Here is a 129,921-nt window from a genome sequence, read left to right as displayed (position 1 = left end):
ACCTGTTTCTCCTCACTGCTGGCTTCTGATTGTATATGCCATATAATATTCATAAGGCTCTGTTGACAGAAGCAAAATAGAGGTTTCTATTCTCCTTGAAGTGTAGGCAGAACAGATTTGAATAATATATTTGCTTCTGTTTCACAAAGCATTGCGGACTGGGTCGCTTGATCACACTGATAATAAAGGCAAATGTGTGCAAAAAAAAAGTGGTCACTACAGGGCATATGTTATCCTTCTATGATTATGCAATGGATCCTTTAAGTCACTCCCGTACTCATCCTGGCAACAAGTATAATATTTTTACTCTGCACTTTCTTAAATTCATAACTTTTTTATTTTTCCTTTTGATCAGTTATTTGATCAGCAATGCAAATGATATTTTCTAGTGTCACTATTTAATGTTCTGTGCAATATACTAGGCTAATGATGTGTAACCTTTTGTGCTCAATCTGTCAAAATTTACAAAATAACCAGCATAACTCGGGTGTCACTTGTAGAACAATCCATCATTTTGTGAGATATTTAGCTCTAATAACATACAGTTCTCTTCCCCCAGTATTGCGTAGTAACTGTGGTGGGTATACTGGCAGCAGGGTGAGATTTTGACAGCTGTTTTAAGATAATGGGCGGGCAAAGAGCAGTACAGCCTCCTTCCTCCCCAATTAATTTATTGAGAGAGAAACACAGGGTCAAAAATGTGCAGTTGGCATGGTGGAATGAAGAAATTAATTTAACCTGCATAGATAGGAGAATTTGAGGGCAGTAAAATTTGGAAAAATATGTCTTTGTATTTTTATATAATTGTACTTGTGTAATCTGTTTTGTTATTAAAATGTTTTAAAAAAATTATAAAGTAAATACTGCCCTGTCATTTTATAGCCCTTCTCCAGGGATGTCTGATAAAAACGTGCTCACATACTGATGCTGAATATGAATCACTATTTATCAACTGCTGCAGAATCTCAAAATACATACATCATAATAGAAACCCCAGCTGCTGCAGAACACTGTAACCTCAGCTATTGCAGAACATCATAATACAAACCTCAGCTGTTGCAGAACACCACAGAACCTCATAGTACACATCCCGCTGCTGCTGAACACCCTAATACACACCTCATCTGCTGCTGTACAACATAATACACCCCTCAGCTGCTGTAGAAGCTCATTATACACCTTATCTACTGCAGAACATCATAATGCACACCTCAGCAGCTGAAGAACATCAAAATACAAACCAGAGTGGCTACAGGACAATATAATGATGCTTCAGCAGCCCAGGAAACTCATCATATACAGTAAACCTCAACTGCATATGCAGAAGTTCATAATACACACCTCAGCTGCTATAGCAGCAGCTCACAATACTCACCTCAGCAGATGCAGGACCTTATAATATACAACTAAGCTGCTGGGGTGGATGCTGATGCGGATTTTAACCTTTACGTTTGGGCTCCACCCTTTTGCCACAGTAATTTTCTAGCATAAAAATGCATCAGAATCAGTTTGGCTGCTTTGAACCTTTTATCTTCATTCCGAGAAGTGTAGGCAGCTGTAAAACAGATTAAACCCAGCCAAACGCATGGTAAGCTTACAAAACCGCATCCGTTTAAAAATGCGTGCACCTTCAGTCTGTTTAAAAATTGTCCAAAAATGGTACAAGAACGCAATGTGTGGCAGCACCCTTAGGGTGATGTCACACATGGCATTTTTAGGCCGTTTGTGGGCCGTTTTTAGTGCGTTTTCAGATAGTAAAAACCGCATGCGTTTTTGTCTGTTTTTAATTGTGCAAATTTGGAAAACCGGACAAAAATGCATGCATTTTCAAAAAACTTTTGACAATCTGAAAAACTAAAAATGGCCCCAAAACGGCCTAAAACCGCCATGTGTGACATCACCCTTAGGCTGCGTTCACACATTGCATTTCAATTGCTGTTTGAAACATGCAATGGGGGGTTGGTCTGATCGCATAAGGCCCGTTCCACACTTGCGAGTGTGATGCGATGAACTGGCATCACACTCGGAACGCAAGCTGCCGGGAACGCATAACCCGAACGCTGCACCGCGGGAGTGAACTCAGCATGTCAGTTCACTCCAGGTTTGCAGCGTTCGGGCCGTGTGTTCCCGGCAGCTTGCATTGCGAGTGTGATGCGAGTTCATCGCATCACACTCGCAAGTGTGGAACGGGCCTAAGTGTTTCCACTGAGGGTACGTTCACACGTTGCAGTTAAAACTGCATTGTAATCAGCTTTGAGGTGGTTTTAGGTGCAGTTTTGTCAATTGAACAGGTGAAAGACATGAACTGAATGAGTGAATGACATTTGTGGTGCGGGTTTCCCCTTCAAAATCAAATTCACCCGTTCAGTTCATGTCTTTCACCTGTTCAATTGACAAAACTGCACCTAAAACCACCTCAAAGCTAATTGCAATGCAGTTTTAACTGCAACGTGTGAACGCACCCTCAAACACATGTGATTGAGAATGAGGACCACAAGTTTTCCACATAAAGAATGTAAGGCAAGTGGTGCTGCTTACCGATCACATGAGTTACACTGGAGACACTTAAGCGGTGAGGCCAAACTCCCCCTCATTGCGTTGAAATGCAATTTAGAACACAGTTGAAACGTAATGTGTGAATTCAACATAAAGGATTGATGTATGCAGGTAATTGACATGCAGATTTACAAAATTTTTGATACAGGGGTTTTTAAGAAATTTTTAATGTCGCTTCCATAAGATTGAAAATCCATAAAGGTGGCAGTTTCCATAGAGGTGAATTAAATTATCCTTTGGCTCCAGCGAAACAACATTTCATCAAAGGATCATAGGGGGGAATTTATTATAAACTGGTGCATCAAGCATCGGTGTCTGATGTAAGCCCTGCCCCTCAGCACCAGGAAGCCACCCAAACTGCCTATATTATAACCCACTGCTATTTGCAGGCCAAAACAATAGCATACAAGCCCTGGTAAATTCCCTCCATGGAGCCAAAGCAAGGGCCAATTAATGAACATACAATCCTATTTCAAATGCCTTTATTCTGTTTCTTCATCCATCAACCTATAGTCCCATGTTACTTTAGCTCCTAAAATACTCTTTTGCAAACATATCACTAGTTTGTAGCCCATTTCAATATAACAAAATGTAATAACATAACAAAAAGTATAATTATGTACTAAACGGTCAATTACTTAGTAAAACTGAAGCTGAAAAGGACTTGGGGGTATTGGTGGATGGTAAACTTAATTTTAGTGACCAGAGCCAGGCGGCTGCTGCTAAAGCAAATAAAATAATGGGATGTATCAAGAGAGGAATAGATTCTCATGATAAAGACATAGTTTTGCCCTTATACAAATCCCTGGTCAGACCACACATGGAATATTGTGTACAGTTTTGGGCACCAGTGTATAAAAAGGATATAGTAGAGCTGGAACGGGTGCAGAGGAGAGCAACCAGGATTATTAGGGGAATGGGGGAACTAGAATACACTGACAGATTAAAAAATTTGGGATTATTCAGTTTAGAAAAAAGACGACTGAGGGGAGACCTCATTACAATGTACAAATACCTGAATGGACAGTACAAGGATCTCTCCAAAGATCTTTTTATACCTAGGCCTGTGACCAGGACAAGGGGGCATCCTCTACGGCTAGAGGAGAGGCGATTCTACCATCAACATAGACAAAGGTTCTTTACTGTACGAGCAGTGAGACTGTGGAACTCTCTGCCGCAGGAGGTTGTAATGGCGGACTCTATGTACATGTTCAAGAGAGGCCTGGATGACTTTCTGGAGAGAAAAAATATCATGGGTTATTGGAATAAAACATTTATTTAATTCTTAAAGGTTGGACTTGATGGACTTGCGTCTCCTTCCAGCCTTATATACTATGATACTATGATACTATGAATATAGTTCAATGTAAAAAAAACCCTGCCAAAATACAATTCCATGTTAAAAAAAGTAATCCTCCTCCAATTCCGTGTGTATGCTGAGTCTCACTGAGATATAGATATTTATAATATTAGTTACCCAGCTTTACTCACCTCCTGTACATAAGGAGTCTTTCCTACCTCCCACCACTTCCTGGTCAAGCACCAGGGGCTCCGCACCTTAAACTTTGGATCTATGCCTCTGTCTGAGACCAGACAAACCAGAAGCAGAGAGTGTACAGGGAGTTTATGGTTCCATATCAAAATATCAGAGTCAACTGTATCAGTTGATCATATGGAAGAAGTCAGTGGGAGGGAGGACGGTAGAGGCTAATCTTCTGATGATTGGTGGGCCCCGTCTGAGATGACTCTTCTGTCCCCCCTGCAGTCACTGGAATGACCCTTAGTCTAACTGTCCTCCCCTGACTGGCTTCACTAAATGCTTCCACTAGCTAACTAAATGCCTCCACTAATGGAGGTAATGTGGCATGGTTTGCGCTGTGGTTTCAGCATGAGAGTTGTTCTACCTCCAGATGCTGACACTGTTTGATAGTGAAGCTAGAGCAGAAAGCGGAAAGCATCAGCATCCAGTGGCGGTGCAACTCTCCTGCTGAGAGTGAGGTACGAACAGCGGCCATATTACCTCCGTTAGTGAAGAGCACTGCACCCGCTCTCAGCAGGAGAGTTGCCCTGCCTCTGGATGCTGTTAGCTTGATGTGTGTTGGCAAAAATGTCATCAGGTGTTACCTCTGACATGTGTTTCATAGGTTAGACATCATTGTACTAAGAAGCTGGGAAAGAATTTCAAATGCTGACAAATTGACAAAAAGCACAAAGGCCACTTTCTTCCAAACTTTGTTTCAATCTTGTCTTTCCATTTTTTTATGTACGGTTTAGTTATTTGTTGTTCTTTTTTCTAGTTTTGTCTGATTTATTATTGTCTGCTCCTTTTTCCAAGCTCTCTGCTCCGTTGGTGACATTTTTTTTTTTATCTTGGTGTGGTATCTTGTATGATGGATTTGTCTAGTGTGCTGCTTGGAGTGAGAAAAGACACTTCCAAAATGAGTCAATCAGATTTGATGACTCGTTTGTTCAGAGTGATCGGTTATATAAAAGGTATATTAGGCCCAAATCACACTTGTATTCGTACCTTTGTGATTATCTTCCGTCACTAAAAAGATAATAATGGAAGTTGATCTGATTAGTTAAAATGCATTTGATGGACTTTTAATGGCTTCTGTTAATGTCAGTTTGTTCCACTTCCGTTACCGTTTCCATTACCTGAGACAGAAAAAAAAACGGAGCTCCCATTCAATGAATGACAGAATATCTAATGGATGTGGTGCAATATCTAATGGACGTGGTGCAATATCTAATGGACATGGTGCAAACATACATTGAAATCTATGAGCATGTCAATTTAGGGTCAGCTCCAGGTTATGGATTATTTTATATAAAGACCCCCTCACCCCCTGTGGATTCATTAGATACAGCCTTATGTAGGCCCCCAGCAGCTCCAGGTTTTAGTAGGCTCCTTTGCCGTGAACTTACGTGGTGGCATTAAAAATTCAGAAACTAAAACACTGTCTCCTGTTCCCTAAAAAATTTCCTAATTTATCATACCAAACAGCCCCCTCATGGTTATTTTATATAAAGCCCTCATCATCCCTTATGAATTCATTACAAACAGCCCCTCACACCCCCTTGGATTCCTTATGTCTTTATGTATAGCCTTATGTGGTCCCCCCAGCAGCCCTGGGCCCGGGACTCACCAGACCGCAACACTAATGAAGACATAGGAATGAAATTCCAGTTGCATAAGTGAACGTTTGTCATTCATTTTTGACTATTTTATTTAAGTCCTAATTGTGACACGTATGTGACAAATTTCTTAAACACCTGCAACATTTTCTGCAACAAAAATACTGGCCAGTCACCATCAGTCCACACCAAGTGTTTAACCTCTTCCTGAAGTCTGCTGTATATGTACAAAGGTCATTCAGGTCTCGGACAACCCCTTTAAGATAAAAATGGTCTATATAGTGTTTTTCTAAGTATAAGAACCTGCATTGGCACAAACAAATGATTGACATGTGGAGTAGTAGTAGCAATGTCTGTGGAAATGCTTAATAGGAGGTGACATAACAAGAACAAACAGAAATAGATTAAAACTTCACAGAGAGAAAAACCACCCTGCAGCTTCAGATCATGACCTCTTAACCCATCCCTTCTATTTCACTGGAAAACTCTACTCCGAGGCCTTTTACACAATTCCTTGAGCTATTAGTATGTTTTCTCTACATCCCAAGCACTTTCCTTCAAGCTAAAGAAAAAAGCAAAGCAATCATGATCCATTTCTGATCTAATTGCCTGATACAGCATTAGGAATCAGGCTTTGATATGTCCACCAGACAAGTGACATCTCTGACCTTCAGAAACATCTCTGACCTTCATGTTTTCACAAAGAGAGCATAAAACTTGGGTTTGTAAGGAATACTGTTTTACTTCCACACTAATTTCACACTACCATATGCTCGCCCGGGCTACAGCCCAGTGAGCACTGCTTATTCCTCTCCATAGCGAGGCGCAATGGATCATGCTCTATCTTTTTTTCCGTGCACGATTGTCATGGGCATCTTTGGGGACTTATATCCGGCTGCAGGAGAAGGGAAACCTGCGCTGCTCATCACTGAGGGGGTCTAGTAACCCTCCAGAACCATTAAGGTTCATCAGCATAATTTGAAAAGTGTATTGTCGAAGGGAGGAGGCCATGGAAAACAACTATAAAAAGATTATCATAGTCATGATGTCTGGTTTATCATGATGGATTTTTGATGGTAGATTTCCTTTACCTAGTAACTTATTTCTCTCTGCTCTGTCACAACTTTCAATCAGATCAGCATCCTGGGGTCACCAATACAGTAGAAAGAAAGTGAAGAAATCATTGTAGCTTCCCTCTAGGGTCCCCTAACAGGAAGAATCATGGGGCCCAGAGCAAAACCTCAAATGATAATTCCGCTCTCTCCACTCCTCCTCCTGTTGTCCCAGACAGCTTGAAAATAGAACTGAGCACGGCACATCCTAGGATTCCTCTTACTGCAGGAGAAGGCCTTGAGTCCTGTCTGGAAAACTCTGTGGTAGGGTGATACCGTAACCTTGGTGCCCACAGAAACGACTCAGAGTGCCATAGGGTCGCCACCACTGCTCTAGGTGACTCGTCGCTGAAATGCTACTCCTATCATTTTGTTTGGTATCATTCTGGCCTCAAGCCTTTGTCCAGATGTCTCTTGTAGTCAGATGTGGTCTCATAACAGTCTTTGCAACTAGAATACAGGACTATAAGTTTTGAGGAAAGCACTGTGTACCCATTACAAGTTTTTACTAACCCAACATGGGTGACAATTTCATTGCCTGTATGATGCTATAGGGTCAATAAATTCAGGTTCACCCCTTACTGTTGTAGTATGCTGGACCTGTGTCCTATCTTGTTCTCAAACTTTTCACCTCCTGCAATGGAACAGAATACAGTAACAGAAACAACAGGTGCAAGTGTGAATGTAACCTTACTAATCTGTGCTTATTAAAATAACTATTATTAACTTTACTAACTATAACCTGACTTACAGTTCTGCGTGTGATAGAGGTGTATTACATACAACAGGCAATCTGATGAAACAGATCCAGGGCCAGAGCCAAAGATGAGGCAGGAACTGTATCTCAGACTAACCATAGACACTGTAGCCTAGATGTAGTCACAGAACACAGCCAAGCAGCAGCATCCAATAAAGCATATAGGTCATCTCTTGTGGGTATATTCTAACATATTTTAAACTATTAGTTATATCATGAATGGTGTTATATTTGTGGAAGATAAGTCATGCTTAATTAATATTTTTTTATTAATGTTTTTAAATAATCTTCTGACTTCTACACTAACTACACAGCATGGCACAAGCTTCTGTTGGATAGAATGCCTCCACCTCCAGACAGATCCAAGCACCCTGCATTGTTTCACAGATTTTCTTGAGTGCATTGAATAACTAGATTATCTGCATTTCTTTTAGAAGATTATGAAATGTGGGTATGCAAAATATCGGCAAATGACTGAACAGAATATACAGACTGGAACAGTGTATATCTTACCTAGATTCTCTAGATGGAGAAGATTAGAAGGTCTAAGAACTGTTTATTTTGCAATGTGGACATATATAACCTCTTGGCGCCACAGCCTGATTTCTCCATACATCTCCATGGATGAGGAGACATAATTTATAATTCACTAGAAAATGTTTTTTATTTTATATGGTGGGTAGTGGGGAGGGTCAAGAAATTACTGATTCTGCTCACAATGCATTGCCCCTGACATTTCCTGAGAGAGGTACATATAGAGGTATCTTGTGTATAAAGAAAAGTTAACATGCAAAGCAAAATGACTGAAGAATTCAGTATTATAAATCCTAGCATGTGCACTGCATAGAATAATGACTCCTCGCACAGGTGACCAGTTGCAGTAGATTTGCTTATGCTGTTTTTAGGTATTTTATTTCTTTACTTTTCAGAAACAAAAAGTTTAGTGACAGACCAGGATAGAGTAGGTCATAACTGGGCATTGTACGACCACATCCATCCCTCTAACTGTCTCTGATTGGCCCACGACAGATCCCCTATCTGACCGCTCGCCCTTCCACCCAAACACTGAGAAATCGCGGGTACATGACCAGTCGTGCAGGGAGATTGTGGCCAGCGACTGTCACCATGGCTGAGCAGTCAGTAATACACTCCCTGTTATGCCACTATTTACAGCACCGCACTTCTCCCAGCGCCAGCGGCAGGATGATGTCAATGCGTCGCCAACACTGGGAACCTTACTGCAGGACTAGAACAGAAGACAGCTGCCACCGGAGAGATCAGAGGAAAGATGACAATACTGTTTTCATTGTTTCTCTTAAAACCTGCACGGGAATGATGGAATGGGCGACCAAAAAGAGAGGGCTTAAGGAGAGGGACATTGGAAGACATAAGAAGGCGGTACAAGGAGAGGGGGCAATATAAATGGGGCCATAATGGAGAGAGTATTATGAAAGGTAGCATCATAAATGGGGGTATAATGAGACGGGGCTTTGTGAATGGGGGCATATGAAGGAGGGCATAAGATATTGGGTAGAACCGAGTTAAGTATATTAGTCCAGCCCTCTAAAACCATTCAAATCTCTCATGTTGCCCCATGGGAAAATTAATTGCCCACCCCTGCGGTAGATTAACCCATAGGCCCGCCATAACAGGATCCCTTTAACTAAAATTTGTGCGTTGATATACCAGGGGATTTTGAGATTGTTTTCTCGTGACAAATTGTACTTCAAATTAGTTTAAAAATTTGGATGATATCTTTCATGTTTAGTTATGAATAAAAACTAAATTTGGCAGAAATTTTTTAAAAATTCTTTATTTTCAAAGTTCCAAATTCTCTACTTTTGATGCAGATGGTCATAGCACCCAAATAAATTCATAACTTACATTTCCCAAATGTCTGCTTTATGTTGGCATGGTTTTTTAAGATTCCACATATATTACTAGAATGTTATAAGGCTCAGAATTTGGGTGCCATTTTTCAAATTTTTGGGAAAATCACCAAAACCAATATTTAGATGGACCTGCTCAACTTTTAATTGTCTGTGAGAGGCCTAAATAATAAATAGACTCATAAATTACCCCATTATGGAAACTACACACCTCAACTTATGAAAAACCACTTTTAAGAATTTTGTTAACCCTTTAGGTGTTTTAGAGGGGTTAAAACAAAATGGAGGTGTGGTCTACAAATTGTAATATTTTTTAACAATACATTCATTTTGGGTGGAAAATTAAACATTTGTAAATGATAAAATGAAAAAAGGCTCCACAAAGTTTGATACCCAATTTCTCCCGAGTTCACCGATGCCCTATATGTGGTGGTATCCTGCTGTATGCGCGCAAGGCCGGGCATAGAAGGGAAGGAGGAGCCATGCAGATCAGATTTGCTATGTCACATTGTACAGGCTATAATTTTTTTGATTTTTTTATTGTGGACCTATAGGGGCTTTCTGGTACATAATTTTGGGGCATTTATAGCTAATTGGTGAGATTTTATTAACTCTTTGTTGGTAGAGGAAATGAAAATCATCAATTTTTAGGAACTTTTTTTGTATTTTTTTTTTGCCCATTTACCGTACCGTAAAAATAGTATATTATTTTTATTCTATGGGTCTCCACGATTACAAAAAGACCTTATTTACCGTATATACTCGTGTATAAGCCGAGTTTTTCAGCACAAAAAATGTGCTGAAAATCCTCCCCTCGGCTTATACACGAGTCAATTTATAAATAAAAACTTCCATACTCACCTACGGGCGCTTCCGATGACCTTTGCCGCTCCCCGATGCTCCGTTCCCCGCGGCTGGTGTTCGGTCTTCTCTCTTCTCTGTTGTATCAGCCAGAAGATACGAGTCGACGCAATCTGCCGGCAGGCGCCCAATATGACGCGCCGCCCTTGACGTCATCAGCGGCGACACCGCTGCGTTATATCGTGCGGCAGATCTGCCGGCTGATACAACAGAGAAGAGAGAAGACCGAACACCAGCTGCGGGGAACGGAGCATCGGGGAGCGGCAAAGGTCATCGGAAGCGCCCGTAGGTGAGTATGGAAGTTTTTTTTAATGTTCTTGGCAAATGGGGCAGGTTGTATAGTGAACGGGGCTGGCAGTATACTAAAGGCTGGCTACTAAAGGGGGCTGGCAGGCTGTATACTTAAGGGGGCTGGCAGGCTGTATACTTAAGGGGGCTGGCAGGCTGTATACTTAAGGGAGCTGGCAGGCTGTATACTTAAGGGGGCTGGCTGGCTGTATACTTAAGGGGGCTGGCTGGCTGTATACTTAAGGGGGCTGGCAGGCTGTATACTTAAGGGGGCTGGCAGGCTGTATACTTAAGGGGGCTGGCTGGCTGTATACTTAAGGGGGCTGGCAGGCTGTATACTTAAGGGGGCTGGCAGGCTGTATACTTAAGGGGGCTGGCTGGCTGTATACTACTGGGGCTGGATGGCTATATACTGGGAGGCTAAGACCAATGCATTTTCCACCCTCGGCTTATACTCGAGTCAATAGGTTTTCCCAGTTTTTGGTGGTAAAATTAGGGGCCTTGGCTTATACTCGGGTCGGCTTATACTCGAGTATATAAGGTATATAGTTTTTTTTTTTACATTTCCCATTTTACTGAATAAAAAGTAATTAGGCAAAAATGTTAATTTTAGCATCACTGACTTTCATTTGCATAACTTTTTTATTTTTCGGCTTACAAATCTGGTTAGGGGTTTATTTTTTGTGTTAAAGGGAACCTACCACCACAAATCTACCTATAAAGGTAGATTGGGTGGTAGGTGGATCAATGGGACGTGAGGATAGCCCTTTTAAGGGCTAATCCTCACGTCCCCACACTTTTTTGATAACTTTTATTATCCCTATATTCAAATTTACTTATGCGGCTACTGGGGCGTGGAGTAGCCGCATCTGAGGTTACACGAGGCGGCTACTCCACGCCCCGGTAGCCACTTTACCCCTCCTACTCACCCATCTTCGGCGCGCAGCTCCGCGTAGCTGCGCGCCCTCGTCCGGCGATCCTGCCGTCTGCGCATGCGCAGAAGAGCAGGCCCGTGCCTGTTTCGGAGCAGTGAGCGCGCAGGCGCGGGCCTGCTCTTCTGCGCATGCGCAGACGGCAGGATCGCCGGACGAGGGCGCGCAGCTACGCGGAGCTGCGCGCCGAAGATGGGTGAGTAGGAGGGGTAAAGTGGCTACCGGGGCGTGGAGTAGCCGCCTCGTGTAACCTCAGATGCGGCTACTCCACGCCCCAGTAGCCGCATAAGTAAATTTGAATATAGGGATAATAAAAGTTATCAAAAAAGTGTGGGGACGTGAGGATTAGCCCTTAAAAGGGCTATCCTCACGTCCCATTGATCCACCTACCACCCAATCTACCTTTATAGGTAGATTTGTGGTGGTAGGTGCCCTTTAAGAATTGTTCTTTTTAGTGGTCTTATTTAAGAGTGCATAACTTTTTAGAGCATTTTTTAAAGGGTATTAATTGAAAATTATCTTTTTTTTCGCCGCGTTTTTTGAGGGTTTTTTTACAGGGTTCATTTTGCAGGTCCAATAATGATTCTGTTTTATTATGCAGATTGTTACGGACGCAGCGATACCAAATATGTGGGGGTTTTGTGTATTTTATTCAATTTTACTGATTAAAAACGAATTTGGAGACAATGGGGGTCATTTACTAAGGGCCCGAATCGCGTTTTCCCGACGTGTTACCCGAATATTTCCGATTTGCGCCGATTGTACCTGAATTGCCCCGGGATTGTGTCGCACGCGATCGGATTGTGGCGCATCGGCGCCGGCATGCGCGCGACGGAAATCGGGGGGCGTGGCCGAACGAAAACCCGACGTATTCGGAAAAACCGCCGCATTTAAAAACCGAAAAAGTGTCGCTTGGTGACCGCTTACCTTCACCTGGTCCGAGGTGGTGCATTCCGGCGCGTGGAGATGATTTTCAGCGCATCAGCGCCACCTGGTGGACGGCGGAGGAACTGCCTTCATGAATCCCGGCCGGACCCGAATCCAGAGCAGAGAACGCGCCGCTGGATCGCAAATGGGCCGGGTAAGTAAATTTGCCCCAATGTTGTTCATTTTAGCATCACTATCTTTTCATATGCATAACTTTTTTATTTTTCGGCTGACAGATCTGGTTAGGGGCTTATTTTTTGCGAAAAGAGTTGTTATTTTTAGTGGTCTTATTTTAGAGTGCGTAACATTTTTTTAATCACTTTTCAGATAATTTTTTTAAAGGTATTAATTAAAAATGTGCTTTTTTCGGAGCGTTTTTTGCGTTTTTCCCCCGCATTTACCGTGCAGGTCCAGTAACGATTCTGTTTTATTATACAGATTGTTACGGACGCGGCAATACCAAATATGTGGCGGTTTTTTGTGTGTTTGTGTTTTTTATAGTTTATTAAGTGTTTTTATGGGATAATGTCATTTTATATTTTTATGTATTTATTTTTTATTTATTCTTATGTGTTAACGTTAGTGTTTTTACATGTTTTACTTATATTACTTGAACTTGAACCAGCGATGCTCTGATCGCTGGTTCAAGTTCAATACACTGCTCTACAATACTTTTTCATTGTAGAGCAGTGTAAACTGTAAACAGTTTACAGTTAGACCCGGAAGGGATCTGACTGACAGGAACATCGAGCAGCCCCGGAGCTCATGGCAGACTTCAGGGCTGACCAGAAGAGGATCGGATCCCCCAGTAAGCGGCACGGGGGATCTGGTCCACAGCAGGAACACCCTTACACACCGCGGTCATGCTTGACCGCTGCGTGTAAGGGGTTAACACCCGCGATCGGAGCCGGCTCCGATCGCGGGTGTTAGCGCAGGCTGTCAGTTGTGATAGACAGCTGACAGCCACTGTTTCTGGTACCGGCTCCGTTCGTGAGCCGGTCCCAGAAGCTGGCCGTTATACTACGTCCCGGTGCGCTTAGCATGTAGCCCCGGGGACGTAGTATAACGTTGTGGTGCGCCTAGGGGTTAAAAAGATACCAAATTGACACAAGTGCTTGTTTTTTTTTATCAGATAAGGTCCAAATTTCTTTTATATTTTTATGTGTCATATTATTAAAGTTTTTCAAAGTATATACCCATAAGGTGGCGTATGTTTGTGATCTCTATTGGCAAAAACTGTGCAGAAAAAACATACAATATTATAGCTAAATATTTGTTCCTCCAAGAAAAAAAAGCTATGTCACTAGCATCACCTTCTGAAAAGCAGTAATACTATATGTCACTGTTGGCACACAAGTAGGAGTAGGATGTAATCTGCAGACAGCTGTTTTAGGATGACAAGACCTTTCATCAGAGCTGAGTAGAGATGTTATTTGGTTAGGTGCAGGGCCGATTCTAGCATATTTGCTGCCTGAGGCGAATATTAAAATGCTGCCCCCCGCTCCCTGTTAAGTAAATCCTTAAACTTTACTAACAATTAACAATCCTACAGACAGCTCCCTGACACTGTGTGACTGACTACAGGATCTGAGAGGCATTAGTGGCATCTAGTACCTTATAGATGACAATCTCTTCCATCAGTAGAACTTTATTCCGGGTTCTCCAATCCATGACGTATCGCGGCTGAGTTCGCGGCCAGATATCTTCAGCTCCGTGCAGCATCTCCACCCGGGGTCCCTAAAAATACCACAGTCACTTACAGTATAAAGTCTCCTGGATAACAACACTGTGCTCCTAAATAATAAAAACCCCTCACAACACAACTGATCGCACGCTACCCCACTTATAAAACATCCCTTCATTATATATATATATTAGTCTACTGGAATTATAGCATGCTAAGCACCAATCAATATACAACACCCCCAATTTATTATTACAGACCCCCACCCAACATTTGGTTTACATGATGCAAAGTAATCTGTATCCTATAACTAATAAATATATAGCACCCCCTAATGAATATATATATAATACATTTATTTTTATATATCCCTGCTCTCATATATTTAAAGGCCTCGTTATTCACCACCCAATTAAATTATATACAGATCCCCTACAGCTTAAATAAAATCTTGCCCCACATATACAGTCCCCTCCCAGCTTAGTAATATTCTGTATCCCATATACATCCCCCCAGCTTAGTAATATACTGTATCCCATATACATCCACCCAGCTTAGTAATATACTGTACCCCATATACATCCCCCCAGCTTAGTAATATACTGTATCCCATATACAGCCCCCCAGCTTAGTAATATACTGTATCCCATATACAGCCCCCCAGCTTAGTAATATACTGTATCCCATATACAGCCCCCCAGCTTAGTAATATACTGTATCCCATATACAGCCCCCCAGCTTAGTAATATACTGTATCCCATATACAGCCCCCAGCTTAGTAATATACTGTACCCCATATACAGCCTCCCAGCTTATTAATATACTGTATACCATATACATCCCCCCAGCTTAGTAATATACTGTATCCCGTATACAGCCCCCCAGCTTAGTAATATACTGTATCCCATATACAGCCTCCCAGCTTAGTAATATACTGTATCCCATATACATCCCCCAACTTAGTAATATACTGTATCCCATATACATCCCCCAGCTTAGTAATATATTGTATCCCATATACAGCCCCCAGCTTAGTAATATACTGTATCCCATATACAGCCCCCCAGCTTAGTAATATACTGTATCCCATATACAGCCCCCAGCTTAGTAATATACTGTATCCCATATACAGCCCCCCCAGCTTAGTAATATACTGTATCCCATATACATCCACCCAGCTTAGTAATATACTGTATCTCATATACAGCCCCCAGCTTAGTAATATACTGTATCCCATATACATCCCCCAGCTTAGTAATATACTGTATCCCATATACATCCCCCAGCTTAGTAATATACTGTATCCCATATACAGTCCCCCAGCTTAGTAATATACTGTATCCCATATACAGCCTCCCAGCTTAGTAATATACTGTATCCCATATACAGCCCCCCAGCTTAGTAATATACTGTATCCCATATACAGCCCCCAGCTTAGTAATATACTGTATCCCATATACAGCCTCCCAGCTTAGTGATATACTGTATCCCATATACAGCCCCCAGCTTAGTAATATACTGTATCCCATATACAGCCCCCTCCCAGCTTAGTAATATACTCTATCCCATATACAGCCCACTCCCAGCTTAGTAATATACTCTATCCCATATACAGCCTCCCAGCTTAGTAATATACTGTATCCCATATACAGCCCTCCCAGCTTAGTAATATACTGTATCCCATATACAGCCCCCCAGCTTAGTAATATACTGTATCCCATATACAGCCCCCCAGCTTAGTAATATACTGTATCCCATATACAGCCCCCCCAGCTTAGTGGTATAGTGATATATAATATATAGCATCCCCCCAGTATAAAATAACTATGGCCCCAAATAATATATATGGCACCCCCCCCTAGTATAAAATAATTACGGCCCCAAATAATACATATAGCACCCCCCCCTAGTATAAAATAATTATGGCCCCAAATAATACATATAGCATCCCCCCCCCCTAGTATAAAATAATTATGGCCCCAAATAATACATATAGCATCCCCCCCCTAGCATAAAATAATTATGGCCCCAAATAATATATATAGCCCCCCCCCCCCAGTATAAAATAATTATGGCCCCATATGATATCTATAGCGCCCCCCCCCAGTATCAAACGTTTTCTAGCCCTATATAGTACCCCCTCCTCCCTCCCTCCCTGTATAACATGAAAACTTCCTAACATTTAATGAAAGTACATGAAAAATAATAAAATCACACTCACCTGCAGGCAGCTGCTCCCATGGCGTGCGGCTCCGGTCTTCATGCGGCTCTCCTGTGAGCCGCGGCTCCGCACAGTGACACAGGGGCGTGACGTCATGACGCCTGTGTCACTGCTTAGAACGGAGCGACGCAGCTGGAGACAGGCGCGATTTAGTATAGCTGGTGGGCGATTCGGGCGTTAATGGACGCCCAAATCGCCCACTTTAGAGCGGCAAATTTCGCCGCCCTTTACAGGGACCCGCATTCTGCCGCCTGAGGCGATATTTTCATCTCGCCTCATGGCAGATGCGGCCCTGGTTAGGTGAAAGGCTTTTGTCAGGGGCGGATTAAGACTGCCATGGGCCCTGGGATGTATGAATATTATAGCCCCTACAAGTCTGGAATCACTTCCTACATATGGTACTAGAATCAGCTTCTTGGTGAAAAAGACTTTTGGAGGACCTTCAAATGCCCGGAAATGGCTCTTGCATACATGTATATTGAGAGCAGTAACTGATTTATGAGGTTGTAATGGGTGAAGGTCCTTCTCTGTATAAAATTTGGTGGGCAAAGGCCCCCTAGAAGACCTGGGCCTCGGGATACCACCCAAATCACTTGTAGTATAACCCACTACAGACTTTTGTAGGATCAAAGGGGCATCTTTTTGTCCTTAATATGTGCATAGTGAACTTGTTACAATTTTATCGTGCTTCCCCGCTTGAGAAACAACAGCTCATGATAAGTATTACTAGGGAAATATACACTTGTCTCTGATATTGACTTTAATTCTGTTTTTCCTTGTATGAGTTTATGTTCGTTCACTTTGCAATTTGTTTTAAATGAAGCCAAGTTGTGGACTGTATATAACGGTGTTGTCTGTGAAGTGTTATTACTGACAACAGCACAACTAAGGACAGATTCTGACAGTAGCAATAAGCAGATTTCAGACAATGTTTCAAAAGGAAAACAAGAAATATAGCCTTGTCACAAGGAAACAGGATCTTTGAGTACTGGGCTTTTACAAGCTGACAAGCCTTGTTTAAACATAACCCAGCAATCAGAATTGTGACATTTAGCTTCTTTGGCATAAATGAAAATTTCGCTTGCTGTAACTACAAACTTCTTTAACCACTTGCTGACTGTAGGTTAATACACCTATTGACAATCCAGGTGATTGCGTATTGCTTGGATGAGCCATCATGTGATCAGAGCCAGGCTCTATTCAATAAGTATATTGGGGCACATTTACTTACCGGGTACGCGGAGTTCACCGAAAGTGCATTGTCCGACGATAATGCACTCTGCGGCGATTCACTAAGATCGTGCGCCGGATATTGTGCATCTGAACAGAATTGGGATCTCGTCAAAATATCTGAACCCAATCATGGCCAACACACATGCAAAAAACAAATATGAAAATACAAAGACAAGAGAGCATGTGTCATGTAGCAAAAGACAATAATACTTTATTACAATACATATATAGACATAAAAAGCTTTTAAAAAGGATGCAAACACAGTGCATCCATAAATGAAAGAACAACCTGAGCCTGACACCTGATAATGTCAGGTCACACAGACCTGGGCCCCCAACAAACAAACCCCACAACACTATCTGAGAAATATAAATGCAAGGCAGGTGTATATGAGATGGAATAGAGTCACCACAGCCAGCAAATCTGTGCACTCACTGCACGTGATATCCGTCTATGGCCGCACAGACAAATAGTAGAAAATGATGCATAGGTCCAAAACAAGCCAATGCCAATAGATATTACCATGAGAGGTGTAAAATGGGGTTGCGATTGCGACAAACCTCTGCCTGTTCGGGTTGGATTGCAGAAATGTAATCTAACCGGAACATGTGATTGTAGCCTCACACAGCAACACTTCCATTAATCCAGTTTGAGAAATTCCTTCAGCATATCTGTATTGTATTAATATACGCTAAGGATGGGGGCTAACAAGGTACAAAATCTGCAGCACAAAATGAATGGCAGATTCTCAACCTTTGCATGTAAAGGTCAAGCTCTGGGAGCAAGAAAACAAACCATTATTGGGCAACAAATCTTCAGTGGAAATACTGCAGAATGCCCATGGAGATATTTCACTGTGGTTTTGCTAGGTGAGTCCCCAACCCTTACCTTTAAAAAAAGGCAAATATATTTGACACCAAAATATCCTTTCCTTTGCAGTGTCCTGTTTCATGGACCCAGCACTGTGTAGAAGATGGGAAACTACAGAGATAAACTGTATGATGTAAGTTTATCCCTGCTAAACAGTAATGATTACACTTTGGTGCTGCTATTTTGAAGGGAAGTAGGGACACCGTGCATCATAAAGTATATTTCTCCCATCCTTTGCACTGTTTTTGGTCTGTGAATCAGGACACTGCACCATAAAATAGTGAAAGAGGCTACATATACACAAATGTGTGCGTTCACAAACTGCAAACAACGGACCCTTGAGTCATCATTTGTGCTGATGACAGTAGATTGGACAGTTGGCTCATATACAGGGCAATGGAACTACATAGGAAGTGCCCTAACCTTTGAAATAATGGAATGAAAGTTCATTCATATGAGCATTGGGTCTATATTTGACAAAGGTATATTCTCAGTATGTGGTTGTCTCCCGGTGTTATACTGGCATAAGCAGGAGCGCCCATCAGGAGGGGGGTTTAGTATGACTGTGTTCAGGGGGCCCTGAGCAGGACAATGGGCCCCAAGTCAAAGAAAACCCTTCTCCCTTCCCAGGTGCAGGGAGCTCACTGTGCATTCAAGGCATGGATTATCATTTTGTGGGGATAGAAAATTTGCCAGTCAGGGGCCCCAAACTTCCTATTGGCATCCCAGGGCGTAAGCAAAAACGATGTCAAAAAAATACACAAAAACCCGGTAAAACCTATATTTTTTTTACTCGAGTATAAGCCGAGTTTGGGGTTTCAGCACATTTTTTGTGCTGAAAAACTTGGCTTATACTCAAGTATATATGGTAATTGCTGTAACTGATAGATTTTTTTTTACTAGTTAGTTATTTTAAAATCTAACATTTTACTAAACAATAAGGAGGGATCACAGAGGGTTAACCGCTGAGAAGTCAGCAGCGCTAACCTTCTGTGATATACAGTAGCAGCCATATGGGATGGGATTTATAGGAATCTCGTTCACATGCCAAGATTAAACCTACAGTGTAAAAAGTAACCAGCACTTTCATCCTTTGCAATGCAACTTTCACATAGGTTTTAATATGATGTCTTGTAGAAGAGCACGGGCCCCAAGTCTGTACCAGGCCCCCTAAGATAATGTATGGTTTATAGTACTAGTCTTCTAAAAGGAAAAGTAACAGCTTATGGGACCCCTAAGCCTCTTGGGCCCGGTTGCGACCGCACCCTCTGCACCCCCTCAAGTTACACCCCTAGCAGTCAAACATATCCCAACTAAGTCCCTGAAAGTTGCTGCAATTCACTAGATCACATTACTTTACATTATGTTGATTTGTGCTCTAAACTAAAACTGATGTTGTCTTCGAATTCAAAAGGGGAAATTTTAAAATTATTATTATATCAAGAGCACCTTAAACCTTCTTCTCTGAAAAGTTGTTGTAAATGTCTTAATATTGGCTTTCTCTTTCAAAGTTCAATAAAATATATATTTTTTAATTATGATTTTCTTCAGATAATGAAAGTCACAGGATAATGTAGTATGATATATTTTGTAATTTTCCAAGATATCATTGCCACCTAGTGGTATTAGTAAGTAATGACAATCTGACTTTTATTCAAAACATTTGAAGTCTTGCATAATTATTGTTATGTAAATATTCACTGATGACTATTGCTTTACAAGTACTGTATGGACTAAATTTATCTTGGCATGAAAAGAAGTTGCTGTTTCAGCACTGAAATGGTATCTAATATTCACAAAAAAGACAAAAAACATGGTATGCATTAAGTATAGCGATGAGCAGGTTTATTGAAATTCGGGTTTAGTTGAACATTGTGAAAAACTTCAGTTTGGGACCTGGACTTGACCCCAAACTTGACCCTGAAAACAAACCCTATGTAAGTCAATCCCCTGAGGAAGCCTGCTTGACAGGCGGTACGTGTGGGGTTCTAACCTCTCTCCATCCTATGGCCTACACTGCATTCCCAAGCTACATACCAGTACCTGACGACTGCTCCAGCAACCCACCCTGTGAGCCACGTGTGGACTGCCAGCAACCCACCCTGTGAGCCACGTGTGGACTGGCCTGACACCTCCTTCTCTACCTCCTCTTGTGCCAGAAGAAATATTTTTGAGCAGGCAGAAGATGGAAATGGTGAAAAATGCTGCCAATGGAGGCATCAGTGCATATTGGTGGCATATTGGACGCAGTGCAGCATGATGCAAATGTCTTTCATGGGTAGCACAGTGGCTTATGGTTAGAACCTGGGTCTGGAGTCCTGGATTCAAGTCTCATCCAGATCAACATCTGCAAAGAGTTTGTATGTTCTCTCCTTCTTTGTGTGGGTTGCCTCCAGGTCTTCCGCTTTCCTCAGAAACTTTAAAAACATACTGGTAGGTTGATTCGATTGTCAGCCCCATGGGAACAGGGACTGATTTGGCAAGCTCTGTGCAGTGCTGCGTAATCTGTGAGTGCTATATAATTAAAGGAAATATTATACATTATTATTAGTCATGTCCACCGGTAGTTGGTGGTGAAGTACGGTTTGTCACAACTACAACTCACTCAGAAGTTCAAGAGTTGGAATTGAGCCTGGTGCTGCTGCTCACACACCCCTTCCATCACTTACTGATTGAGTCAGTGGTTTTGAGGGCCAAAATTTCTCTGCAAGTGGAGCACTTGCACAATACATGGATGGGACTTGCGTCAACCTTGCTCGGCCCAAGGTTGCTACAAGATTCCGGCCATTGTCGCACACCATCTTGCTGGTTAACCGGCAGCAACCACTTATTTGTCTGTTCCTGGATCCCAGTCCACAGTTTGTGGACAATGGGGCAGATTTATCAAGCTGTCTGAAAGTCAGAATATTTCTAGTTGCCCATGGCAACCAATCACAACTCCTCTTTAAAATATTCATGAGCACTGGTAAAATGATTGTGATTGGTTGCCATGGACAACTAGAAATATTCTGACTTTCAGACAGCTTGATAAATCTGCCCCAATGTGTGGCCTTTTGCCCAGACTGATTTTGTAAGCATGGCCTGCTGCTTCTTCCCCGTGACTTTGTTAAAACTGGTGGTGCAGGTGCTGTGCTGACTGTGTGAGGGAGCAGTAGGAGAGGCAACTGGAGGCAAGGGGAGCTGTCCAGCAATCCTGGGTGGGGGCAGAATGTGAGCCAAAGTGCTTCCTGCCTCCGGCCTAGCACGGAGGATTAACAAAGTGAGCAGTTAAGGTGATGTAATGTCCCTTGCCCATGTTTACTCATCCACATGTCAGTTGTAAGGTGCACTTTGGGACTAATGACATTGCGCAGGCCAATGGTGTCTCATCCACTGCAGCTCATGCTTACTTTGCAGGTGCCTTATCATACACAAGTTGCACATACAAATGACACGTGTTCTGTCTTCCACACTCCACTGCAGGCACCTTTTAGGGGGGCCTTTGATTGATGAGGCAGTATCAGGAAAAGTCGTGAATGCAGGCTGACCACTGCACCTTGCCATCCTCTCCCATTTTCTGCTGGCTGACTGGGGCTTCCTGGGCCTTCCAACCATGTTGAGTCAAGGACCTCGTCATCACCCCTGGTATCTTCTACTAAGCCCTCTTTTTCCATCTGCACTAGAGATGAGCGAGTATACTCGTCCGAGCTTGATGCTCGTTCGAGTATTAAGGTACTCGAAACGGCTCGTTGCTCGGACGAGTATTTCCCCTGCTCGAGATCGAGCATTTAATTAAAAAAACACAGTGAAGAACAATGAAGAATAGAATAAAAACAGTGAACACAGGATCATTTAAGTGAAAAAGACAGTGAAGAACACAGTGAAGAATAGATTACAGATGTTCGGCACATCTGCTTACTTGTCGGAAGATATGCGCGCGGAACGGCAGCAGGGAGACATCAAGCAGCAGGGAGACATCAAGCAGCAGGGAGACATCAAGCAGCAGGGAGACATCAAGCAGCAGGGAGACATCAAGCAGCAGGGAGACAGACATCGGGCAGCACGGGGGAGACAGACATCGGGCAGCACGGGGGACACAGACATCGGGCAGCACGGGGGACACAGACATCGGGCAGCACGGGGGACACAGACATCGGGCAGCACGGGGGACACAGACATCGGGCAGCACGGGGGACACAGACATCGGGCAGCACGGGGGACACAGACATCGGGCAGCACGGGGGAGACAGACATCGGTCAGCACGGGGGACACAGACATCGGGCAGCACGGGGGACACAGACATCGGGCAGCACGGGGGAAACTTCAGTGGAAGAAGAGGAGCGGATCCCGGGACAACGTATCACCCCGACAAGTAAGCAGATGTGCAGAACATCTGTAATCTATTCTTCAATGTGTTTTTCACTGCGTTTTTCACTTAAATCATCCTGTGTTCACTGTTTTTATTCTATTCTTCACTGTTCTTCACATCTGTTAACTTGTCGGGAGATAATATACGCACGGAACAGTGAAGAATAGATTGCAGATGTTTGCATACATCTGATCACTTATCAGAATACATTCTTTTTCAATTAAATAACACATTTTATTCCCGAACCATGGTCCCTTTGAAAAATGCTCGGGTCTCCCATTGACTTCAATGGGGCTCGTTATTCGAGACGAGCACTCGAGCATCTGGAAAAGTTCGTCTCGAATAACGAGCACCCGAGCATTTTAGTGCTCGCTCATCTCTAATCTGCACATTGCAAAAAACAACAACAGTTGGCAGCTGAGTTTCATCGCAGATCTCTTGTGATGGTCCGCCGTTCACACCCTCATCCTTCAACACAAGTTTTTGGGAATCTTGCAACTCTACGGCCCACATTTATCAAAAGCAGTGCAAATTGTACTGTGCAGGGGCTTTAGTAAATCTGGGCCTATGTGTGAAACAGGGGCAGGTGCGTGTGCCACAAAATCCCAGCTAGAAAAGTTATCAAACAGCATAAGTGACTGCTCCATGTCTGAGATGGCATTGTTGGTTTAAAGGGGGTTGAGCTGGAGGGCTTTGCACTTTCACTAGAGGTTGAGCATTGCAAAAATAATCACATGGAAGTTGAGGCACTGTCTGCCATGTAATTGGCCAACACATCAACTTCACATGGCCTATTGGAGTCATCGAGTATGTGCTGTACACACTGAACACCCTGACCCTTGCTTGTGCAACATCCCGCACCAGGGCTGGGCCTTTTTTGGGGGGCCTGAAGGCAGCTGGGGCCCACAATACCTAAGTGGCTGGCTAGTGCAGCCTTGAGCACGCTGTGGTCACGTTGCGTGGTATGGGGACCAGAGGGCTGACAGGTGGCAGCCTGGCAGGTCTCCAGCAGGTGGTGTGTGCAAGAAATATGGAGGTTGAGGCTGATGGAATGGTTTCTCTCAGGGGCAAACCCTGAAGTGTCTGTAGGATGAATCCCTGGGTGATGGATGGCTAAGCCCGTGGTGGTAAGCAGCCTTATCCAGGGATCAGACGGAGGCAACGTTGTGCAAATCAACTTAGAGTTCTTTTTTCAACAGCAGGCAATGGCCAAACGATTAACAGCAACTTTAGTAGCAGAAGTGGAAAGCTGGAAGAGTCATGGAGAGCTGGTCCACAGGAAGCTTACACGCAGTCTAGTAGTAGATTTGGGCTATTATAGATCCAGTGGAGTCTGGGTGGTGGATCTTAGCTCTGGGCTTAAGTCTCTGGACTAAGAAGTGGCCTGAGGCACCTATGGTTCCTGGTATAAGGACTCTTGCAATGGCAGACAGACCATGAAGTCTGGTTCTCTCAGAAACCCATGACATAGGGACCATGTGCTTCCGCCCAGAAGGGGTTTATATACTCCCCTGGTCAGGTAGAAGCACTCCTCCAATCAGCTTTCAGCTTGTTTTAAAAGAACATAATTGGACAGTAACATCTGACAGTGTTAACTCTTGCCTTACCAGACAGTTGCTACAGCTGTAATTACTAAGTTCTCCTAGTATTAGCTTCTGGATGAGTTGCGCAGGCTCACCAGATAGATCCTGACATATTTGCAACTACCACCTTTCCTATGCTGTAATCTCAGTCCCAGAAAATTTTAGAACACAGTGTGAGAAGGAAGTGCTCCTGCATAATGTAACAGCCTGTGAAGCTGCAGCATGGAGGGGCTCTGGCAATACCCTCCAGCATTCTTCTGGCTTAAAGGGGTTTTCATGCGAAAGAAAAATCATCTCAATCCCCTAGTGATGTTAACACAATAAAGATCATTTTAACCCCTTACTTTACTCTTTATTTAGTTTTATTGCTGTTTTAGCTTCTATCACTCTCTATGCTGCTAAGCGGGGCCTCACTAAGCAGACACATTGGGGCTCATTTTCACGCATTTTCGTCTGGTTTCCCGAATATTTCTGATTTGCGCTGAATTGCCCCGGGATTGTGGCGCTTCAGCCCCGGATTCGACAGATTCGACGGATTCGTAAAAACCACGGAATTTTTTAAAAAAATTGTTTCGCAAAAACAGCACTCACATACATTGGGACGAAGAAGGTGAACTCCGGCGGACCTCGGTGCAGCAGCGACACCTGCTGGATATCGGGCGCACTGACCTTAGTGAATCCTGGCAGAAACCGAATCCACGTCGGAGTACGCGCTGCTGGATCGCGACTGGACCGGGTAAGTAAATGTGCCCCATTATGCTCCATCTAGTCCTGTGGGGTGACAATGTGGTTACATTATCAGGGTACAAATGTATATGCACTTTCATCTGGCTTCTGACATTGTACTAACACACTGACACATAGGGGCACATTTACTTACCTGTCCGGAGGAGTTTACATCAAGTGCATTGTCTGACGATAATGCACTCTGCCGCGATTCCCCAAGGTCGCGCACCCGATACCATGCATGTGTTCCTTCCCTGCTCAGGTCCGCCGGAGTTCACCTTCTTCTTCCTGGTGCATATAAGTGCATTAGATTGTGACACAATTTGAATCTTAAATTCTTAAACCATTTCTGTTGCATGAAAGTCAGCGCCGCTGCGACAAACTCCGAACACGTGCAACACAATCGCCTGCTAAATACCTATCACAGCCGTGCAATCCCCGGTAAATCCGACTAAAGTGCAGCCGCGGACCCTTAGTAAATAAGCCCCATAGAGAGAGATGAGACAGATCAGAGATGATGAGATGCATGAGAAGCCTATAGCACACACAGCTCTACTACATCTCACAGATCATGAGATCCATTAGATGCCTATTAGACAGACAGAGCTCTGCTACATCTCACCTCCCCCTTCCCCCGGATCACTTATCTTCTTGTAGCTTGCAGTCTCTCTCTCTGCTCACTATGTGCTGGCAGGAAGTGATCAGTGAGTGTCTCTGAGCTCTGTGCAGGGGGGGTGGCTACAGCCACACAGCAGAGACAGACAGAAACTCAGCTGCACGATCTCACAAAAAAATCCAAGATGGCACCACCTGACCCTAAGAGAACAGGGTTACAGGGTCGGATCTAGGGGAAATTGTGTACAGCAGGACTGATAGAGACTGGTTGGAATTATATCTGTGAAATGCTGCATTTTTGTTAATCACAGTGAATTAGAGTATGTGTTATTTTGTTATGCTGAGTATGTGTAAGAAACTTTGTGGGGGACATGGATAACAAACAGATTACTACAGTCACAGTGTCTGGATCTGTGAGTAAGTACCACTGGTTTATCATGTCTTTTTATGGTAGATTTTCTTTAATATACAAAGTATTCCTCTTTTTTACCTGAAGTAACTGTTGCTTTACAGCCAGAGCCATAGCTACCACCCTTGGGAGGAGAGTGTCTCACTGTGCGGCACACAGCATCCTGACACTAGTTTGCAGCAGGACTTAGTGTTTTGCTGTGCTTGGGAAAATGCTGCTGGTTGTCGTCAAGTCCCCATAATTATCTCCCCTCTGTTTTGGAGAAAAGATCATTATTGTGTTCAGTAGGTGGCAGGATGGCTGTGGTGCTACTTCCTGCTAAGGCAGAAGAGAAGACTACGACAACATAAAGGGGAGGGACATGAGAGGTGGAGGGAAAACATGCCTGAAAAAACAGAGGAGGCAGCAACTCCACATTAGGTCAGTGGCTGTTTAATATGATGGGAGTGGGCTGCCTGCTTGCATACCATATTTACTCACATAGCCCCTACCCCCAGTGTCCTACCCTCCTATACCACTTCCTTTATGCCCTTTTCTCCATGCCCCTATTTACACACACTATGCCCCTTCTGCCTCCGTATACTCTGCCCACTTATCCTTTTAACCCCTTACTGACATGTGATGTATCTATACGTCACACGTCATCTGGACCTGTATGGAGAAGGCTCACTGGCTAAGTCCTCTCCATCTAAGGTAGGTGTGTGCTGCATATTGCAGCAAGAACCCATCAGTGACACCTGCGATTGTGCTAGTTCTGATTGCGGGTGTTATCCTTTTGATCAACGCTGATGGCAGTCAAAAGCTACTGGCATGTGGGCGGTGTCATCTTAGCTGAGATTGTCGCTCCCCATGATGTCATTGGGGAGCTACGATCTGTCACCATGACAGCCTCAGCTCTTTATAAGGCCTGAGGCTCTGTATATTCAATAGATCTATTACAGTGGCACATAGTAATAGATGATATCTAAATTCCACATATACTGCTATATTGTAGTATGGCAGTATATAGTAGGATCAATCAGACAACCAAGGGTTAAAGTACCTAAGGGTAAATTAAAAAAAAAGTAAAAAAAAAATCTAAAAAGCACAAAAATCGAAATCCCTTCCTAATAACTGATATAAAAATAAATAAAAAGGAAAAAACATAAACATGTTAGGTACCACTGCATCCCAAAATGCACGATCTGTCAGAATAATAACAGTTATTTCTGGCACTGAACCTCATAACCGAAAGTAGCGTCCAAATGTTCAAAACGACACTATTCTGCTATTTTGCAACATATAAAAATGTAATAAAACCTGATCAAAAGGTCCTGCAGTTCACAAACAGTAGCAAAGAAAACATCAGCTCATCCTGGAAAAAAATTACACCTCACACAGCTCCATACACCGAATTATAAAAAAGTTATAAGCGCCAGATGATGGCAAAATGGAGAAGTTTTATTCTGTTACAAAAGAGAAAGTTATCAGTTATAGTCTCCGTTGTTTTCAATATGTGTTTAACCCCTTAAGGACACAGCCAGTCTATAGCTTAAGGCTCAGCCCCATTTCTAGTATTCTGACATGCATCACTTTATATGGTTATAACTTTTGAACACTGTTTTTTCCTCACATGTTGTACTTCATTTTCTGTGGTAAATATTGGCTGATAAGTTTTGCGTTTATTTATAAAAAAAAGGATTAAAAATGATGAATTTTTAGAAAAATTTGCCATTTTCAAAATTTGAAATCATTGCGTTTTCAGGCAGATAGATTTACCTAAATAAGTTGCTGAATAACATTTCCCATATGTCTACTTTACATTTTCATCAATTTTTGAAATTATTTAGAAAATAATTTATTTTGATGTCTTGCGGCTTACAAATCGTCTAGCCCATGACTAAGTCAGTATGACGAAACGCGTAGGTCTGATGTGTGCCGTTTTCACTTTGCTGTATTATGGATTTTAAAGCTTGGAAATAAAGAATCATTGATTTTATCTGCATCTCCCGTGAAAGTGCTGGATTTGTTCTTGGATGCTACACTGCTGCTCCGTGGAAGGCTTACACGGTGGTCCGTGCACCGGGAGGATTGCTGACTCGAAGTATACCTCAAGGGTGAGCTGGCGTTTTTTCAACAAATCGAATACCGGTTTTCCTTATTTTCAGAATTGACTATTTTGGGTATAATTTCTGTTTTTGATGAAATTTAAATATTTAACATTAAAAAACCCTGTATATCAGCCCATTTTCAAATCTGCACCCCTCAAAATCAGAACCATGAGAAACAGCTTTTAGGAAGATTGTTAACCCCTTGAAATCTTCACGGTAAAGAAATCAAAATGGAGGTGAAATTTAGAATGGTAAAATTTTGACGGTTATACATTCATTTAGCCCTAAAATTTACACATTTCCAACAGATAAAAAGAGAAAACCCATCTTACAATTTGTTATTATCAGGCACCAGGGGTAGTGGACCCACTGGGACATAAACCTACACCTGGAGTCTAAGTGGCAACCAGTTTTCACCAGAGCTCGTCGCAAAGGGGTTGGACTTGCTGCGGCGTAGTACCATCAGGTCGCTCCACAGGCGCCACTTTGTCCGCAGTGGCGGCCAAGGCGTAGTACACAGTCGTGAGGCAGAACCGTGGTCGGGGACAGGCAGAAGGTCGAGACAGGCAGCCACAGGATCGGAGTCGGGGATGTAGCAGTCAGGACAAGCACCACATGGGCAAAGTCAGGAACGAAATCAAGGTCCCAACGGGAAATCAGGATAATCGCAAAAGGCTTGGAATACAGCTTTCTCTCAGGCAGGAAAGCACAAAGATCCGGCATGGAACACAGGAAGGGGTTTGGAATTTATCAGAATTGGCAGCTGGCCAGCAGCAATTATGGGCACAATGGCCTTTTAAATCTCAGGAAGCCGGCGTGTTCGCACCCTAGGAGGCGGGGACGCGCACGCCGTGTCATTGGAGTCAGCGCTGGATTGCGCGAAGGTAAGTGATCCAGTGGGGGACAGGGGCAGCGGAGAGGGGCACGGATGCGCCTGCAACCTGGGAGGTGGGTCGCAAGAGCATCCGTGACAGTTACGCAATTTCTCCGGAGCACAAAGACCCCCCACATGTGGACGTTACTTTTTTATGGGCACACAGGAGGCAAAAAAGGGAAGGAGCGCCCTGCAGCTGTCAGGATTTCAGCTTGTTATTGACCCCTTTTGTAGGCTATAACATTTTAGCTTTTTCTTTATTGGGGCCATATGATGGGATTTTTTTTGTGTGGGATAAGATGCTTTTTCCAGTGTTACCATTTCGAGGTTGGTATACCTTATTATTGAAAATGTATTAACTTTTTTTAAGGGCAGGAGTAAAAAAGCTTTAATTTTGTACTGGATTATTTACTTTTTTTTGGTGTTCACCGTATAGCCTAATAATCATATTATCTTTAATCTATGGGTCAATACGATTACTGGGAAACTATACTTAGATATTTTTTCTTACGTTTTACTAAATTTGCCAAATAAAAGCCTTATGTGGGGAAGAAATCCATTTTTGCATTGCCGTCTTCAAAGTGGCATAACATTTTACATTTTTGCGCTACATTTTGTGCATCATTCTGGAGTTCATGTTTTTTTGATCACTTTTTATTGTGGGATGAAATAGGTAAAATTCATATTTTTTAACGTTTTTTTTTCAACAGGGTTCTATAATGATCATTTTTAAATCTACAGGACTTTGCGGACATACTGATGCTATATAAATGTGGGGTTTGTGTTATGATTTAGACTTTCTTTTAGTTATATGTCTCTGGGCATTTTTTATTAATTTATTTTTTGTATTTAAGAACATTTTTTTTTACTTTTTTATTAGTTCTGCCATGGGAAATGAACATGCAATCATATGATTACTTGTTCATGATAATACTCTGCAATACTGTTGTATTGCAGAGTATTAGCTGTGCCAGACTATGTACATGCATAGGATGACACTGCCTTTAAGATGCCTGCTTGGATCTCAGGGCTCCCATGACAGCAATTCGGCGCTCCCCCGAAGATGGCGCATGGGCCCGATAGTGGGGGAAATATCCATACAGGCACTTTAAATGCCACGGTTGGAGCCCACTCCGATCCCGGCAGTTACACTGGGGTGTCAGCTATTGGCTACAGCTGACACTCAGGGTAGTCCGATGCCGACCCAGCTCCGATCTCATGCTGAGCCAGCATTAGCTCTGCGTTCGATATATATCGAACACTGAGCACTAAGTTACAATGAAATATAAAAATGGAATATAAAAGCTGAAAGCACAATGCAGATGTAAACTTGTCCCAAATTACCTCTTAACAGTACATGTCATTTATAATTGATTGTGGGGGTGTAAGACAATAATCAGCAATTGGCAGCACTGTTTGTTGTTTATCCGTCATCACGTTTAACAGCTTGTTTAATTCTAATTGAATTGCTCCCCAACAATCAGCTATTAATGAAGTATCCGGTGGTTTGATCTCTTCTAGTTTTGGGTGGTTTCACATTGGCCTTTTTCACTGAACCCATTTTGGCTTATGGACACATACAGATTTTCTCTTTCTGGCTTCAGTGATTACTGATGCCTTACTGAACCATTCTTTTCAATGGGCTTTTTCACACTTCAGTTTTTTTCACTGATCAAATGTTGATGTTTTTGAACACAAAAAGAGCAGGTTCTAAACAGATCAATGATAAAAACGGAAGTGTGAAAAGGCCATTGAAAAGAATGGGTGAGTAAGGTATTAGTGATAAGGCTGGTGACACACATGGCGTTTTTGTAGCAATTTTGAACGCATTGAAAACCCGTTTTTACGCATGCATTTTTCAAATGTTAACTTGCGTTTGCTTTTTTAAAAATGCAATGCTTGATGTGCGTCCATTGCATGCAACTGTGTCTCTTGGCATTTGTAAAAATGCAGTGATCTTGTTCCCCCTGCTGTTTGTGATGTTATCACATGCGTTTCAAAATGCAGACCACAAAAACATGTATTATCAAAAACGTAACAGCTTTGAATAATTCACCATGTGACTGCACCATGATACTCCTACCTAGAGAGAAGGGGGCCCCATAACAAAATTTGCTATTTCTAGCCAATTTAGAAACTGTTCTATTTGCAAAAGGGAGAAAAGAAATAAGGAGATTTTTTTTTTTTTAAAAAGTGCTTAAATCTTGTGCCTTCTTATGTTTCAGCTAGCTGCAAATCAAAATCTAGATGAATCTGGAAGCTGCAGGACATTTTCTCTTCTAACAATCAATGGACCCTTCTAAGAAAAGACACCCTGATAAGCCTGAATGCACTGAATGCTTAGGATTGACAGTGCTATTCCTACTACAAAAGCATCAAAAGCCAATACATTACCCTCATATGAACCATTGCAAGTAAAGGGGGTCCAGAACTTGAAAATTGCTCTCAATGGGATCTGATTTCAGGCCGCTGTGCCTGAAAACCACACCAAGAGCTGCCTATGATTCACAGCTCCCTTTCAGGATCCTTCCTTAGAGAAAGCTGGGTGTTAGTTTGAGTTCATTTTGTGTGCAGCTGTGATGAACAGCTGAACTGGTCAGTGCTGGAGGTAGTGTCCATTACATAGCTCCCAACCATCCCGGATTCAGTGGGACAGTCCCGATTTTTCGCCTCTGCCCTGCTGTCACGAGCGGCTGGGAGATTGTCCCGGATATTCCCTCCAGGTCCCGCACTGACTGGGATTGTCCTGGCTCTGTGTCCCCCCAAGTAAATACTTTCAAAGCCTGAACTTGCGTTTCTGAACGGCTTCTACAGAAATCGGGCAGGGAATCCTTTTGAGAGATGTGTCGGGTTAGCCCAGAGCAGGGACCACATCATCAGGAAAAAAATCACCATTTGTCTATATATGGTGATCTCTGAGAAGATCCCTCTATATATACCAGTGCATTAAGTCTGTGTCACAGTGTAACAGTAGCGGTTAACAGTTAATCTACGCGTCTATTCCATTTTGTAACTGAATCAAAACGCATTGGGGCGGCCTGCAGCCAATCGCATATGTGTTTGTAGCAAACACATGCAATCAGCAATCAGCTCCCGGTGCCTTGTATTGTGGTAATGCAAGACACCTGGCGCTGATTGCAATCGCATGCATTTGCATACAAACGCATATGCGATGGCCGCTCCAGTGTGCTTTGATTACCTTACAAAACTGAATCAAAGCGCTACCGTGTGACACCACCCCAACGGCGCTTTCACATGAAGCATTGCGGCCCATTTTTTTATGCGTTTGCGACGCATTCCAAAGGCTTCAGCCTTGACCACATGCTGAGGTTACACTGAGTTTTAGCAGATGCAGTGGAAACACAATGTAACCTCAGCATGTGATCTGGGCTGAAACCTTTGGAATACGTAAAAAATGCATCAAAAAACCCAACACAATGCTTCAGATGCAGTTTTTGAAGCCAAAAGCAGGTGTGGATCATAATGGAATGAGACAAATAATTGAAAGGTGCTGCTCCTCCTCCTACTTTTACTCTATTCCAGGCTTGGCATCAAAAACTGCATCTGAAAAACTGAACGTGTGACTGTGCCCACAGTTAGTGCACCAAAAAAACAACAACGAACCCTCGCTCATTTTTCGCTTTCCGTCTTCAAAAATCCATAACTTTTTAATTTTTCCATGTACAGAGCTGTGTGAGGGCTTATTTTATACGTAGCAAATTTTACACCCGACAGAAAACTGTTGTACAAGCCCTGATAAATGTTCCCCTGTGAGATCAAATGATACAACATGAATGTACTTTCTATATTTTTGGAATGTATATTAGAGAAATAGTTTTTTGTGGCATCATATTCTAGTGGACTGATTAGAGTTATGGCTAATAGATAAAAGAAAATTGTTATTGATACTTTGTTACTAACATTTTGAGTGCAGAAGGAGCAAATATATATATTCGAGTAAATATATATACAGTACTCGAGTATAAGCCCACCCGAGTATTAGCTAAGGTACCTAATTTTACCACTAAAAACTGTTAAAACCCACTAGCTCGAGTATAAGCCGAGGGTGGGAAATGCATTGGTCACAGCATATAGCCACCTGTAGTGTATAACCTACCAGTCCCTTGTGGTATATAGCCATCCAGCCCCCTGTGGTATATAACCAGCCAGCCTCCTGGGGTATATAGCCAGCCAGCCCCCTGTAATATATAGCCGCCAGCTCCCTGTAGAATATAGCCAGCCCTCCCTTTAGTACAGTGGTTTTCAACCTCTGGGTCGTGACCCCAGCAGGGGTCGAATGACCAAAACACTGGGGTCGCCTAAAGCCTTCGGAGCCATGATTTTATTGTGTTTTTACTGCAAATTGCATGGTTTGGGGTCACCGCAACATCAGTAACTGTATTGCGGGGTCCCAGCATTACAAAGGTTGAGGACCACTGCTTTAGTATATAGCCAGCCAGCCAACTGTAAAATATAGCATGCCTGCCCCCTTTAGTATATAGCCTGCCAGCCCCTTGAAGTATATAGCCTGCCAGCCCCCTCTAGTATATAGCCTGCCAGCCCCTTAAAGTATATAGCCTACCAGCCCCTTGAAGTATATAGCCCCCTGTAGCGTATATCTTGCCCGTAAAAAAAAATAAAACTCAGTACTCACCATTTCGATGCCCTGGGCAGCTCCTCTTCTATCCTCATGTGCGCGGGCACCGGCTCCAGGTCTGCAACAGCTCGGTGGGCAGCGTCTCCTCTTTCTTGATGTGCCAGGTCTGCGACAGCTCTGTGCACCAACCGGGCTGTGCACACAGAGCTGTTGCCGCCCCGCAGGGCACATGAAGAAAGAAGAGGCGGTGCCCACGAAGGACCAGGAGCCGGCGCCCGTGCACCTGAAGATGAAAGAGGAGCTGCCCGAGGCAGAATGGTAGTTATATAGTGTTGGTTTTGAAAAAGGCTAACCCCCCCTAAATAGGACACTCTACCACCAGATGTCTTTTAAGTATAGAGGACATTTCATTAATGGGGGTAGGCTCTGCTGCAGAGATTTCATTAGAAAATTTGGGCTCTGTTGTGGATACATGCAGTCCCAAGTTCCATACAAGATAGGGTCTGTAGGTTTGCTCTTAAGTTTGTATGCAAGTCGGAGCTGTATATTTTATAATTGTAACCCCAGACAGAATTTTTTTTGTCTCTGTGACCATTGGATTTTAAAAATGTTGGGTTATCATAAGAACCAGGATTTACAATAAAGCTTACTTGCAGACACCTTTGATAACTATTATTGCTATTTATTGTAGCCTAAGGAGAAAGTATAGTAAATTACCGACATCCAGAGGTCCGTTTGTAACTAGTGGTCATCTGTAAGTCGGGTGTTCTTAAGTAGGGGACCTCCTGTACTTCATTAGCGAGGAGGGATTCTGCTGTGGACATTTTATTAAGGAGGGAGGGTGCTGCTTGGCATTTTACTAGTAAGGGGAGGCTGCTGGGCATTTCATTGATGGGGGAATCTGCTGCTTGACAATTTATTAGTGAGGGGTGGCTGCTGCTAGACATTTCATAAGTGAGGGGAGGCTGCTGATGGACATTTTATTAAAGAGTAGTGGCTGCATTTCCTACCCTAGGCCATAGGCGACATATATCCACCTGTTCCACAACATCCATGTAAAAGGAGCCCTAGTGCAACATGAGAGCTGAGACTACACAATGTGGGACTTGAACTCCACGAGTACAGTAAATTTAGATTGCTGTATAAGAAGATACCTGCTATACCTGAGTTTTAGTTTTTTCATTATTTTCCCAAGAAATACAGATTTCTTTAGTTTTTAGTATTATTTTGCGCAAGTACTGTTTATGAGCTGTTAACTCTTCTTATCTGTTCAGAACCTGTGCCTCCTACCTCTGCTCCTTCACACAACCATGAGTTGATGTAGGTTTATTAAACATTGAGGCTCATTTACTAAGGGTCTGACGGACGCATTTTCGTCCGGTTTCCCGGCGATTTCCGTTTTGCGCCGAATTGCCCTGGGATTTTGGCGCACACGATCAGATTTTGGTGCATCAGCGCCAACTTGCACGCGACACAAATCAGTGGGCGTGACCGTCGGACAACCCGACGGATTCGGCCAACAAGTGCAGGATTTAACATTTAGAATTTTGTCGCAAGACACGCACTTACAAGCACCAGGAAGAAGCAGATGAACTCCGGCGAACCTTTGCGCAGAAGCGACGGATGCAGGAACTCGAGCTTCGTGAATCGCGGCAGACCCGAATCCTTGTTGGACAATGCACCGCGGGATCGCGACAGGACCGGGTAAGTAAATCTGCCCCATTGTTTATAAGACGGCTGCTGGATTCTAGTGCCAATTACTGAAAGGACATAAATTAGGCTATTGGCTACTGCTTTGCAGGGGTCATCAGTTTGAATAATTATCTCCCATTGTATACCCTAAAATTTTGCCATTAATAAATAAAACTAATCTCACAAAACTCAATCTCAAAAAAAATATGACATTTTTCTACTGGGAAGGAAAAACCCAGTAGAAACATGGTAAAATAGGCTGCATCTTTAAGCAGCAAGAACTTATTAAATGAAATGAAACACTGTAGACACAAGGTGGCGATGTTACCATATAATCACTGGAAACTGATTCTGTACATGAAAATATCATGATGGACGTGAGGATTTCGGGTTGTAACTGGAAGTCAGGTCACTCCAGGGTTGGACAGCAGTAGGCAGACAATGGGACGTGTGTAAGGTTGGTGAAATGTCAGGTGTGGGTTTGACTTTGTAGAAGAATAACCCTCAAAGTTGAAGGAAAACTACCATCAAAATCCAGCATGACAAACCAGGGACACTCACTCATCGATCCAGGCAAGTGACTGTGGTAATCTTCCTATATGTGTTATCCATGGCCCTATTCCTTCAAAAATATACTTTTATACTTATGCTAATGAGCCCTACCCTAGCCCCTCTGTGATCTGGCTTTACAGGCTGTTATCCTGTCTCACCCTCCCACCTGTGCAGTGAGCAAGGAAATCTGCCATCTGATTTATACCTTATTCAACAGCATCACTTACTGAATCCTCTTTGCATCCTGATGCAAGATGGCTGGCCTTTATAGTCCCCTTTTCCTAAAATAAGATGTTTGGTGTTTCAAAAATATGCTAATGAGCTGTAGAATTACGATTAAAAAAAGAGTAAAAAATAATTTTTGGTCTAAGTTAGAATGTGATCCACCTTCAAGTATATATGACCTTCCCCATATGAATACAGGCTACATATCAGATCCCTGTAAACAGTTTGGGTATTGTGGGGCATAATGCAATGGGGCATAATGAGAGGGGGTATTATAAAAGGGGGCATAATGGAGGGAGCATTATAAAAAGGGGCATAAGTAGAGGAAGCACTTTAAAAGGGTTCGTAATGGGAGGAGGCATTATGTATTGGGTAGAAGTACAGGCGGTCCCTACTTAACACCCAACTTACAGACAACCCCTAGTTACAAATGGACCTCTGGTAATTGGTAATTTACTATAATAATAACAGCTTTAACAGTTATCAATGGTGTCTGCAGTTGAGTTTTTTGTTAATCCTGGTTCTTAAGACAGTCCAACATTTTTTAAATCCAATTGTCACAGAGACCAAAAAAAATTGTCTGGAGCTACAGAACCTATCTTGTGAGAAACCCGGGGACTGCCTTATATAAGTTCGGTCCTCTAAAACCATTCAAATTTCCCATTTGGCCCCATGGGAAAATGTATTGCCCTCCCCGGGCACCCAACAAAAAAACCCCACAACTTTCTAAACACATCTCATTAAACACCACCTCCAAGGCTCCAAGTTTTCGGTTCTACACATTAAACCCCAGTGTTATAGAGAAGGCACTGAGCACATTTTTAAAAATAAACTGTCTCAAAACAAGAAGCCATAGAGGATGGGTGAGGGAGTTAAATTGGGAAAATGTTCTTACCTAGTTTTAGTACAGATCTAGTAGTTTGGTGAAGATAGAATTTAACTCCCAATTATAGTCACACTTCAGTTGTCCCTGTGCAGTAGATGCTACCCTGCAGTAGTTCCAGATGCAATCCACTGAAAAGGAGGGAGCTTCAGAGGGTTCCTAAATCGATAATATGGTTTCCCTGGAATCTTGCACAAAGTCTTTCAGATTCAGTCAGCAGATTGTCATCTGCTAACCTCTGGATACTCTCCGTTGCCCACCTTGTGTTTTGGCAACATGCAACACAAATTAGGGAGCGTTCCGGTGCTCAGTTGGACCGTGCCCCAGATTTAACATGCAAAGTCCGACAGATTCTGTTGGACTCCCCATGCTAAAGATGCTACAAAAAAATTGGTGCACTCTGTCGAAGCAGTGCAGGGAGTGCTCAATTTATGAAGAATGAGGTCCAGAAATGCTGAATCTAGCGCCCTCTGCACCCTACACACGCAAACTGCATTTGGTGCAGTTTGCACTGTTGTTAGTAAATGTGCCCCACTGTAAATGCATGCATGGAAAGAATCATGCAGACACACTTGATTTCCAAGTAGGATTCTCTCCTTTATTGAACTATAGTACCTGTCATGGGTGCTCCTGCGACGCATGACTTGGGTCGCAGGCGCACCGTGTGATCCTATCTGTGCTCCTGGACAACCGCCACTGCTCTTACCTCTCCCTGATTCCGTGCTGGCTCTGGCAGTCTGCCGTGCGATAATTGGCACTGGCCGGCTGCCAATTCTGATAAATTCCCAGCCCCTTCCTGAGTTCCCTCCCGGATATTTATGCCTCATAGCCTTAGAGAAAGCTTGTCTGATGCCCTGTGCGATTATCCTGATTTCCTGTTGTGACCTCTGTCCTGTGCTGCCTGTCTCGACCTTCTGCCTGTCCCAGACCACGAACTTGTCTTGCCGGACAAAGTCGCGCCTGTGGAACGACCTGGTGGTACCACGCCGAAAAATTCCAACCTGCTTTGCGGCAGTGGTACAGAGGATCCACTAAAACTGATCCTAACAGTAAGATCCAGCCATAGATCCCACCAAGGTTCCGCCCCCTGAATTGGCTTATCTTACCACCATCGTGGTCCAGCAGTCTCAACAGTTGGCCGTGCAAGGACAGCAACTTGGACAACTCACTGCCACTCCGCAGCAACTGATGGCTACTCAGCACCAGCGTTCAGTACCTGCAGCACCACCCGTTACTAGGACTGCATTGTTTACTGCTGAACCCAGGCAGCATCTATCCATGCCCTCCAAATATGATGGTGAGGCCAAGTTATGCAGGGTCTTCATTACATATCAAACTGATGCCTTCACAGTTTGCCACAGAGCGGGCTAAGGTGGCTTTTGTGATCAGCATTCTTTCAGGAAAAGCTCCGGCATGGGCTACTCCCCTCTGGGACAGGAACGATCTGGTCATGGCTACTCTCACCGAATTCCTGGCAGAATTTTAGTCCATCTTTGAGGAACCTGCCTGGGTATCTTCTGCTGAACCTGCGTCAAGGGGACTCCTATGTTGGAGACTACGCAGTCCAGTTCCGTACCGTAGCTTCCGAGCTGGATTGGAATGAGGCAGCCTTGCTTTCTACTTTTAAAAAAGGGACTGTGTGGCCAGATCAAAGACACCCTGTCTGCACGGGACCTCCCTTCTACGCTGAGTGATCTTATCTCTTTGACCACTTGGATTGACATCCGGTTTACTGAGCGCTCTGAGGAGCAACATCTGGAACAACTGCAAGTCGGGAACCGACGTCTGCCCTGCCTGGCTCCAGTCTTCCAAAGACCACCACAGCCTTCTTTCATTCCTGCTGCAGAGGAGCCCATGCAAGTGGATAGAGCTTGTCTGTCTCCCCAAGAGCGTTCCAGATGACAGGAGAATCTCTGCCTCTATTGTGACAGCCCGGAGCACTTTCTTATGTCTTGTCCAGTCTGTCCACAGCATCTGGGAAACCCCGTACCTAGGGTTCTTGGGAGAAGCATCCCTAGGTAAGAGCAAAGCTTCTCCTCGGCTGAATGTTCCTGCTCTTCTCAGTTTTGGAAAGGCAACCCGGTTCAAGTTTCAGCCTTCCTGGACTCAGGCTCTGCAGGGTCTCCCAACATCACTTTCCTAAAGAGAAGCTGCTGGTTATCTCTTCCATTAGTGGACAGATTCTCCATGACCCGGTCCAATATCGTACTGAGCCTCTGTCTCTGCAAATTGGGGCGTTGCACAAGGAGAGACTGTCATTTTATGTGCTCCCCCAGTCTACATCCTCAGTGCTTTTGGGCCTCCAGTGGTTGCAGTAACACGCTCCAGTGCTCAACTGGCATACTGGGGAAATCCTTCACTGGAGACCGGAGTGCCATTCTCGCTGTCTAATGGCTCTCCATCTGGTGTCTGCTATGTCTTCTGTGGACTCCTCCAAGCAGCTGGCAGGTCTTTCCGCTTTTTATAAGGACTATGCAAATGTTTTCTCTGAGAAGCAAGCAGAGATTCTGCCACCTCACTGTCCCTACGACTGTCCCATTGACCTGCTGCTGGGCACATCTCCTCCATGAGGTCTGGTATACCGTTATCTGTGCCCAAAACCGCGGCTATGTCGGCGTACATCAAGGAGAATTAGCAGAAGGGATTCATCCACAAGTCGTCTTCCCCTGCCAGTGCTGGATTCTTCATTGTGGCCAAGAGGATGGTTCCCTCCGTCCATGCATTTATTACCGCGGCCTCAATAAAGTCACGGTGAAAAACCAGTACCATTTGCCTCTCATCACTGAACTTTTTGATCGCCTACAGTGTGCCAAGGTTTTCACCAAACTAGATCTGTGGGAGGCATATAACCTCATCCACATCTGCGAAGGCGATGAATGGAAGACAGCCTTCAATACTCGTCATTTTGAGCATCTGGTAATGCCCTTTGGACTCTGCAATGCTCCAGCCATGTTCCAGGAATTCGTCAACAATATATTTTTAGAGACTTGCTCTACACTTGTGTCATTGTCTACTTGAACAATATTTTGGTGTTTTCTCCTGACCTAAAGTCTCATCAGATCTCGTCCAGCAAGTTCTCAGGTGCCTAAGAGCCAACCGCTTATATGCCAAGCTTGAAAAATGCCAATTTCATCAGAGCAGTCTTCCGTTCCTGGGATACATTATTTCTGACAAAGGACTACAGATAGATCCTGACAAGTTGTCTGCCGTACTTCAGTGGCCTCGCCCAGTGGGACTAAGTGCCATACAGAGATTTCTGGGCTTTGCCAATTATTATCAATTTATTCCACATTTCTCCTCTCCTGTATCTCCTATTGTAGGGTTGACCAAGAAGAACACCAATCCTAGACTCTGGCATCCGGTCAAACCCTCACCTGTGGCTTCTTCTCTAAGACCTTCTCAGCCACAGAGAGGAATTATTCCATTGGTGATTGGGAACTTCAGGCCATAAAGCTAGCTTTGGCGGAATGTTGCTATCTTCTGGAAGGAGCTCATCATCCAGTTTATATCTACACTGACCACAAGAATCTCCTGTTTCTTCAGACTTCTCAGCATCTCAACCCTCGTCAGGCTCACTGGTCCCTCTTCTTTTCTCAATTCATCTTCCTGATTCACTTCCTTACAGCCGAGAAGAACGCCAATACCCTCTCGTTCCTCTGATGTTGTAGGGAAGAATCAGATCCTTGTCATATTGTTCCCCTGGAACGATGGTAGCTTCCTCCTAGCAAGACCCATGTCTGACCAGCTCTTTGGAAGAGTATACTAACTTGCGGACATTGCTCTCGTGTGGCTGGGATGCTCTCCTATCTCTATTGGTGGCCAGATCTGGTCAAGGACGTCAAGATTTTGTGAGTTCCTGCACTTCCTGTGCCTGTACCAAGTCATCATGACTCAAGCCAGCAGGTCTGCTCCTGCCGTTGCCCATGGACTCACATAGCTATGGAGTTTATTACGGATCCCCAACTTCTTCCGATAATACAGTCATCTGGGTGGTAACAGATTGCTTCTCTAAGATATCCCACTTTGTTCCTCTACCAGGTCTGCCGTCAGCTCCATGCCTTGCCAGCCTGTTCTTTCTGCATATTGTCTCGGAGCATGGAGTCCAGTTTATTTAGCATTTCTGGCAGTCCCTATGCGGTCAACTGCAAGTTAAACAGGACTTCTCTTCTGCATGTCATCCGGAGCTGGAGAGGGTTAACCAGACTCTGGTCTGCTATCTACGGCGCTTTTGCTGTGCTCGTCAGAATGATTGGTCTTCTCTCGTACCTTGTGCAGAATTCTCATATAATTCTCTGGACTCCGAATCTACCGCTCCCTTCTTTGTTGTATTTGGATGGCATCCACCCCCACCTCTTCCTCCTTCTGAACCTTCTGATGTACCTGCCATAGAGGAAATGGTTCAAGATTTCAAGTCAATCTGGGAGCAAACACAGCAAACTCTACTTCGGCTGTCCACCCGCACCGGAACCTAGGCCGACAAGAGACGCAGGTCTCCTCCAGTCTTCTCTCCAGGTAATAAGGTTTGGCTGTTCAGCTGAAGATCCTTAACTACAAGCTTGTTCTTCGCTATCTGAGTCCATTTGAGGTGCTGAAGTGCAACAATCCCATGGCCTAGAAGCTTCACCTTCCTCCCACAATGCGCATCCTAAATTCCTTCCACGTCTCTCCCTTCTGAAACCTGTACAAAAAATACCACCTCCAGCTCCTGAGGCGGATTCCACCAATGTCAATGAGATGTCATCTGTAAAAGAGGTCCTGGGTATAAAGTTGGTCAGAGGGAAGGGGTTCTTTCTTATTGACTGGAATGGGGTTAAGGCCTGAGGAGAGGTCTTGGGAGCCAGAAGACAACATTCTGGATCATGACCTTCTGCAGAAATTACTCCAGTCCAAGAAGAGGGGGAGGCTGAAGGGGGGGGGGGACAGTTAAGGGTACTCCTGCAACCCACGACTCAGGTCGCAGGCGCAACCCAGCCCCTGCTCTTACCTCTCCATGATCCTGCGCTGGCTCAAGCTTCCCTGCCTCCTAGGACTTGTGCGAGCCGGCTTCTGGAGATTTAAAGGGCCAGTGTGGCGATAATTGGCCCTGACCGGCTGCCAATTCTGATAAATTCCCAGCCCCTTCCTGTGTTCCCTGCCAGATCTTTGTGCCTCATAGCCTTAGAGAAAGCTTGTCTGATGCCCTGTGCGATTATCCTGATTTCCTGTTGTGACTTTGATTCCGTTCCTAACCTCGCTCCTGTGCTGCCCATTCTGACCTTCCACTACCCACCTGACTCTTATCCTGTTCTGCTAGTCTCGACCTCCTCCTGTACCCAACCATGACCTTGCCTTACGATTCTGCACTTCTTCTTGGCTGCCACTGCGGACATAGCCGCGCCTGTGGAATGACCTGGTGGTACCACGCCATAACAAGTCAAACCTGCTTTGCGGGCTCTGGTGAAAACCAGGTACCACTTAGACTCCGGTCCCAGGTGTCGGCTTACGCCATCAACCATGGTGGTATAGAGGATCCATTACCACTGATCCTGACAGTACCTAGTATTATTGAACTATAGTACGGAATGGCAACTGATGAGGTAAAAGTTGGCTTGACTTTACAGTTCAAGAATGGGATGCTGAACTTTTAATAGATGTATATTGGTAAGATACCTAATATCCTCCCCCCACGTAAACTTAAAGTAAAGTGAACAAACCCTTTAAGCCTAGTTTGCAGAGTAAAAAAATGCAGGATGTGACACCCAAATTTTTAGCAGTGATAAACTGCTAGCTTTATTGGAACCCTCCAATAAAGTTAGCAGACACTGCAGCGCCATAGCCTCAAGAACGTATTCATGAGGGGGCGGTCTGAGGTGCCGCCTTCTTCCCCAGACTGCCCCTCCCACGCCATAGGTCAGCGGTAACTGCTAGGCTTCATGCAGCAGTCACCGCCTCCTCGGGCTGCCCCCTTATGAATAGTTTCCTAAGCTTACAGTGATCCGGCATTCTGAGGGTATAGTGCTGCAGTTTAACACAGCTAAAAATGCAGTAGCGATTATAGATGGTTACTTTAGTAAGCAGCTCCTAGTGCGTTTGTTAGGGTGACAGGTCCTCTTTAAGAGGCCAGAAAGTGTAGCAGATGGGAAATCTCTCCCAGTCTACACTATTGTGGGAATGTATGCGGACCACTTCCCTCTTCATCATAGGCTATAACTTGATTCCAGATCCTGGTCCACACCCAGTGTATATTAGATTGTCAAGACAAACCTCTTTATTCATTTCCCATCATGGTCCATAAAAAGTAATGTTCCTAGAGGTGGGTTATCAGAAATAAAAATGTGATTAAATTGCAGAAAAAAAGTGTCATTGAAAAATCGACTGCTTACATGATATCTTACCCAAGGAGTTAACAAAATATCTCCAAGTGTTTAGTTTGTGCAGGGAGTCCCTCCCAGTGGAAGGCTCATGGGCTTCCTGGCAGCAGTAATATGAGCCAGTGTTTGCAGAGCTGGAACTGAGAACAAGACATTTCCCATGGAGTTCAGTTGCTGAATACATTCCTGCATTTCCAGTATCATATACATCTACCACTTCTAGAAAGTTAGCTTTTTCAGGTAAAACACACCACAATTGCTGCCTTCCCATAACAATGCGTTTAGAGTACATCCAACAGTTTCCAATTGTAATGCCCTGAAGGCAATGCTAGAGTTCAGGCTGAGGACAGCTGTCCTTGCTAATAGTTCAGTCGTTTTTGTATAACATAAGGCGTGCAATCCTAACCCCCTCACCAAACGCCCTAACAATCACACAGAGAGTCATACTCATAAAGTGGCTTTATTTGCAGTAATACACATCTTAAAAAGGATAACCCCACCTGAAGCACATCGTTTCTTAAATGCCCCCCGGCTTTCACATTTTTGCCTGGATGTCAGTTCCTACAATGGATGCCACCTAATATTCTAAAGCATTCAAAAATGTATGTAAAAAACGTGATCACAATGATTGAAATCTGGGGTCTTTTTGTAAATGAATATTAAAATGCACAAAAACGTAAGTGTGTTCAACAAGTTGTAACCATGTCAAAGAGCTTCTCTGCCTAAGCACATGAAAATATAAAAAATATAGCATGATGGAATTTTTCTGTTTATACTGTTTGGGTATTGCATCAGGTAATGCAGTGTTTGTATACTCTGACATTTACATGTTCACTTTTACTACAGCTGGATTTATCCTCATAAAGGCTCCTCTACATAGGTCAACCTCAAAGACAATATCAAGAATTACCAGTTGTATAAATCACATTACACAAGCTGTGTAAATCACCTTTTACATGTCAGCAATCTACAATCTATTATGTGGCATAAAAGGTTGATTACGTGACCATCTAAATTGATCGGCATGTGACATTTTGCATATTCAAATGAGCCAATTATTGGGAACAGCAATTTCTATGAACTATCTTTCCTGATGATTGGTTAAATAATAGGATTATGATTAGTGCCTCAAAAGAAACAAATCAAGATTAATTGATTAATTTGTATTGAGTGATCTAGGAATAATCATACTAAGAAATTGTGCTCAATGAAACCAATTTACATCAAAACAAAAAAAGAGAGGACTTCTAGTTCCGGTGCTGCCATGTGAGGAGTGGAGGAACGGAGCTCCAGCTGCCTGGGCACACAGACCCACTAAATAATGTGCAGACGTGGCTACACAGGGTTTGGAAGTTTCCCCACAGTGAACCCCACACCCTAAGTGTGCGGAGTGGTACTTACTGCGGAGGTCCCAGAAAGCGAGTGCCTCGGCAGAGGAATCAGAGCCGGCATCAGCACAACCTCCTAAGATTGTGGTGTCCGTCACTGTATTGCCTCCTACTATGATGGGAACAGAGGCATGCAGCCGGGACATAAAAGAGCTACAGGACCTTGATATCCCTGACTCTTCCCCACCTCTGGAGCCGCCAGGTATTAATTATAGGAAGTTGGCAGTGGAGGTGGCCAGGCATTCGGCCATGGATGTCCAGAAGATGCTGGAACTGACATTACAAGCCTCCTTTAATATATTGTGGTAGGAGATTCAACAACATAATGCCCGCTTTGATGAGTTGGAATCCTGGATTGTTATACTGGAGGAAAATAGGGCAATAATGCAGACAGGCTTAGCGAAGGTGCAGTAAGACAATAAAATAGACGTAATCCATCTTCAGCAAGCAGCCATCGACAAACCAGACGGGAGGAGACAGGGGCCTCACAGAAGGAAAAGAGAGACCGGAGACGTCGACAGAAGACTGTATTAAACTATTTTCAGGGTACTGATACTGTTATAAGATGCTCATGCACAAGTATCGAGATTTGACCGCTAGGGTGGGACAGTGACCAACTGCATTCCAGAGGGCTTTTAGGAACCAGCAGAGCCTTCATACTGGTAAGCTGCCATCAGAGGAGAGGTTTGAAACATAAAACACTTTAGATGAACAGCAAAACAAATTAAAATCAGCATATTTGGTTAGTATTCATAAAACATTTATGGAGGCCTCTAGAGAGGTGGCATTTTAGGGCTAGTACAGAACCATGCAATGTTTGCATTTGTCAAAGAACATTTAATATGGAAATTCAAATTACAAGTGTCACATTATGAGGGTCTTATGCTGTTATCACAAGCTTTTGTGGATCTACTATTTACATGAATATTTGCTTGGCAGGTCAGTACTGCCAGTCCAGGTCTGTTAAGCACTCAGTGTCATTATACTTCTTATTACCATCAGCAAGTGCACTAAAGTCTTACATATATGTAGATATTCTTCTCTAAAGGTCTGAAGTAGCAGCCCATACCTTGTCAAAGATAACGTGATGAATGTCAAGTGCTTACCTGCGATCTCTGCGATGGTCAGAGATTAACTTTTAACTAGGGACATGTGGAATTCCCCTCCTCACCTCGTCTGGTATCGGCACAGCAGGTTAAGTCTCTGTCAGTATTTTATTTCACTGAAAGTGACATCAGCAGTTTCACTGTAGAATGATTGAATGGTGCATAGAAAAACACTGAAGGCAATATCCGGCACAGGGTTATGGATGTAGATACTTAACTGTTAAGTTCAACTTTATCCATGCTCCGAGCTATTTCTTAAGTTGCATAAATAGAAATTCCCTCATTTCATTTTAAGATGGTTGGTGTACCATGTTATCCTACATTGCTCAATATAATGTACAGTATTGTTGTTACAGCTCCCATCAGGAATTTTGGAAATGCTTTCCTCATTGTTGTGACAATTTGTGTTTCAACATCTTGTAAATGATCTCTGTTTATATTTTGTAGATTGTTCATTTTGAGATGCGGCAATACCTAACATGTTTGTGATTTTTACTGTTTATAAAAATTTTATATCAGTTCTAGGGAAAGGGGGATGATTTAAAATTTTTTAATTTTTTAATTATTTTTTAAAACTTTTTTTTTTTACTATTTTTTAGTTTTTTTTACTTTAGACCTTAGATGGTCTGATCTGTATTGCAGTATAGGGAATTTTTACATAATGTTCATTACTGGCTCATTGTAATGAATCTTCAGGAGCAATGCAGCCTCGGTGTAACGGTCCACAGACAACAGAACTAATGTCTCTGTGGGAAGAGTCAGGGAGGATGGACCCTCTGGACCACCACGGGAGGTTGTAGATGGTAAGTGGCACCTGGTCTTCACCAGAGCCCGCTGCAAAGCAGGATGGTCTTGCTGCAGCGGGGTGCATCCAGGTTGTTCCACGGGTGCAACTAGGCCCGCAGTGGCAGCCAGGGAAACAGGGGTAGCAGGACACAGTCTGAGCCTGGGATGACAGCAGGAATACGGCATACGGCTTGGAAGGATTAGCTGGAACTCACGTCAGGCAAGCAGGCAGGAGCTGGCACATGACCCAGTCGGACAGGAATGGACAGGTCCTTGAAGAAGCACAGAAGCGTATGGGAATGCTGAAGACATTCAGGAGCGTAGGGGAAAGCTGAAGACATTCAGGAGCGTGTGGGAACACTGGAAACTATCTCACGCCAGTACAGGAACAGCTTAGGGAAGCTTGGTATGGAAACCACGAAAGTTCCTTTAGGCACAGAAGATAGAGCATTCACTTACAGTAACAATGCTGAACTGAAGATCCGGCAAGGCAGTAAGGGAGGTACCGTGCAAGGCCGGATTAGCCAGCACCAATCAGGAGGATGCCGGTCCTTTAAGGCTAGGAGAGGTGGAGCACGCGACCTAGTCGATATGCAGCAGGCTAGTGGAGAGGTAAGTCCGGGTCAGGGGTTGCCGCGCCGCACCGAGTACAGGTACTGTCACGGATCGCGGAATACAGCTGTGACAGTACCCGCCCCCTTTAGGACCCCTCTACTTCTTCCGCCTCTTCTTCTGTCTCCTCCAAGTCTCCATGGTGATGACAGCAGGAATACGGCTTGGAAGGATGAGCTGGAACTCACGTCAGGCAAGCAGGCAGGAGCTGGTACACGACCCAGGCAGACAGGAATGGACAGGTCCTTGAAGAAACATAGGAGACACGGAGGCGTCTGCAAACACTGAAAACACGGAGGGGCCTGGAAACGCTGAAGACACACTCAAGACACGGAGGCCCCTGGAAACGCTGAAGACACACTGGAGCGTATGGGAACGCTGAAGACATCCAGGAGCGTATGGGAGCGCTGAAGCGCACGTATGGGAGCGCGCTCCCTAGGAGCGGGCACGGGCAGTCTAGTCGATCGGTAAGCAGGCTCTTGGAGAGGTTTTTAGAGTTATTGTTCTTTGGTGTTGTGTCTAATTTATCTTTTTTCTTCGGACCTCTCACAGAATAATTATGTTGACAGATAGATACATCTCTGACAGTCTTTCGGTACCCGAATCCTTTCTAACCCATCAAGTCTCAAGACATCACATTCTCCATGTAATAAGAAGCTCTATATGAATTGGTCAAACCCGGAGGCGTTCAGTATTTTTCACATTTTTTGTATGTGTTTTTCAATGTTTTTTCACTTATATATATACATCTTTCGTTTTGTTTTGTTGTCACCTTGGTGTCACGTATAATTATCATTTGATTTTGTAATAATGTATATATTGCATATTTCACTGCATACACATATTCGCGAACATACACTAATAGTGGGTAGTCCTGGATATGTAACTATACCCAGCTATCGTCATCATTTTATTAATTTTATATCAATCCCCCCCTCTCTTCACATTTTTTACACTTTTTATCTTTTTTAGGATAAGATTGCATTTACCGATTTTTGATATGAGCACTTTATTGCCGCTCAGGCTGAGTTTGGTTACTTCTATATTTCACATTGAGGCATGTGGCACTTTATGCACTCACGGCACCTTCACTAGGGCGTCCTATTTTAGCGCACACATTTTCACATCCCTATATTCACTCCATAGTTCATACTTTACGTATGAGCAACAGCTTATATTTATACCATCGGGCTAGTTTACCATATATACCGTATATACTCGAGTATAAGCCGACCCGAGTATAAGCCGAGGCCCCTAATTTTACCACAAAATACTGGGAAAACCTATTGACTCGAGTATAAGCCGAGGGTGGGAAATGCATTGGTCACAGCCTCCCCAGTATATAGCCAGCCAGGCTCTGCCCCGGTGTATATAGCCAGCCAGCCCCTGCCCCAGTGTATATAGCCTGCCAGCCCCTGCCCTAGTGTATATAGCCTGCCAGACCCTGCCCCATTGTATATAGCCTGCCAGACCCTGCCCCAGTGTATATAGCCTGCCAGACCCTGCCCCAGTGTATATAGCCTGCCAGACCCTGCCCCATTGTATATAGCCTGCCAGACCCTGCCCCAGTGTATATCGCCTGCCAGACCCTGCCAAAGTGTATATAGCCTGCCAGACCCTGCCCCAGTGTATATAGCCTGCCGCCGCTGCCGGACAGATCGCACAGAAGATATACAGGGGTCACCGGAAAGGTGAGTTTAGATATATTTATTTTTTTGACTCGAGTATAAGCCGAGTTTGGGTTTTTCAGCACATTTTTTGTGCTGAAAAACTAGGCTTATACTCGAGTATATAAGGTATATGGTTATATGTTATATATTTTTATACCATCTTGATATAGATGGATTAGGGGGATATCTGTCTATTTCAGAAATTTATGTTAATGTAGATGTATGTGCATTGCTTTATGATTTGTGGAGATTTTATGTGGGGTTTTTCTTGTTTACTTTTTTTATGTATGATGGGCATGTTTGTAGACCGATTAAGGCTTATAGCAGTGATGGCGAACCTTTTAGAGCCTGAGTGCCCAAACTTCAACCAAAAGCCACTTATTTATTGCAAAGTGCCAGCACAGCAATTTAAGCAGTAATTTATTTCTCCTTGTTCTTTGACAACTTTCAATCCTTCAGACTCCTAAATACACCGACGCATTTAAAAGGAGGAGGGCAAATTCGCCTAACATTGTAGGAAGATTCTGCAGGAAGATTATTTGAGTCCTGTCTGGTGAACTGGGGCGATGGCCTAGGTGCCCACAGAGAGGGCTCCGAGTGCCACCTCTGGCACCAGTGCCATAGGTTCGCCACCACTGGCTTATAGAGACTATATTGGTACAGATGAATCAGGGCGGATCTTATAAAAAGTTTTTTCTAGATCATGTTTATATTAAACGATTTCTATCGCTTAAGATTATGTTATATTCCTATGTTTATGACTACTATTGCTTAAGATCATGCTATATTTTATGTCCATATTTCATGTGTGCGGTCCGTTGGTTTAATTTTTAACATTGTGTGTCAATTTGTGTTCAGTATATTGGGACTAAACTATTTTTATATACTTTCTTTATGATCATATCCTGTTGACGCACCCATGCGCGTGTGCTGCGCGCGGGCATGGGGAAGTGCACAGGTACGGGATGCGTCTCCATGGCAACGTCTCTCTGATCACGTGATGCGGAGTGGCATTTCCTGTTGACGCATTTCCGGTGCACAACCTCAGGGCACGCGCGCGTCACGTGGTGGGAGCGTCTACACGCAGGGATGCCGTGGGTAACTATAAAATGTTAGATGTAGCACTATGCCATCACCTCCTGACGAAGCATTTGTGCGAAACGCGCATCGGGTGTATCCTTTGGCTTTCCCCTGACCTGCCCAGCGTCTGTCCATTATGTTTTCGGGTGAGTGTGCAATAGTAATTTGATATTTTTTCTAACACTGGATGGTACCTCCAGTGTTGTGTATGGTTTACCTTTACTGCACTGTTGCCACTTTTCCCCTATTGATTTGAGTCTAATATTTTGACTATATTACTATTATCATCAATTATATCATTTGGACTCTGGGCTAATAGGGGTAGCCATTGGTCTCCTGTGTTTCCCTTTTTCCACCTTGGGCTACTTGTGTCCCCCATACATTGTATTTATATTCTCTTCCCATTTGAGGGTTATATATGTCGAATCTATGTATTTATTTTCAATAAAGAATATTATTTTTATATATTAGTGTTTGTTGCCGCTCTGGTTCCTTTTGGTATTCTGATTATATAGTTGGAGAGGCGTTGATGATTTGTGGAGGAGTTTAGGGGTAGGTTTGGTTTTGTGTCTTGGAGAGGTAAGTCTGGGCCGGGGGTTTGCAGTGCTGCACCTAGTACGGGTACTTTCACGGATCATGGGTACGGCCGTGACAGTACCCCCCCTTTAGGGCACCAATCAGGAGGACGATGGCCCTTAAAGGCTAGGAGAGCCGGTGCGAGCGTCCTAGGAGTGGGAGCGCGAGGCCTAGTCAATCGGGAAGTAGGCTTGTGGAGAGGTAAGTCTGGGTCCGGGGTTGCCGTGCCGTACCGAGGATTGCGGGTATGGCCGTGACATTCGGGAATGACGAAGACCCGCCGCTGTCATGGCAGCTAAATGCCACTCCCTGATGAGCTACGATCATAACAAAGATGGCAGCGCCCAATTCTCCGCCAGTAGCATTGGAACAGTTAATACTTGTGATCGGAACTAGCACCGATTGTGGCAATATGCAGTAAACCCCACCTTTGTATGAACCCACTTTATATAGCCTATGCATGTAAGGTGCAAACACCTGTTAAACAACAGCTGTTGACTGTGCCTCTTAGGAGTTGGAAGGGTGGTAGATTGTTACCGTTTGTTTTACAGTGCAAAGGCCTAGCACACTGGTCTGTGATCAGAGACAACTATGTTCATGGACCATGAATTTTTAAAATGTAGTGGAGCCTAGAAACCGCTTTGGAGCTTTCTGAACGGCTATTTCTACTGAAGGCTTCAATAGCTTTAGTGAAAAAAAACCCCTTAATGTTACAAGAAATCATAAGATCGCATGTTCAAGCCCCCTGAATAAAATGTAAAATAAATAAAATTAATAAACAAGATCAAATGAATCCCCTTTCCTTAAAAATATAAGCTGTCCCTACACCGAAAATGGCCATTCTATTAAAATATCAAAATGGACAATTGGCACAATTTATGGCACACACTTGAGCTGCAAAAAGCTGGAGATCTGTTTCACCTTCAAGTATAGTACAAATTGTCTGATAAAAACAAGGACCCTGGGCCAGAATTGCTAAATGCCCCCACGATATGTTATTTACTCTAGGCAGTAAAAGCTTCCCTTCCTTCCCAGTACATTGCATAGAATATAAACTTGTGCTGCTAGGAAGTGCAATTTGTCCCTCCTAATGCTCTATAACTAGAAGAATAAAGGGCATTTGCCTGCATGAAAATGGCACAACTATGCTTTTTTGTCGATTCCACATTTGGATTTTTCCCATCTTCCCAGTATATAGCTCAGAATATATTAAGATAATATAATTGTGCTGTTAGGAAATGCAATTTGTCCCGCAGGAAACAAGCCCTCATAATGGTCTGTAATTGGAAGAATTAAGAATGTTTGTATTTTTCCAGACAGGAAGTAAAAAATAAAATGAAATTATAAGGATTGTTAAGGGGGTTAAACATTTCAGGTAAGCACCCATAAATATTATAAGGTAGTTGTACCTTGAATATACCCTTGAAGGTTACTGCCCCCTTTTCATAAGAAGCCTATTTTTCCACAATGATCTGATACTGTTGTAATATATCCCTTTCCCTACACGTCACCAGCACTACTACCTGCGGCTCTACTCTCTCTGTTTGTATTCTTTTCTTTTTCCTTGCAGAACAGACCTGTAGTCGAATCACCTGTAAAGCAATAGATGCAGCTTCCGCCCCAGTCATTAACCCTCCCCCTTCCTCCTGTCCCCGTGTCACTGGATACACACAGGCGCAGGTGAACCCTCTCCTGTCACCTCCCACATTCCTCCGTACTCTGACCACGCAATGGAGAAGTGCCGGATCATAAGTGTCAGAAAAGGCTGAAGAAGTGACAGCACCTGCCAATGTCTGGTATGTGTGTCTCGCACTCATCATGTTGTGTTATGTTTCCCTGTCTCTCCTCACACTTCCTCTGATCACAGTTGTTAACATCCCCTGTTGAAGTAATGTCCCAGGAGAATCGGCGATGGGGCTGATCTACAATGTAGATTGCCATGAACTTAGGGACAGACATACGGCTGCTCTCTCTATCAGCAAGGCCAAGTTTTACCTTACTGCAGAGGCCCAAGTAGAGACATTTACCTATAATGTTATTTATCATCTGTTCTTCAATGTGTTTTTCATTGTAGTCTTTATCTAATGCTCAAATATATAAAGTTGTTTTAGAGATACGTTTGTCAACTCTAGTATTGTTGTTATGGCTTTCTGAGAAAGTTGTGCAGGTTTGCATTCAGTCTCATGTAAAATCCACCATATCCATAATATAATAAGAAGCTTGGTTCTTGACTTCTCACAACCTCAGTCCAGTTATGATTATGATTCTATGATTTAATGATTTGTGATCTAGAATTGTAATGAATTAATACCCTATTACATAGTATGGCATATCTTCCCATCCTTGAGGCAACTGATTCTTAATTTGGGCATGACAGCATATTGGGTAAAGGGTCATAAAGATGCTTGTTATCATTGTGAGCTACATAAACTAAGCTAGCTCAGACATGTTAAATGAATAATACATGAGGTGTGCCTTTCTGCCTTCCAGGTTTAACATTACCTAACGATTATCAAAGGCTAATGAACTGACTGCCTGTCATAGTCTCCGGACAGCTGTATAATGTTAGTTGGGCAATTATTATTTATATTATGATATTATTTCCATACATTTCCATCTTCCTAAAGGATATGACCATCTTTGGATTGATTTTTATTTGGTAATTTGCTTCCTAAATGCCACTTGCTAAATAGTATTCCTTATAAATTTCTACAATATTGCTGCCATAAAATCTGTGTAAATCCTTACAGGAAATCTACCATGCAAATAAAGCATGATAAATCAGGGACACTTACTCATAGATCTGGGCCCCGTGACTGTGGTAATCTTCCTTTATTTGCTATTTATGGTGTCCTTCAATTTAAAATCAACTTTTAGTATAATGCTAATGACCCTAGGTGGTTACTCTAGCCTAGCCCATCTGTCATCTGGCTTTACAGACTGTTACAATGTCTCACTATACCCCTGCGCCCCTAGCACTTGGGCAGTGTAACAGAGTGGCTCGGGTAGGCCCTCGGGCTCATTAACATAATTTCAAAAGTTGATTTTAAAAGGAAAGGATAAAAAATATAAGAAAACTACCACAGTCACAGTGCCTGGTTTATCATGATGGATTTTGATGGTAGATGTCCTGTAAATAAACTAGTTGTCCTGAATCCAACACAGATTTGACAACATCCAGATCCTGGCCCTGTCACCTCTCCTCCCCATTATTTCAGTATGATGGTGACCCTAGACATTAAAAGACTGTAGGCCCTTTAGAGGAAACTGACAGCATTCATTATATGTTAAAAAAAGGGGTCTGGGCTGCTCTCCAATACTTTATTACAGTTGCAGTTGTATAATATAAATGCCGGGACGGTGCTGGAAAATCTTTAGCCGCAAATCTGCACAAAATAGAGTGAATTCTGGTGTACTGTTGCTTGCAGTTGTTTAGGTTAAGTGAATATAATCTATATAATTATCTTCTCTGTCTCCTGATAACTTCCCAATCAATCTAGCAGTCTTGGCTGGGATGGATCCCCTCATTTTTGGTCCTTTTACAGCTGAACCTGCTGCTAGGGCAATATGTTTGCCCACCTGATATTTATAGTGGTGTCTAAGAGCCGTCTTTTTAACGTGAACGTCAGGAGCCGGCTCTTGGCTGAGAGCTGTTGGCTCACTTAAACCCACCGATTGTGTAACCCTGCCCTTTAGGCAGTAAGCATGCCCCTTTTAACTCAAAAAAAATTGAGGAGTGGTGATGGGTGTCTATCTGCCTGAAAACAATTAGACAGGGAGCCGTTCAGGAGCTAAGCCAAATGATGTAGCTCACTAAGAAGAGCTGGACTGCACATCACTAGAGAATGAAGTGTTGGGCACACTGCAGTTCAAAATGCCCAATCCTTTATTTATAAGGGAAATAAGCCACTACCAGAGATATTTGACAGTCAAATACTCCCATCTCCCATTGAGAACTCATGAATATTCAATCCAGGTGAGCTTGGATGTGTATGGGGTAGGGGAACCAGAGGAAGAGCTGCTTGTCATATGATCATGCCTTCATACGGTTAGTAAGAGTCAGAATACAGAGTCTTTAAGATCCGCTATGCTCCATTGGGGATTATGGATACATGAAAATACGTTTTTTTATATGGGAGATGAAGTTGAATATGTTTCATAAATATATTTGGGATTATCTCTGTTTATGGATTTCTATGAGCTGAGATGAATGAGACACACAGGGAAATGTCTGCCACCAATCTGCCATGTGTAATATAAACCCCCGCAGATGTTTAGAAACAAGGTTTAGGTTAAACAAGAATGAAGCTTGTGGCACAACTAACATGGCATGATTTATTACTAATGTTTAATATGTTTCCTGGTATCACATGGAATTGCAACCAAATTCCTATGTATAAAAACTGCATAATATCCGAACAGAGCAAAGTGACAAATTCAAGTAGCAGGATCTCTGCTGGTGCATTTCATTGTAGTTCTCCTCTGCTGCCTGGTCAAAACAAACTGAGCCTACACCATTCAGAAAAAAAACTAATTATTTTCGCCTTTTACATCCCTTCCCCTTAAAGGAGTTTGCCCATGAAAGTAAGTTCTCAAACTTTATTCCCCTAGGGATTTTTACATAATAAAGATAATTTTTTTAACCCAACTGAATTTCATTCAGTTTTATTGCTCTTTTAGCTCCTATCACTCAATGCTGGTGAGTGTAAGATTCCAGTGTGGGCGGGGACTCTCTGAGCAGACGCTTCATGATTTCTCTAGTGCTATGAGATGCTGTGTGCTCACAATGGCCCACATATATAAAAGCCCCTGCACCAGTTTTCTGTTTGACTTTGCACATTCTTTTTAGTGCTAACTGCTTGTGCATGTATTTATACATTTGTGTTGCGACTGCACTATACCCAAAATTTTGCACTGAAAGGGACATTAAAGTGCACAGTTTATAATGCAGTATCCTGCATTGTAAGAATTGTGTCACAAGCTCTTTGTTAAATGTGCACCAAAAAAGTTTGTCGTAGCAGTGCAGGGAGCGCCAGATTCATGAAGAAGTGTTCCTGGATGTATGAGAAAGTGTTCCTGGTTTATCATGTTTGATTTTGATGGTAGTTTTCTTTAACCCTGTCCCTTGCCTCCACAGGTTAAACTTGATGAACACATGTCTTTTTAAAAAGTAATAACTATGTAACTAAGAAGACTTGTCACAAAAATAAATTCTAAATGACATATGAAAAAAGTGAGACATGCAAATATGTTTTCCAGGATGGGATAAGGAAAACAATGCCTCTTTGCTACATTCTAAGGCAGACCCCTTAACATACAGCATGTTTTTTTTAAAAAATACAAAAAACGGTGATGCTGTAACGTCCGTGCCTGAACGTCGCTCTATCCGCAGTTGGCGGAATAGAGGCGTTATTTGTGTGTGAACTGTGGCTTAATTCTTATGTTTGGATTAACTGAGCCACAACCTGCTCCTTGCATTTCTGTCCTGCCCAGCAAGGGTTACTAGCCTGATGGACAGTTCCCCAAGTGTGCTGCTGGAGGCGTGTCTGGGATTCGGCTTTATATACCTGCCCATTCCCATCTTACCTTGCTGGTTATTTTGAGTCTGACCTGTGTATAACTTGCTTGTTCTTGACCTGACCTGTGTATATACCGCCTGTACCTGTATCCTTCAGGCTTGCTGGTTAATTTGAGTCTTGTCTTCCCTGAGTATCTAGTTCAGTTTTACCTGTCTCCGTTTGTCTGCCTGTATCTGTATCTGACCTGTATATAACCCGTTTGATCTTAAACTGACCTGTGTATATCCTGCCTGTACCTGTACCTGTATCTGTCCTGTGTTTGTATTCTGTGTACCAGTGTGAACACTGGTCTATTCCTGCATTCCGGTTACCTGTTCAGTCTTGTGTTGGTTTCTGTGCGCCAGTGGGAACACTGGTCTATACCTGTATTTCCGTTACCTGTCTGCTCCACCATCCAGCAGCTGCCAGACGAAGTAAGTGTCCCCTGTCCTGTTGTAGGGTCACTCAGGGCCCGTCAGTTAGGTTCCTGATAGTGGGTTCGCCCTTATCAGGGCGGGTTACCTGCTTTAGGCAGGGCCTTAGCCCGCAGGGTGAGTTCGCCACCACTTGCGTAGTCTGACAGCTAGCGCCAAGCCTGGTTGTGGTTGCGCGTTTGCTGGACAGGTGCTGACAGATGCAGGGTAAAAGCCAAACCAGTATGTCTATTCAATAAGGAACAGATTCCCAACTGTAGACAGTGCTGTTTCAATGTGTTTGCATCTTATCAGTACAGTGTAGGGAATAAGTTTATCTGAGTTAGAGGCTAGTGACTAGATCTGTGTAGTAAAAAACTTTGCCATTAAAGCCAGCCTGGAGTCACAGCCATTGATGCTTCACTGTGGGATTTTGGTAAAAATGCAAATAGATTTTCCAGGTATAAGGAAAACATTGCCTCTTAGCAACCTTGTAAGGCAGGCCCCTTAACATCAAGCATGTCTTTTTGAGAAAGCCTAATGACATGATGTGGGATAAAAGTGATAACCCCTGATCAACTTTAAAAAACAAATCAGTCCACTAATTAAAATATATACTGTACATCCTCCAAAACTTTCTAAGTGAATTACCTTATACTAGTCAAGGTACTAGTGGTAAACTTTATTTTTTTTTACAACACACATTGACAAAAAAATGTTCCTGTCGCCTTGGTTAATAAGAGCTAATTCACAAAAAGGCATCTGAAAACTATTTTTAATAAGACTAAATAATACCAAAAACATCAAGATATAGTACTGGCCACAGTTATAATATTGTATTTCAGTATTACAAATGTTGTTAATATAATGGTTGCTTCAAATATAGAAAATACTAGAACTTCATACCACCAAGTTACACAAGGCGTAGTGGTGAAAGTAGACTTACTAAATGTAGATTATAATGTGATTATTATACAAGTCAATGACAATCAGCCGTGGCTTTGCTCACTAATCAAAACACATGTGTGATATAGTCCACAAGTATGTTTAAGGGCCGTTCCACACTTGCGAGTGTGATGCGATGAACTCGCATCACACTAGCAACGCATGCTGCCCGGATCACACGGCTCAAATGCTGCAAACCATTCGGGCAATGCGATCCGGACAGCAGAGTTGCGAGTGTGATGCGAGTTCATCGGAACAACCCTAACACAACAGCTACGGAAAATATTGTGAAGGTACTGTAGATATGTATGATGCAAATAATGGTAGCTCTAGCGTGGGAAAGTGAAAAAAAAGGTTAAAAATAGAATTTATTTAGTCCATATTTAAAACCTTCACGTGCACATAAAAAAACAAAAAGCGCACACCTGTTGACACGTTTTGGAATATTATTACTTATTCATAACAGCGTGTGCAGGTAAAAGAAATCCCACGAATAAGTAGGTAACAAAATAACATTCAAAATAGTAATCCTACATGGTTACAACTAAAACATTTACCAGTTTTAACAAAGGAAAAGTTTATAGGATAAGAGGGTGGGCGAATTATATCAGCCGTCATGTAGTGTATCTCATTAACTGTAACATTGCTACATACAATATGTAGGATGTATGATACGCAAACCGAATACTAGAACAAATTAGGGATGTAACATCTAAAAATTACTCTACCACACGGACTTTGGATCGTAATGCATCCAAACATTTCAGAGATAGACATGATGGGTCTCTTAATCATATGTCCGTATGTGTATTGGAAGCTGAAGTGGCGGCTCCAAAAAGAGGAGGATACTGGAGGAGGCTGGGCCTGACACGTGAAAACTATTGGATTCTGACACTAATTATGTTTCATATGTATATAATACATTTCTATTAACTCTATCCTCATGAACCTGAATATATCAAGCGCACTTCATAGGACGTTTCCAAATGTTTATTCTATTTTTGACATTACTACAATTTTTTGGATTTTTGGTTTTCTCCCCCTCCTCCACCTTCTCCCCCCTCCTCTTTCCCACACAGCATTATTTTGCTACCTACTTAAACGATTGATTCCTTTTGCCTGCATATACTGTTATGAATAAGGAATAATTTACCTAAATGCGCCATCAGGAGTGAGTTTTTTCCTTTTTTATGTGCACATAAAGTTTTTAAATATGGACTAAATAGATTTGTTTTTGAATTTTTTTCTCATTCCCACACTGGAGCTATCGTTATTTGTTATCTTGGAGCAGCCTGCCTTATTTTCACCTCCATGCTGTGGGAAACACCTCTGGGGGACTCCCTTCACCTGGTGAGACAGCTTGAGCCGTTCCTTTTTTCTATAATTTGTCACTGTAAATATGTGTAGAATATTTAATGGAACTGGAAATCTGGGGTGGTCTTCTCAGCAAGGGTATTCTGTCGGATAGGATTTATTGTTCCATTTGTTCAGAAAGATTTATTGGAATACCGTACAGTAATGAGGAACCCATATCAGTAGAATAGTAGAGATCATTCACCATCAGGCAGCTGTTAACATTCTTCTCACCAGCCGAAAGGCTATCTTATGTCCAGTTACTGTATCGTGGAAGATTATAAGGGAACAATTATCTGTTTTCCTTACATAGCTGAAGACTATCCATGGATCATTAGAGATTTCCAGACGTAGACTGAAAACAAATGTGTTGAGCATCTGATGTTCTTATACTCTTTAAATGCCTGCAGTAATGGGCGTAACTACAGTGATAACAGCTACTATTGGGCCCGCAGTGTCAGGGGGCCCCAACATCTCACCTGGCTCACTAAAGAATAGAAGATGTGCACCATTATATAGATATTATCGGCAGCTCAGATAAAAAGTGTTGGGGAAAGGGAGCAGACAGCAAAACAATTTGACTAGGGATCTTCTATATTTTCTGAGTGGTATGGGGACCCCATAGAGAAGTCTTCTATAGGGCCTTGCCTCTCATAGTTAATCCCCTGTCTGCAGTATAAGGCTACCTAAGCATGAACAAGTGCAATATGAGACTGTAAACGATGGACCTGTGGTACGTTGTATGTCATCAGCTTGTGAGATCTGATCATGCACCAATGATAGGACCAGCTCTTTAATTTGTTGTACACACATGAAAATGGAAACTATTGCCTTGTCTTCAGGTCCATAGAAACACATGGGACTGTGTGTATTTGTGTGCAGGTAGCCTAAAGAGAAGAGATATACAGTCACTTGAGAATGCCTTTATTTCTATTTTACAAAAGCAAGGAGAAATGTTTTTTCCTTTCTTTTCATCATAAACCAGTACAGAATGGTAAATATAAGTCATCTGTTAGGAAACTTTACTGTGCAGCATTAGTTAGCTGCTTCTTAAAGCTAAAGTGGGACAATGATAGTTAAAGGAGTTTTCCAGGACTAAAATGTTACAATCGCATGGTGGTCCGACACTTGGCTTCCCCACCAGGGGCAGCTAAAGACTGTCATGGGCCTTGGGCTGTATCAATTTTATTGCCCCTACAAGTCTTGAATCAATTCCTACACATGGTACTAGAATCAAGCTTTTGGTTAATGGAGGATGTATCCCTTCAGCACCTGTAGTTTCAGCTTTGGAGGACCATCAAAAGTCCTGAAATGACTCTTGTGTACATGTGTTTTGAGAGCATGAACCGATGTACAAGGATTTCATGGCTGAAAGCCTTCTCAGTCAAATAATTTATGGGTAATTTGGGTCACCATGGACCCCTAGAAGGCTTAGGCCCCTGGCTACCGTCCAAACTGTCTATATTATAATCCACTACTGTTCTCCACTAATTAGCTGTTGGTAGAAGCCAGTTGGATGAGTATTGTGGCCTTTTCACTGCTTCTCCCTGCACTGTGCCATACATTATTGCATCTTGGTATTGCATTGTATAGTGACTTGGTGCAGCAGTCTTAACTCAATTACTTGGATGACACAGAGTTCTGAATAGTTCATGTCCCTTTGTAGCGCTTGTTAAGCAGCAAGAAACTGGGACGCTCATTCGAAAACTGAAGACTCTTTAAACTGGTTATAAGTGAAGATATTGGCTATTGGACTCCCACATGTCTGATATTAATGACTTTAAAAAATGTCAATCCATTAACATGTAGCATTTTTCGAATTGGCGTGGGTGGCAGAGAAGTAGAATATAAGTATGACATTGTCTTGCGTAACACTTGTTTTCTAGTGCATAAGGCATGCTAAAAGCCCTATTACCAACATTTTGTCAGTTTCCTGACCCGCATTTCGGGTCCATGACAGGGTACAGAGCAGGGAAGGAGGTGAATGCTAGCGACCCGCCATATTTACTGTTGTCTCCGCTGAAGAACCATCAAACACTACCGCTGAAATCCCCACCAGGCCTAACTTGGCAAATATTTCATTCCACCAGACCGTGCTTCCGGTTTTACTAGGAGGATGGAGCCTCTTAGAATATCCAGCATGTAGTATTTCCCCCCAGTCTGTAGAGTGATCGGTCAGGTTTCATAAACATGGTTTTGATGAACATCAGAACATCACCTGATTATATGAAAAGTTCTCAATGAAAGTTAATGTAAGAGAAATAACAGTTACACTTCACACTCCATTGCAGTGACCTCATAATGTGGTAGCTTATAGTGATATTTTGTTACTATATAAAATTTGATTAGGTCTGAAATGTATTCATTTTAGAGGGGGAGAATATTTCTCACAGTTTTTCAGAACTGCGAGTTCCGCGTCTTCTGTTTGAATGGAACAACAGTCGCTCATGTCCGCTTCTTCTCTGGTCATGGTCTATGTGACTGCCCATTACAACACATTTCATATGTCAGAATAATTGTATAATGGGCTATGCTCAGCCTGTCGTCACCTATAACTTAACCAGTATAAAGACTTCTGTTGACTTGAGTAATTCATAATAATCCAGTAGCTCTACATATAGTATATTATAATAGACAACCATGGAATCTGTACCCTCTACAAGGTAATTATTTTATGAATTTTTAGAACCTATTTAACTAAGGGTGTATTCATAGTATTTCTACAATGTACGTCAGAGTTATATATATTCTACTGTAAAGGCAAACAGTAACACCCTTTGCCCTAGGCTCCCATGTTAAAAGAAATACACGTTATGCAATTTTTTGGAGCTAGTATATTTGTGTACACTGGGTTGAGGAGGGCTAAAATAAACTTTTTGCCCACTAGCAGGTGTATGGGGGTCTATGGATACATTTAACATGAAATAGTTTTCCCATGAAACACATTTAATGCACATCTATAGGGACCTGTAACTAATCTGGAGAATTGTTAAAACAGCACAGGAATGAGCTCTGATGTTTCTGTAACTCCCATGGCTGTCCATGAGTATTATGGAAACAGTGTAGCTCAGCTCTGTGCGATTCCTATAAAGCAGGGGTCTCAAACTCAATTTACCTGGGGGCCGTTGGAGGTAGATTCTGGGTAAGGCTGGGCCGCATCAAGTTTTCCACACAAAATGCGCTTACAAAATATCATTATTCAGATTCAAATGTCATGGCGTCTCCCAGTGCAAGGAAAGCCCCAAGCTGGGAGACGTGTTTTCTCTATGAACGCGTCCTGTGTACCGAGGGGTCCCAAGCTCCTACCGCACTGAGCCCAGTCAGGGACACTCCATTCCATAAAAACTCCTGTACAAAAATAATTTTTTTTATTTGCCGGCAGCCATCGCTGTGAAAGCACCCGCGATCGGTGCTAGCACTGATCGCGGGTGTTACCGGTAAGCAGTGGCGTAACTAGAGTCCTCTGGGCCCCAGGGCAAAATTCCCAACAGGGCCCCCCCCCCCAGTATGCATAAAAACATTGAACACCATCCACCAGTAGCAGTAATCAATGTCCCCCCCCACCACCAGAAGCCATAATCAATGTCCCGCCTCACCAGAAGCCATAATTAAAGTCCCCCCTCACCAGTAGCCATAATTAAAGTCCCCCCTCACCAGTAGCCATAATCAATGTCCCCCCCACCAGTAGCCATAATTAAAGTCCCCCCCAGCAGTAGCTATAATTAATGTCCCCCCTCCAGTAGCCATAATCAATGCCCCCCCTCCACCAGTAGCCATAATTAATGTTCCCCCCAGCAGTAGCCATAATTAATGTCCCCCCCTCCACCAGTAGCCATAATTAATGCCCACCCCAGCAGTAGCCATAATTAATGTCCCCCCTCACCAGTAGCCATAATTAATGCCCCCCCCAGCAGTAGCTATAATTAATGTCCCCCCTCACCAGTGGCCATAATTAATGTCCCCCCCACCAGTAGCTATAATTAATGTCCCCCCCTCCAGCAGTAGCCATAATTAATGTCCCCCCCACCAGTAGCCATAATTAATGTCCCCCCCAGCAGTAGCCATAATTAATGTCCCCCCCAGCAGTAGCTATAATTAATGTCCCCCCTCCAGTAGCCATAATTAATGTCCCCCCCAGCAGTAGCCATGATTAATGCCCCCCCCCTCCAGTAGCCATAATTAATATCCCCCCAGCAGTAGCCGTGATTAATGTCCCCCATAGGTAATATCCCCCCAAATTTCCTAACTTTCACCTATGCCCCCCCAAATAGAAACAGGGCCCCATATACTTAAGCAAGATAAAAAATAAAACTCTTACCTAGTTATCCCGCTCCTCTTCGCGCTCTCTCTTCTGCAGATCGGCGCAGGCGACGGCTGATGACGCGTCTGCCAGGTCAGGTGCCGGGTCATGGACCTCAGCAGACCCGGCGCAGGCAGACGTGTCGGCGTCTATGGATGCGATGGGTGGGAACGGCCGCTGAGGTGGGTGGGACGGTGGGCGGATCGGGGGCCCGTTCTTATTTTGAATTGGGACAGCTCCGGGCCCTCCCTGATCCAGCGCACGGACCAGATACAGAACAGTCCGTGCACTGTAACGGGAAGGCCCGCGGCTGTCACAATTTAAAACATCTGCCCGCTGGGCTGCGCCGAGTTATCAGCGCAGCGCAGGGGTCAGGTGCGGGCCTCTGACTGACCATGGGCCCGGTCTCAGTCGCGACCCCTGCGACCGCGATCGGTACGCCACTGCCGGTAAGCCTTTGCTGCAATATGCAGCAAAGACTTACCGGCTGAGCCCTCTCCATGCAGCGCGACCAGGTGGGGGCCACAAAATATTGTCCCGCGGGCCGCAGTTGGCCCGCGAGTTTGAGACCCCTGCTATAAAGCCTGAAAGGGAGGCCTGGACATGGTATTGTGGCTTCATTTTAGAGATGTGTTTGAGTACCAGAAGTGAGACCGGCATTAATACTTGATAAAAAGTGTAAATGTCATGTGTATACAACGCGGCAGAAAAACTTTAGTGTTTTGGGTCCCTTTTTATTGGCTGACAGCATTGCATCTATGGCAGCAGTGGAACATATAGATGTTCATTGACATCCATGGACACTTCAGATTTTGGCTGTCGATGTCTGCTTATTATTATACTACAGGAATGAAGGCTAGGATTTACTATTACATTATTGTTGGTAATGATCCCACTACGTGACTACACCACTGCCATCATCTGGTGCAATGCGTACAATGTAGACAAAAAGAGGATACCCATGCAAGCATAAATTACTTTCAGTGAATATTTTTGCCTACTTACTTGAAATACAACAATGTGTAGCTGGAATAACAGAGTTGTACAGGGTTACAAGAATATGGCTGCTCTGTACAGTATGTGGTCTCTCTACAGACTAACAAACTCCTTAAATGTGTTTCTTATTGACCTAGCCAGTTTATTTTTACTTTTTTGCTGACTAGTCACTCAATGGCGTGACTAGTCAGGTGATGGGTGGATACCTCATTTTCCAGGTAGAATGGTAACTGTCACTAGTAGTTCCTGAAAGAGAGGGTTTCTCTTGAAATGAATATAACGTGAGGTAATGAAGTGTAGTGTATGAAGTAAAGTGGTTTCTTATTCCCGGAGTATTTTTAATATGATGGGATTTCTATATTACACTGTGTAAACACTACACTACCCATAATATATGCAAACACTATAATCAATATACCTTTGCACTTCACGACCTTTAGTCACGTCTGATAAGATGGTGCTTTTCTCTTGGTTAAACAGTTTTAGGCTTCATTCTGTAGCCCTACAGTAAGGGACCCTAATGATTTCATGCTATCTCAATTTTAAAGAATTATTAAAGAATTACCAGGCCACGGTACCCTTATTGCATTTAAACAGTTATTTTTGTGTTTTAACAAAAGAATTCTTACAGGAAAGTTGAAAACAGACCCTTTTTAAATGAAATTTTTAGATAACAACCATGATAACCAGTGAGCGCCCTGTGATTGCTGATGGGTGATGATGGCATAGGATGTATAGGAGTCATTTTTAGCATAAACAAATGTCCATTTGATGCATCCAAAAGTGTATTACAGGGTGGTAAGGGCAAAAAATAAACAAATTTACCCCCAGTAAATGACAACCAAAAAATTGTAAATAAAAAGAAAAATATAATTTAACTTCAAATCTTTATTTAATTCACCAAACATGATTAAAATGTAGCCATTGGCAAAGAGAGCCAACAAAGTTAAAATGGTTATAATCCATATTAACAATAAACCCAAAGTTTAAATATAGTACAAAATATATTCTAACAGGACAGACCTAATCACTCAGAGTCTAGTTGTCAATCATTAACCACAAGGGAATTCATACACAAAAAACAATAGGATAAAACATACCAATTAGTAGGACACCACACTAGCCAGCCCCTAAGTTGGCTGAGATAGGCACCTCAACAGCTACGCAAAACCAAAGGTGCTGGAAGTCGCACCAAACAGAGGGGAAAAGCCAGAAAATAACATGTTTACAGCAAGATTGCTATAAATGTAGTGTGTGAGGTGGATTAATGGTTGAGGATGCATCCAAGCTATGAAATTACTGAAAGACCATTAGGGCGATTATACTAAAGGGTAGGGGAGCTCTGCAAGGCGATCCAGGGATTCCATATCCCTTCGAATATCTGGAAGGTGTCAGTCCTGGTCATACCGACTACTTTTACTCTAGTACATTAAGTTGTACATTCACGAGGATGGTGACTGACTTTTTTCAGCTGTCCAGTTATGGATCCTGAAATATGTCCCAGTAAATTTAATATCCTACCAAGTGTTTGAGGTTTCTGGTGAATGCTGTGATGATAGTCTTCATTGTGCATAACAGTGGCTTAGACAGCATAGATACTAGCATAGTTTCCAACTGGCCCTGATATATAGAGATCGGTCCACATCTGAGCCCCACAGCTCAATGTACCACCAGGGGTTATCTACATTTTTCCACTGACTCTTATAATTGTGTCTTTATTCGAGGTGTCTCAAATCCGTAGATCCACAGTGAGAGAAATGAGTTTCTATTTCTGCTGGAAGTATATGTCAGTGTCATCTGTATGAGCATGGAAAGTTCAGACTTGATAAGGGTGTTTTCCTGCAATGGTATCTTGGAATACTATATATAGTTGTCAGAAACCATCCAAACAGAAAACAAGATTTAGCATTTAATATACATAAGCCATATATAGTCACTATGCCTAGCATCCTACATTCTGCATTGGGTGCCTCAGCTGCATTATTGACTTCCCTCTCAGGTCTCTTTTAAACCCAAAAGTGCTTTGGTTTTGCATTTTACTTTTTGACTCTTTTCAAAATCTATATCAAAATCCAGGCAAATGTACACTTCCTAGAGACACCATTTAATATTTCATGCAATGTATTGAGATGCTGGCAGAATTTTGCAGGAACTGCTGGCATTTTCATTAATAACACTTTGATGACTTTTAATTAGAATTTTTATGTGTGACAAAAGGGCAAAAAGCATTTATTTGGATAAATTGGGTAGTTTGTTGGGGTAAATTGGGTAGTTTGTTTTATTTTGGTGTGAACTGTATGGTTCAACATAAAAAATGTGCTGAAAAAAACAAATGTGCTGAAATACAACTGTATAAAAAATAAACTTACATACTCTCCTTCCAATGCTCCACCAATGCTCTACGCAGCTTATCTTTCTTCTCCTCTTTACTCGTAACAGAGTGGACAAGGACGCATGCATGACATCAGCAGCTGCGACACTGTCTTGTCATAGGGTGCACTGCAGGCAGAGCGCATAGACGCGTATCTGACTGCTCTGTTACGAGTGAAGGAAGAGGACTCATGCAAAGCATGGGGAAGCATTGGAAGGTGAGTATGTAAGTTTTTTTTATACACTGAGGGGCTTTATGGCATTTCATTACAGGGGGGGTGGTCATCAGGAATTTCATTACTAGAGGGGCTGCTGCAGGGCATTCCATTACTAGGGAATCTGCATCAGGCATTTCATTACTAGGTGTGCTGCATCGGGCATTCCATTACCATGGGGGCTGCTGCAGGCTACTTCATTGCCAGGGGACTGCTGCAGGGCATTTCATTACTAGGGAGGTTGCATGGGGTATTTCATTGCTGGGCAGGGTGCTGCAGGGCATTTCATCACTGGGGAGGTTGCATGGGGTATTTCATTGCTGGGCAGGCTTCTGCAGGGCATTTCATCACTTGGGAGTTTTCCAAGGGTATTTCATTGCTGGGGGAGCCTCTTGATGTATCTGGTTGCCGGGCAGTGCAGCGTTTATTTCTACTCCAGGTCCTACTTCATGTAAAAATAAACTCACACTATTGAAAGTTCGGACGCTGCAGCTTGTGCGCAGGTGCAGGGCAGAAATAAGTTCTCCTTATCATTCCCAGGCAATAGGCAATAAAATCTATCATTTACCATAATTTACATTAGTTTGGCTCAGACTAAATCAGGTGGAAGAAGATTTTTTCCATGATGTTGAGATCTTTCCTATCTCTCCTGCAAGAAAAAGAAAAATATTAACCTCCTGAAAGAGAAAGATACCCGAAATGTTCTCATTCTAGAGCACTTGTCTTGGAGAACGAGGTAGATTTATCATAGTAATGGAATAAAACATAATATAAATGCTCCTCCAGAACCTGTGGATCTTGGGACAGTTCCACCAAACGTGAGGGTCAAAAATTCTACGGGTTTAATCCTCAGATTGGTGATCAGGATGAATATATTGTGCAATAAAGGAGTTGATCCTGGCCATGATCTTAGTCAGTATTCTTATATCCAAATGTATTAGCAAAATAGATCTGAAGTTCTGGCACACATAATGGTCCTTATCCAGCTTAGGTAAGACAGAGATAAGGACCTGCAGAGATTTTGGTAGAGGAATGTGTCCCCCAAACAGGTCTAAAATAGAAAATAGAGCATGTTTTTTTTAACAATTTTATAGTATTCACGCCTCTGCTCTTCAACAGGCAGAATAAGGTCCAGAAGGTTGTACAGTTGTAAATGTTGTTTTCCTACAAAGTATGATTCATTGTTATATACTGCTTGTAACATATGACTGAAACTATAACAAGACCAAAGGATATCTGGACTAGAGATGAGCGAGCACTAAAATGCTCGGGTACTCGTTATTCGAGACAAACTTTTCCCGATGCTCGAGTGCTCGTCTCGAATAACGAGCCCCATTGAAGTCAATGGGAGACTCGAGCATTTTTCAAGGGGACCAAGGCTCTGCACAGGGAAGCTAGGCCAAACACCTGGGAACCTCAGAAAAGGATGGAAACACCACGGAAATGGACAGGAAACAGCAGGGGCAGCATGCATGGATGCCTCTGAGGCTGCTTAATTGCACCATTATGCCAAAATTATGGGCAACAGCATGGCCATGACAGAGTGACAGAATGAAGCTAGATAGCATCTAAAACATCCAATAATTGACTCTGACACTATAGGGGACGGCATGCAGAGGCAGCGGCAGCAGTGGCAGGCTAGAGAGTCTCATGGCGACATACCCTAAATGGACTCAGGTTTCACCAAAGGAGGTGAAATGATTTCCTATGTGAACAAAAGGTTGAAGGTATATTTAGTCGATAACACAGCATGGTGGCGACATAGTGACCAAGTTCCATAACGTATCTGGTGAAACACCCGAAAAATTAGCCTGACACAGCTCTTTTGATAAGGGGACGACATGTGGAGGCAGCCATGGAGACAACTTCCATGATTAAGAGCGACAGTATGGGGCATTCATATTGCGCTGCTATGATTGCAACTTCAGGTCTCCAGCATGGCAGCGACAGATGGGCCGAGTTCCACTATGTATCTGGTGAAACACCTGAAAATTCTGCCTGACACAGCTCGTTTGATAAGGGGATGATGTGCTGCATATGCTCTTGTGCTCCAGCGTCTGGGGTATAGAGAGTTGAAATGAGACATTGGTGGACGCTGTGGAGGATCGTGGAGGCAAAATGGACAGGAAACAGCAGGGGCAGCATGCATGGATGCCTCTGAGGCTGCCTAATCTTGGTATGGAGCTGGCGGTCCACCGCCAGGCGAGCTTTCGCCTGTCCAAGCCCCTGTCTCTCGGCTCCTCCCCACCCAAAATGGGCCTGGGGGCCAGAAGCGTTTACTTTGAAAAAATTATAATTTTCAAAGCAGGCCGGGTCGTTTGAATATTTCACCTAGGAATAATGGAATAGCATAGTGGTTCTATTTTTAATTGTTTTTACGGAAATGGTTCCATGATTAAGAGCGACAGTATGGGGCATCCATACTGCGCTGCTATGATTGCAACTTCAGGTCTCCAGCATGGCGGCGACAGATGGGCCGCGTTCCACTATGTATCTGGTGAAACACCTGAAAATTCTGCCTGACACAGCTCGTTTGATAAGGGGACGATGTATGGAGGCAGTGAACTAGTAGTAGATTAAAGGTGCTGCAGTTAAAACTATGTTAGTTGGATCTTGAGATGGAGCTGGCGCTCCGCTGCCAGGCGAGCTTTCGCCAATCCAAGCCCCTGTCTCTAGGCTACTCCCCAAACAGCACTTCTAAGAACCTTTTGTATAAGATCAAGTGTAGTAGCGTTCTTATAAGTTTAGGATATGGCGGGTGAGGGGAATGTAAACAGATGCGCAAGAAGCGCTGAAATAATATTGGTAAATGATAAAAGTTTGCCAGTATATGGTAATTCGGAGGAGGAGGAGGTGGAGGAGGGGTGGGAGGAGTCGGAGGTATAGTAGGCCTTTGAGACCTGGACCGAGGTAGGCCCCGCAATCCTCGGCGTCGGCAGTATATGACCAGCCCCAGGGTCAGACTCGGTCCCAGCCTCCACCAAGTTAAGTGTAGTAGCGTTCTTATAAGTTTGGGATATGGCGGGTGAGGGGAATGTAAACAGATGCGCAAGAAGCGCTGAAATAATATCCATAAATGGTAAAAGTTTGGCAGCATATTTTGTGGATTACACAGCAGTGTAATCAACAGATGCGCAAGAAGCCCTGAAATAATATCGGTAAATGATAAAAGTTTGCCAGTATATTTTGTGGATAACACAGCAGGGTGGCGACAAAGTTAACAACTTTGATGTGGAATCCATGAAAACAACCCAAATTTCTGCCTGACACACCTCGTTTGATAAGGGGACGATGTATGGAGGCAGCTATATGGACGACTTTTGGAGGTAGCAATGGAGACAACGTGTGGAGGCTGCTATGGAGACAATTTAATTTGGATAGTGCCTGTATGTGGCAGTCCAAAAAAGTTTTCAAACCAGAGGAGCAGGTAGGTGGCCCTCCAGAAAAATGAAATAGATTGAGTGCCTGTATGTGGCAGTCCAAAAAAGTTTTCAAACCAGAGGAGCAGGTAGGTGGCCCTCCAGAAAAATGAAATAGATTGAGTGCCTGTATGTGGCAGTCCAAAAAAGTTTTCAAACCAGAGGAGCAGGTAGGTGGCCCTCCAGAAAAATGAAATAGATTGAGTGCCTGTATGTGGCAGTCCAAAAAAGTTTTCAAACCAGAGGAGCAGGTAGGTGGCCCTCCAGAAAAATGAAATAGATTGAGTGCCTGTATGTGGCAGTCCAAAAAAGTTTTCAAACCAGAGGAGCAGGTAGGTGGCCCTCCAGAAAAATTAAATAGATTGAGTGCCTGTATGTGGCAGTCCAAAAAAGTTTTCAAACCAGAGGAGCAGGTAGGTGGCCCTCCAGAAAAATTAAATAGATTGAGTGCCTGTATGTGGCAGTCCAAAAAAGTTTTGAAACCAGAGGAGCAGGTAGGTGGCCCACCAGAAAAATTGAATAGATTGAGTGCCTGTATGTGGCAGTCCCAAAAATTGTTTAAAACAGAGGACCGGGTAGGTGGCCCTCCAGAAAAATTAAATGCATAAAGTACTATAGCTAGAGCCAGTGGGCCCTGTCAAAAAATAGCCAGTTTCCTCTGCTTTAGTGTACAAAGAGGAGGAGAAGGAGGAAAATGAGGAGGAGGAGTGCATAAATTATTCAGGTTGAGCTTCCTTCACCTGGAGGAGATTGGAAATTATGAGAAATTCAGGCTTTATTCATCTTAATAAGCGTCAGCCTGTCAGCGCTGTCAGTCGACAGGCGTGTACGCTTATCGGTGATGATGCCACCAGCTGCAATGACAACCCGCTCGGACAAGACGCTAGCGGCAGGGCAGGCAAGAACCTCCAAGGCGTACAACGCCAGTTCGTGCCACATGTCCAGCTTTGAAACCCAGTAGTTGTAGGGAGCTGTGTGATCATTTAGGACGATGGTATGGTCAGCTACGTACTCCCTCACCATCTTTCTGTAAAGATCAGCCCTACTCTGCCGAGACTGGGGACAGGTGACAGTGTCTTGCTGGGGTGACATAAAGCTGGCAAAAGCCTTGTAAAGCGTACCCTTGCCAGTGCTGGACAAGCTGCCAGCTCGCCTACTCTCCCTCGCTACTTGTCCCGCAGAACTACGCACTCTGCCGCTAGCGCTGTCAGAAGGGAAATACTGTTTCAGCTTGTGCACCAGGGCCTGCTGGTATTCATGCATTCTCACACTCCTTTCCTCTCCAGGGATGAGAGTGGAAAGATTTTGCTTGTACCGTGGGTCCAGGAGAGTGAATACCGAGTAATCGGTGCTGGAATAAATTCTTTGAACGCGAGGGTCACGGGATAGGCAGCCTAGCATGAAATCTGCCATATGCGCCAGAGTCCCAACTCTCAAGAATTCACTCCCCTCACTGGCCTGACTGTCCATCTCCTCCTCCTCCAACTCCTCCAACTCCTCTTCTTCTGCCCATACACGCTGAACAGTGAAGGTCTGAGCAATGCTCCCCTCTTGAATCTTCTTCCCCCGTCTCTTGTGACGAGCGCAAAGCTTCCGACTTCATGCTGATCAGAGAGTTTTTCAACAGGCCAAGCAGCGGGATGGTGAGGCTGATGATGGCGGCATCGCCACTGACCATCTGTGTTGACTCCTCAAAGTTACTCAGCACCTGACAGATATCAGACATCCACGTCCACTCCTCATTGTAGACTTGAGGAAGCTGACTGACCTGACTACCAGTTCTGGTGGAAGTTGACATCTGGCAGTCTACAATCGCTCTGCGCTGCTGGTAAACTCTGGATAACATGGTTAATGTTGAATTCCACCTCGTGGGCACGTCGCACAACAGTCGGTGAGCGGGCAGTTGGAGGCGGCGCTGCGCTGCCCTGAGAGTGGCAGCATCTGTGCTGGACTTCCTGAAATGCACACAGATGCGGCGCACCTTCGTGAGCAAATCAGACAGATTGGGGTATGTCTTGAGGAAACGCTGAACTATCAGATTTAACACATGGGCCAGGCATGGCACATGTGTCAGTCTGCCGAGTTGCAGAGCCGCCACCAGGTTACGGCCGTTGTCACACACAACTATGCCTGGCTTCAGGTTCAGCGGTGCCAGCCACAGATCAGTCTGCGCCATGATGCCCTGTAATAGTTCTTGGGCGGTGTGCCTTTTATCGCCTAGGCTCAGCAGTTTGAGCACCGCCTGCTGTTGCTTAGCGACGGCACTGCTGCTGTGCCTAGAGCTAGCGACTGATGGCGCCATGCCCACGGATGGTAGTTCGGAGGAGGAGGTGGAGGAGGGGTGGGAGGAGGAGGAGGCATAGTATGCCTGAAAGACCTGGACCGAGGTAGGCCCCGCAATCCTCGGCGTCGGCAGTATATGACCAGCCGCAGGGTCAGACTTGGTCCCAGCCTCCACCAAGTTAACCCAATGTGCCGTCAGCGATATATAGTGGCCCTGCCCGGCAGCACTCGTCCATGTGTCCGTGGTCAGGTGGACCTTGTCAGAAACGGCGTTGGTCAGGGCACGGATGATGTTGTCTGACACGTGCTGGTGCAGGGCTGGGACGGCACATCGGGAAAAGTAGTGGCGGCTGGGGACCGAATACCGAGGGGCGGCCGCCACCATGAGGTTGCGAAAGGCCTCGGTCTCTACTAGCCTATAGGGCAGCATCTCCAGGCTAAGCAATCTGGAGATGTGGACATGAAGGGCTTGGGCGTGCGGGTGGGTTGCACTATATTTCCGTTTCCGCTCCAGCGTCTGGGGTATGAAGAAGCTGAACGCTGGTGGATGCTGTGGAGGATCGTGGAGGCGACGATGGGGTTTTTGTGCCAGGGTCCTGGGCAGGGGGCTGACTATCAGCTGACACAGGGGAAGGAGCAGTGGTGTGCACGGCCGGAGGTGAACGGGCTTGGTGCCACTGAGTGGGGTGTTTAGCATTCATATGCCTGCGCATACTGGTGGTAGTTAAGCTAGTAGTGGTGGAACCCCTGCTGATCCTGGTTTGGCAAAGGTTGCACACCACAGTCCGTCGGTCATCCGGTGTTTCCTTAAAGAACCTCCAGACTTCTGAAAATCTAGCCCTCGCCGCGGGAGCCCTCGCCACGGGAGCTTCACTACGTGACACATTTGGCGCTGATGCACCTGCTCTGGCCCTGCCTCTCCGTCTGGCCCCACCACTGCCTCTTCCAACCTGTTCTGGTCGAGGACTCTCCTCCGTCTCAGAAGCACTGTGTTCACCCGGCCTCTCAACCCAGCTTGGGTCTGTCACCTCATCATCCTCCGATCCCTCAGTCTGCTCCCCCCTCGGACTTCCTGCCCTGACAACAACTTCACCACTGTCTGACAACCGTGTCTCCTCATCGTCGGACACCTCTTTACACACTTCTTCCACTACGTCAAGAAGGTCATCATCACCCACAGACTGCGACTGGTGGAAAACCTGGGCATCGGAAAATTGCTCAGCAGCAACCGGACAAGTGGTTTGTGACTGTGGGAAGGGTCCAGAAAACAGTTCCTCAGAGTATGCCGGTTCAAATGCCAAATTTTCCTGGGAGGGGGCAGACTGGGGGGGAGGAGGCTGAGGTGCAGGAGCTGGAGGAGTGCCGATTTCGGTGACATGGGTGGTGTGCGTGGAAGACTGACTGGTGGACAAATTGCTCGAAGCATTGTCGGCAATCCACGACATCACCTGTTCGCACTGTTCTGGCCTCAACAGTGCTCTACCACGAGTCCCAGTAACTTCAGACATGAACCTAGGAAGTGTAGCTCTGCGGCGTTCCCCTGCTCCCTCATCAGCAGGTGGTGTCTCACCCCGCCCAGGACCACGGCCTCTGACCCCTGCAGTAGTTGGACGCCCACGTCCCCGCCCTCGTCCTCTACCCCTAGCCCTCGGGTTAAACATTTTGAAAATGAAAGTTATAACTTTAATATTTTTTTTACTTTTTTTTGTGTTTTTTTGTGTTGCTATCCTATTGCTATGGCTATTTTCTAGCCAAGTATGAAAGCACACTGCTATGCCAGATGAGATGACGCTGAGTTACGAAAAAATAAACGTAAAATAAAAAGTAAATGGCAGACTGTGCCTAATTGAATTCAAACCCCTAATAAATTTTCCCACTTCGGTCTTTGCGATGGATATGTGTGTCACTAAGCGCTAAACACAACGGTCGCAAGTCTCACTACAAATTCCTCACAATATGGTAGTAGATGCACTGCAGCAAGGACAGCCACCAGCAGATCAACCAGAAATAAAATATATATAACGCTATTGTAGGCCTAAGTAAGCCGTTTGGATTCTCCTATGGCTATTTTCTAGCCAAGTATGAAAGCACACTGCTATGCCAGATGAGATGACGCTGAGTTACGAAAAAATAAACGTAAAATAAAAAGTAAATGGCAGACTGTGCCTAATTGAAATCAAACCCCTAATAAATTTTCCCACTTCGGTCTTTGCGATGGATATGTGTGTCACTAAGCGCTAAACACAACGGTCGCAAGTCTCACTACAAATTCCTCACAATATGGTAGTAGATGCACTGCAGCAAGGACAGCCACCAGCAGATCAACCAGAAATAAAATATATATAACGCTATTGTAGGCCTAAGTAAGCCGTTTGGATTCTCCTATGGCTATTTTCTAGCCAAGTATGAAAGCACACTGCTATGCCAGATGAGATGACGCTGAGTTATGAAAAAATAAACGTAAAATAAAAAGTAAATGGCAGACTGTGCCTAATTGAAATCAAACCCCTAATAAATTTTCCCACTATGGTGTTTGAGGTGGATATGTGTGTCACTAAGAGCTAAACACAACGGTAGCAAGTCCCCCTGCAAATCCCTCACAATATGGTAGTAGCTGCAAATAAAAAAAAAAAAAAGTATAACGTTATTGTAGCCCTAAGAAGGGCTGTTGGGTTCTTGTAGAATCACTCCTGCCTAACACTATTCTAATTGAACAGCCTAACGCTTTCCCTGACCAGCAGCAGCTCTCTCCCTAGCGGCATCCAGACACAGAATGATCCGAGCAGCGCAGGCAGGGGCTAGTCTATTCCAGGGTCACCTGATCTGGCCAGCCAACCACTGCTATCGACGTGTAAGGGTACCACGTCATGCTGGGTGGAGTGCAGAGTCTCCTGGCTTGTGATTGGCTCTGTTTCTGGCCGCCAAAAAGCAAAACGGCGGGAGCTGCCATTTTCTCGAGCGGGCGAAGCATTCGTCTGAGCAACGAGCAGTTTCGAGTACGCTAATGCTCGAACGAGCATCAAGCTCGGACAAGTATGTTCGCTCATCTCTAATCTGGACCTATATTCTACAGCATATCTACATAGACTTCCATAAAATAAGTATCATTGTTGAATATATCTGAATAGTTTTCTAGAGATGTATGAAATGTTAGGGCTGTAGAAATTCCTGACACTTTCCATCAAGTCTACAGTGTTTCCATACAACCTCCCATATGGACATAGCTAGACTACAGCAAATGTAGACGTCTATCATTCTCTACCTCATAATATCTGTAATTTTGATTGGAACATTGGTTCTTGGAGAACATAAATACGGTCCGATACAGTGAAGCATATGATGGAACTTTGAAGGTGGTATTACAAATTAATGTACTACAATCGGCTCATGAATTATATATGATTATCTATACATATGTTTTATTCCACCTCCATAGTTTATATTTCTGTATTAATCTATGATGACAAGTGCACAGGAAAGCTATTGGTGCATAAAGGATTTTAAGAAATAGTCTCATTTTACTCTCCATGCTGATGGTCATTCCTCGGACAGTTAAGTACAACTGAGTGGTGAATTTCCTAACCCTTTTTCCGCCTAAAGAGGTTTAGTGAATTCAATTTCACTTAGTCTCATTGTATAGGATAGTCCCCTCAGCCCACTAATGCATTTATTCTGTCCAAAGGAAGTGCACTCCTACTGTCATAAGGAGCCCCTAGCAAATATTGTTAGATTGCTCCCGCAGAAATACATTACATGAAAATGAGTATGTAGTTGGATTAGCATCATACTTTTTATTAATGTGGAATGTTTACTAACAAGAAGCAAATGTTTCTATTGATGAGGAATTTTTCATACATAAGTATACATACATTAGGTCAGGGGTCTCCAAACTTTTTACATAGTGGGCCGTTCACTATCCCTCTCAGACCGTTGGAGGGCTGGACTAAAGTTTAAAAATAAACAGCGGTACATGTGACCGCATCCGTAATACATTGGGCCCCCCTCAATTAATTATTTAATATACTGCACCCCCTTGTGAACTATTTTTTATATTGGCCCAATGCATTAATTAATTGCGCCAATTAATTATTACATATACTAGAACCCCTCATAATTAATTATTTCCTATGCTGCCCCTCCACCATTAATTATTTCCTATGCTGCCCCCCACCATGAATTATTTACTATGCTTTGCCCCACCATTAATTATTTCATATGCCACCCCACCATGAATTATTTCATATGCTGCACCTCTACCATTAATTATTTCATATTCTGCCCCTCATAATTAATTATTTTCAATGCTGCCCCCATAATCAATTTTCTCATATATTAGGGCTTCCGGCTGCCACCATCTCTTTATTGCTGTGTAAAATAATTATTATTAAATCCTGTATTCACCTCTGGCAGTGGCTACCATGTCTTCTTTCGACATCATCACATGGTTGCGCATCCAGGTTCAAAGAGCGATGTGCGCCAGGGTTGCTTTCCGGCCACATCGCTCCACCTGCAGTAATATTGCTCGAGCGGCCGTTTGCGGAAGCATCAGTTAGTACACAGTGACGGGCAGGAGCTTCCTGTACGGATGAACGGAGGTCCCTGCTTGACTGCCGAAGGCCACAGTCGGATGCGACGGGGGCTGGATAGATATACATAACCTGAAATACTCTTTTAATTTACAGAAATCTAAAGTTGGGATAACTTAAACTTTAATTTGGTTTTAGAATCTTTTTTTATTCATTTTCATTGCAGTAATTAACAAATACAACAAAGTATATACACAAAGGGGTATGTGGACCCTAAGTAACAAAAAATACAATACAGAAATGAAAATAAAGAGAAAAGGGCATGAGAGCAATTTTCCATGATTGATATCAAGTACAGAGGTTCTAGGAAAGAACATTTAAAACTTGATCATAGGTTTCATTGGCCTCCGGAAGACATAGGCAAGCTTTTTCCTATCTAGATAGACTATTAATCCACTCTCTTCCACAACATTTCTTATCTGAGCTGCCGATACATTCTGTATGCTGTGAAAGATATGCAATATTATATACATATTATGCTGTACAATGTGCAGCATAACATGTATACAATGGTGCACATCCTCCATTCTTTAGTGTGTCAGGTTGGATGCAGGGGCCCCCTGTCACTGTCAGCCTCATAGCAGCTTCTATGACTGCTACCGCTATAGTTACTGCTTTATTACCCTTCTTTAGATCTTCTCTGTCGCAATATGTTCTAAATACAGAAGATCTTTCATCTGGTCAATAATTTATTGGAGGGAAAGCCAGTTGAAGCTATAATCTTACAATATTTTGTTTGGTCACTAAACATATAACATGAAACACCTGTCAAATGTATGGGATCATCAGTGTAGAGTCTTCCTTTTGCTCCTCCAGTGATATAAGTTTGTCCTCAAGTCTAAAGGTATCTCAAAGTCCCAAACTCTGCGACACATACCCTGTACCTCTCTCCATAGTGCCTGGACAAGTGGACAGGCCCATAAACTGTGGGACAGACTGGTGGCATTTGCGGCAGCATAAACCGTTGATTTTAGAAGGAGCGAATAACAAATATAAGAAGATTACCAAAGCCACAGTGCCTGGATCTATGAGCAAGATCACCTGGTTTATCATGCTTGATTTAGATACACGTGTCCGAAAGTATTTACTATGCTTTAAATTTAGGGTTCTTAGCACACATTTTGATCAAACTGCCTGATCTCCATTGCCATGACTACCTCCATCAGATCCCCAATGTACAAATATATATACATATGAGTTGAGATAGATTTTTATAATGTGTATGTATATATATAATAAAAAAAACATTTTTATACATAGATATGCATTTCGGATTTCGGGGTCTCGGATGGCTGCACCTTCAGCACTTGCAGGCATATGAGTGCCTGTGATTGGTAGCCTCCGCTTATTTGTCGATTTCCCAGGGAGGGCTGGCTACATGTGCAGAGTTCAGCATTGGCTGCTTTTTGCTCCCCCTTCCAGCTCAGGTCATTGTGGACGTCACTGCGTGCTCCGTGCTGAATCCTAAAGCAGCTCATCCCTCTCCATTCATGAATCTCCTGTGACGTCAGAAGAGCCCAGGGCTCTCTTTGCAGTGGGCTGCAAGATTGTGTGGGTGGCATCTTCCCTACCCCTACAATTTCATTTTCCACCCCCTTTGCATCACAGTGTATCTATATTCCCTAATTTGTTACTAGTCCATTCTTTTTCTTGGCATCCTTAAAGACACAACATGGACACCAGGCTTATGCAGCAATGTGAGTATCAGCTGTCAGCGTAACCTCTTTGTTTAATTCCTTACAACTGGGAGGACAGAGGTAGTAGAGGGGTGGGGGGTGAGTATGTGTTCGTGCGGTGAAGGACAGATGGATGGGTGATGGTCCATCTGTCTCATCAGATCTCTAGGGCAAATAATGATGCTGTGGGACCAGAAACCTGATACCTCCCTTTGCAGGATGGATCCTGCCACACAGATGCTCAGCTGCTGTATTGTAACCATTGCTGCCCTGTCAAACCCTCTTCTATGTGAAGTGCAATTTTCCTTTGTAAGACTATACTGGGCCACAGCTGAGCAGAAATAAGCAGCAGGGGACGAGCAGCTTTCTGTAGGAGGCACACAACCTTCCATATCTTCTCTAACCACATATCTAGAATCTTCAGAGATCCCGCCGACAAGTTTAGAACCTTCTGGTAAAGAAATGTTTGTAATTGTATATATTGTATATACTCTTTTTGTCATTGATGAGCTGAATTTTGGTCCCCAGGTCAGTGCCTTACTAGTGGATAGTCCTATAGTAGGCGAGGAGTTAACAGTCACTGCAGTAAGGTTACCACATTTATGAAATATTTATTTTGAATGTATTTTACAGTGTGTGTAAAGCGCCTCAATCTTTGATCTATAACTTTCAAAAAATAATGTGTAAAATTAACATATAATGATGTTAGAATAGCAACTGTACAATATACAGGCTTCCATAGCTAGATTTCTGAATGCAGGACTAATCCCATGGCCAGCGGGTGTCAGAATAGAAATAACACAGCTAAAAGAAAGTGGCACACTTATTAGTAATAACAATGTAGTAACTTGTTATATTCTCATTATATTCTTATATTGATGCATCATACACAGTAATTTTCCTATTTGTATTTAAAGTATGGTTTTCTTATACTGTATCATTGGACTTGATAGTAGCTAGATGTATTCTTTATATACCTCTTTTTGATGTTAGCTATAGGTACAGGCAGTCCCCGGGTTACATACAAGATAGGGACTGTAGGTTTGTTCTTAAGTTGAATTTGTATGTAAGTCGAAACTGTATATTTTATCATTGTAGTTCCCGACAATTTTTTTTTTTGCCCCAGTGACAATTGGAGTTTCAAATTTTTTTGCTGTAATAGGACCAAGAATTATCAATAAAGCTTCATTGCAGACAATTTTAAGCTGATTATTGCAGTCTGGGACTATTTTAAAGCATCCAGAGAGCTTCACCAGAGGTCACAGTGGGCAGAGGGGTCTGTCTGTAACTATGGGTTGTCTGTAAGTCGGGTGTCCTTAAGTAGGGGACCGCCTGTATTCTTATATATTGTGCTTTGCAATGACTTACAGAGATGTCTAATTTTCTAGCCTATGATAAATTGCTTGCAGTTCATCCTTCAAGGAGAGTAAGTGATGCAGATTTTCTATGCACTTTATAGATACTTTAGGCATTTTAGCAATGAATTTGTGCTGTTGAGAGCAATAGTAGCCAACCAATGGCAAAAGACTGCTGTAAAACTACTAGGCTCTAGGCATGCTGGGACTTGTTGTGTCTTCTACATCATCATCATAGTGAATGGCTTCCTATGGATTATGGTTTAATATGGATTATTCTTCTTGTGTTATTAGAATGACTATAAGTATATATAAAACAGGTAGATTCCATATGAAAATAACAATCTATAACATCAGGTCACCTTCACTAATGCCTCATTTACGTCTATGTATAGCTCAGGCTGAGTCCTACATGTATCATCACATATTCCAGATCTCAATGCACGTGCAGGATTCATGTGTGAGACCTTTTATTTAGTATGATGGTCATTACAAAATAATAATAAAGGTCAGTTCCATTATACCTATACACTATCCTTCTTATAAACGCATCTTTTACTCTATGCATGATCTGAGGAGAAACCTCCAGTGGTGCGGCTTATTAGGCCATTTAAGGACACAGCACGGCTACTAGTTTATTGTAAAGGGGGTGACTTTGTTGTAGCAGATACATATATGCATAAAGGTTATAAAGATGCTTAATAATTAATGGGCTTGATCTAATTTTACATTCCCTAATGACTAGAGATGACATATAGTCATATATAGGTTACAGCTACTATACTGTATCAACAGTGGCGTAACTTGAAGCGGATGGGCCCCAATCTGTGGCAGATCCCCAACTATAACGTATGGTGTATAGTCCCACATAGGAAAATGACACATTATGGGGCCCCTAAGCCTCTTAGGCCCGCTTGCGACCTCACCCTTTGCATCCCCTCAAGTTACGCCCCTGTGTATCGGCAATCAGGGGTTTTGGTATTGTATTTAATCTGTTTATTCCTTTTTTGCACCTTCTTACAATGAGATGTTAATGTATCTGGTTAGGTTTGTTGTCACTTAGCATATTCATAGATAGCATATCCATATTCAAAAAAATGGAAGGGATCCTCCAGCTTCATAGTTCATATTGACCTATGACTTGGTTCCTGTTTTTGTATTTCTTTTCAAGCCACATCACCTCTGAAGACAACCCTGAAGTTCACTCTACTCATAGAGAAATTGGCCTCTTTTTGGCCTAATCAACCATTATATGAACTTTTTGGAGAAACCTTTAAGTTTAACTGAGATCTTGGTCATTCAAAAAAATGCCTTTTGATACAGTTAACTTTTGAAATATTTTTCATATTCTTAAAGATATCACTTGGTTCCACTCTCCATATACTTCTCTTGGCACATCACAAGAATACTTTTAATACTTTTCAGAGTGAAAAGTTTAGGAATGTAGGTGCCGCACTGCAGATGGCAGCATCTAAGTGTAGGTACACTTTAAATGGGTTGTTCCAACTTAGAACGTTAACCCCAATCCACAGGATAGGATATAACCTCCTAATCGGTGAGGGTCCAACAGCACTTAGGAGAACAGGGAACCCGTTCTCATTAATGGATGGAGGCGGCAGTCCATGCATCCAATTAGGAAGTTTCTCCCCATACTGGACAACAGTCTATCTATGAAGACCAAGACAGATTCAGAGTATATATATATGCATAGTATGTTAAAAAGAGGTTTTTGTATAATTACCATCTCTGCCCATCTATAATGAACCTTATAGTCATGGTAATCCAGAGGAATGGCCAAACATTTACCTAGATAACTGCTAATAAGTTTCCACTACAGAGCAAATTCATAGCCAACATTTCTAGGTGCTGCCTTTTTTTAAAAAAAATAACCTTTGTGAGACATCCCCTATAAATTATAATAACTAAGTGGCCTGATAACATACAGTACATTAATACCCTGGTTTAAGCGTGCCCATAGTGACAAATGGTCATCTTCATTCTTTTCTATGTACAGTGACTAGTAGGTGCATAATGACTTTCATACATACATAATCATGTATCTTTTTGTGTGTGACCCGGAACATGTAGGGTATTGCTCCCTCTTATTTCTAATTAGCCCCAGGCTGAAAACAAAGTGTTATCTACAACTTTAAATTCTGTAAAAACATCCTGACTTATGTTGCTTCATACAGCAAATAATAAGAAATAAATCTTAGGAACAAGTATAAAAAATGTGGTAACTTTATTTGCTTCTGCATAATTTATATGCAGAAAAATGAAATTGGGATGTTTGATATGCAAATTCCTTGCTGAAATATTGTAAACTATTTGCGCTGAAGTCTTCCGTTATTTTCACATGAGTAAAAACAGGTAACCGTTTCCTTCACCTCCGAGGCCTTCATCTACATTTTCTGATGCCCCGGGCAAGAATAACAAAGGTGGCACTAGATGCAGTTACAGCAGTCTGATCTCCCAATGATTTATTTTTCCAGACACATAATAATGCAGCACAGCTTTATATAATATCCCTTTAATAACAGTAGTTTTTGCATAGACTTTAGACTAGTACACAATGGGGGTCATTTATCATTAGGCTGTTCCTTTGAACAGTTCAATGTCTGTTTTTGGAGTTCGGCTGCCCATCAGATTCATTAAAGTTGCTTGGGGCCTTTAGTAAAATGTTCTTATGCTGTCTGGGATTTTTATTTCAAAAAGTGGCAAAATAGTCCCAGCACGTACACCAGCAAGGGACTGGATTGACTATGAGACTTTTTATACACCTTTTTAAAAAGTCATGAATCGGGCTTTGTATGATGTTGCACTAGCAGTAGCCCTATGTTTATGCCAAAAAGTTGAAGTGGCAAAAATAGTTTAATCTACTTTTTACAAGGGAAAAGTCTCCAAAAACATAAATGCTAATTTTTGGAGCTTTTTTACACCAAAAAAGGCTAGCAAAATGATTGATCAATAACGGCAACAATTTTTTTCTGCCTGTACTCTAAATGTATCTAACAGAGGGATGGAGGGTCACATTCTTCCTGATCGCTCTATTACAGCGATGTTGAACCATTTAGAGACTGCCCAAACTTCAACAAAAACCCACTTAATGCAAACACCAACACGGCAGTAGTAACTTATTGATAACTGATATGCCACATATTTCAATTATATTGGCTTCCTGAGGATATCAATACAGTTGAAAGAAGGATGAGAAATTTGGATTAGCTTCCCCCAGGGTCTCCCTGAACAGGACCAATTGCAGGGCCTGAAACAGGAGCTCAGATCATAATCCAGCGCTCTCTATGCCTGCTCGCTCCTCCTGCAGTCCCAGGCAGCCCAGGATGTGCCACTTTAAAATAGAACTAGGGTGGCACATCCTGGCTGCCTGGAACTGCAATAGGAGTCCTGTCAGCCAAACTCTGTGCTACAGCCCGGGAGCCCACAGAGAGGGCTCTGTGGCACATCTGGAACCCATGCCATAGGTTTGCCTCCACTGCACTATTGGATGGCTTCATGGTGCATAGATAGACAAGTATGGAAAAGCAACTGGTCTTTTTTAAAGGGAATCTGTTTCAAATATCCTGAATCTGTCTAGATTTAAATGGAATTACACCCTTTAATACGTTTCTTTAAATTCCAACTCTTTGCATATTTTAATAGGTATAGCACCAAAGACAGAAAATAATTGAGGTTGGTGGAAGTGAATAATGGTTCTTTTTATAGGATATTGATAGCATATCCTTTAAAAGCATTGTAGGACATTACTGCACCAGCCACAGACACAATGGAAAGTGTGGGAAGTTATCTTAAAAGACTTCAAACAAAAAACTTAGTTCAGCCAAATGACCCAATCATGTCCTTGATATTTGATTAGGTGTAAATTTAGAGATTGTGAGCCAATGTGCTTCTTTGTACTGGAGGTCCATTTGGAGGAACAAAGTAGATGAAGAGCAAACATTTTACTATTACATTGTATGAATTTCAGAAACACCTTTTGCAAATAAGAAACATTACAATGTAGGGGCTGACTCCATAGTGAGTGTACTGCAGGCAGCTAATGAACTGCAAACATTTGTAGGGACAGGACCTAAGAATTGCCTCCTCATAGTGTCAATATGATGAATTAATAAATGTTCATCTGTCACTTAGCAAGTTGTGCAAAAATTACATCAATTTGTCCTGACCTGTAGTAGCGTGTAATAGAGAAGTGTGAAGGGTCCAGTATAACTCATTCAATCATCAAAGTTTTTTTTTATATATAATATACTAATGGTTAGTATACTCAAGGAGGTTATGTGTTTTGAGCTATGAATAAGGACAATTTAGCTCAAATTTTCTAAGATTCCAATTGGTTCAGTTCCCCTTTAGTTCCCATACCTAGATGATGGTACACTATTTGTATTCCCTTCTCAGAATAGAAATACACTTTAACCTCTTTTTAGCCTTTTTTAGCCCATGTATTAAAGAGAGTTTCTCAGAACAAGATAGGAGATCACAAGATGATCAATGGTGGTCCACTGATTACGAGAATGAATGCAGATCCTCCTGGATAAAAGGAGGGACAGGCTGAGAATATGCCTTTCTGCTCCATTCACTGCCTATGGCACTTCCACCGATATTCGGCCACAACTTTTGGCTATTGGGGGGAATGAACAGTAGGGGATGTGCTGGTGAACTTAACTGTTGATATGTTGTGATGAAGCACCAAAGAAAGTTGGTGCACACTTCCAGAGCAGGGTGTGCCAAATTAAAGAAGACCCTGTGCTAGTATTCAACAACCTGCCGCCCTCTGTAAATTAAGGACGCACACTGCACATAGTGCAGTTTGCACTACTTTTGATAAATGTGGGCCAATGTCTTCTGCCAGATCTTTGGGGACCCCTTTTATCACTAAATTCTCAAGACAAGCCCTGCCTTTCCAACACATATTATGGATTTACTATTCTGTGACATATTTTTCCTATAATTTATAGAGATGAACAATATTTTAAACTTGGTTTTATGATGCTGCAATTTTGTAGGTTAGTTAGTAGATTAATTCACATATGTATGTGTGGTATATGATGGTATGAAGCAGTACATCATATCTTCTGATCCAGTGAGCTGTATGCACAACTTGGGTTTGACTGGAACAGTATAATATAAAGTCACTATCTATCCTTTGTGTAGGGCCTTTTATTGGGCACATATGCATGCACTGTGTGGTACCCTGCCTCACCGTACCAAGAATGTGCCAACTACCTGCACTGCTAAAGATTGGGCAGTCACTTCTGACTGGAGTCCAGCTGTAACTGTAGGAGCGTGCTTAGAGTTGTAATTTCATGACAAATGTTTAGCTCTCCGGCAAATCATAACTATTCTATCTCAATTTATTTAATACAGGGAATATAGCTAAGCTTGTTCTTACTTACACCTGTCAAATATCTTTCCCTTAAATGTAATTGAATGTTGATAACTAGGAACTGCCATACGGGTGTTGAATGCACCCACTATATTTACAATACATGCAACAGGCGTTTTTACTTCGGCTCTGTCTGTACATGGGAGAGAGTAAAAATGCTGGGTGCCTGTCACATTGAAGCTGTTACGCTGCTTGAATGGTAGCCTTGTCTCATCTTCAATACAGACTGTTGTCTCCAGAAGAAGACTTTCTTGTGTAAATTGTTGCCTACACGTGGTAATATTGGTTGGTAAACATTGATTCGACTATTTTTTTTGTGAGCGAACTTTTCCCTTATGCACTCGCTACACTGATACTGTTACTTTTGGGTTTTAATGTCTATATTGATTTTTATTCTTGATCTAATCTTGGATGGTGTGTCTGGAGGGTTAGATAGGGAGAAATGGTTTCTTCAGCAACACCATAGTATAAAAAATGTATGTTGTAATTTCATAAATACTATTTACCGTATATAGATGCCTTATTCCTAGGCTTTTTTTCTCCCTTTGTTGTTCCTTATTTTTCCTCCAGTGTCATTTCTGTCAACGTTCGATCATTGTGAATATTTGGTTGTAACTTTAGTGAAGTAATGCCCAACAGGTATTCTAAGAGAAGCATGTGGCTGACATATAATGTTGGTTATTGATCATACAGGAGCGGCCATAAAGAATATATGACATTGTTATGGGCATGAGAAGAAAAGTTTATGACCTTGGCCATCTAAAAGGCCAATGAGAGCGGAGGCAAACCCTTATCTTACTTATAAATCATCCCCAGTGATAAAAAAAACACATATTGGTGCATAGATCTTTCTGTGTCATGGGCCTGTTCATATGCTGTGCATTAGTAATCCTGTCTGTCAGCCATAAAACACAATAGGGGAATTTATTAAGATTGGCATTTTGCATGCCAGTTTTACAATTCTCTTCCCGATGGCGCACAACTTGCTGGATCTACTAAGAAGCTCCGGCCCGTTTAGACCAGGTCTGACCTTGCAGAGATTTTAGCTTTAGTCTCTGCCGGTTTTCTGGCAGAGATTATAGTAATTATAGTGGACAGGGGCGTTTAATTGGAAAAGGTCAAAAACTTGGCTAAATGCATGTCTTCCCCACCAAATAACTGGCACAGAAGGCATAGTAAAAGTGCCTCAATATTCCTGAGCATTGGCACAATCTTATCACAGACCTATAGGCTTCACCATGATACACTCCACACTCCTTTGTACAATGTTGGTGAATACTTAGTATATGAAACACATGTGATAGGTGCCAATATAATTTAATTATAAAATTAGTCCAATAATATGTAGATTATATTTTAATAGTAAAGGGATCTTTTAATATAAACCTGTTTCACGGCTACTGGATTCACCTTTGTAATCTTCAATTCAGCTTTTGTTATGGACTCATTAAAGAAACACAGAGAGGAGAATGTGAGAGTCATATGCTTGTTTTTGGAGCAGGGTACTCTTAGAAAAGTCTAAGTTTAACAAAAAGGAAAAAGTGTTAATTTGAAATTCCTGAGAAACGATTTCCAAATTTACACTAATTATGGTCTAGTACAAAGAACATTTAGGAAACCTTGATAAACATTGTGAAAAAGGACACAAGAGCCAGCTGTTACTAGAACGAAATAATCCCTCTGTGGTGGCAACACCTGCTACACTGGGATTCCTTCTACACATATATTCTACTGTAAACTATATCCAAGGGCTTGGCTTGTAATAGCCCATTATTTTTTACTAAACATATTTTGGAAGCCTAAAAGTCTTCCAGGCATGAATGGAGATAAGATTATGCCTCCTTTCTACCTACATATCATGAATCAGTTGTACAAGACAAAGCAAGTAGACAGCTGCTGAGATGCCGGAGTCCACAGGGACCTTTGTAGGGGACAGGAGGACAAGAAGCCAAATTGATTGGAGAGATCGAGTCCAGCTGCCCTGCACTCCCTCAATGCTTTTTCCAGGTCATCTCAGCCTCCCATGGGGTTAAATTGGACAAAAACCCTTTGTGAATATATGTAGTTAGACGTGCTTCATGCAAATCTCACAGATTACCAATCTGGTAGTAGAATTGAGTAAAGCATGTACATTGTATATACTAAGTTAAGTTCATTTGCATTGTGCTTTTAAAAGATTAAACCTTTTTGAGATGACCACAAACAATTATAATTAAAAGTGATGTATGGGGGGGGGGTCTTCTAAAAGAAAATGGCAATAAACAGCATACAATGAAACTGAAAATCTGAATAAAGGAGGTGATCTTTTCAAAGAAATTTTACTGCACACAATTTTTAATGGTTGCAGTAGCACACTACATAGAGATGCTATAAAATTACATCAATGATGCAACTTAAGGGGTTGGCCAATAATAGCAAAATTTACCTGGGTAAGTACAAGACCCTAATATGGTCACCCATGTTGTACTTACCCCAGTAAAGGTTATTTGTAGCCACCCGTAGCTACAAGTCACAAGACATCCTGTATCCTGCAAGCTTCACGATGGAGTTGTTATCATGGTGGGGTTGAGCATTCAGTAATGACTGCACGGCCTCCTCCATCCCCTAGAACAGTGATGGCGAACCTTTAAGAGACTGAGTGCCCAAACTATAACCAAAATCCACTTATTTACCACAAAGTGCCAACATAGCACCAACATAGCATCTTAAGCAGTAACTTATTGCTACCTGCTCTTCAACATCTATCAATCGTATCGGCCCCTTGAGGCCACCAATACAGTTGAAAGAAGGAGGGCACATTCAGACATCATTGTAGCTTCTCACCAGGGTCTCTCTGTACAGTCAGAATGTATGGTACAGTAGGATGACCTACAAAGATACTGCAGTTCTATCAACACTTTCTCACTTTTACCAGAGTTCCAAACAGCCAATGAAGTGTAGTTTTAAAACAGCGCTGATTGAAGCATCTGTTAAATTGCCTGGATCTGCAGGAAGATTTGGTGAATTTGGTCCTGTTTAGTGAGCTCTGTCTTTGGATTAATGGCCTGAGTGCCCACAGAAAGGGCTCCGAGTGCCACCTCTGGCAACAGTGCCATAGGTTCGCCACCACTGCCCTAGAAGCTATCAGGACACAGGATGTAAAGGACTCAGAATCAACCAGTCTTTCCCTACCTACTTACTTCAAACCACACTAGGCAGTGGCCAGTAATAGGGCGACAGTCCCTGCTTAACTCCAATTGATAACAACAAACAAAGACAAGACAAGCAAATGAATACTAAGAGTAGTCAGAGCTGAGTCAAGAACCTAGAGAACAACAAAGTAACAAATCAATAGACAGAGGGATAACATGGAAAAAAGCCAAAGGGTCGTAAGATATCTGATTTAAGCAAAGAGAATAAACACAAGCTTGGTCAAGTGTGAACTATAATAGGCACTAAGGAAAAATTCCCAGGACCTTTTATGGAATTTCAGCATCCTTGTTCACGCGCTAATAGGATAAGGATTCTCTCCATTACAGCAGGTTAACTATTAGTGAACCAGAAAGGAAACCATTGGGTGTGGTGATAATCAAAGTGCTAGGAAGTAATAGACCAGTGTTAGAACAATGTTTATTATCGCATCATCAGTCGAACCTTGTTGACACAGGATGATGCCCGAAACAGATGATGCCAGAATAACATACATTCTTCCTGGAAATGGTTTACTGGGGCATAATACATATAATTAATTTTAAAATAACCTGTGATAGAACCAATACATTGTGTCTGAGACGAATATGCGTACTGTACTTGTTGCATGTTGTAAAAATTGAGTTGGTAAAAATAGAGAAACTTAAGTCCTGCCATTGTACCACCCCAGATTACCAGAAGCACCCTCTTTTGGGCACAGTTTACAAAAGTCTATTTCTTTTTCAGGCCAGGACATGGCAAATTCAAAGTATTGGCGAGTGTGTTGTGTAGACAGCACATTGCCATCAATTGTCACCATAAAATGTCTTATTTCACATACAGTGGAATCAAATGGTTGTTGTCAGCTTCTATAAAATAGTCCTGCACCCAATTGTCAGACATTATTCTGCAGATTGTATTCATTGCCTGTCTGGATGTTTCAGGCTTGATTGTTTCTCCCATGGCAACCCAGCCATTTTTGCACCACCATATAAAAGGTTTCTACGTTCATAACAATGCATAGAACAAAATAGTTTTACTGTTTTATATAGCTATTATGATGTGAAAGCCAAAACAACTTTGGGATAAAACCTTTAACAGCATTCAGTTCTGCAGTAGCCATTGTTGTCCAGTATATTTCTCCTGCTCCACATAACCTAAACTCCTTCCCCTACACCTCACTGTTACCATTTAATGGATTTGATGCTTTTCCCAATTTAGATTTTTGTGTTTGTTTTACTAATCCTTTTCCCTGCAGTATCTGATTTGTTTTATTTTCATGAATCACAAATTTGAGCTTGTCAGATTTACTCTAGGGAGTAATAGAGTGAATATAACGTGGGTCTGGAAATCCGTTCTTCCCAGCACTGGCTCAACCAAATCCGCTTAATGTGGCTCTCCTAAGGATTACCAGTGCTTATGGGCTCAGAACATGCTCTCAGAATTATACCACTGTGAGGTGAAATTCAGGGTTTGGTATAGAAGGGAATATCCCATGCTGCCATATTCTGTATACAACTCCAGCAAGAATGGCTTCACTACGGAAGCAATCCCTCAATAACACATCTATAATTCCATTTACACACGCTGACACTACACTAAATGTAAAAAACATGGATGTGCTTATATTGAGAGTTATATATTATCTCCAGGAACTAGTGATAGAATAGAAAAATATACCCACAATGTGCCAACATTGCTGAAGTATATTGATTGCAGTGATCATCCTATAATAGTAATCCATATTTATATAGCGGCATCATATTCTATAGCGCTTTACAAATCAACTGTTCAATAAGAGTACAAGCCAAGTTTTTCAGCACAAAAATGTGCTGAAAAACAATAACTCATCTTATACTCGAGTCTATGAAAACAACTCTGTACTCACCTCTCTGACGCCCCCGGCGGTCCACTTCTGTCTTCGGCTCCGTCTCCAGGCCCCACGCACTGCGTCGCACACCCCATGACGTCAGCCGCTTGCCGACATCATAATGTGTGCCCCGCCATCGGCACACACTATGGTGTCAGCAAGAATGTTACGTCATGGCATATGCGATGGCACCGCGTGGGAACCAAGCGACGGAGCTGAAGACAAAAGACAGAAAAGGACCTGTGGGGAGCGTCGGAAAGGTGAATGCAGAGTTTTTTTAGGCTGAGCAGAAGGGGACGCTGGCTATATACGAGATGGGGGCAGGCAGTAGCTATATTCTGGGGGGCAGGCACTGGCTATTTACTGGGGGCAGGCACTGGCTATATATAAGAAGGCTTCTGGCTATATACTGGGGCAGGGGGCTGTTGGCTATACACAAGGGGGCTGCTGACTATATATTAGGGGCAGGGGCTGAATATATACTAGGGGGCTGCTGGCTAAATACTGGGGAGCATGTGCTTGCTGGCTATATACTGTACTGGGTAGGCTGTGAGCAATGCATCTCCCATCCTAGGTTTATACGAGTCAATAGGTTTTTCCAGTTTTTTGTGTTAAAAAAAGGTGCCTTGGCTTATACTTGGGTCGGCTTATATTCAAGTATATACGGTATACTGGTTAATCTCATTGGTGATGGTGCATTGCTATATTTAGGACATAATAACATTATCACCTATCCCTCAGGTTAGTTTTAGACATTTACCAGTAATAATGGAATTGGAAGATGGCAAGAGAGCCATGGAATTGTCAGATATACACATATAAGATGCACTAATAATGACTGCAATTAAATCAAGATTTATTTCCATGATAGATTCTTGTCTGCTGTATATTAACACTTTACAAATAAAAATGGAGACCTGAATCATGTACCTGTACCTGTATTGAGAAGTACCAACTAGAGGAAGGTAAAGGGTGGGAATTGGGAAGTGGGTACAGGGAGCAATTAAATGGATGCTTGTGAGTCTGACAGAGATGGGGCATATTCCGAGACCCCTGCCTGGGGCACAAAAGAACTTCTCTTTCTATTGTCTGAAGCTATCACTAGACATTAATTTTGCTATATCTATTAAAAAAATTGGGAAAACTAAAGCATTCACCATTGTACATATTACAAAATCACATTAGGTTAATTATAAATGCTTAAATGCTTAATACACAAAAAGTGTATACTTCATAAATCCTAGAAATGACCCTTGAGGCATGTTGTGTGTGTGGCTGCTTCCATGTAGTTTCCATGTTGGCATGGCAGAGATTGGCAAGTATTATTGTTCCACTTGGTACACATGATCTGCCATATATCAGGAAAATGGGATCCTTTGACAAGAATGGATTGGAATTCTAGAAAAGAGTAGATAAGGGAGATAGGTGGCTGTTTTGCATGCTGTCTAAATTGTAGTTTATTAAAGCTGTGTAATGCTAGACCATTACCACAATACCCATAGGGGGGGCATTTATTATCAACATTAAATCGAAACACTGGCAGATCATAGCACACTTCCTGCACCACCCTGCGTCCAAATTAATAAATGCCTGCACTACTCTGTAATGGAAATTGCCACATGTATATAAGGTTTCTCTGGAGTGAATTGGGGGAATAGCCCCATATTTTCCCAAAAGGTGGGTGATCTAGAAGTGGAACTTGAGCGTAAAGACTTTTACACTTTGTCTGCCATAAATGTCTCATATGGTAACCTGCCTAAATGTTGGCCCTTGGACTGGAAAAAGTTGTACATCCAAACTCAACATGGCAGTATCCTCAGCAGATTGATTTGTTATGAGGCTGTGCTTTGTTTTGAAGCTCATAGGTCAGCAGAAACTGCCGGCAAACAGTACAATAACTCTCTGAGAAGTATTTCCCGGCTTTTATTCCTGTGTTTACCTGCAGCCCAGGTGATGTGTTTTGTTTGTGTACATTAAAGAACAACTCCTCATTTATTAGCCGGATATAGACACAAGCAGAGAAATGCTAAATATTCCTACGTGCCAGGTAATACCCTGGCAACTATTGGGAGACTGCTTTTAAGAAGGAGATGTCTAGTACAGCTCACACTGCAAACAATGTATAAGGGGGACACATGGCATTTATGGCAAATAGCAATAATAATCGCAAATTATTACAGTGTGCAAGAATTTGTCATTGTTTCAGTTCTTCCACATCAGCCACTGACATTGCAGCACTGATAAATCTCCCCCATAGTTTTTTATGGCATGTGGTAGTTTAACAACCCTTAATTTTTATTTGTTATTATCACATTTCTAGATAAAAAAAAGTGAAAAACTGTGCAAAATGTATTTTATATATATATATATATATATGTATATATATATATATATATATATACACTCACCGGCCACTTTATTAGGTACTCCTGTCCAACTGCTCGTTAACACTTAATTTCTAATCAGCCAATCACATGGAGGCAACTCAGTGCATTTAGGCATGTAGACATGGTCAAGACAATCTCCTGCAGTTCAAACCGAGCATCAGTATGGGGAAGAAAGGTGATTTGAGTGCCTTTGAACGTGGCATGGTTGTTGGTGCCAGAAGGGCTGGTCTGAGTATTTCAGAAACTGCTGATCTACTGGGATTTTCACGCACAACCATCTCTAGGGTTTACAGAGAATGGTCCAAAAAAGAAAAAACATCCAGTGAGCGGCAGTTCTGTGGGCGGAAATGCCTTGTTGATGCCAGAGGTCAGAGGAGAATGGGCAGACTGGTTCGAGCTGATAGAAAGGCAACAGTGACTCAAATCGCCACCCGTTACAACCAAGGTAGGCAGAAGAGCATCTTTGAATGCACAGTAAGTCGAACTTTGAGGCAGATGGGCTACAGCAGCAGAAGACCACACCGGGTGCCACTCCTTTCAACTAAGAACAGGAAACTGAGGCTACAATTTGCACAAGCTCATCGAAATTGGACAGTAGAAGATTGGAAAAACGTTGCCTGGTCTGATGAGTCTCGATTTCTGCTGCAAAATTCGGATGGTAGGGTCAGAATTTGGCGTCAACAACATGAAAGCATGGATCCATCCTGCCTTGTATCAACAGTTCAGGCTGGTGGTGGTGGTGTCATGGTGTAGGGAATATTTTCTTGGCACTCTTTGGGCCCCTTGGTACCAATTGAGCATCGTTGCAATGCCACAGCCTACCTGAGTATTGTTGCTGACCATGTCCATCCCTTTATGACCACAATGTACCCAACATCTGATGGCTACTTTCAGCAGGATAATGCGCCATGTCATAAAGCTGGAATCATCTCAGACTGGTTTCTTGAACATGACAATGAGTTCACTGTACTCAAATGGCCTCCACAGTCACCAGATCTCAATCCAATAGAGCATCTTTGGGATGTGGTGGAACGGGAGATTCGCATCATGGATGTGCAGCCGACAAATCTACGGGAACTGTGTGATGCCATCATGTCAATATGGACCAAAATCTCTGAGGAATGCTTCCAGCACTTTGTTGAATCTATGCCATGAAGAATTGAGGCAGTTCTGAAGGCAAAAGGGGGTCCAACCCGTTACTAGCATTGTGTACCTAATAAACTGGCCGGTGAGTGTATATATATATACCAAAATAATATATAAATATGTGTTTCCTAATCTAATCAGGGGAAAGTGAAACATTTAGCTGCCAGAGGGGGAAGGAGATTGATTCTGTCTAGAGGCTTCCCCCACAGCAGAGCAGATCAGCATCAAAACCAATGGAGACACACAGATGCAAAACTGAGTTTTGACTTGTGACTTGTGGACTTATGATATGTCATAGCTTTAGCTATTTGTAACTCTCCAGTTATCCCTATAACTGATTCTTACTAAAAGTAGAATTTTTCCATTGGTAATATCTTCAATACATATTGCTTACATGGTTTCACTGTAGGCAGGGCTGGTAACTTTTGCATATACTGTCATTACTAAAGGTAGCACCTCTGGCCCTGGTCCTTAGAAAATGCTCCAATGAATGTACAATGAGTAGTGTCCTATAACCATGGAAAGGCAGGTCAACATGATACAACATTACGGTAATTATTTCGGTAATGGAATATAGGTAACCTCCTCTTCTTTCATTGTTATTCTGATACTGAATGCATTGTATGGAGTCTACAAGCTGTCATGAAGTGTGTCAATAAAATCTAGACAAATGTTTTTATAAAACATCCTGCTGACAGATTTGCAAAGCAAATTAGTTCCATTGAGTAACAATACTGACCTTTTCTCCAGCCTTAAAGAAAATCTACCATCAAATTTACCATCATGGTAAACCAGGGACACTTACTCATAGATCAAGGCACTGTGGTTGTGGTAATCTTCTTATATTTCTTATCTATGGCCTTCCTCCTTCTAAAATCTTTTAAATGTATGCTAATGAGCCAGTAAGCTCAGGGTGGGGGGAGTGCTACCAACGCCCCTCTGTGCTGTAGCTTCACAGGCTGTTAAACTGTGCAGTAGGATGTCTCACACTCCCTTTAGAGATTACAGCAGGCAGAGGGAGCAAGGAAGGAGGGAGGCCATGGAGCAAGATTTTAGAAGGAAGGAGGGCATGAATAACAAATATAAGAAGATTACAGTGCCTGTGTCTATGAGTAAATGCCCCCGGTTTATCATTTTGATGGTAGATTTCCTTTAAACTATCTGTAAACACCAGCTTTTTGTGACTCATCAAGAGGATCTCTTCACAATATAGTGTACACTTTTTCTTAATATTTTGGGGGTCATTTATTATTTTTGGAGCTAGATTTTAGCAGTGATTTGTCCTGTGATGTTATATTGTGGCGCAAGGCCTTAATGTATGTGGTGCACCGTAAGAAGAACAAATGAGCCTCAGAAATGCTAAAATATCCATGAAGTGGTTTAGAAGATGGTAGACCCACTCTATGCCCGAAAATTTGGAAACAAGAAGTGCAAGAAATGTGTCAGGATTCAAATGCTCAACCCAAATTGAGAGAAAAAAAAGGGCAGCCTTGCATGTCGGAAAAGAAGCTAAACTGTGGCGCTGACTTATTATAAATATGGCACACAGGGCACAGAAATAACAATAAAAAATGTGACGGAAAGTGAATGATAAATGCCCCCCTTTGTCAGTGGCAGGGTGCACCAGCCATGAAGCAAGTTGAGCTTTTTGCCTCAGCCAGCACCACATGCAGCATGAAAGGCGCAGTCAACGATAGTATCTCTATTGGGTGTGAGACACTGCATGGAGAACCCACTTACTAAAATCCAAATATATTACTACTAGACAGGGCAGAGTGGGTGTCATTCTTTAGCTCACCTCAGGTAGCAGGTAGTTTAAATTCACCCCTGGTCAGTAGCTGTAAAAAGTTAGTACTATCCAGTTTATTTAAAGAACAATGCTTTGGGTATATGGAAATACAATTATTTACTAAGATTATGTAATCCTATGTCTGTCGGAACTGGTTCACCCCATACATTTTATAAGGGAAGACTGGGATTGAACAGGCTGTCTCCAGGATATAAGACATGTCTAATATCCGCTGATCTCCCAATTGAAAGAACATGACACCTTTGCATTATCATTTCCAGTTTTGTTATATACTCAAGCATAAAGACATACAAATATGGTCGACAACTATGATATATGAAGTAGACACAAAAAGTTGATATGTGTCTTTTTATGATTCCATGCATGAAAGAAGATTATTAGAATTGTCATTCCACAGTGTAGCACCAACGTATAGTCCAGAATCAATCCCTACACCCCTGGAACATAAGGTATTACTGGGAATGCCCCAATCCTTTCATCTAGTGCAAACCTGTTATATATACGAGACATATGGAAAATCTGTCACACTGAATGCACTTTTATTATTAATGTGGTGTATGGGGGCTAAGCAATAATTGCTTCACATGACTAGAAAGCATTGCCTTTATTTGTACAGCCAGTAATGTTTTCTCAGTACACAAGAGTGTGATACCATAAACCTGGGCTGTACTTTGACTCCCTCCGTGTGACAGCAGTCCCGGTCTCTTCACACTAGCCGGTCCCTGTCACATGCTATTTGATTTGGCTGTCCTACAAGATGTTCAAGTGTATGGATATTTACACACAAAAGGGAACTCCTGATCCGACAGCACAAGACAGAACTCTTCTAAATGGCTGGAAAACAGTAAAACAAAGAGGTCAAGAGTATAACTCTGCAAAATAAGACTCCCTGTATAGATTCCCAACTGCCCTCTTATGTGGATTGCCTAGGACTGTGGTATTATACAGTACATCTCACAGATATTGTTGCAAAACTTTCCAAGATGACTGCATGATGAATCTGCCTAGTCATACAGAAGAAGTTATTACATAGAGAAAAGGGCCCAAAGCAAAGACAAAAATGGGGTCATGCTGTTTGATTTTACCATACTCCTAACCACCAGATCATGGCACTTCTTTACTCATAGGGGCAGATTTACTTACCCAGTCCCGTTGCGATCCCGCGGTGTGTTGTCCGGCGAGGATTCGGGTCTGCCGCGAATCACTAAGCTCGTGCGCCCGAGTTCCTGTAACTGTCGCTTCTGCGCCGAGGTCCGCCAGAGTTCACCTTCTTCTTCCTGGTGCTTGTAAGTGCGTGTCTTGGGACACAATTCTAAATGTTAAATCCTGCGCGTTGTCCGAATCCGTCGAGTTGTCCGACAGCCGGCAAATGAAATTCAGCAAACGAAAATGCGTCCGACGGACCCTTAGTAAATGAGCCCCATAGTATCCCTTTTTCCTGACTCTAACCCTACATTGTTTACTGAAAGTGGGTACCATCAAAGGTTTCTCACCAGTTATTAGTTGTTAGAGCACCCTGGAATGGGCTCCCTCTCTGCAGGGGCCCACTGTAGTATGTATACCCGTGACATTAGCATTAGCAGGATTTGGAATTCTCAGAGATACATTTTTATCCATAGTCCTATCATTGTACAGTACATGCACGTTACATTGTGTGTGTGCCTATTATGTAGTATTATAACAGATGATTTTCATTCTTATTCTGAAGCTGCTTTTAAAATTTTCATTTGCAAAACTATTAAAGACGCTGCTAAAAGCCTAGAAATGTCAGAAGAGAGCGAGGCTGCTGGACTGCGGGGTATGTCATTAAGCAGGGTTGTCTTCACATTCCCATAAACCTGCAGAACATCTCTAATGAACTTCGAGTTGAATGGGTTTATTCCACCCAAGGACAGGCTGTGGTAGGCAGCTGTCACCAGAGGTTGTGCTCTGATATAGTCACGCTCTGTTAATTCCTGTACAGTGCATTATGGGTAATTGAATGTGAGCACTGCACAGGGCATGGGCAGAGTCTGCATTCAAAAGCAGACACCACCTATAGTCATATCAGCTATTTACTTAGCTAATTGCCTTGTCTGGCTGTGTTTTCAAACTCTTCTATGACTTAACCCATTCCTAGAGAAATTATAACAGAGAACATAAAAAATTAACAATATATGCTACAAGTTAAATGCATGTACAGTATGACAGTTTTTTAACACTATACTCGCATACACATAGATATCCTATAGACTTTTCTACAGTTCCATGTTCTACAGAATTAGGTTGCATGTTGACAACCTAAATTCTTATTGAATTTGTATTGTAATACTGTAAATCTATATATGTAATGTATTCATTTACTTTACAGGTCCATGTGAACTGCTCCCAGTACTAAAGTGGAACTGAACAAAACACCTCAAGATCTGGTGTCTTGGGGTTGACTGCCCCATGCACATCGATGGTACCATGGCCAGTCCACACGATCCATTGAGTTGGTCATCTTCTCCAAATCTTATTGTTGATACAATACGGGAAGACAAGGAGTACATAGTGGGATATGGTGATCACACCACATCTGGTCACCATCAGTCTCAAGAAACTCAGGAGAAGTGTGATCACTTAGATCCTGCCAACAGCCCAGTCACTGCAGCTGTCCTGACCTCCATCAGCGAGGACTCAAGAGATCAGTTTGAGAATAGTGTCTTGCAGCTGAGGGACCAGGATGAAGTTGAGAATATTGCACCACAAGGTAGCAGCCACTCAGGAGATGGAGGCAGTAATAGTGGTACCGAAGACATCAAGATTCATTTTAGTCGCTCTGGAAGTGGAAATGGAGGATTTTTGGAGGGACTCTTCGGCTGTCTGAGACCTGTTTGGAATATGATAGGCAAGGCTTATTCAACAGATTATAAACTACAACAGCAAGGTGAGAAAAACTCCAATTCATACAATTTATAATGTTTCCATGAAAATATGCCAATTAAAGGAAACCTTTAACATTAACACTACAAATATTGTAGGGGAAGTACGTCATAAGGCTGCTTTCATATCTAATTTTTCCCTCTATTTTAAGGATACATCAGAGAGATTCCTGACGTAGTCTTACAATGGAGGGTAGCAAATGTATTATAACAATTTGTCTATGACTTGTCTATGTTGAATACCATTTTTGTTTTATCTAAATTAATCAAGTGAGTCTATGTTTGTTGTTGTATTACTTTTGGGGGGTTTCTTTTGGTTTCGAGCACAATATTGTTTCTTTTTTTCCTTGCAAAATGTTCTTTTTTTGGCACCCATGTCACTCTAAGGAGCAGTTGGTCTTGATAAATTTGGTAGTGGTTTATTTCCTATTTGTACACCACAAAATGACTGCAGTCAACTTATGCCAAAACATGCGCCTAAATGAAAATTTGCTTAAGATTGCAAATCAAGCATTTAGTTCTGTATTGTGAAAACTAGTTTAAGCAAATAATGAATTTGGAGCAAGCAGGGTCTATTTTAAAGGGACTTTGCAGGGTCATATGTTCATTTTGCAAAAAAGCATTTGTAACACAACACCCAATGATAAATTCCCCCCGCTGGGTGGTTTGGCCAATGCACATCTAATGTGTATGGCTTTTATATTATTAACTAGGATATTTTGCTATAATATCAAGGGGGCTGGTGGAAAATTGCTGAAATGGACTACAGATTTCTCCTATGGGAGCAGATTAGGAGAAGGGTGCAGCTGTATTATAATTCAACCCAAATGGTGCAGTTAAAGGAAGCAAATCAAACAAATATAGGAGTCAGCATCTGCCTGATCTCTACCAATTTACAAATCAACAGCGCATCAGCAAAGTACAAAAATAAATGCCCATTGTGGCAGAGAGCTGTGTAGTTTTCTGGTCAGAGATACATTGAAGTTTCTCCATCTTTCCTGATGTCGCTGAGCAGATGGCTAACCCCCTCCCCTCCACTGACTATTGTCTACAGCAGCAGGACACGGATTATAGCCCTTATTGTTTACCAGTGAGTGAAGAGCTTGTGTGTCAGTCTGTGTCCATGTCTTCTAGTCATGTGAGAGGCAAGGCTAGGCTGGAAAGGTGGGAGTGGGGTCGAGGACACTGTCAAGGAGGGGAATCCGCCATTAATGACAGACATGTGGGCATTTATTATTTGGGAGGGAGTGAAATATATAGTTGGCAGCTGGTTGTTACTCAATTGGCAGTAACTGCATCTCTGCATAGGTTGCACCACACCGTATATAGCACCCATTGTAAAATACATGAAAGATGCCCTTACTTTCATGAGGGAAAACAGAATTATGCAAAGGGAGAATGAAGAAGAAACAGATAGTAGTTTTCCCACAAAAAAACCCTATCCACAAAAAAACCCTATGACCTATCGGGGTATGGACAACATATAGGATTGTCCAACATTTGCAGCCTTGGCTATAGAGGAAAGTGGTTAACTGACCACGACCCATTATCTAATATATAAAGCTGAGTGGGTGTGTGTGTATGTCCGCTATAGGAATCTGCATCATTGCGTTTACATTTTCATGGGAATTTCATGGACTCGGTTTTGAGATAAAATTTCCAAAATCCACTTATTAACTACCATATACAGGAGCCATTGTCTGCTGCTGCTGCTGTGGCAGTTGGAAGCTGAGCTGTGATTGGTTGCTGTTCTGCCACAGGTCATTAATATGAGCTCTGAGCTTTGATTGGTTACTATAGGCAATGAGTATAAGACAGCTTAGGTATGAGGTAAGATGGATAGAGGCAGGGAGACAGAGAGAGAGACAGTGACAGTCAGTGACAGATAAAATATTTTTTGTTAACCTTTTCTATTTTGTTATTGCTAAGAACAGTTATTTGCTATCCCGAGCAATGCCGGATTCTACAGCCCGTATAGAACAAATTAGAAAGTGTATGGCTGAGCTTAGTTTCTAACTGTTTTCACACAGTATTTCCCTTGTTTTTAAAAGAGTTTATCGCAATTAGACATTGTTGTTAGTTTCCAGGTTCAGTGTTAGATATGAAAACAGCAACGAAACAGCAGGTCAGGTTTCCCACGCAGGGGGATAGGACAAAGAATAGAACAAAAGATACATGTAAAAGCAAACAGCGTAGTAATAGAAAAAGTTTGTTGTATATGTGTAGAGTACAGAGGGTAGTTCTGAGGTAAAAAGTGGTTAAATATCATAAAAAGGGCAATTGTTTATAAAGAAATGTTTGAACCGCTTTTCAAGAAAATTCCAAATTAGACATTAGAATAAATTCATTTAGCAGAAATGTCTGACAGCAGAACTGACCTAGTAATTCATGAGCTCAGCTTTCATTTTCCCATAGCTGTTGCCCTTTCCATGGGCAACTAGAAATGTTCTGCTCATAGACTTTTGATAAAGTCCTACATATCAGAATAATGTAATACAGTGAAACCAGGTAACTTGAATCTTGAATGCAATTTGCATCAGATCTTCCCTAAATTAAACCATTACATACTTGTGTATGGAACCCAGGATAGAGGTCTGCCTCTGCACCCAAGTGCACCAAAATTTTGGTCCAATTTACTAGCATAAACTTTCTGACTAGGCCATATTATTCTACACCAGTTTTATCATCCGGCATTATACACAGCCATATATCTGGTGCTGTCTGGTCTAACTGTGCGCTGTTTTCCTATGTAACATGTTTGAGTAATCTCCACTAATATTACATGCACCTTTCTTCCATCTTTTAGCTCAGAAAATCAGCAGCGTTGTGGATGCGATTTTTTTTCTGCTGCAGATTTAGAATCCAAAGCAGGTCAAATTTTTGCTGCGGATTCTGACAAAAATACAGAATAAAACAACAGAGGGCAGCCATTTTAAGTAAATTTTGCCACCATTCTGCCATGTGTGCAGGTCACTATAACATGGCAGCAAAATCCTTCAAAAACTGCAACCCCCGACATGACCACTGGGTGGCCACTCACAGAAACATAAAGGGGCACATAATAGGGCACTTTTACTAAGGGTCCAAATCCCGTTTTTCCACCGGGTTTCCCAAATTTTTCCGTTTTGTGCCGAATTGCCCCGGCGCAAATTTTGGCGCTTTTGGCGCATGCGATCGGATTGTGGCGCACCGGCGCTGGCTTTCACGTGACAGAAATCGGGGGCCTGGCCATCGGAAAACCCGACGGATTCGGAAAAATTGCGGAATTAAAAAAAAAAATTATGTCGCTCTCACATACACAGGACCGGGTAAGTAAATGTGCCCCATTATGTATTGCATGAGGACATATTTAGAAATAGGGAGAGAATCTGTTACACAGAAAATTCAGTTTAATCTGCTTGTTACTAGGAGGAGCTGAGCAGATTTATACATATTTTGTAAGACCTTATCGTTTATTCATATATATCTATCCTTAAATTACTAGTCACATAAAGCACTACTAATGGTAGGACCCCAGATTCCTTAGCATGAGTGACACTTTTACATCTGTTGAACCTAGCCTTTTTTCTTCTTAGACACTTGGGAGGTGCCGTTTGAGGAGATTTCGGAGCTGCAGTGGCTGGGCAGTGGGGCTCAAGGAGCTGTTTTTCTGGGGAAGTTTCGTGGAGAAGAAGTCGCAATCAAGAAAGTGCGAGAACAAAAAGAGACTGATATTAAGCACCTGAGAAAGTTGAAGCACCCCAACATTATCGCGTTCAAGTATGTACCAAGATTACTGCCTATTACATGACTCATCCTGTGAATGAATCACTAATAAATCTTTTTATTTTGGATGATGGCTTGCTAGAAGGGATAATGATAAAGAAATATACAGATTGTCACCATAAAATGTATTTACTGCAACAAAAATGTATGGCTTGTGTAGGGGATAGTATTGATTTCAAAGAACCTCACAATATCCGTAATTTTCTTATTACTTACATGTTTTTTTACATTATTCACAAATAAGCTAGTGACAGGTTCCCATAGAGACCTATTAACTAAATGACACCCCTCTTTCAGCTAGAAAGTTTCCCTCACAACCCCATAAAATCAACGTTGTTATCTTACCGTAGCGAGTCACAGGGTGTGTTTCCTCCTATCCTCACTCATTTCTACTCCTCTCCATGCCCCATTCTAACCATGTGACCAGATTTATCTAAGATCCTTTACCCACTAACATCTGCAAAATCGCACCATGCTTCCTTAGAGGCATGGGGAGAAGTAGAATGTGGGCATGCTGTGATTGTTTGTGATCTGATGCGTACATGGGGTAGATTTTGTAAATGTTAGTCGGTAAAGGACCTTAGATCACTCTAGGCGCATGACAAGAATTGCTAAATGGGGCACTGGAAGGAATAGAAATGAGTGACGATGGGAGGACATATCCTCTCTGACTCGCTGAGGATCTGAATATATGCCAGGTAAAAGTTAATTTTATGGGGATGTGAGTAAAATGATTTTTATCTAAGAGAAGGGAATGTAGTTAATAGGGCTCTATGGGAACCTGTCACTAGCTAAATTTGTGAAAAATGTTGACAGGTTCCCTTTAAAGTAAAGTAAGTAAAACGTAAAAGGGTTTTTGTCATCCAGTTCTGAATTGATTACCCACTTGTTGTCAGGAGTACAGCAACAGGGGCCACTAGGAATATAGTAATATAAGAAATATATGAGACCCATTGTGAAGAAACAGCACCCAAATCATACAGTAGGTGAGCTCTATACTGAGGTCTTATTCAGAAGTTAATGCAGCTTAACTATACAAACTGGATCATGGCCCCATATCCAATCACCAATTACCCGAAGCAGCAACATCAAGGAACATGTAACATGATTGAATATCATCCAGGAAGGCCATTCTCTTACTCTTATCTTTGTTTAGAAACCACCTGCAAAGTCAAAGGGCCAAAAATAGTATCAAACATTTGTTACCACAGTTTTTGGGTGAATCTGAGTGTGGCATTTATTATGATGCATCTGAAGTTTGATAAACGTTATTATAATGCAAGGCTGGCATACTGATATGGTCACCTGCGTGTCTTGGTCTCTTAAAGGGTTTGTTGTCCCAGGTTTTAAAAACATGGCTGCTTTCTTCCAAAAACAGATGCACAACACACCATGGTTTGTGCCGGTATTGGAGCTCAGTCATATTGAAAATAATGGAGCTTAGTTGCTATACCAAGTGCTCCCCATGATCAGATGTTGTGCTGTTTTGGGGAAGAAAGCAGGCTTGTTTTTCAAACCTTGTTTGAGGAAGAATTTATGGAACCATTTATTTATATGATCTGGAGATGAAGCTTAGTTTTTAACCGAAATTTAGAGATATGTTTCCTATTATGTTCCGTTTGGAATATATATCCAGGTAAATATGTTTCTGCATTACATTGGGATTGGACAACAATCTCGTTAATTTTAATGGGAGCCTTCTGACGCAGATGTCGTGAAAGGTCCTGCTATTTTGCGACAACTTCTTTCACCCCATCCTCTGCTGCCTTCCTCGCTGCCCACTCATCCTCATTGCTTCCCTTTAACACGTAACCTGCTGTTGCGCATAATTGTAAAATCCCTTTTCCTGCATCCAGACACAGTGAAGCGGCTTGTTTCCATTCTCCTGCTTCTCTCTCTGTTTCCCCCTATCTGATTTTTGTGGCACTTACAGTAAACAGGCTGTAGCTCGTGGTGAGTTCATTTCAGGTGAGGGAGGCTGGTAAGTTAGGTTATTCAGGACGCACTGTATGCAGATGTGCACTGCACCACCATCTCCTCCATCACTAGACGCCAGCTTTTATTTTGATCTCCAGATCCAAACCATGTCATCCCAGACTCCATTTATTCTGCAAATTTCCATGTAAATTAAAATAATTTAGCAGACATTCAGTAAATGACATGAATCACACAACTGTTCAGTACAGGGACAGGCAGAAGATTTTTTGATTAAAAACAATATTTGTGTAATTACGGTACATTTTTTCCCTAATATATTCTTGCTTTCATGTAATCCTTTATATGAAGTCATGAAATATTCTGCTCAGCTAATTACTAGTTTATGAGATTGAAAATCCCCATTGGAGTATTCCCTTTTAATAGAAGGGAAATCCTTATTCAGAACTTGCATCAATTAGTGGTAAAGGGAAGTATTGTTAATGGGATCTCCCATAGACTATAGATGAGTGCTGACGCTCCCATAGTGATACACCCTGTGATCGTCTTATTATAGCTTCCTTTAAAAAAGGCCAACTGTCCTAACAAATCAGCACACTAATTATATTCCACATATTACTATTTTTTTGAGCAAATTAGTATTTAAGTGCACCATATTTTTCCAAGCTACTGTGCTCTGCACCTTCAACACAACCTTGATTGCCCTGCTACCCCTATGAAACTGGGCAAGAGAGGACACCAGTACATTAATTGAGATCTGGCATTCATGTGAAAACCTCTGCACTTGCCCCTGTAGTCAGCCAGCCCCCTGCCCCTGTAGTCAGCCAGCCCCCTGCCCCAGTAGTCAGCCAGCCCCCTAGCCCTGTAGTCAGCCAGCCCCCTGCCCCTGTAGTCAGCCATCCCCCTGCCCCTGAAGTCAGTCAGCCCCCTGCCCCTGTATTCAGCCATCCCCCTGCCCCTGTATTCAGCCATCCCCCTGCCCCTGTATTCAGCCATCCCCCTGCCCCTGTATTCAGCCATCCCCCTGCCCCTGTATTCAGCCATCCCCCTGCCCCTGTAGTCAGCCATCCCCCTGCCCCTGTAGTCAGCCATCCCCCTGCCCCTGTATTCAGCCATTCCCCTGCCCCTGTATTCAGCCATCCCCCTGCCCCAGTAGTCAGCCATCCCCCTGCCCCAGTAGTCAGCCAGCCCCCTGCCCCAGTAGTCAGCCAGCCCCCTGCCCCAGTAGTCAGCCAGCCCCCTGCCCCTGTAGTCAGCCGTCCCCCTGCCTCTGTAGTCAGCCAGCCCCCTAGCCCTGTAGTCAGCCATCCCCCTGCCCCTGTATTCAGCCAGCCCCCTGCCCCAGTAGTCAGCCAGCCCCCTGCCCCAGTAGTCAGCCAGCCCCCTGCCCCAGTAGGCAGCCAGCCCCCTGCCCCTGTATTCAGCCATCCCCCTGCCCCATTAGTCAGCCAGCCCCCTGCCCCAGTAGTCAGTCAGCTAATATGATGTCAGCGGAGGCTGAAGTAATAGTCTAGGTGAGTTGTGACTTTATTTTTTTTTCTTAACTGGAGTATAAGCCGAGTTTGAGTTTTTCAGCACATTTTTTTTGTGCTAAAAAACTTGTCTTATACTCAAGTATATACGGTACATGTTTTGATTTGAAAAATGTTTTGATTTTTTATTCCAGGATTTTAGCTGGATTTGGAGCAGTGGAGGAGCGTCCTTAGACTGCTTACATTGCATCTTAACAGCCTTTCCCCTTGACTGTACTGCTACTGCGGAGGGGAAGGGCTGCACTGTATTCAGTGAATAGATCTCACAAGTCAAGCTATAATATAATTAATTACCAGAAATATAATTTCATATTTCACAGTCCTGCTGCTATTACTAATAACATCCAGAGGTTTTGTTACACATCTCTCCAGGACAAAACCTAACCCTGTCTGCTGCATTGTACAGTCATAGACTCCCTTTAACACTAACCAACATTATAGTCATGTCTGGTCTTCATATATGACTACTGCCTCGTCCTGATCCTGTGTTCTCTCTTCTTTGCTTCATACAGAGGTGTTTGTACACAGGCTCCATGTTACTGCCTTATCATGGAGTACTGTGCCCATGGACAGCTTTATGAGGTACTCAGGGCTGGAAGAAAGGTCACCCCTAGACTGCTGGTGGACTGGTCAACTGGGATCGCTAGTGGCATGAACTACCTCCACCTGCATAAGATAATCCATAGGGATCTCAAGTCACCCAAGTAAGATTCCAGAAGATGCAATGTATGGACAATCTGAATTATGCTTTGCTTGTTGATTTCAATATTAATTGAAAAATGTCTTAATATTCTTCAAAAGCAAATACTGAGTGTAATTGTATCACTTACAGCGTCCTAGTCACCCATACGGATACAGTAAAGATTTCGGACTTTGGAACATCCAAAGAACTTAGTGACAAGAGCACCAAGATGTCATTTGCTGGCACTGTGGCATGGATGGCTCCAGAAGTTATCCGCAATGAGCCTGTCTCTGAAAAAGTGGACATTTGGTTAGTATCCTCTAAATTGTAAATTGTCTCCATGCATTCCCCAATTTGTAAAGGGATGCAACCAAGAAATGGTCAATGGTCTATCGGGTGCCATGTTACAAGATGGTTCCCATGAACTGTCAATGTAGTGCAGCATCATTCAAGCATATCCATATTATTCTAATATCATCTACCTAAGTTATGCTGTAAAAGTGAAAAGGTTATTGGTTGCCATACTTGGTGCAAAAATGTTACCCCAATGTGAAACACATTCAAGCCATCTCCTCCTATCTGCTAAGCCGCACCTCTTCATGCACCTCATTGGTCCAATCAAAAAATCCCCTGAAACTAGACCAAATTTGAACAAATTTTGGTGCATCATTAATTAGTCCCTTTGTCTCCTTAGATTTGAGTTGACAGGCTTTCAATAAAGCTTGTGGGTGCATTTTTATGGGTCACTTTTAGCTCGTTAACTAGCTCTTTACTTTGCTCACTTACAAGTTGGGCATAGTTCACATCTCTCTATCATTTTGAGCCCCTAGCACATATTCTGATGAAATTTACAGATAGATATTTACAGTTCCTGCATGCAAAGCTGTAGTCAGTGGGGTTTTTTGGGGCACTGTTGATGTCTGTAATGCCGCCTAATGGCATTGTAGACTTGTAATAAATCAGTATGGCTGGGTGAGGGTCACAAAGTAAAAAGTCACATTCCGGCAGGTCAAAATTAATCAATAAGCAAAATTGTATAAAACATGTAAACATAAAAATATTTTGGTGTAAATGAAGTCAACAAATAGGAGATGCAAAGTATGACAGACAGTCTTAAAGAGGTTGCCCACTTTTCAATAAATCTCTTCCATTAGACATGTTTATGCATGTATATGTACCTGTGTCTTTGCCTCCTGTGAGAGCTTCAGTCTCTCCCTGTTCTTACCTTGCTGCCATCTGAATCTCTACACAACTCCCTGACAGAGGGAGAGGGGAGGGGGAGCAGGATGAGTCACAATCTCCTGCTGCAGGACCCTCCTATTCATCAGTGCAGAGACATGTAAACAAAGATCACAGAGAGTCTGCACACAGCAATAAAGGAAGATTCAGGGATGATGAATCAATTGCTGAACATACAGGGAATATTATTAAGACAGTAAAGGCACATGGACAATTTATGTTAAAGCATGTCCAACCCCTTTAAACTACACCAGATTTATCATCCAGCATCAAACACTGATAAATAGGCGCATTAAAAGACTGTCCGTCTAACATACATTTGGACACTTTTGATAGTCTCATTATGTTGTGTATTACATAAGATGCACTATTTCATCTTTCTAAGTGTACAATAACTAAGTTTGTATTAGTTTTTAGTTATGTAACGGTTATTGTAATAACTTTGCACTCATGATCTTTCAGGTCTTTTGGGGTTTTGTTGTGGGAGCTATTGACTGGGGAGATCCCATACAAGGATGTGGATTCATCAGCCATTATATGGGGTGTAGGAAGCAACAGTCTCCATCTTCCAGTTCCTTCTACTTGTCCTGATGGTTTCAAGATCCTTATGAAGCAGACCTGGTAAGAAATGTCTTACTTATTATTTAATAAGCATGAAAAGGGAATCTAGTGAAAATGTTGCCCATCTTGGATCCCAGTATTTTGGCACAAAATCTGCCCCATTTATTTTAGGAAACCCATATTTTCTCATCACTAGCATAGTGTGGTAATTTTTGCCGACTGAGGTGAAAATTAAAAATGCTGTCCCCACCCCCTGGCATCAAATGATGCTACCTCACACACTATAAGACAGTCATTAGACACAGACATTAGTGACATGTAGTATCTAGTAACCTACAGATGATAATCTGCTCCATCAGCAAGAGGACTTCTCTATGATTTCTACCGATCATGGTTTATTTCTCTTGAATTCACAGTCAAACTTCTTGAGCTCCATGCGGCACAACTCCACACAGTGTCCCTAAAAAACCACAGTCACTATAATGGACTGTGTTCCTAAATATACAACACAACTGAAAACACTATTCCCCACATAAAGAATCCTTTATTTATTCCCCCAAATAATTTATAGTATCAGACCCCCTGAACTACAGCACCCAACTAATTTATATACACACCTGATTTATATACAGTTCCCCTTATTTATTTATAATAGCCCCCATAGACATACTCCCAAATTAACTGATATACAGTACTCCATATAAGGCCATTAAATTTAAATCCAGCCCCATACACACTATATAGAGCTATACTTCCTGCAGTACCACACAGCCCCCCCCCCCATTATACACAGCCTCCCCACATAGCACACAGCCTCCTCCCCCAGTAGCACACAGCCTGCCACCCCAGTATTACACAGTAGTATATACAAGTGACACCCATAAATATTAAAGCTTGTACTTACTGTACTTAGTCCCCCCCCCCCCCCCCCCCCCGCAGCTCCTCGTCCTCTTCTACTGCCAGCAGCCCCATTGTGTGTAGTGCGTGGGCCGTCAGCCCACAGTGTGCATGATGATGTCATCATGCTCTGCTTTTTAGGCGTCAATGTAATTGACTTTCAGGTAGTACGGACTTGTCAGCGTTTGGCGAGTCCGTACTACCGGCGGCGATCCGCTGCCCTCAAAGGGTCCGCAATCTGAAGCCTGAGGCGGGGCAGTTGTGGCCCTGGTTACGGATAAGCTAAAGGCAATTTTTAGAAAAAAGGGTACTTTCCTCCCTCAAGCCCCCTGTTTCAGCAGAAAAGCGCTTTGGCGTCTTGACATCTCTGGTTGGGGGAAGAAGTGTCAGCAGTCAAGTTACCGGTGCTACCAGTCAGTGGCTGCAGTAGTCAGAGAAGGGTCAATGGTCACATGGACACATATGGCCCAGCCAGACATGTTAACAAGACACCAGAGCACTGTGCTGTAGGAACTGTATGGAACTGAACAGAGGTGTGTATTTGTTTCTTTTCTTAGCCCTGAGTAGCTTAGGGTCTTTCATAATGTGGGGCTTTTATAATGAAAAACCCCTTCAAAGCTGTCAAAAACAAACCAAGAAACAAATAGAGTAACCCATGAAAGTTCCAGCACTGCAGATATCTATAAAAGGTGTAAACTTTCTGGCACAGCAGATATCTATAAAAGGTGTAAACATTCCAGAACAGCAGATATTTATAAGAGGTGTAAACAATCCAGTTCTACAGATAACTATAAAAGGTGTAGACGTTCCAGCACAGCAGATATCTATAAAAGGTGTAAACGTTCCAGCACAGCAGATATCTATAAAAGGTGTAAACGTTCCAGCACAGCAGATATCTATAAAAGGTGTAAACAATCCAGTACTGCAGATATCTATAAAAGGTGTAAACGTTCCAGCACTGCAGATATCTGTAAAAGGTGTAAATGTTCCAGCACAGCAGATATCTATAAAAGGTGTAAACAATCCAGTACTGTACTGCAGATTTCTATAAAAGGTGTAAACGCTCCAGTACTGCAGGTATCTATAAAAGGTGTAAACGTTCCAGTACTGCAGATATCTATAAAAGGTGTAAACATTCCAGTACTGCAGATATCTATAAAAGGTGTAAACGTTCCAGAACTGCAGATATCTATAAAAGGTGTAAATGTTCCGGCACTGCAGATATCTATAAAAGGTGTAAACGTTCCAGCACAGCAGATATCTATAAAAGGTGTAAACAATCCAGTACTGCAGATATCTATAAAAGGTGTAAATGTTCCAGCACTGCAGATATCTATAAAAGGTGTAAACGTTCCAGAACTGCAGATATCTATAAAAGGTGTAAATGTTCCGGCACTGCAGATATCTATAAAAGGTGTAAACGTTCCAGTACTGCAGATATCTATAAAAGGTGTCAACTTTAATTCAGCAGGTTAAAACCATACATTAAATGTGTTCATTTACACATTACAAACCCATTTGGTTTCTTAGCCGTAACGGGGTCAACAAATAAATCCAACCCATTAACCAGGCTGAAATTCCTAATAGCATATGACAAAATGAAATACATGAAGGTGGAGATTACATGGACCCGTAATGGGGGGAGTCTGTGAAGAGCAGTCACTTCACTACTTATATGACATTATTATATTCTTATTTGCATACCTGGAGAATTCGCACCACTCATGTGTATTTCTGTGGATGCGCTGAGACAGCTCCATCCATTATTCGTTTTCTGTACAGCTTTGTCACTCCTTATACCAGGACAAATCCCTATAACTCATACAATATTTGAATCATTCATGAAATAAATCTTTGAATTAATATCTCTGACCCATTATACCATACTGTGACACCTTCATTTATTTACATCTTCCATACAGTAATTATCTCAGTTAATCTATTCAGTTTCCTAATTGTAATCATTGCTTCTTCTATGTACAGAGACTTTAATTACACGTCTCTTTTACATAAATTACATTGGCAGGAGCTTGTACAGAATATATGTATTAATATTTCATTCCATCTATGCTAATTACAGGAAATGATATGCAGGATGTGATATTGATTTGTGAACCATGTTCATAGGCGGAATCTTTCTGAACAGATCTTTATACTCATATATGGTTTTATTTTATTACATTAAAGAAAAGACATAAATGCAAGAGTTTGGGAAAGCAATTTTTAAGGATTAAAGCCTGGGGACTGCATCACAGCATCATTCAAGTGAATTGGGTCATACTAAGGTCCCCTGCAGTAGCATTACCAGCAGCATTGCTGCACATAGGAGGGAAGAAACTATAGCAATAGTGTATATTGTACTACAGACTGGTGAGGATCCTGGAAGCTTACCCCCCACCAAATATACAGTAAAGTGGCATATCCAGTGAAATGCCCTTAGGTTGTAGAATATGAATGACCCTTTTATATTTTCTATTGCAAACTGGGTGCTTTCAGTACATTGGCCCAGATATATGAAAACTTGTCTAATCTGCCTTTGTGCAGTTTGCCTCGATAATGTGTAACTTGCGCTATATTATTTAATAGTGTTGCACGCTCTCAGTTTTCAGGATGTGCAGCTTTTTTCCTAGGTGCACTTTGCTTCATGCTGCGACACAACTGCGGCAAAACACAGTAAAAAAAAGTGCCGCAAACTAGGAACACCCTACCATAACCGTTTATGTCCACAGTGTTGGATAAAATGTAACCGTGGCACACAATAGTGGTGCCAACACATAACAAATGTGCAAGCCCCAAAGACACTTTTTGCGTGCACACATAGACAAAAACTGGAGCAGACACAATAATATATCTGGGCCATTAAGTTCTGTATAAAAAGGAGTTTTTATTCCCCTTATATTTCAGTTATTTAAAAGGGTGTCCAAGTATAACATTTTTATTTATGACTTGGTGTCTTTAAAAATAATAAAGAGCATATACTTCCCTCTCTCCGCACTCCCGTTCAGCTGTTGGGCCGACCAACGCTGCCAGGTCTCTGTTTGTTTACAGCTATCAGGGGTGTTGTACCTACTTCTAACACGTGGCTATTACAGCCTGAAACTAATACTATAGCAGGTGCGCAGCTATGGTTGGGACTTTGCTGCTGACTTCTGCAGTCCCAGTCCCAGGTGCCGTCCCAGTCCCAGGCACAATCCCTTAATGTCCTGGATATTTGTATCCATTTACATCAGGTCATGGTAAAGGATACTGTTTATTATATTCTAATAATCTTGTAGAGTTGAAGAATTCTTTACTACAAACCCTGGCCTCTCTACTAAGCTATTCTAACTTGCATTCCATAGGCAAAGCAAACCCAGGAACCGTCCTTCTTTCAGACAGATCCTCATGCACTTGGACATAGCCTCAGCTGATGTCCTGGGGACACCACAGGAGACATATTTTAAATCTCAGGTATGACCATATCTTCTTATTTTCTAGGAACACTGCATTTTACAAGTTCCAACAAATGCAAGTGGCTCAATAACAATGAATTATTGAGCTCCAGTCTATGGCTGCTCTTCACACTGCCTGGATCTTGTTACAGCAATATGTTCAATGGTTTGCATTCTATTACAGTCTTTGGAAACACTTTAGTTAGTCCAGATTTCCTAGGCATAAGAATGCAAAAGAGGGGACCCCCTACCATCTATTAGCCTAAGAGTATCATGTCTTATCTCTGCCACCAACCGGCCTCAATGTAAACCTTAAGTGCAGCATAGATGAACACTTGCAGGTCACTTCCTGTGGATCAGCACAATGCTGGAAGATGGTTCATGAGAATAAAGACCATTCAAATTTTATTAGAAATCTATTATATACGGTATTTTATGTAGGACTCTTATTATTAGGGAAAGGGTCTGGTAACGGGCACTTTATAATACCTACTTTAGGCCAGGTACCAAGTAATCTGAAGTAGTACTATCCTGTTACATGTCCAAACTTTGCTCTGATTGGTCAACATCAGGTACCAGATCAAGTCGAGCCAATTCAGACTGAACCATAAAGACCCAGTACCAGTAGTGGATTATAATATAGGTGGTTTGGGCAATAGCCTGGAGCCAAAGTCTTCTAAGGGACCCATGGCTATCCAAACCACCTACCAAATTTTATACTTAGAAGGACGTTCACCCATGAAATTCTTATACATATATTCTTGCTATAAGTACACATACAGAAGAGACAAGGTCCTCCAAAGGTCCTGAAGCTGCAGATTGAAAGCAAGCAGAAGGGATGTATCCTCCATTCCCCAAGAAGCCAGATTCTAGTACCGTATGTAGGAAATGATTCCAGACTTGTAGGGGCTATAATGTTCATACAGCCCAGGGTCCATGGTAGTCTTAAACTGCCAAAAGGGGCTTTAATGATACCCTCTACATGTGTTTATGTACCTCTACACATAAGGTGGCATTTTTTCTATGGGTCAAGCTTTGTTTTGCAGCTTACTCCCACAACCAGAGCAGCACTGTTTGTAAGGGGGAATAAACAACCTTTTATTGGGATCTTGGACAAACCCTATAATTAAGAAATACCTTTAAGAGAAATCTGTGATTTAATACAATTTTTCAGTTGTAGAAGTTAAAGTCCCCTTGTTTTGCATTATTCTTTTGTTTGGAGATGTAGTTGACATGATTTACATGAAGATGATGTAGGTTAGGTGGGGGATATGGCAATCATTATATCTTTTGTGTTGAACAAGCCCCCTGCAGCCCCCAGGTGAGTCAGTGCACATCTTGAACGTTGCAGATAACGTGCGAGCTGATGCAGCCTCCTCCGTGTGCACATGACTCAGAGGTTTTCAGCACAAGACAAAAATAGCCCATTTTTCTGCTCTGATGACGGCTGAAGTGGCTGGAGAATTTCTGAACATATTATGCTCCTCTTGTATTGTCAGCTCCGCTGAAAGAGCTTTAATAGCCTTCTAGAAGTAGAGTGCTTCCGCTCGCTGCTGCGTCCTATTCTGCTGCTGCTTTATTAATTCAACTGCCAGGATATCTCCTCTGTTTTGCTTTTAGAACGAATTGTCAAAAACTCTTCCTTTTGAACGAATATTATCCCAGCCTTAAGCTGTATACAGTACAGTATCATAATAATCCATTAAATACCGAGCAGCCATAACATTACAATGACACTGATTAAATGGTATTGTTTAGCATCGGCAATAGGCAATATATATATATACGGCAGCCTCTGAAATTGATGTAGCTTGAAATGACAAGTTCTTACACGGGCCAAATTGCAAAAATCTCCAAAATTATAGCATCTGCAAAACAGCAGGTCATGTTAGAGTATTTGGTAGTTAGTGGCCCATATTTATTAAAACCCCTGCACCAGTTTTTTGTCTGACTTTGAACATTCTTTTTAGTACAAACTGCACATGTATTTTAAGGTGCACTATAGCACAAAATTCTGCACTGAAGGGTGCCTTCAGGTGCACAGTTGGGGGTTTATGCCACATTTATCATGCACTGTCAAACAGAATGCTAAAAAAAACTTCTGGGAGACCACCACATCTTACTTTGAATGGAGCTGCGTATCTAAGAACTAGGTCTATGTGCTTATGCTGAACCCTGTGTACCACCACATGTGCCTATGCAATATCCCCTATAGGGGCCGAGCCTTTTTATGGCTTGGAGACAGCCAGAGTCCTAGATACTTGAGTGGCTGACTAAGCAACGCCTAGTGCTCCCCCGCTGTCACAGTGCTGGGTACCAAGGAACAGAGGCCTTGTCCACAGCCTGGGAGGTGTCTGGCAGGTAGTAGTATAAGAAATGGAGGGAGAGGCTGAAGATGTAGAAGGTTTCTCCCTGGGGCAACCCCCATGTTGGTGGTGAATGGGGCGCCCTTAGTGGTAACAGCATTACACAGGGATCACTCATGGGCAGGGAATGTAAAACATTAAACTTACAGTTTATTTATTTGGAACTCGGTAATGGCCACAACAGCAGTAACATCAATTGGATATAGTTCCACAGGAGGTGCTAACAGCTTGGTAAAGGTAGCTTCTGGTTGATGAGGATAGTTGGCTGCTTCAGCACCTGGAGGTTGATGGGTTCTTGGGCCTGGTCTACACAAAGGCAAAGTGTGTCAGGGCAGAGTGCCACAGACACATGTGCACCTTATCCCATCCTGGGCAGTAAGCACTAAGAGATCAGAGATAAGTGAGAGAACCTTCCACCCCAAAGGTTTATATAACCTTTGGGAGTGTCCAGCTCAGGTGGAACATCCAACCAGCACCTCTGTACAATGTAACAATAACAGTAAATATCATTGGTTGCAGGAATTACAGCTTCCTTCTCAGGCAGAGAATTCACAGTGACATTACCATTTCCAGACACTGGAGGTCTCCCAAATTGATCGGGTTCAGAGAAACCCCATTGAATGGAGGGAGAATGTTTATTTCACAACACTAGGTTGGCACTGCATTGGGAGGGGTGTTGCACTACCATAGGCACATAGGCATCATAATTGTATCATGGAATAGCAGAAGGTAGCCTTGGTGGTGTTTCCTTTACATTTTGCGGCTGGCCAGGTGCATGTGGAAATAGATTGCACCAAGTTGCACTGTAGAAATTTACTGTGGCCATTATTCTGCTGGATGCCTACTATACAACAATGTAGAATATATACCATATCAATCACTATTTACTTCCATGAAACCTTTGTATGTCACCACATTACATGGATAGTACTTATGTGAAAGAGCATCCAGACTATGCCATAAGATTTTTATTTAAGACATATTATGGCGCAATGAACAAGTTGAGAGTCTTGACACTATTATATTCTCTTCAGGCTGAGTGGAGAGAAGAAGTGAAGAAGCATTTTGAGAAAATCAAGAGTGAGGGGACCTGTATCCATCGATTAGATGAGGAGCTGATCCGCAGACGCAGAGAAGAACTGCGGTAAGTCTATATATATGTTAGTATATGTGAGGAATACATTTATAAGGTTCATCTCTCTTAAATAAAAAGACCTGTCTAAAACTATATAAGTTGTGATTTAGATGGTTAGAAACTTTCCTGTTTATCGCAGTGAAGTATCAAGATATCGCAGTATCAAGATTTATTCCTAAAATCAATGTTAACAAAGAATTCTGATTCATGGATTTATTGGGATGAGTCTCAGTATCTTATATATACATATCTAATTATCTATATTTTCTCAGATTAAAAAGTTATATTAATAAAATCTAATATTGATGCATTGTCTCTAGTTTTAGCATTGTTTCCTCTCCATCGGTGTTTGATATACAATTATAAATCCCTGCTAGGCATGCACTGGATATCCGTGAGCACTATGAACGTAAGCTGGAGAGAGCCAATAACCTGTACATGGAGCTGAGCGCTATTATGCTGCAGCTGGAGGTCCGTGAGAAGGAACTTGTCAGGTACTTGTGCTATGTACGACCTTAGAAATAATAAAGAACTGTCAAAGTGTCCCAACAGTTTTCCTGATTTTCTAGATGTGGGTCCCTACAATAGATACAATAAATAGTGTACAATGAATAGATAGGTAGCAATAGTGTTGAATGGCATTATCTAACGGTATCATTGTCCTGACGCCCAATGGCACGTCAACAACACCGAGGTCACAGCTGACGCCAGTTGGGCTGACACATTATCACAGGAACAGAGATTAGATTAGAATTAGAGATGAGCGGACCCGAAATTCCCGTTCAGGTTTATGGTTTGTTTGCTCCCTGCACGACCTGGACATATTGGCGGATTGACTGCCAAACACCCAATTCGGCATATTAACTAGCCAAGGCATTCATTGGCCTAGGGTTTCCCCTTGGCCAATCACAGCCAGGACTGTAAGCTATGGGTACTAATTTGACTGATTGTCTGCAGATTAAGTCTGTGTCGTGCAGGCGCACCCAAATGGGAAGTTTGGCTTTGCTTATCTCTACTCAGGATGGAAGGATGCTAGTTGGATGTTATGCTCCTGTTCTTTTATAGCTTTTTAAAAGCCAGGACAGCAACTTTAATAATTTGAAAACTAAAGCATCATAAATCATGCTGTAGTATCAAATCTAAACAGATATGTAAACACCATATTCTAATAAAAACAATGCCTTTCTAGGCGTGAACAAGCTGTGGAGAAAAAATACCCCGGAACTTATAAGAGACACCCGGTTCGACCTATAGTCCATCCTAATGCTGTGGAGAAACTGATCAAAAAGAAAGGCGCTTCCTACAAGTCAACATCTCAAACTAGACGGTAAGTAGACCAAAGATTATCTATAACTAATTACTAATTTACTACAAAGGCCTTAATTCACTTTTTCTTTTTATTAGGCCTGACCTCTTGAAATCAGACGGTATTGCTAGTGTGGAGTCCAATGTCCCCAGCTCTTCTCCAATATCCGGAAGTCCAAAGATATCCTCAGGAGGAAAAAATCGTTACAGAAGCAAACCACGTCACCGACGAGGGAACAGCAAGGGTAGTCATGCAGACTTCATAAGTGCAATAAAAAACCAGGAATCTCCATCTCAAGCTACTCATCAATTGCCTCCTACTTCTCCTCCATTTACCCCACCAAGCCCTCGGCATGAGCCTTCTCAGCCTATGTTGACTCGCCATCAAACCCTCAATGTGCATGGGCAAAATATTGCTAACTGTGCCAACAACTTGCGTTACTTTGGCCCTGCAGCTGCACTAAGAAGTCCTCTGAGTTGTCATGCTCAGCGTTGCATGTCTGGCTCCAGCCCCGACCTTCTGTCCAGCACGCTGGAAGCTGACACCCGAATGCAGACAGAAACAAACTGGGACTACTGTCAACAAGATGCTTATGTACCCTGTCTTGGTTGTCCAGAGGTTTCTCCTACTCCAGATATGGAGCTTGAATTTTGGGAAAATTCTAGAAGTGAAGAAACAGAGCAGATGAATAGTGAGAGGAACCCTCCAGAGTCTCCTAGACACCAACATATACAAGAGGCATCTGAGCCACAGAAGAGTGGGATCGACCAGTTTCCTACAATTAGGGCAGCAGTCGGTGTGAGTGCTCTTGCTGTTCCTACACCTCCTGCTCTTCCACGAAGAATACGGAGCCTTCGAAAGGTAATAGAAGGTCACTTGACGTTTGACTGAAGAAATCTGATGATGGCTTATGGCCATGTATCCTATAATTAGATCTGTGTATGGGTTTCTTCTGAGGCCGTGGGTGCTCAGTGAAGCATTTATTCAGCAGAAGTGTTGCTTAGAGGGACAGGGATGTTTTTTTCCTACTAGTATCCTTAGAAAGGGGCAAAGGATTGGAAATTTTGTCAGAGGTGTATTATATAAACGTGTTAAAGGAAATCAGAGACCTACAGAACCAGGCTCTTTTCTCCTCCTGCTCCTTCAGCAATGAGAATATAGCATAGGTGCTCACTGCACAGGTGCTTAGGGAGCAGAGGGAGACAGCATAACAGCCTGTAAAGCCCCTCAGGCACATTTGCACAATTTTAAAAGTTGATTTTACAAGGAAGAAGGCCATGGATAACAAATATAAGATTACCACATTCACCATCTCTGGACCAAATTAAAAAAAAAATAATCTTTTGATGTTGTAGTTTTTGAATTGTTTCCATAATGTCTTACATGTTTTATAAACGTTGGGTAATGGGTTAGGTAAAACAATGAATTTATTAACCTGAAGTACACCATTCATTCCAGCAAATATTCTTCAGTTCATCATAATTTCTAGCATGACCCGGGTGAGCAGCTCTCTACAGGTCATGTCATCTCATTAGTGTTTAGCAACAGCAAAATAATATTGTAGGAATTTGTGGATTGAAGTATTCCAGAATATGGGCTTCTTCAGTCTGCTAACCAAGTTTTTAGTGTCTTCAGTTAATGATGAAATCTCATGTCAGACCCACATTTTTAATAACATTTGGTCCATTGAAACAACTTTAGATGTACATGAACAAGCTGATTCTCGGACAAGAAAATCTCATGTTTCCTCCTCCTTTTTTCATGGCTCTTTTGCTTAGACTGTAGTCTATTAGTGATTACAGAAAAACATAAAAGAAAGAATAAAACACTCTCTACTTTTTGATGGAACGGTTGCACGGTCTGTTAAAGTAACAGCTGTGTGCCTTGATCCATTGAAACTCTTGCATTTTATGCAGCCACCTGCCATTCGTTCAAAAATCCTGATTACGCTATGTTCATCTAGCCTTATCAAGAGTCCAGGAATAGGGGTAGGTGTGGAGAAGAGATGACCAAATGTCTTTTGAAGTCATCACAGAACACTCTTCAGGTCACAGTTTATCAAGCTGTAAAGATCTACAAGATGTTGTAAAAGCTGCCTGGACGCTTCAAGAAGACATTACACTGGGATTCACTTACTTTATTCCTGTACTGCTAATATTTACTTGTAATATGCTCATTACAAAATGGGAACAGTACAGTACAAGCATTTGCATGTTAGTTACAGTTTAGTAATAACAATAAGACCATATTTTATTAGTTAACAGTGCAGAAATCCAAGATTCTCTTAGGTTTTCTTGCTATTATACAGCTATTCCATAAATAAGGAATGTCAATGAATAACACAACGCAACCAATTTTAAGGAAGACATTATTGCTGACCACAAATGCCACAACTGTTTAATGCAAGGGTGGAAAACCATTAGCATAATGGAAACCATTAGTGAATAACACAGCATTGCGGGCGCGTGGGATGCTGTCACTTTTAAGCTGTTAAATTCTCCAAATAGCTGGTTAAAGTATGTAATATAATATAACTAAACTCAAATTGAAATAAGAAAAAGTAGCAGGATTTTTCTACTTTCCCAATGAAGACAATGCACACGAAACACATGTGTGAGAAGTAATCGGGCAAGAGCCAATGCAAGCATTCAGCTACCAACTATCTAAAGTTTATGATCAGCAATAGTTGATAAAAACTAGTATACTTGGTAAATAATGCAAAAGCTTATGTAGATCATTAGTATTCCTCTAACAAAGCTGTTTTTCCACCTACTCCACAGACTGGTGATGAATCATCAGAAGAGGAAGAGGGAGAGGTTGACAGTGAAGTTGAGTTTCCAAGAAGACATCGTCCACCTCGAGGTATGAGCAGCTGCCAGTCTTATTCCACCTTCAGCTCAGAAAACTTCTCAGTGTCCGATGGAGAAGAGGGGAACACTAGTGATCATTCTAACAGCCCTGATGACCTAGCAAGCAACCGTAAAGACCCACTGGGTGACAAGATGGAAGACCTGCTGTCCCAAACACCAGAAATTCCAATTGAAATCTCAACACAATCAGATGGATTATCTGACAAAGAGTGTGCAGTGAGACGAGTCAAGACTCAAATGTCATTGGGCAAGCTCTGTGGAGAGGACCACAGCTATGAGGTAAGTGGGAATATCTCAAAATTTTATATATAAACTAGTACTTGACCTTACATAATAGACATGTTCTATAAACATGGGTGAATTAAAAAGAAATGCAAGGTAGAAAAGGATAAGCCAGCAGCAGTAGAGAAGGCCTACTGCATTTATACCAACTTGATAACTTCTTTGTGAAATTGTAATTACAAACACAAATTGTCATACTCCCTGCTGGTCCTTGCCTCTCTCAACACTCAAGACTACAAGGATTTTGTGGTGCCAATCTTTAATTTGTTATGTATTCTAATGTTTTCAGAACCCGGGCAACTTTGCAGAATCGGACTGTGATTCTTCAGAAGCAGAATGTTCTGATGCAACTGTACGAACCAACAACCCAGGCAGCACTTCCACCTGGTGAAACCATTCTGCCAAGAACAGTATTTCATAGCCCCAACATATGCCAATTGTGAACTCTTCCTGCAACGTATTCAAGAAATATAAAGGCCGCTTTCCATTCCCTTAAATATTTTGGAATAACCATCCTATCATTAGGTGACCGGCGACAGACTATTGCAAAGCAATATGTTGTTGGTTCTCTGGTTCATTTATAGAAATAGAGTTAAATGAAGTCTGCAATAACGAGGGCCCAAAGACTTGTGGGAGACCCCCTCCTCGAAATGAAAAAAAGCTTCACAATGGAAGCATGTCACTGTATGGCAGGGATAAATATTTTAACAAACTAAGGTACTGTAAAATTCCATATTTATTTTTATTTTGTGTGTGTTTGGACCCTTTTTATTGTATGATAGGCCTAGAAGAGAAAAGTATAATAGCACTAACTGAAAGGATCGCTGGGAAAAGAAGTCAATTCTGATGGACATCTAAATGCCTAGAGGATCTGCTGCTGTTTTTTAGGGACCAAAAGTTTGTTGTTTTTCTTTCAACTAATTAGTCTTGAAAATATGTCCTTCAAATAGAAAGACTGTAGGGTTACATATGCTTAAGAACAAAGCCTAGAACACAGTATCTGCAAGGATAAACCTGTGGACAGAGATGGTTTCCTCATTTTGTTAGTATTGCTGCATGATCCTCCATATAGAATAAGAATATAGAAATATGAGGACAAAAACAGCAAAAAGTTTAATTTTTGACACATAAAGCAAAATCCACAAGGGTGGTTTCCTAATAGATCTGCTGGCTAAGTAGTAATGAATTCTCAATATCTTCAGTCGCTGTTGATAATATCTTTCCGCCCTTCCAAAATGTTATGGGGAAAGCTTTTACAAACTCTGTTCGAAGACACCAGCACTTGGAAACATCTCCCATGATGTCTTTATATATTCTGTTTCACCTGGATGCAGATGAAATTCATGGAGAAGAGAGGTCGCCCACCACCCCACTCAGGAGAGTTCCCAGCCATACCTCCCATTTTCCCATAGTGGTGACCTTTCTTCTCTCTCAGATACATATGACCGACCTCCCCACACAAGTATACATGTGTCATTTCATATGCACCTTTCACGACCACCTAAAAGCACATGATGGGATATGTGGGACTGATGAGAAAGAGACAAAACATCAACACCCTAAAGAGGGGAGGTCCCTGCTTCCTCTTCTAATATGGATTCTTTGGCTACAAGAAGAACTATCAAAGAGCCAATTCCAGAGTGGTATTCATTGGTGCAGCTCCTCTCTATAATACCCGAGAAGATGTCAAAGGTGGTGGAGAATATTTCCAACCAAATTTTTACAATTCACAAGGTTTATTCAACCAGCAAAACTGACATAGGCAACCAAAAGTATGCAATCCAATTTTTTTTTAAAATAATAGTCACTGGATATTTTGTTTTACGAAAATATGATCCAACTACCCCAACTAAAAGACTGAACCTACATTACATTACAAAGAAGATAATCTTATTGGCAAATGTTAAAATAAGACTTTAAAGCCTTTGAAAGATCCATGCATTTGTGTTATGAGAAGACTCATGGTTGGATATGTCACACTTTTTACTTGGTAGAAGGGTCTACTGTGTGTGGTGACATATGTCTAAAGTTAATTAGCCAATCAGAATTCACCATTGGGTATGGATCATTGAACCATTCTTCCATTTACTGTATTGTTGTCTTTTCGTTGATTTTTTTTTTGTTATGTCTTTATTCCTATTTTTGTGTTATTTTTGTGTGAATTAAGCCATAATTTTTATTTCTATGGCAAGTAATTTATTTCCCTGAAAACCTCAGGACCCAGATTCATGTAAACTGGGGTTAAAAGTGAACCGAATACCTAAATATGTTGAACACAGCCATTTTTGGGTATGGTAATTTATGTGAATACAGTCCAGCAACATCACTTCAGAATACAATGGGCCCGATCAATGGGCATGGTCAACGCATTGTGAGGTTCTTGGTTCTCTTTAGGCCCAGAGCACAACTTTACACTTGATTTTTCCAGTGTAAACCACAGTTTATATACATGAATCTGGAAGTTTCATTACTTTTATTCTGTTTACACATATGTGCAAATTTGACCCCTTTGCTGCTGGATGAATGTGAATACCAACATAGAGATAAAAACATGAATAATGGGCAACACAATTTCCAGGAATTGGTACGGATATCCTTCTGCGCTCCAAATTATCACCACTGCATTAGACACTTAGGGGTGGGATTTATCAAGGCTTGTATTTCTGAAAGCAAGATGTGATTTAGTCGCAACTCCAGGGTGTAGAGAAGGGAAATGCCACTGCCCTCTACGCCAGTTGGCCAGTTCCTGCCCCCTCCTGCATACTGCCTATAGCCTGCACTGGTTAAGAGGCAGGCTAGGGAACAATTCTACGCCAGGTTAGACGTGGCATAGAAGAACCCGCAGGTACAGCACATCACAGCTGGGATTTATCAGGAGATCGAGCCTTTTGTTAGATCCGGCGTGTCCCGGGGATAGGGCACCATCATACATTGGTGTACTAAGCATCAGCATATAAAAATGTGCCCTGTGGAGTAACATTGCGCCACAATAAGTACTGCTAAGTGTTCTATCAAAACGCATTTTCCCAACCAGCAAGGAAGTATTACATAACAAAATAACCAGACTATGGCCCAAATTTGTGTAAAATTTTACTGCAAATCAGTAAAATTATCATTCCGTTGAAATTATTTACAGACTTACTGTGATGTCGTTCACTTGTACAAGTCAGAGGCTGCCATTTTGGTCCGGCATTCCAACCGGAAACATTAGCTATCTTCTGATGTCCTATGGGTATGAAAGTTGAGGTCCCAAGGAGTTATTTCTTCTCATTTGGCCATAGAGATCTTATTATTGTTACTTGCCAGACTACGTGAGCCTATTATTGACTCGCCTATGCGTCACAGTGATACAGTATATCTACTTCAGTTACTGAGGCATTGATCTCTACATACTGATGACCATAGAAATGGCAGCTTCAATTGTGGATCGGTGAAGCTACTTTAAGATGACCTTGGTGCTATAATATCTTTTATATAATAATGTATGTGCATATATGCATAGGTACTTACATGAGTATATGAAATCTGGGTGTTTGGTGCAGAAACAGGCACATGACCACGGGTGCCTGTGGATTAACAACAGATCTTGGTATACTCTAAGCAGATCCAATACTGCCCTTATATTACTAGTGTCATCAGCCATATACCAGCTCCTAAAAACTAGTCCAAACAAATGATAAGCGTTGCCTATAACGTGCAATAGAAATGCAAGGATGTGGTAGCGAAGGCCGACTCCTTTCCATAATCCTGCACTAGCTTTGATAAAGGAGGCTCATTGTACTTTCTGCTTTATCAGTGTTGATTTTCCTGCAGCAATGGGGTTAAATGTCCAATTAACTATGTGGCTGCCAGAGACTCCAGTGACATTGTGTTGCCAGTCTCTAGGGCAGACAACTGTGAGTGTTAAGTTTTGTGTAGCACCTTAGGACGAATGAAGGGAAATGTTTTATTGCTTTGGGAAACAGTATTGTATGAAGTTTAAATTATTTAATTTTCTCATGTAGCGGGACTACATTACGATTTTAAGTTATGCAACATTTAATTATTATTTCCGTAATGATTTGTTTTCTGTAGATCGGAATGTCTGTGTGTATCATTGGCAGCACAATAATTCATCTGTGTAGAAAGGGAACAAATGGGTTTATGAGATCAATCGAAATATTTACTGATTTGTATTTAGAAAGCATTGGAGGGGACACTTCTAATTTCATAAACTGATCCTGTTTGTCTCAATTGGTTTGGAGGTACAGCAGAGGATTTTCATATGCAGCGACTGTATGTACACTTAGCCATTTGTATGCATATATCACACTGTGCTAAGAGCTACTGGAAAACCCCTTATTTTCATCATTAAAAGGTGTTCTAATGTAGTACTGATGAACTATCATTAGGATAACCCACAGTTATCAGATTGGTGAGCACCCTTGCTGATCAGCTGTCTACCTGCAGGTTGTCTACTTGGTAGTGGTAACACAGAGTATTACAGGTTTGTCCTGTATCCGTCTAACAACTTGTTAGCAGGGAAGCTCAGATCCCACAAACTCATATTGATGGTCTATTTCAATGAAAGGCCATCAATATTGTTATCCTGGAAAATTACTTCAAAACTGTGTCCACTACGGACAACACTAATGCCAAACACTCTTAAGTTCACAGATCCTATTATCTTTGATATGACTTTTTGGACTAAATTCTCCATGTTTTCACATATCCTGGTGAACGCATAAACAAACTATGCAATTGCACATAGAAGAGGCATTTGCTATGCTGTTCAAAAACATAGCTGGGGCTATAAGATGGAGTATCTGTCCCTGCAGACACAGCTAACATTCACTACAGTGAGCCTGAAGGGCTGCAAAACGAAGGCCCCTTCCACACTTCCGAGTGTGATGTGAACTCGCAGTGAGTGCTGCCTGGATCTCCCGGCCCGAACGCTGCAAACCGGAACTGAACTCAGCATGTCATTTCAGTTCCGGTTTGCAGTGCTCGGGCCGGGCGATCCAGTCAGCACTTACTGCGAGTTCACATCACACTCGGAAGTGTGGAAGAGGCCTTAGGGCACGTCGCTCTACTTCTTGCTTCATCTCTAATGTAGACCCCTCTGTAATTGGCTGATTGAGTTGTATTTGTGTGTATTTCAAGAACACGTTTCCACTAGCAGGCTCCAGGACATTAAAGGGGTTTTACCATCTTGACTATTTATGACCTTTACTTTGCATATGCAACACAAAGTAAGGGCCAGTAAAACCCCTTTAAAGAGATGAGCATATTAGCTGCAACATGTTTCAAAATACACACATACGGTGCCAGAATGGAGTTGTTCTGAATATTAAGCAGTTTATCCAGCAGACACAGAGAGTTTTATAGGTTAGCACATCCCCATTTACTTATATGGGCTCATGGACATTGCTTGAGTCTACTGCCCAAGCCACAAAAGATAAAACTGGTCCTGGCCGAGTTTGCGGCTTGAGCAGTCTTCTATTGTCAGCCGTGCGCCAGTAGTGCTCACCGGTCAATGAGGCCTAAGAACTGCACACATCGCTTTCTTAGATAACAGTCCCCAGTAGGGAATCCAAAAGGGAATGCCTTCTCCTAGACATCTGGGCCCACCAAATGTTCCTCCAGGACCCTTTGGCTAGTCCTCTACAGACAGTTTATAGGGCGTCCCCTAGTTAAGGACACCCGACTTACAGATGACCCCTAGTTAAAGACGGATCTCTCTGCCCACTGTGACCTCTGGTGAAGCTCTTTGGACACTTTACTATAGTCCCAGACTGCAATGATCAGCTGTAAGATGTCTGTAATGAAGCTTTATTGATAATCCTTGGTCCCATTACAGCCAAAATTTTGAAACTCCAATTGTCACTGGGGCAAAAATTCAACTTACATACAAATTCAACTTAAGAACAAAACTATGGACCATATCTAGTACATAACCCAGGGACTACCTGTACTAGAAATCAGAAACAATGTCCCCTGCAATATTTCGCCAACCTTAAAGGTTGTACTTGATGGCCTAAAATACTATGACTATAATTTACAAGCATACCGATACGTGTACCGATAAGCTGCATATATTATCCAATGCTGTATCTCCTTACCTATATATCTCCATAAAATAACATTCCCACACTTTTTTACTAATGAGTCATAGCTTTGTGTAGCAACTCATCTCCCTCTAATTCACTATTTTACTCTTCTCATCTTTTGGCTGTGCAAGTACATCAGTGGGGGACCTGGAGCCTGTATCACCGTGTGTTATGGATGATGTACAATAGATACAAGATCTTCCTGTGATATAAGATGATACGCTGCTCCCCTGGAAGATCCCTGTATGTCTTCTCCATTACAGTCCAGGCCTTCATGGTAACTCATCTTGCAAGCAGCACATTCCTTTACTAGCAATGCCGCCATTGTTGTCTTTATTTGTGACATAACCTTCTTTACTTGACTTTCCTTCCTGATCACCGTGTCCTTCTGTCCTGTTTGTACATGCGTCTTTGGACCAGCCTGACCTTTGCTTCTCGTTGTTTGTATGGGGTTGGGAAATCAGAATGAATATCAAAGCAAACAAAATGCATGGAATAAAAAGCCAGTGTACCTTACCGAATTGTGTGACTCCTTATTTTCCAGATTTTTTTTATGTACCATCAAGAAACAGGAGTTAAGTCTAATGTGAAATGAAGTATGATAACAAAATCTTGGTCTATCTGAAAAATAATCTATGCTGAGCGCATAATAGCTTATAGCGTGTCAAAGCAATGTTCCCTGCTGCTGGCACCGATCCTCTGGTGGGATCACGTATGTTCAGCAAAGAAGATGAAGACAAATGGACCTTTACTGAGGTTACATATGAGCACATACTGACCTGAGGAAGGGTGCGGCCCCAGCAAGGTCCATTTGGTTTCATCTTATTTACGGAGTTGTGCTACTCCTTATCAAATCACTGAAAGGATTTTTCCCTCAAAAAGGTGTTTTTTTTTCCTTCTGTCAAAGTTGCAAAATATAAGACAACTTGTATATATTTGGTGTTTGCTAGCCTACAGAATAACAGCTGGAAAGATCTGTCGGAAGTTAACCATGCAAATTTTTTAAATTTTTTTAAAGTCCATGTGCTTAAAGGACATGGGTTAAAATTACTTTCAGGTCTTAACAAGAATGCCTGGAGTTAAAAAAACAAAAAAAACAAAACAAAACATGCTTGCTTTCTTTCAATAACGGCTCTACAGCTGACCGTGGGCAGCTTCAATACTGCCCGAAACAATGGTAAGCTGTAGTACTGTTTTCAGAAGAAATTGGCCATGTTTAAGTTTAAGTTTTATGCAACCCTAAAAGTGTGCCATTAAAAATAAATCTCAGTTGTAAATCCAAAAGTTTATCACCGTTACAGCTCCTCCCAATTCCACAGCGGTGTCTCCTTGGAAAGAAAACCGCCACTATGCACGAATGTCCTGGTCAGACTCCAGGGTATCCACAAAGGTTCATCCAGCACCATGTTAAAATTATTTTCACACTTTATTCTTCATCTTTTAGAAAAGAATTTCCATACACGATGCACAAAAAGTGTGAAACACTTTTAACACAGTGCTGGATGAACCTTTATTTCCAAAAATCTCACACTACAAAGACACAAGCAAAACACATTTTGTTTAGAATGTGATGGAAAGACAAACAAAATAAACTACCTGGATGTTGTGTCTTAAAATAGGGGTTTTCCAGGAAACAAAAGAAAAAAGCAGCGATTGCTTTACATCAGAAAAACAGATAGCTTGGGAGAAGAACTAGTTAGCATTCAGCAGTCGTACACAAGAGAAGTCTGATAAACAATATCAAATGAGAAAATCAAACACTATGAGCCAAACATTGTTTTTCTACAGACAGAAAGCAGGCGTTTAATACTTTAGTATTTAATATCAAAATATATTTCATCTGATAGAACAACATACAAGAATCAGAGCATTTTACAGAGTTCTGCACATAAACAATACCAGTTGTAAGGCACACGTGGATGAAATCAGTACTAAAAATCCTCACTAGGACTTCAATATTACACAGTTCAATCACAAAATACAGTCTGTGGATCAGACGAACTGTACAAAGTTGATTGTGAAGCGATTATCTACAGAAATCATATGTAGTGTGCAGTTTCTCTCTCACTAGTAAGGACTAGATAGTTTAATAGTGGTGATGTAGTGGGGCATACTACATAAATATACCACTAGAAATGTACAGTGTTACTTGCAAGATGCATAGTAATCATTTTTGCAGCCATTCTACTAGCAAAGTCTCTAAGATATTATCATCTTGATGAGAATGTCACTACATTCCTAAGGACTGCAATATCACAATAACAAGTAGTAGAGAGAAAAAAAAATCCTGGCTTAGCCCTAGCCTAAAGGATGTGTGCAGATATACTCTTCTGTCTAATCTAACATAATGTGGGGAGAAACCATGCCACATTGGGATTTGTCTTCTTTGGGAAGACATTGCAGCTAAAGAGGTCAAGTGACTTTTTTACGGTATCATCCCCTTTGCAATCAATCAGAAACTAAATTAGGGCTGCCTGTGAGCTCTAGCTGGATATAGGAAACTTCACAAAAGTAAAAATCCTTAGAGAGAAACAGCTGAAAAAAAAATAAGTTCCACACTCATGAGCCAAAACCATGCAAGAAAAAGCCAGTATCAGTGCTCACTCTTACCCACTTCCAGTCCACAATGTTTTCTCCAAAATAATAAGCCACTGTACTCCTTTCTTCTAGTCGTTGTTCCGATAATCCGATTCTGATATTTCGGCACCAATCGGATTATCGGAAAAATGACTAAGAAGTGCACAGTCTTTCCTTTGTGGTGGGATCCTCTTCTCTTAACAAGAAATTAGTACAGCAACTTATTATTTTGGAGAAAAAATTGTTGCCTGGAAGAGGGTAGTAGTGAGTACTGATACTGCCTCTTTCTTGCCTGATATAGGATACTTTGAGTCATTTTCTTCAGATAACAGATATTACAAATCTCCTCACTTTATCTCCTGCCTGCTAAACTGCTTAAATCTATGTTCAATGAATATAGACTGCACTTCATAGACATCTGTGGAGGTAGAAGCAGCCAATAAGTGGAGACACCCACACAAGCTCCAC

The 129,921-nt window shown here is 42.3% G+C and overlaps 1 protein-coding gene across 3 annotated transcripts; it reads left to right on the top strand.

The window, feature by feature from the left end:
• The first annotated feature begins 52,225 nt into the window (after positions 1-52,225).
• MAP3K13 (mitogen-activated protein kinase kinase kinase 13) lies at positions 52,226-127,392 on the top strand. 3 transcript variants are annotated; one of them, XM_072121248.1, is made up of 13 exons: positions 52,226-52,428; positions 98,234-98,791; positions 102,362-102,545; positions 106,531-106,722; positions 106,851-107,009; positions 108,402-108,560; positions 112,739-112,847; positions 116,229-116,338; positions 116,707-116,823; positions 117,519-117,656; positions 117,734-118,496; positions 120,416-120,784; positions 121,077-127,392. In XM_072121248.1, exons 2-13 carry the CDS (start codon positions 98,314-98,316, stop codon positions 121,176-121,178), a joined length of 2,880 nt encoding a protein of 959 aa, XP_071977349.1. In that variant the 5' UTR covers positions 52,226-52,428; positions 98,234-98,313; the 3' UTR covers positions 121,179-127,392. The 3 variants fall into 3 exon arrangements, with proteins under 3 accessions (XP_071977349.1, XP_071977348.1, XP_071977350.1); XM_072121247.1 differs by lacking the exon at positions 52,226-52,428 and adding an exon at positions 78,515-78,767; XM_072121249.1 differs by lacking the exon at positions 52,226-52,428 and adding an exon at positions 79,025-79,200.
• Positions 127,393-129,921: the final 2,529 nt, after the last annotated feature.

Source organism: Engystomops pustulosus, chromosome 8 (assembly GCF_040894005.1).
Source record: "Engystomops pustulosus chromosome 8, aEngPut4.maternal, whole genome shotgun sequence".
In the NCBI taxonomy this organism is placed as follows: Eukaryota; Metazoa; Chordata; class Amphibia; order Anura; family Leptodactylidae; genus Engystomops; species Engystomops pustulosus.
Note: the sequence above shows the minus strand (reverse complement) of the source record. Positions and strands in the feature narration are given on the sequence as shown.

Bases quoted from the DNA above. Each gene is read 5' to 3' on its own strand.
- MAP3K13 (XM_072121248.1), top strand. From the start codon at position 98,314: ATGCACATCGATGGTACCATGGCCAGTCCACACGATCCATTGAGTTGG. The intron at 102,546-106,530 runs GTATGTACCAAG...TGCTTCATACAG, and splicing joins CCCAACATTATCGCGTTCAA to AGGTGTTTGTACACAGGCTC. The intron at 107,010-108,401 runs GTTAGTATCCTC...ATGATCTTTCAG, and splicing joins TCTGAAAAAGTGGACATTTG to GTCTTTTGGGGTTTTGTTGT.